Genomic DNA, 144179 nt, shown 5'->3' on the forward strand with positions numbered 1-144179 from the left:
TCGGGATCCACAAGACCCGGCACATAATAATTTAGCCGGTGTGCAAGTATGCCCGTGAACAATTTGGCATTGATATTCAAGAGGGAAATCGGCCTGTAGAGGCACACTCCTCGGGATCCTTCCCCCGGTTTAGGAATAACCACAATAGTGGCATCCAGCATACTGGCTGTGAGAGCCCCCGTCTGTCTAAAGGAATTGAAGAGCCGCAATAAGATCGGCACAAGTTCCACACAGAAGGTCTTGTAAAAAAGTGCGGAAAAACCATCAGGGCCAGGTGACTTCCCGACCTGCAAATGTGAAATTGCCGATATGACCTCTTCCGCCCTTATAGGTTGATCTAATGAGGTCGCCTCTCTCTCAGTCAAAGAAGTGGTTGCTACACCCTCTAGGGAGGCCTCCGGAGATGCGTTACCGGGATCTTCGGCACCATATAATCCCTGGTAGAATTCCACAAAAGCCTCTGCAATTTGGTCGCTCGTGCGCGCTTCTGCTTCCGAGGGAGAGCGAACCATTTTTATAATTGACGCTGCGCGCTGTGCTCGCAACCGATGTGCCAGTAGCCTCCCGCATCTATTGCTTCCTATATAATACTTATGCTTAAGGCGCACTACTGCGTAATCTGCCCTGTCCCAATCCAACCTCCTCAACTGCTTCCTCACTTTCTCAAGCTCCCGCCAGACTCTTGGGGCACCGGTATGTTTATGTGAACGCTCCAATACTCTCACTCTCTGTTCTAAATCCTCTCTAATCAGTCTCCTTGCTTTATTATCCCTAGCGGAGTGCGACATGACCTCACCCCTCAGTACAGCCTTCAGTGCCTCCCACAGCGTCGCCAAGCAGGTGGTACCATCATCATTAAGGCTTAGGTAGTCTATTATTGCGCTCCGAATCGCTCAACTGTTGCACCATTCTGTAGCATTGAGTCCCTGAATCGCCACCCCGATACACTCACGCGCTCCATACTCATGACAACCTCAACAGTAACCGGAGCGTGATCCGATATGGCTTGAGGCTCAATCACTGCCTCCCTAACCTGGGGAAGAACTCCTGCGAGGCCAAGAAAAGGTCAAGTCTGGCGTATGTCTTGGTCCCTGCCGAGTAAATGGAATAGTCCCGTAACGTGGGGTGCGCTCTCCTCCACACATCCTCCAGGCCACACTCACTCAGCCATTGACGACCCGCCGCTGTCATTGACCCCGTCTGCCCATACCGGTGCCCTGAACGATCCAAGTCGCTGACAATAACCACGTTAAAATCGCCCCCCACCAGGATGGCACCATCCGGAGACTGCAGGAGTGGGGTCAAAGCCTGTTTTTGGAAGACTTCCTGCTGGGAATTAGGAGCATATGGAGAAGCAATTGTGAAGGAAAAAAAACCCAGTCTCAATCTCATGGCTAGAAGCCTACCTTGCACCTCATGCAGTTTTGTCACCACTTCCCCCGGGAATTAGCGCGCCAACAATATTGCAACCCCTGCATGTTTCATTGATGCCGAAGACCAGAACTGCCTAGGGAACCATTTAGAGCGCATGCAGTATATATCTTTTGAGACAAGATGTGTCTCCTGCAGCAGACATATGTGACTCCCCGACCTCTCTAAGGCGGACAGGACGGCAAGCCTCTTCGTAGGATTATTAACCCACGAACATTCAGGCCTGTGCATTTAATAATCATACCCTAGAATGAGAGAAGCATACAAACAAGGAGGGACCGCACAGGAAGAGTACCCCCCGGGCCAGATAATGAACCGCCTCGAGCACCAAGGCCTGAGAATATCTCCACACAAAAGCCAGACGTGCAGGGATACACTACAACATTCAAACAATACGCAAAACAGGTGCTCAAAACCAAGAAGTCCTCGCACATCCATCCTCACGAGGAAAAGTGTCCATAGGGCCGTAGAACCATCCATGTTTGGTAAACCAGGTCCATCGCCCCCACCGCCCTGACCCTCCTCAGCGGCCGACAGCCGTTAGCATCAAAGCCATCTGCAGTTCGGGTCTCACCAACCCCCCCTCCTCTAGGCTGAAGTTCCGGCGGCCACACTGTTCAGAACCGATTCCCGCTCCGACCTCAGCTCCGAGGCCGTAGGGTGCTGCAATTTCCATCTTTTCTCCTTCCGCCGCCAACGCGAGGGGCACCCAGCCGGCGAGGTCGCCTTCTCGCTCGCGTCCTGGCAGATCTCCTCCAAGCCCAGGATCTGAAAAGCTACTGAGACGGATCTCACCTGCCGAAGCTGTTCCTCCCAACTGAAGACCAGGCGAAATGGGTGGCCCCAGCAGTAAGACACGTCATGCGCCCGCAAGTGCTCTGTGACAGGCCTAAAATCTCTACGTCTCTGCAGGGTCCGGACAGAGAGATTGTGGAATAATTGGAGCTCATGTCCTTTGAAAAGTACCTGTGGAAGATTGCGAGCCCACTGTAGGATCCTTTCTTTAAGCACAAAGTTGTGGAGACAAGCTAGGATATCCGGGGAGCGGTCACCGGAGCCACCAGGGCGGCCCGCTCGATGAACTCTGTCCAGAACTATCTCCTGAGTGTCATCCGGATCCAACAGAGAGCGAAACAGGCCCACCACATACTCTCCAATGTCCTCCTTTTCCGCCCCCACTGGGGCCCCTCTGATGCGGATATTTTGTCTCCTCTAGCGATTTTCCAAATCCTCGACCGCTATCTGGAGGAGGTCCTGCTGCTCTCGGAGACGGACGACCTCTTGCTGCAGGCCTGCCACCTCCTCACTGTGAGGGATTTTGCCATCTTCCAGCTGCGTCACTCGATCTCCCAGGGAGGTAACCTTGCTTCGTACTTCCTTCACCTCCTGGGATATGTCCCTCCGAAGCTCCAGGATGTCGCTCCGAAGCAAATCAAACAGGGAGGTCAGAAAGCCCTTCGTGACTGGGGAGCCCTCATCCGACTCCATCTCCGTCCGACCCTCCAGGGGTCTCGTTGCCAGTGTATCCTCAGCCAAGCCACCTGTTGCCATACGGGCCCCTGTCAACATCTCCCTCACGGCGCGCTCCCGCTTAGATTTGGACGACGCCATGACTCACGGGCACGGACTCGGTTCGCTGGGCTACCCCTCCGAGTTTCTCCAGAAGCTCCGTCCGTGAGTAAATCACTAGATGTCTCCGTGGCAAAGATTGCGCTTGGCTGTCGCAATTTGTGGCCTCCTCTTCCAAATCTCTGACTTATGCCGCCTCTACAACCTCCCACAGGGGCCCGCACTTACTTGTGCTCCTTGCTGGTGAGTGCGGCGACCTCGGGGTAAAACAATGGCCCCTCCCTTCGTTGTCTGCGTCTCCAGGCCTCTCTGCAGTCCAGGGGGATCCCTTTAGTGAGGTGGGGTTCAGCTCCAGACCCCGAGCAAGTCCTTCAAGTGAGGCGCCCTACACATGCAGGGCACCTACTGATCCTGGGGTCTAGGCCCCCTCTGTGGACCCATAGCTCGCGGGGCCCAACGCGGGCCCTCTGGACCTCCGGTCCCTCTGCCGCGGGACCCAGGCAGCCACCAAAGAGAGGCCCTCTTCGCGGCCTAGCACGCCGCCACAGCCACTCCGCGGCCCAGAGAACGTCTCGGGCCGACCGCTCTTCGCTCCTCCGGAGCGGCGTCACGCGTCTCTCGGCCCCCATCAGGCCACCACGGGCCCTCCGCAGCTTCCGGCACTTCGGGGAAGCCTCTGGGCGACCCCCTGGCAGGCCAGTCGTCAGCTTTCCAGGCCAGGGCGGCGGAGCTCGGACAGGCACGTCCTAGCGCGCCGCCATCTTGGCCACGCCCCCTAGGCTCACATTTTAAACGTACAAAACCATGGAAATTCATCTGTTATAATTAGAGTCATCTAACTGTAACTCATGCCCTAAGGAAACTATAACTCGCGCCCTCACCATGCACTGCAAATTACCACACAAATTATGGCACTTATGACATTTTTGATAGCATCATTGATAATATCAATGTAAGATTTGCAGTAAAAAAAAATTACGAAAAAAAACTGTGCCCAGCAGGGGTGTGAGTTATAGTTACCTAAGGGCACGAGTTATAGTTACTTGAGATAACTCTACCTATAACAGGTGAATTTCTATGGTTTTGTACGCTTGAAATGTGAGTCTAACCATAACATTCTTGTAACCTTTGTTTTTTCAGTGAATTTCTTTGTTTTTTTTATAACATAGAGTAATTTTCATTACTATAGGTTAATCCAAATACAGCTGTGCAGCCTAACCACTCAACCTCATGATGTATACAGGCCTTTGGCCATGCGTGGCAAGAGTTGGCTGCAGCCTCTCTGGGTGTAAGAATAGATGTGAGAGGGTGTATCTGGGGGTGGAAGTGGCTGTCTGATTCTCTAACTGGGTGTGACAGTGCATACATCAGTGTTTTAGTGGGTCCGTCACTGTGTGTGAGAGTCTGTGAGTCGGTGCATAAGTGTCTGAGTCGGAGAAAGTGTTTGAAGGAATGAAAGAGAGAAAGAGAGAGGGAAAGAGATGCGTTTTCTTTAGGCTTTAATATCTTATAGTTAGAAAGCGATATTTGTTATTTGTGTTACATTTAAAATAAAATAAATGTTTTTATTGAAAAAAAAAAGAAAAAAGAAATGAGTCCCGCTAACTATGACTCGTGCCTCGCGCCCTCACCATGCACTGCTAATTATCCCACAATTTGGCAAAAAAACTGTGCATGGCTGAGGTGCTAGTTATAGTTACCTTAGGGCACGAGTGCAAGGCTGGGCACACTGTGTAGGAGGTCCAGGCACAAAACTAGACCGTCTAATGCTCTAATTTTTATGGTAGCTTGGTTGAGCAGTTAGGCCAATCTTGGAGAAGTGCAAAGCCTTTGTTGTACTCACAGCATCAATCTTGCAACTGACACACTCAAAAGAATAACACGAGAATGTATAAAAATACTTCAGATGTTCATGTAATTTTTAAGACCAAGATCATCAAAATTGGTTAAGTACTTTTTGAATTTTTTAAGTTAAAAAAAAATAGTTTTTTTGTTCCTCATTACTCACCATAGGAATCAATGGAGGATACCATTTAAAAATACATATAAAATCACACAGTAGGTTTACAAGTTCTTTTGCAGGTTGGTCAAGGTCATCGGTGGTCACACTCTGCCAGCTGGAGAAGTTCGGTGGCTCCCAGTTCCAGGGGGAGAAGTGGGAAAATTTCCCTGGAGCTGGTGCAGGGCCACTGCTGGCGATCACATGAAAAAGCACAGCAAAGGTGAGTTTAAAGGTGAATCCTGGGGGCCCCTTGGAGTGTCGAGGTCCGAGAAGCGGTGGACCCTTGGGGCACAGCTGGTTCTTTGGTGCAGAGTGAATCAGTGATCTAGGAGTTGTGCACAAGGCTGCCCTCAGAAGCAGGAGGTAAGCAGAAGGTAAGTCAGTTTAATGGTCGATTGCAGTCAATGGGGGCACTCTGGTGAGAGGTCCAGGCTGTTTCTGAAGTCCCTCAACTGGGTCTTCCTCCTGGTCTTTTTACAGTCCTGGGTGGGTTGTCTTTCTTGGTGTTCGCAGTCAGCTGACCAAATACCCAGATCATAAGTACGATTCAGCTGCCAGAGGGTGCAGTGCCACAAAACTTGGTACACTGGCATGGTTTGTCATTGAAGTCTTCAGTGAAGTCTTCAGTGAGAAATTTGGTACAGCTGCAACATCTGGTCCTGGAGTTAGAATTCCAGTCAGTGAAGTGGGCATCACTGACTTGTTGGTTCCTTGTGGATTTAGAGCAGTAGCTCCACTCTGGAGGGAGTTCTCTGGCAATATGTGAAGCGTGGAGTTCCTCTGGGGTTCTTTAGAGTTTTTCTAGTTGTCCAGCAGCTCTTCAGCATAAATTGTCAGTCTTGGGTACAGCAGACAGGGTTTGGTGCCTTTTCTTTGTGCAGCACGTCCACAGTTTTTATGCTTTCAGATCTTCTTGTTGCTGGTCTTCTTCTGTCCATCAAATCTGAAATCTTGGTCTAGGGATGCCCTCTAAATACTGTAATTTGTGGGCATTTTAGGGGGAACATGGTAGTGACCAATAGGTCACCTACCTTAGGGTGGCTACACCCACTAAGTGACCACTTCCTGTGGGCAGAGGTCACTTCCCTACACCTGGCTTTTTTCCTTCCATCCAAGATGGAGGAAAATGAAATGGAGAGGTCACTGGGTGGTGCAGGCTAGGCGGGGCCACTCCTCCTGACCTTTGTTTGGTTTTCCAACCATTGTTCCTGCCAAAAATGGTGGTTTGCATCAGGGGTGGTCATTTGCTGCTAGCAGCAGCCCTGTGTGTTAAGTTTCAAGAGCAGCAAGCCCTTTGAATCTCACCAGCAAGGCAGTGCACATTTTTGAGGAAGAGGGTGTTAGCACCTCCACCTAGGAAGGGCTTTGCTCTGAATCCCAGAGAGCAGGACCTCTCACCCCAGAGGTTCAGACTTGTGTCTGGAAGTGGCAGTCTAGTTGGGACTAGCCAGCAACCATGCCAGGGTAGTTAGGTTTTGTAGGGGGCCCCACTACGGTGACCCCCTGGTGTCATTTTATAATAAATCCAACCCTGTTACCAGTTTGGATTCATCATTCTGAGTTGTTTGATACCAAACAACCCAGGGTTCAGAGTGGCCATCATGTAGCTGTTAAACCCGTACTAATCAGTTCCCAACATATGCATTTAAAATTGCTGTTCTGCTCGCTCACTATGTCCCAGGTTTGGCAAGGATGCCATGGGGCATATTGCTCTTGCAGCTATGCCCTTGCATACACTATAGTGCACCTTTCCTTAGGGCTGGAAGGCCTGCCAGAAGGGTGATATCTATATTGCATGCAGTGTGTATAGGACAGGACAGACACACTATGCCATGTTGAGTTTGCATTTTAGGATTGCAGCAAGACACTCAGCCTGCAATGCCATTGCCTGCCCTTAGTACCTAAGTACCATTTACTAGGGACTTATAGAGGCAGCTGAATGTGTTGCCAAATACCTTTGCAATTTTGTGGGAAAGGACACTGGCACTGGGAACTTAGTTAGCAGGATCCCAGAATTAGAGATATATATTTGCCAGATCAATGTTTCCGGATCCGCGGATCCATCCAGATCACATGATTGCATAAGAAACCACAGCGTATTACCTGTCTATGTTATTGGCACTGCAGAGGATTCGCTGATCTAAAAAAAAAATCAAAAAAATCCTCCTGGTTTTTGTACCCAATTACTTTACATTATTTTTCATTATTACTTTTTGCCTCCTTTTTCGATCCTTTTTGTTTAATTGTCACTGCTTTCACTTTTTTTCTCAACAACATTTTGCATACTTACTCATCAGTATTACATTACTAACAACACTTCCTACTTCCTTTATCTCTCATATTTTTTTATTCAATCTCCTTCCTTACCCTACACTTCTATTACATTTTTGTTTGATTTCCACTCATTTTCCAATTCCTTCTCCATACATTTTTCTTGCGTTCACTCCTTATTACTTTCCCTTTTTAATATTATTTTATTACAGTCTACTTCATATTTTTCTTTTTTAATGTGAGGTTTCAAACATAAACAGAGGTTGGACACAGGGCACCTTGGCCAGGTGCAGTGGCGGTTGGCCAAAGGGCCTGGCTTTCGGCCAGGCCCTGTGACCAACCCCCTATAAACACCTGACCTTGTGCCACACACTGCTTTTCGCCGTGCGTAGTGGGGTTAGTCCCAGGGCTTCTACTGTGGCCAGTTCCTATGGCCAACCCCTCTAATGGGCCTTTGGCCAGGCACAGTGGGAGTTTGTTGCAGGTCCACGTAGCCCCCTCTCCTGGCCAATTTCAGCCCTGGGGACTCCATCCCCTGGGGCCCAGCCTTCTAATTTCTTTGGTGGGGGAAGTGGGGCCACGTTGTGCCCTCCCCTGGCTAATTTTGGCCCCAGGAACTGCATCCCCTATGGACACAGATTCCCAAGGGACTGGCATTGATATTTGTATTTTTGGGGGGAGGGAGGCTTTGTGGCCACCTTCCCTGGGCGATCTCAGCCCTAGGGAACCCATCCGCCATGGCCCAGCCTAAACAATTTGAGCCACATGTACCAATGTTTGGTTTTGCGACTCGCAAATTGAGAGTCAGAGCGACTTGCAATTTTCGACTCGCAAAACCAAATGTTGTATAGTGTCAAGACACTATAAGCGATTCACAAGGGGGTCGCAAATGCCCACCTCATGATTATTCATGAGGTAGGTTGCAATTTGCAACCTCCTTGGAAATGGCGGCCCTCACAGGGATGGTGGCCTGCTGGAGACAGCAGAACACCATGTCTGTGACTGCTTTTAAATAAGGAAAACGAGATGCATTTCAAAATCAAAAAATGAAAAGTTTTTGTTTCATTTTTCCAGTGCTCTGAAAAAATGTTTTTACTGACAGTCACAAAGGGGAAGGGGTCCCATGGGGACCCCTTCCCGTTTGCGAATGGATTAGCACCAGTTTGACACTGGTGCTAACTGCAATTGTTTTGCCACCACATTCGCGGTCACAAAACAATCACACATGGGACTGCGAGTCGCAATTAGGAAGGGAACACCCCTTCCTAATTGCAAGTCGTAATCTCTTTTTGCGATTCGGTTAATAGTTGACCAAATCACAAAAATGGGCTTGAACATGGGGAAGTGCATTTTGCACATCGCAAACAGCCCAATTCGCTGTTTGTGATGTGCATAAGCCTTCGTACACGTGGCCCTTTATTTTTTGGGGGGTGAGGGGAGCCACACAGCCCCCGCCCCTTTCCAATCTTAGGGTCTGGGCACCCCATGCCCAGGGCCCAGCCTAAATATATTTTTTTGGGGGGAGGGGTGCCATGCAGCCCCCCTCCCTGGGCTGATCTCAGCCCTGGGGACCCCATCACCTAGGGCCCAGCACAAACATCTTATTTCTTTGGGGGAGGGGCACTGTGCTGGACAGCCCCTCACATTTAATTAGATGTTAGCCCTGGGGAGGTGGCAGTCCCCTGGTCTGTGGGGTGGGGGCAGAGAACCACCTGCATTTGATTATATCTTCTGCCTCAGGAAGGTGGCAATCCCTGGGATGTGGGGGTGGGCTAGGCAGCCCCCTCATTTAATTACATCTTCTGCCCTGAGGAGGTGGCAGTCCCTCTGGGCTTTAGGGGGCCAGAAGGCTCCCCCACATTTAATACTGTTTGGCCCCGTGGAGGTGTTGGTCCCCAGAGATGTGAGGGGGTTGCGTGCCGCCCACATTCAAAATTACAATGCCCCCGGGACCTGGCCCACTCAGGGGCTGTTTACAAAACAAGCATGCGAGCCCTGCTAGTTTTTTGTTTTTTTATTTTCACCGGATCCACAGATCCACCGCAACCCTCTGCATTTTTTTTTCTTTAAATGCTGATGTATTACCAGCCTTGTGCCATGGCCAGGCACACTGTGCCACATAAGCTCCCCAGACATGTTGCTCTGGTGGTGCTGGATGAAACTTGTGCTGATAACTGTGGCCCATTGTGTCAGTGGTTGACATATGTCAGAGTACAAATGGCATCCCACTAAAAAAAGACATTTCGGAGCTAAAGCATCACATAAGGTTTTGCGAAAACTGGGCTGTCATGCCGGCACACTGAGCAATATGTCCCAAGCATACCTGTCATTCACTTTCCTGTTAAAATCCTGGTGCACATGTCACCAGATGTGCTGCGAGCAGCCTGAGGATGTGTGCTCATTTCCAATAATTGGTTTTCTGACAGGACATATGTCAACATGTGCTGCTCCGGGCGATGTCCCTTAGAATTAGAGATCCAAATTTGAGATACTTCAGTGGAACATGTTTTATGTAAATGAGGCATGATGTGTGTGACTATGCAAATAGTCATAACATGTTGAATGTCATACACATGTATATGTTACACATAAGTTGGTACCTGGAATGAAAATGTAGTGGTTTGGGGATGAAGAAAACATGCATGTTCATTGTGTTTGACCAGGCTGCATGGATATCTGATGATGTCTGTTAAATAAGGGGACAAGGATGACGAGCTACTATTGTATGTTGCATAGTTATGTACATGTGATGACAAGAGAGAGGCAGAAGTATTGTTAGTCACGACTGAGTGTGTTCTGTGAATCATGTAGGTGCAGAGTGCCATTGCACTCAGCGAGCCTTGAAAGATCTTGGGTAGTAAGCCATTTGAAAGCCTTACACTCTGTACCTGAGACATGTATTTATTGTACCATCTCATATGTGTACATATCAGCCTAGCCTACCAGTGTATGATATTGAGACATGCCCAATGGCCTATTTGAGTTGTTACAACCATAAATCTTTTATGTCCATTTGCAAGTCATCTGTAATTTGTAACATTTGACCACAGTGTTCATTGTTCAACATTCACATGCTATGTCTCATGTTATATCTTGTACACCAGTGGAGAGGTGGAAAGCTTCTGTGACTCTGATGCTACCGGTGAGTGTCATCTGTTATGTGTATTGGCTAGTGCATGGATTGTGTGTGATGTTGCATGGTTTGTGCAATGCCATGTACAAAGTGCATGTATACAAAGTGAAACTGCATAGGCTATACATGTGTATGGAAAGTAAGGTGGAGGTTGGGTCAAAGATGTGCATTTGCACCTTACTATTGTCGAGGTGGTTATGATTGCTTTCACTGAGGGCCCACAAATATGCTGGGATGACCATAGACCAATGACCACAGTGCCAGGATCTGTGAACAAAAGTGGTTGTGAAATCATAACTGAACATGGCAAGGCACTGTATACCTCAGTAAAGCTTTTCATATGCACAGTTAGGCTGTTGTTACTCATGGTGCAATCTATGTCTAATGTGTCTGGCTAGCTTGCATATGGTGTATGGGTTAAAACCCTTGAGGACAGTAAAAACAAGTGCCAGCAGTACAGGGTCCTACACATCTGTAGTTCACAGGACATCACGGTAAATCATGTACCTCCAGGACTGAGGACCTTGTGAATAGGGCCCTAAGATTAGTAGGACAGTGGTCAACATACCACACTTGGATTTGCAGTTGAATTTCCCACTCATGTCATGTGATGCCCCATACTCTATGTTGTGTGTATCAATATTGCTATTCCCTGTCATCTTCAAAGATCTGGAAATGTTTTAGAATAGGGGGATGTCCATAATACAGTGTCATACAACATGCCAATACCAAATTCAGCATCAGTTAGTACTGGCCCTGATAGTGTACAGGATAAAATGCAAAGAGGTGTTTACAATGAACAGCATTAGCCATTGCTGTTCCAAGATCTCTTTGCAGATGGGATATAGGGCATGCATGCACCCACCTATTAAATGTCTGTGCCACGTGCTGGTGTGCAGCAAGGTGACATGGATACATTGGCTGCAAAATGAGACACATACTGTTACTCAGGAAGTATGCTAGGAGTCATGGCACGGTCCACCATGTACTTACATGAATGGATGTGGGAGTAGTTTCTGCAACTCTGTGTAATGTGAGTGAGCTATCAACCCTCCATTCTCACATATGATACCTGGGACATGAAATTTCCATGTAGCAATGTGTCTAGATATGTGTCCTTGCCATATCAGGCATGTGAAGTTCTGAGACATGCTATCTAACTTACAGTCCTTGCTCAGATGACTTTGCTAAATGCCAATGGATCCAAGGGCAATTTAGGATGTAGAAGGGACATTCATGAGCAATGCAAAATGATGAGTACCCCATACTATGATACAAAACAGCATTTATCATAACAATAGTCAATGATGACACAGTCATTCAAAGATGTACCAAGACAGACCTTGCTATTGTGTAACATTTGCTTGGCCTTGATATCTTAACCATTATCAATATGGACATGATGGATACAGGGCAGATGTCTATTCCTTTTGCCCTCCAACATGTTTTTGTGATTTGTGATGTGCATCATGTGATGTCAGCAGATAGTATTTACATGGAATGTTTGATGTTCATTTCCCAAATGGACCTCTGTATGACATGTTTTCCTTCTGTTTACTCAGGAAACATGACCCCATCCAGAAGCGCAATTTTGAAAAAATGTCTCACCGCTATCGCCACATCCGCCATGTCTGAAAGGCCTTCAAGAAGATGGGGAAAACATATGACCGAGAGAGAGCATTGGGGTTGTGGATTGCCTTTTCTCAAAGGGCTCCAGCCATGGAACCAACCACCTCTACCCACCATGGAAAGGGCAGGACTCTGGCTACCGACAGGGCTGGACCTTCAGGGGCAGGTCCATCCACCTCCAGCTCCACAACAACTGCCCTATCTACACCACAGACCCCACCAAATGTAAAATGGGCAGGATTTGAGCAGGACATTTGGCAGGAAGTGGTAGACACGAAGTTGCGGTTGTACAGCCTGGAGCACAAACATGACTAGGTGGTCATCATGCTCTGGGAGATCAAGGAAGCCGTGATCAGACAATGAGGAGCATAATGGCCCTAATGGACACGTTATTCCCTTCCGCTTGCATAGTTAGTGTTAGGTAGATTAGTGTAGTGTAGGTTAGTTTTAGTACGTAGCAGTTTTTATTAAGGGTTGGTACTTTATTTGGTGTTTCTTATTATTGGGTGTTATCAGGGAGGATTTTTTATGCGTGTGTACTTTTTTTCATTTGTTTAGGCCTGGCTGTTTAGTTACTGTTGTTCTTATCTACAGTTGGGTTGGGGTGGGGAGTTGGGGCCAGATGTAGCAAAGTGTTTGCGCCTCGCAAACGGCGAAAATCGCCCTTTGCGAGGCGCAAAAGCCACTTTGCTATTCAGAAATGCAAATTGCGAGTCAGGACCGACTCGCAATATGCATTTCCGACTCGCAAATAGGAAGTGGTGTTCCCTTCCTATTTGCGAGTCTGAGTGGGATGCAATACCATTTGCGACCGCGTACGCGGTCGCAAATCGTATCGCAGTTACCATCCACTTCAAGTGGATGGTAACCCACTCGCAAATTGGAAGGGGTCCCCATGGGACCCCTTCCAGTTTGTGACTGGACCCAAAAACATTTTTTCAGGGCAGGGAGTGGTCCAAGGGACCACTCCCTGCCCTGAAAAAATACCGAAACTAAAGGTTTCGTTTTTTTTTTTAAGTGCAGCTCGTTTTCCTTTAAGGAAAACGGGCTACACTTAAAAAAAAAAAAAACTGCTTTATTTAAAGCAGTCACGAACACGGAGGTCTGCTGACTACAGCAGGCCTCCATGTTTGCGAGTGCCTTGACTCGCTATGGGGCCGCAATTTGCGACCCACCTCATGAATATTCCTGAGGTGGGTCATTGCGACCCCATAGCGAGTCGCAGTCGGTGTCTGAGACACCGTACTGCATAACATTTTGCGACTTGCAAACAGCGAGTCGCAATGACTCGCTATTTGCAAGTCGCAAAATGTTATTTTGCTACATCTGGCCCTTGATGTTTATCATGTGCGTTAAATGTAAAGGATAAGTTAAGATAAGTTAAGCTAGTTGTAGTTATAAATTACTTGAAGGTAGTGTTGGATAGGTATGGATAGGTTAGGTTGTTTAGGTAGCTTTTAGTGAAAGGGTCATAGTTTTTTTTAAATTTTGTTGTTTCATACATATGGTCTCCATCATGATTTACTGTCTAGGATTTAGCATGTCTGCACAGGTTATGTTAGGTTCATGCATTTGGCTTTGTAAGCAGTATTTGGGAACAAGTTACAAGGTACATTCCTCATCAGCAAGTACATGTCAGGTTGGCAAAAGAATCCCATCACTTAGCTACAGACATCATTGATCAAAGGAAGTGACAATCTGGATGTGAATGGATACACATCCCATAACAGGTATTTATGTGCATTTGCTCTGTGTTGGTAAGTCAAGTTTAAGTTCAAGTTTATTTGATTGCTTAGTTAATTAAAGCTGTAGCGTACAACTAAAATCACAATGTGCCCCCTCAGCCATCTGCGCCTAGGTGACTACCTGTACATAAAAACAATCACTTTCTAAGGACTGCTTGATCTCTTGAGAGCTTGATTGTGCAAAATTAATCAAAAGTACATTTGTTTAAAATTGTTGTACTTCCTAATCGATCTCAATCATTGTATTATTGTTAGCCCTACTGCATGTTGCAAAACTGAGCGATATCCACTTTTACCCAAATATTTCCCTTTATGGACAACTCTAACATAATAATAGATCATACAACTAAACTCATGGTTAGACCCTTCTGCTAGTGCCGTTACTGGACTATCACTCCCAGTCTTAAACCTGCAGCTTAGTCATTGGCATGTCTTGTTGTCATACTGTCAATGTGTGAGGCATGTTATTATCCTTTCCAGCCTGGATCTTGATATTACTGAAAAGTTTAATCACCAGGGTAAGGAACTTGGTACCTTGGCATTCCAGGATAATCAATTCTCTACACAACCATGGGATAACCGCTTGCCTACAAGAACAGATGTGGAGTTTCCACAATAATGGTTTAAGTAGGTTCTTCCTGGCTGCTAAACTGTCGGGCAAGTGCACAGAATATGCACTAACGACTATGTCTTATATTTGCAACATGAAACCATTGGGCTGGCCTTCCATGTTGGGATGAGCTCTTTTAAGTTCAAGTGGCCAAACTGGTATAGCATAAAAGTTATTTTTGAAGCAGGGGAAAAGTTGGCAGACATTTACACCTGTGGCTTTAGCCTACTATAAGAGTTGATCACCTTCCAGGCATGCTGCCTCTTTCCAAAATAGTTCTTGTCTTGTAAAAATTACAGATATTTTACTGAAGTGTTTGTTATACGGCTAAAGGCTGCTTTATCTATGTTGATCTCCCATGTTTCCTGGACGCCTAGTTCTTTTAAGGCATTGCTTAGATATTTGCCCTAGGAGTTTGCTTGCTTATCTCTTAATTGCTCCTCTCTCTCTTGCCAGCAGAAATTGTTTGGAGAACCGCTTTCAACTGACCACAGTTTATGACACAACTAATAAAGAAGTTCATTCTTTGTTGCTTTTGATTTTTGAGCCCGCACTCAAGCTGCACTTGTGCTGGAGGGGCTGATTTCAGCAGGGTGCTTTATAAATGTTTGATTGAAGCTGGACTAGAAAGTCAGCTTCCTTGCAGTGCATAATTTCCAGGCCACAAGCCACTCTTGGAATGAGTTGGGCTTCCATCACTTTCAGTATTTGGCCAAACGAGGGACAGTTCAGCTTTTTTTTCAAGAATTTAAATGCAAAGGTTAATGAGTGAGCTTTTCCTTGCATAGTAGCTAGATGTTTCTTGAAAGAGACCTGTCACACAATGTGGATGCCCAGGTACTTATAATCGTGGACTACCTCCACCTGCTTGCCCCTTTTATTCCAGGAGAATGTTTTATACTTGAAGTCCTCTAATCACACTATTTTTGTTTAGATTCAACGCTGTGTCTTGCAGCTCAATATAAGGTATTGTGCATTAATTAATCTCTGCAGGCCAATAGGTGTATGGCTCAGTTCCACTATGTCATCTGCATACTTTAGGCATGCAATTTCTCTGCCCCCAGGGAGGGTAGGTGGCTGTCCACTTGTCTCAAATGGGTATTTTGGTCCAAGTTAAACAGGCATGTGATGAGGACACACCCCTGTTTTCGGTCATTCTTAGCGTTAATTCTTGAGGAGACCCTGGTGACATCTCCTAGTTTGAGCCCATATGTCACTGTAGAGAGCTATAATCACATTTAACATTTTCTCTGGTATCCCCAATCTGCCAGTTAAACCCAAAGTTGATTGAGAGGTACATGGATAAAGGGTGATTTAATGTCCATAAAATAAGTGTTCTACTCCTTATTGCCTTTTCAGTCAAGATAGTAAGTGTCAGTAGATTTGTTGCTGTTCCCCATGCCCGGCCCAAAACCCATCTGGCTGTTTGGAATGAGGTTTTTCCTGTTACCTGATGCTTGCAGATCTTGTAGGATGCAGGATGCACACAATTTGGCTTCATGTCGGATAGTACAATTAACCTGTCATTGCTTGGTGATGCAAGACTACCTTTTTTGTAAATCAGATGAAAATGTTCCCCCTCCACGAGGGTGGTATGACATTCTTCTGGTAAATCTGATTGAAATGAGGGCTAGATACTTGGCCCAAAACACCACGCAAGGGCATTAAGTAGTTCATTCTGGCCTGCCTCTCCTTCTGACTTCAATTTCTTGATAATTCCCCCTAATCGCTTTGGGTTAGTAAGCTTAGTGAGCTTCTGCGGGCCGATGTTCCTGGACTCCATACATGAACTTGGACCTCCTTGCAGTGTTTCCATAGTGCTCCCACTGGCCTCCAGTGGCGACGTCTTCAATTTCTTTGAGATAATATTTTACCAGGATTGGCAGGCCTGGCATACATTTCTTGAATATATACTTTCCAGGTTTCAATAAAAAATCCTGAATTATGTTGTTGAGCCTGCCCCTTAACCAGTTTATTTATCTCACCCCAAACCTCTTTGCCATTTAGATATTTACTGTACCAGAGGAGCTTGTTCCAGATTTCCTCTTTGTGTCGCTTTTTTGCCTTCCAGCATTCTTTGGGGTATGATGACTTTTATACTTTTTTTCCTCACACTGGGTCATCCCCAATCTTTTTGCCTCCTGTCTCCTATTTTTTCTGACCTGTTTTTGTTGGCTTTAGAACTCTGAGCACTTTACCACTACTAACCAACTAAAGTGCATATGCTCTCTGTGTAAAATTTATTGTTGATTGGATTTCCATGATTGGCATATTTGATTTACTTATAAGTCCCTATTACAGTGCACTGGAGGTGCCCAGGACCTGTAAATCATATGCTACTGTTGGGCCTGCAGCACTGGTTGTGCCACCACATTAGTAGCCCTGTAAACATGGCTCAGACCTGCCACTGCAGTGTCTGTGTGTGCAGATTTTAACTGTAAATTTGACCTGGCAGGTGTGCGCACTTGCCAGGCTGAAACTTTCCCTTTTCTTACATGTAAAACACCCCTAAGGTAGGCCCTAGGTAGCCCCATGGGCAGGGTGCAGTGTATGTTTAAGGTAGGACATATACTAATGTGTTTTATATGTCCTGACAGTGAAATACTGCCAAATTCGATTTTCACTGTTGCAAGGCCTATGTCTCTCATAGGTTGACACAGGAGCTACCTTTAAATATGATTAACGCGTAGATTCCCTTTGGGAGCAGATCGATGTGGAGTTTGGGATCTCCAACCTCACAATTAAAAAATACATCTTTTAGTAAAGTTGGTTTTGAGATTGTGTGTTTGAATCTTGCTTAAACCTTTCTGTGACTCTGCCTGTTTGTGGATTCTTTGTCTGGGTCAGTTTGACAGTTGGGCTGTTTGCACCTCTCTCTAGACAGTGACACAAAGGGAGCTGGGTGGAGCCTGCATATCCTGATGAGCCACCTGTGCTGCTAGGAGGGAGGGGTGGAGTGGTCACTTACATCTGAAAGGGCTGTGCCTGCCCTCACACAATGCAGTCTCCAACCCCCTGGTGAGTGTCTGGGGCTTGGCCTGGGCAAGGCAGGATTTCACAAACAAGAGATACTTTTCTTTGAAGTAAGCCTACTTCACGGGTAAAATGGGTATAAGGAGAGCACCCAAAACCACAAACTTTAGATCACTTCTGGACATCAAGACAAACCTCTTCCTGGAGAAGAGCTAAAGAGCTGAGGAAAAGTGCTGCCCTGCCTGTGACGGTGCCTTGTGGAGCTATCCCGCAGTTGCTGCTTCTGCCTGTGCAAGGGGACAAAGACTGGACTTTGTTGTGAATTCCTGCTTGTGAATAAATCTCCAAGGGCTTGTCCTGAGCTTGCCTCCTGTTGTTGAAGTTTCAGGGCCATCAAAAACTTCTCCTTCCAGTACCTGGACTCTCTACTGAGACTCCTGCCCTGCCAAGTGGTGCCCTATCCAGTTCCTGGGGCCTTGGAAGGTGAAGCTGGCAAACCAAGACTGAAAGTCCAAGCACAGACCGCCGTGCGGGGAAAATCTCAATGCACCTTCCAAGACACGGCTGAAAAATGACGTGCCACCAGTTTCCCAGCAGAAATCAACACTCCACCAGCATTGCAGCTGGATGATCAATGCACGCAGCTGGAGAAATGACCTGCAACACCCACTGACCGAGGTTGATAATGTTGCAAACTACATTGTGTGGTTTTGCTGATACCATGCGGCAGGCTTTTCGACGCAAACCTAGCTGGGCGTAGAAAAATTACACAACACCTGCCCGGACCCGAGTGCTTGCCCGGATCAACGTATCACTCTCCTGCTGAGAGGAAAAACGATGCACTCCAGCCCGACCGGAGGAGGACAAATGGTGCACGGTCTCGCTTGCGTGTGAGAAATCGACGCATCGCTAACCTTTTCCGATGCACACTCACCTGTGTGTGTTATTTTGACGCTACCCAGGTACTTTTCAATGCAAACAGTGTTTGTACTGTTTACAAAAGGATTTAAGACCCTATTACTTTTAAAATTAATAACTTGATTTGTGTATGTTAGATTTTTGTCATTCTGGTCTTGTTTTGTTTAGATAAATATTTTCTATTTTTCTAAACCTGTGGTGTGTCCTTTTGTAGTGTTTTCACTGAGTTACTGTGTGTGTTGGTACAAATACTTTACACCTAGACTCTGAATTTATGCCTGCCTGCTCGTGCCAAGCTACCAAGGGGGTGAGCGGGGTTTAGCTGAGGGTGATTCTCCTTTCCACTGACTAGAGTGAGGGTCCTTGCTTGGACAGGGGGTAACCTGACTGCCAACCAAAGACCCCATTTCTAACAATGACCTCATAGTTTGCGGCTGCAATTTGTCAGGTTTTTTCGCACTTTTCACTTCAACGGCTAAGATTCTCATGTCTCTTATTATTTGTTTCTTCATTTCACGCAGCCTTTTGGTGTGCCAGGGTTCTCTTCCCTCTCCCATTATTACAGTCTTTGCATCTACTAATAAGGAACTGGTTTAGGTGGAAATTGTGCCAGAACGGTCATAGTGAGATGTACCCAAGCCTCCACTTGACAGGCAGTTTCCTCCTTGTATACCTCCTGCTTTCCTATGTGTAAATGGACCACTGCCATTACCTGGTCAAGGTCCCTCCCGTAACACTTTAACCTTTTTAAATTATAGACTACTGGTCTTCATGCTAAATCGTTTGCTGTTCTTATCTTGGGAAAACTGCCCTGTAGGCTGAGCATTTAGGGGAAGTGGTCACTTTCTGGGAGTAAAAAATTTTTGAAGAAATTCACGAGGGAGATTATGGGGGTTATTCTAATTTTGGAAGAGTGTTAATCCGTCCCAAAAGTGACGGTAAAGTGACGGATATACCACCAGCCGTATTACGAGTTCCATAGGATATAATGGACTCGTAATACGGCTGGTGTAAATCCGTCACTTTTCCGTCACTTTTGGGACGGATTAACACCTCCTCCAAAGTTAGAATAACCCCCTATGTCCTCACTTACTAGTGTGTAGTCGATGGTTGATCTAATTCTTCCACTCATGAAAATCACTGTTGCCGGGAAATCCTCTTTCGTGTTACCATTCAAAAACATTAAACCACATCCCTCCAGTTGTTTTCCAAACATTGTCGAATAGGCAGGTTTACTTTGTTGACCATGATCTTTCCAAAAAAGTTTGTGTTAAAATCCTCTAAAATAATGACATTTGCGTGCTGGTAAAATTTTTGCAAAGATGTAATTAAGGCTATCAAGGATGCCATATTTACTTCTTTCCTTTCTTTACATGTATGTATGTAAAAGTTTATGATTATCAATACCATTACTGCGGACCTCGGATTTTTGCTTTTAAGCTTGATGACCTGGCTTCAGTCAGCCCCTGATTCAATCGTTTCATGTGACCTCTTGTAAGTGATTGAATTATGTGGATAACCCCTGCTTCGGGTGACCATACTTTCAGGTTCTTTTCAGCCAGAGTGTTATTTTTGTGTAAACAACTATTGGGATGGGGTCTAGACTTCAGCTTTTCTGTAATAGCAGTAAGTCAACTCCATTGTATCACTATCCTGTGGCATCTTCCGGAAACCATGGAAGTAATTGGAGCAGATGTTGATGTCATCACACTTTCTCAATGGCTGATCAGCATCAGAAATTATTTAAATCTAATGTGCATCCAATTCCACTCCTGCTCAGGATGTGCTGCAGCCACCCACTGGGCCTAACTGTGGTGTCCACTTGTCGGGGATTGGAAGATTGTTATTTTTTTTTCAGGTAATTTAGCGATAGTTCAGCTCCCATTGCTCTTCTTAATAGTGTGCGCTTTTCTGTAAAGCGTAGTTGCTGTACCCCTCCAAATGGGAATTCTGTGCCACACCTATCATTAGGTAATAGCGGAAGTGGGATTCTTGCTGGCTCTACCTGCTGTAAATCAATCCCCCACTGTGAGAATGTGTCCCGTTTATCCAGCACCTATTGTGGTGTTTCAAATGAACCCTAGGTCGTTAAAGTTGCCTCTTTGTTCCTTTGCTATAGATGGGATTTGAATGTTGTTGATAGAAAGTGTGCGGACCAAATGTGCTCCAAGCTCTGCATTTCTTTTACTAACTTCAGAATGGACCCTCAATGTACAATGTCAAACACACCTTTTGAGGCATCGTTTGGTATTAACATTATTTTCCTTGTTTGTTCTTCTCGGGTTGCTCCTGAGGATTCGTCTCTGGATATTTATTAATGGCTTGTCTGATTTGTCTAAGCTCCTGTGGAGGGAGAGCCTGATGTGAAAATAGCACTGCAGGATTAGATAGCACACCAGGCAGAGCTTCCTCGTTGCCTCTGCCTTATTGAAGTTTTCATTCCTACTTATCTCATTGCCATTTTCATACTGTAGCTGAGTGTTCTCTTTTGCTTGCACGGTGTTTTCTGCTTTTCATAGGGCTTAAATGGTTGCCCCTTTTTTTTCAACTGTTTTTGGGGAGTGAGGTCTTACCTCTTTTTGATGTCAATTTGTGCCTTTTTCTGTCGAGTGTATTGGTGAATCTTTCCTTGTATTTTGTGCCAGCCAGCTTTTGGGTGCTTTCCCCGCCCACCTGGCCTTTCTCTCCAGTTCTTGTTCATATTCCATGCTTTGTTGACTGGTGATTTGATTGGATACATGGTTGAAATCATTACTTTCTAGGCCATGTCCTGCAGTGACTAGACCTTCATCGACTGATTCCATCCAGTTTATCTTTCCTTCTGCTTTGTGAGCAAATAGTTGATGTTAAGTCTTCTGTTGAACTCCTTTATGTTTGTTCCGCGTTTTCCGTAATCATTTCCTTTCCCTTTTGGTTAGACTCAATCTATTTGTCTTACAAAGTGCTTCAGACCATCTTTTCGTCTTTCTCTTTGGTACTGCAAATTTCCTCTTTCTTGTAATTGTTTTCATTTTTATCTCCTGTAAGATATTAAGTATTGTCGGAAGTGTCTGCATTTTCTCCGAAAATGGTGCACATTGAAAGGGAACATGTTGCATGTAATTTTGTGCTTGAAAAATCAGCTCATTCAATGTTTGCAGATTTTATTTATTCCAGCTATGTGAAATGCCATTATACTCAGCAGATTGACCTGGGTTTCCTGCTTATCTGCTTGATATTGGATTGCAGATGAGATTGCCTCCATTGTATGTAAGAGCATGAGCCAAGTACTTTCCGAGACCCCACTGTGCCTTTTCCCTACGGCCGAATTCTGGCCTGTGATCTTAACCTCTGACTTCTGGACAACGGTCGGCAAGTTCATTGCCCTAATGCCTTCTTAATCCTTGGCCATTATTTCTAACTTAATTTCACTTGCTCTTCTGTGCACGGTTGTATCCTTATTAGCATCTTCCAATTCATTGGTGTCCACAGGGGGTAGCCCTAGATTGATTAGACTTATGGGGAAATTATCCTCATTCATGTTTTCTCATTTGGACCTGTGCTTTGACTCTGGAGTGGACTTGAACTAACCGTGATGATTTCCAGCCTCAGCTCCTTCCGTGTTGACACTGAGAGAGAATAATTGGTTACTACATTTGCTTTTTCAGTTTGTGCCATGATGGCGACTGAGGTGGATTCCTCAAAGTCAATCAGCAGTTGGCCTTGCGGCTCCTGTCCCCCTGGCCTAAATTTGCTTGGAAAATGCATGTTTGATTGCTCCCAGATACTTAGGGTTGAAAGATTTAGGAGTGACACAGAAGATGGATCATCGGCGTTATGTAATTGGACCTGTACTACAATGGGGCTTACACTTGTGCTGGGTAAAATATTCCACTTGTCCTTGGGCAGTACTTGAACTGCTGGAATTAAGTTGACCTCCGACTGGGGTCCTACTATGCTCTCTTTCTCATTGATGGTGTTTAGGCCCATATTTATACTTTTTGACGCAAACTAGCGCCAACGCTGGTTTGCGTTAAAACGTTTACCGCCAGCTAACACCATTCATACGCGCCATGCAGGCGCCTTATTTAAGGAATTACGTTAGCCGGTGCTGCGGACAGGTCTGAGTAAAAAAAAAATACTCAAACCAGGCAGCGCCAGTGTAGGGGAAAATGGGGGTTGTGCGTCTAAAAATGGTGCAGGTCAGGTCTGAGGCAAAAATCATGCCTCAAACCGGACTTGCGCCATTTTTTGATGCACAACCCCCATTGAAATGACTCCTGTCTTAGCAAAGACAGGAGTCATGCCCCCTTGCCCAATGGCCATGCCCAGGGGACTTCTGTCCAATGGGCATGGTCATCGGGCACAGTGGCATGTAGGGGGGGCCAAATTAGGACGCCTATGCCACTTTAAAATTTAAAAAAAAATACTTACCTCAACTAACCTGTACTGACATGGGATGGGTCCCCCCATCCATGGGTGTCCTCCAGGGGTGGGCGAGGGTGGCAGGGGGTGTGCCTGGGTGCAGGGAAGGGCACCTCTGGACTCCTTCCGAGCCCACAGGTCCCTTAACGCCTGCCCTGACCAAGGCGTTAAAAAAGGGCGCACATCAGGCTGTGCAAAATGACGCTGGAGTATAAATAAGTCACACAGGCCTTGAAGTCATTTTTTGGGTGGGAACGCCTACCTTGCATATCATTAACGCAAGGCAGTTTCCCGCCTCCAAAAAATGACGCACACAGTGGAATTTTGACGTCCGCGGGCCGGGCGTCAGAGTTTAAATATGGGGCAGGGTTTGCGCTGAATGTGCGTCAAACTTTTTGACGCACATTCGGCACAAACAGAGTATAAATATGCCCCTTAGTTTCTTGCATTTTTTCTTAGTTAAAAAGTCAGATTTTCTATATCCATCGCATTTTGGCTGCATCTGTTGCTTTGTTTGTTTACCTGTTGTTAGTTTCTGTTTTTTGGTCGCCGTTACTGTTTTCCCTTCATCCTCCAAACACCACGTCGGTTTGTTCTAACATTCTTTTTCTCTTTGTTGCTGGGCCCGGGACTCCCCTTGTTGTACCTGATCGCATTCTCCTGCCGGAATGCATTTTTCCCTGGCTTCAGAAGTTTGTTCACTTGATGGTAACTGCTGACAGGGCCTTTTTAAGGTCTTTGGGTGAATACAGACAGTTGTGCAGGAGGTTATGGCATTCCTCTAATGAGTTCTTTAGATTCTGTAATACACCTTTGCAGGTATTAAAATAGCTGTGTGCACAAAGTAAATTGCAAAGTTTTGAATTGCTGCATTTAGCAGCTTTCCTGGTACGTTGTGCCACCGCACTTCTCCCTATGGTTTGGTGTCTTGCCTGATCCGGTGGGAGAGGGATGCAAGCACACAATGTAGTTGAAAAGTCACAGCCTGGTTAATCTTAGCTGAACATTGGTAGAGCTTAAGCCTTGTTCAACGTAACGCAATGAAGGTCTATGGACTCTGTGAACTCTGTAGGTTTTTTGGGTTGTGTAAATCTGGGTAAGGGGAACCCTGGCTCCACAGGCAAAGGCCCCTTATTAAGATGATCACGGGCTAGCTCCTGGGCTGGGGAAGAAAGTCAATCAATCAATCAATTTGTTTTTGTAAAGCACGGCTACTCACCCATGAGGGTCTCAAGGCACTGGGTTTGGAAGGAGGGGTGCCTCATCTCATCCAAAGAGCCACGTCTTAAGGTTCTTCCTGAAGATGATGAGTGATGAGCTTTGTCTGAGGTGGAGGGGGAGGTTGTTCCAGCTCTTTTCTGCGATGTAGGTGAAGGATCGCCCTCTGGCAGTGGTTTTCTGAATATGAGGGATGGTGGTCAGGGCCAGATGGGCAGACCGGAGTGTGAAAGGAGACACAGTGATTCAGGTAGGCTGGTCCTGCATTGTGTATGGCCTTGTACGTGTGGGTGAGAATCTTGAAGGTGATTTATTTCTCGACCATGAGCCAGTGGACGGTCCTCAGGTGTTGGGAGACACGTTCTCACATGGGAGGTTCAGGATGAGTCTGATGTGGTGTTCTGGATGAGTTGTAGCTTCTTGATGTTTCTCGTCGAGGTTCTGGTGTAGAGGGCATTACCATAGTCGAGCTAGCATGTGACTAGGGCGTGGGTGACTGTTCTGCAGCAGTCTGCTGTGATCCATCTGAAGATTTTCTGAAGTTTGCCGAGTGTGTGCCAGCAGGAGGAGGCAACTGAGTTTACCAGGTCATAGACAGGGTGGAGTCAAGGATGATGCCTAGGTTGCCGGCGTGCCCAGTCGGTATAGGGGGTGAGCCGATGGACATGGGCCACCAGGAGTTGTCCCAAGCCAAGGTGGCGTTCCCAAAGATGATGAGCTCAGTCTTGTCAGAGTTGAGCTTGAGGCAGCTTTCTCTCATCCAGGTGGTGATGGCTTCCATTCCTGAGTGGAAGTTCCTTTTCGCCGTGTCCGGATCTTCGGTGAGGGAGATGATGTGCTGTGTGTCATCTGCATATGACACAATGTTCATTCCATGGCTTCTGATGATGGCTGGGAGAGGGACCATGTATACGTTGAACAGCGTGGGACTCAGTGAGGAACCTTGGAGGACTCCGCAGTTGATTCCTGTGGGTCTCAATGTGTAGGGTGGAAGTCTGACCTTCTGAGTACTCCCGGAGGGGAAGGAGTGCATCCATTCCAAGGCTCTTCCACGGATTCCTATGTTGCGGAGTCTGGTGCATAGGGTGCTGTGGGAGACTGTGTTGAAAGCTGCTGAGAGGTCAAGGAGAATGAGTGCTGCAGTGTGGCCACGGTATAGGAGCGATTGGATGTCATGGGTGGCTGCCAGAAGGGCTGTCTCCGTTCTGTGGTTGCTGCGGAAGCCGGACTGGGAGCTGTCCGGGGAGTCATTGTCCTTGATGAAATTCCGTAGCTGAGTGTTTATTGCTTTCTCCAGTACCTTGGCGGGGTAGCATAGCAGCAAAATGGGCTCGAAATTCTTTAGTTCTGATGGGTCGGCCGAGGGTTTCTTCAGGAGAGGGCGTGCCCCTGCACGTTTCCAGTCCTCAGGGAAGGTGCCAGTGGTGATGGAGCAGTTCAACATATTTCAGAGCTCAGGGGCAATGGATGTGCTGGCTCTGATGTATATGTCGTGTGGGCATAGGTCTGTGAGGGCTCCAGACTGGGTGCTGATCATGAAGCTTATTGTTTCCTCCTTGGTGAGCATGGACCAGCTGTGGATGGTCTGGGTTGATTCTGGAGGGGGGGTCGTTTTAGGTTTCCTGGCAGGTTTTTCCTGGAGCAAGCTGTCGTAGATGTCCTGGATCTTGTGGTAGAAGAATGTGGAAAGTTTGTTGTAGAGGTCCTGCGATGGGGGGATGCTGGTGGCTTCAGAGGCGGGGGTTAGTGAACTTGTTGATGACTGAGAAGAGCTCCTTAGTGTTCTGTGTGGAGGATTTGATGCGATCCTGGAGTGCGTTCTTCCTTGCGTTCTTGATGTTTCAGCAGTGGGTGGCGGATACAGCTCTGAAGGAGGTGAGTTCTCCCAGAACACAAAGTCTACCTGGATCTAGTCAGCCCACTTCTGCGATCCTGGGCTCAGCCTAATAAAGGACCTAGGCCTGTATCCCCTGCTCCATTCTGCCCTGTAGCAAGTTCCTGTCACTCTTTGACACACTTTTACTTAGATGCACAGAGTTGGCTCATTGCAGAAAGAAGGTTGCGGGTTGTCATTGAACTATGCAGCCTCAAGGCCCCTTAAAATGTCTCCAGATGGGTCTCTCTTCACTCTTTTCTGAAGAGACTCTCTTCACTGTCAGACGTTTGGGCCCTTACTTTGCTCCGATACTGGTGATAGTACTGCAGAAGCTCTTTGAGGATGTTCACAAAATTGATAGTATCAGCTGTTATACGAATTTGCCGCAGTATGGCATTGAAGTCCTTGGGTTTGCTAAACTGAATAGTGTCTCGATAAATCTTGATCAACCATACAGTTATGCTATCATGCACTCATTTATAAGCTTGTTTTAAAAAAAAAAAAATTGACTTATTTACCAATTTTCCCTTATTTACCTGTTTGCTTGTCTTTTTGCAGTCTGCAGCTCAATTCAGAGTATTATTAGGTCAAACAAGGCAAAAAACTATGCTGGGCCACGCTGGGCTGGGTTGAGCCAGCCCCGAGAGAAAGAAATGGTGCAGGGCTGTGGTGACATCTATAATCAAGACCGAGACCAGGACTACGGCACCCCTGTTGCTGCAGCTGTGGTAAGGTGAGGTACGATGTGGAGGGGTAACTGTGAGGCAACAGCAAGGCAGCAGAGCAGGTGAGGTCAGCAACTATGTTAGTAGCTTCGCCATGACCCACAACTGCAACACACCCTTAATGCCCTACCTCAGTCACATGCCTCGCCCAGGGCTGCTCTTCTCCCTGCACTGGTCTCCGTTTGCTCCCTCGAGCACTACAAAGAGTGGCTGAGGACACAGCTGCAGATGCTTTCTCAGCCTTCCCATCTCCTGGTGTCTCCGTTACGTCCGTCCCCACCACCTCCTCCTTTTCCTCCTCCAGCAGCAGCATCTTATATCTCACCTAACCAACTATGACTCAAGTGGGAGTCATGGGACATGCATTGGTGGAATGTTGTTGTTATTGCACTCACCCTAAATCATGCATTTGTTGCTCACATACTTATACCTGCGATTCACACACTAAAACTTGCATCATTTGGTTGTCACATCAATATAAGATTAAATGCTACTGTCCTTGCTTAGACCAGCCACTTGTGGCGTGTGTTACGTCAGCTATCACAATGACTGCATTACACCTGTTGCATTACTTGCTTGGAAGCCTCAAAAACTGTTTATCAATGCACATATTATATCAATCTAGTATGTTCACTCAGTCAGTGTGGCTTTGTTTTGGAATTCAATCCACACATATCCCTTTGGTAAGCTGTCAGTGTATTTGCTTCACACAATGCAACATGTTCATGTTGTTCCTGCTTCAGACACACATACAAGGTTGTAGTAAGTGATTTCATTTACATGTGTTAATTTACGTTCAGTACTGATGTACATTCCATGTAGGAACAGCCCCAACAGATTTAGCCACTGGATGTCTAACATGGCTGGACATATGAAGGAGAGGAGTGCTTTTGTGAGGAGGAGGGCCACATTGCCATTAGGGATGATTGGCCATAATAACAGTCTACATATGTGAGAGGTCAACAGTAGGAGATTCCAATTGGAGACAGTGCCACGTGTTTTGACACTGGCCTGCTCTTACACACTGAGCAAATGAGAAAGAACCCATGTGCCACAAAGAAAAGCTACTGGGCAGTTTTCCTGGTGAAAGATGTCCCTTCCACATCTTCATTCTTTGATGTATGTGGTGCCTCCTGTGACAGGAGTGTTGTAGGTGCTGAAGTAGAAGAAGGCACACATACATCAATTGCTGAAGATGTGGATGCTATATCCACTGCAGCTGTCATCTTTGGGAACATATGAGGCAGCACAGCAGCAAGGAAGAGTTACAGGGTATGCCACACTGCAGCAACATCACGGTGAAGGGCACCCAAGGTGGGAGGGACTCCTGCTTCTGTTGCATGGACTCCAACACATTTTGTATTGTCCCTAGCCTGTTTGCAACCTCACTGGTGCTGCTTTGGCTGGGCATTTGCACATGCCTCAGCCTCATGACACCAGCGATGTCACATAGCGGAAAGTAGGCGACTCATATGGAAGCCGAGTTGTTCTTATTCGGACTATGGCACTTATGGACTGCCTCTAGGGTACACACCACAGTCTCCATCCCCACCCACACCATATCTGCCAGGTCCCGCTGGACTTCCACCTCTGGTTTTTGGAATGTAAGTCCTACATCCTGGGAGTCAAGGATTCTGGTTGAGCTGGCAGGTAGTGTATGTTGGATGTTGGATGGGACATCTGGAGGCCCGCAGTGCTATCTAGCCTCCCTGTGACTGGAGATGTTGTCTGGATGGCACCCAGGATTTGCTGGACGGTATCCGGATGTATGCTTGTACATGTGGCAATGTGAGGCATTGTTGCATCATTCTCTTTCTTGGCTTGTGCCACATGCTCCCCCAGTCCACATGATATAGGTTGTGGTCCCCCAATGTGTTTTCCTCTGCCATCTCTTCCCAGGTGTGCCGCAAGCATTGCCCAGTCAGACTCAGTGGTGCATGTGTATTTGGGTAGGTACCATGCAGTACACATCTCCATTACCACCTCCCCAGTATGCCCAGACTCTCTGTTCAAACCAAATGTAATTTTGCCATGAGGAGTCAGCACCTACCATGTAGAGCAGTAGCAGTGTACCACCATTTTTCACATCACCCACCCTCCAATTGATTATTTGTGATGCGTTCTGGTAGTCTCTGCCATGGCAGCTGACACCTGTGTGCACTTTCCTGCCCACCATGTCAGCTGGGTTCAAATTAGTTTCATGAAGGATATAATAGACGTCTTTTGCCATATCCCTATATGTGTTCGCCTCCTATCGCCCACACCTGACCCCTCTCAGATGAGTTGTTTGTCCTGGGACATAACCATTCCATTCTGAGGATTTACATCCTAGATTAGTGTGCATAAGTTCAAGTAAAACTGAGTAGCTACATGTTTCAAAGATGCCTGCATTAGAGCTGGTTTGTACACCATTGCTGAGGAAGGAAGAGGGATGCATTGAATTTCAGTGAATATGACACATCCCTGCACTTTCTATATGACACAACACATCTCAGCAAGCTGGATGGCAGTGCTGCACTGTCATTTCACAAATTGAGGTACACATGGCATGGTGTTGCACTTCACACAGTGAAGAAAATGAGGTGATGGTTCTGGCCTGGGATGTGCTAATTGTGGGAGGTCAGTGCACATTACATAACTTTGCTGTTTAACCATAAGTGTGCCAGCATACTACCCTTTAGCCTGCAGACAGTTCATTTTAGCGCTGGGACATGACCGCCTCCCCCTTTTGACATTGCATATTTACCACATTACCCCCACTGCAACTTACCCTGTGGTCGTTTTAGTTCATCCTATGCTGCACTGTCATGTCCTGAGACTCCTGTCACCAGCTGCTCAAGGATGACAGCTGTCACCATCTCCTCTAAGTCATCCAGCTCCTCCTGGGGTGCTGGACTTCCATCTCCAATCTGGAATACTGCCTTGAAGTTGGCCACTTTCTACTTTGTTCTGTGTTTGCAATCCTGCCCACGCTTCTTACAGTCAATGACTGTCATCTTCTCCTCTGCCACACTGTTGACTTTTCCCACTATGGTGTTCTAATTTGCTTCAAACTAAGAGGAAACCAATGCCAAGGAATGTAGTACTCCTAGTTTGGGTAAAGAATTTATTAAGGAACCTCTCAGATACCAAATAAAAGCACATGAAAATATGAACATGAGCCTTTAATTTGAATGCAGTAAAACACGGGTAAATGCCAAAATACTCACAGCAGTTAAACAATGACAGGCATAAAAAGTGCAATACATCAACAATTAATACATATGTGAATATATAGATATATGTGGATATGTGCACAGCCAAGCTAGATAATTAAGAATAAAAAATCATCACCATGGGGATTGAATCCAGCATCATCCTTGCCAACACCAAGCTGAGGAACTCTGGACAGCTGAGACAGGAGAAACTTTCCCAATGGGATATGATTTGGGCAGTGCGTCCACCCCAAAAATTAGTTCCTTCAACCTCAGGGCCAATCAGTACACACCCAAGAGGACAGTTCTGGCAACCTTCCCCTTGCTTCGAGTAAGTTATGAAATTCAAGCAATGGCTTTTCTCGTTTTGTGTCAAAAACATGCAAGGAACGGGCCCTTCCCTGATGCACATTCCTGAGACAGAGCTTTACCTTTCTCTGCTGAAAACATTCTCACCATGGTATACTCTTATCACCTCCACATCCCCCACAATATGTTCCCGTCTCTGGTGAGAAGAGCGAAAACACGTTCAGTGTAGAAAACAAACTTTGTGGAAAAATACCTGCGCCACTGATGTGACAGCATTTGAAGCTAAGCAGAAATGGGATCAGTGGTCAAATACAAATAGCATTGCATATGGACTTCCATTTTGCCTCTTTCTTCCTTAACGGTAATTTGGAGGTGACAACGAGCTGTTGTTGAAGTTCGATCACCTCAGTGATCAAGATGTTGTTCTCCTCCCCACTGAACCTGCACTTCCTCTTTCTCTTCCCCTTCTCCTGGAAGTCTGTCTGACTATCCTGGCTAGTACTGGGTTGTCCTTGGGTCTCTGGTTTCCTGGCTTCTCCATTTCTGCTTCTGCAGGGTCTCCTGTTTTTTTTTTTTTTTGCAAAGTGGCATTTTGTGGCTGTTTTTCCGGTGCTTTTAGGTGCAAAAGAGATGCTAGACCGAGTAGTGTCAAATTAGATGCCACTAATCAGGGTAAAGTCACTTTTGCAACAGTAGTGTAATTTTTTTACAATGCAGCACACAGGCTAGCATCATATTTTTTGTGCTGCTCCAATCCTAATGCCATGGTGCGCTGATTTGTAAATATAGCACAAGCATGGTGTTTGGATCTGTCATTACACTGCACTAAATATTTTGATGCAAGGTTGCACTGTGGCAGCGGTGCGTCATTTTTTATAAATAAGGCCCTAAATTTGGAAGAAAGGTAGATCTTGGTCCAGGAAGAGTGTTTTTTTGTAATTTAGTGCAAATCAATTCAGTAGATTTGGAGTTGTTAGAGGAAAATCAAATGTAGATACATGGGGACGTAAATCCTCAGCTGATCTGACAGTTCTCATGCTGAGATCAGATTGGTTGTGAATTCTAAACCAGGAAGTATTGGCAGCCATCTTGTGACTTGGACTCAGCCAAGTCCCAAGAAAAAGTAATAAATAGGACACAGCCCATTAAGGTGTAAATGTCAGCTCTTCCTTACCACTCTGCCTAATAAGGCCCATCAGACTGTGGATGACCCATTAGTCACACCTAAACTCCCTTTGTGTGTGGCTGTCTGGAAGGAATGTATAAGATCCCACTTAGACGTGTATTCACAGGCAGGCACAAGGCACCAGATGGTTAAAGTAAGAAAATACTACCTTTCAAAATGTGGCATTTTCAGAATTAAAATTTAAAATCCAACTTCACCATAAGTTGTGTTTTTAAATTGTGATTCCAGAGACACCAAACTTGGGGGGGTACCATTTCTTCCCGATTGGAAATTACACTTATAAATATAATGAGGTAATCCCATTGTTATCCTATTGGAGCGATAGGCCTTGCAGTAGTGAAAACTGAATTTGACTACTAGGACATGTAAAAATTAAATGTACATGTCCTACTTTTTAAATATACTGCACCAGGCCAATGGGTTGTCTAGGCCCTACCTTAGGGGTGATATATGTATTCAAAAGGAAGATTTGGGGTTGGCAGGCGGGTTAGCTTGAAAGGTTGACTTGGCAGTTTAAAACTGCATGTACAGGCATTGCACTGGTAGGCCTGAGAAATGTTTGAAGGATTACTGAACAGGTGGCACAATTAGTGCTGCAGTCTCACTAGTAGTATTTCTTTACAGGCCTATGGCAAAAAAGTTAAGGGGAACCTTGTCAAGGATGCCAGGTTGAACAATATATATATATATATTTATATATATATATTACCTAGTGGCAGTCGCAACTAGGTAATTATAGTAAGGTTCTAGTTTCTATAGAAAAATAGTTTTGTGACTTGTCGGTATCTTTGGCACCACTTGATGAATCTTCATAACATTTTCTCAGTAAATCGACAGTCACGACAGCTGCTGTCTGGAAAGTTTCGGGGTGATTGGTCAAGTGACGGCCAAGAAAAAGGGAGGTTGAAAAAGGTGCCTTTCCAATGTTGATTCCCATGGCGATTTTGAACAGGTCCACATCCGAACCACTGGATGGACATTACACCATATTTAGAAGAAAGGTAACTCTTTGTCCAGAAAGAGCCCTTTTCATTATTTTGTGTAAATCAATTCAGGAGTTTTTTAAATATTCAAGAAAAAAACAAATTTGTATATATAGGGACGTGAAGGCTCCACAAATCTTACCGATCTCGGGCTGAGATCTGATTAGCTACCAACACTTTAACAAGGAAGGGTTGGCAGCCATGTTGGGACTAGGCTTCAGGCGAGTCACAGAAAAGAAGATGAGAAAAACAAAAGGGGCCAGCATATAAACACCCTGACACCTTAGCGCTAGTGCTGATGTCCTATAGGGACCTCCCAGAGGAAAACACATTTTTGAATTTTTTTACTGAGAGTCGCAGTGGATCTGTGAATCTTGGTGAAAATTAAAAAAAACACAAGTGTAGGCACCCATGCTTGTCTCTGTGAGGCCCTCGAGTGGGATAGGTCCCAGGACCATTGAAATGATCAATGGTGGGGGGCACCCGGCCTCCCCACAGCCCCGGGGACCACTACCTCCACGCTTTAGCAGCTCCCTCTCTGTGACAGTGGAGTTGGGGAGCCAGCTGGGACCGTGGGGACCTTCAGGGTCCCTCCACAGTCCCCAACATTGTCAACGGGTGACCTGGGGGGCACCAAGATCACATGGCCAGGCCATGGGGGACGGGGTCCCCAGGGCTGGGTTCAGCCAGGGGAGGGGGGGCACACAGTCCCCCTCCCTCCTAAAAAAATATTTAAGCCAGACCCTGGGAGTTGGGGTCCAGAGTCAGAGATCAGCCTGGGAAGGGGAGCCATGTTGCTATGTACTATCTGTGTGAATAGCTCTCTGCTGAATGAGATGGTGTCTGAATTTGTCAGTGGAAGACTATCTGTGTATATCAATGTGTTAACAATAAAGGCCCTCATTACAACCCTGGCGGTAAAAGCTGCTTACCGCCGTGCAGAAGACCGCCAATACATCGCCGCGGCCGCGGAATTCCGCCACAGCTATTATGACCCACATCTCGGAATCTGCCAAAATTCAGACACCCACACAAGTCCACCACACCAAAGGTCAGTGATAAATTGGTGAAAACAAAACCTCCACCGTCACGCCAACAGAAACACGCCCATGCTATCACGACCCACGAATCCACGTGGCGGTCTTTCAACCACGGTATTCCATTGGCGGTACACACCGCCCCGCTCAAAATACACACACATCTCCAAAACACCGCCACATAGGACAATTCCAAATACACACACCTGATACACATACACACACCACCACCACACACCCAACACAATATAAAACACACACCCACATCACCCACAAACCCCTAGAACCAAAAATCAGAGACGAAGGCGGCAGACAGAGAGCACAGCAATAGACAACCCCACCACACAGAGGCACACAACAACATCACCCACACAACATCCATGCACAAAACACCACACACCACTACACATCACCACACTCATCACCACACACACCACCCCACTCATCACCTACACCACCCCATGGCACGCCAAAGACACCCCAGGTTTTCGGAGAAGGAGCTCAGGGTTATGGTGGAGGAAATCATCCAGGTAGAGCCACAGCTATTTGGATCACAGGTGCAGCACACCTCTATAGCTAGGAAGATGGAGCTATGGCGAAGAATCGTGGACAGGGTCAACGCAGTGGGACAGCACCCAAGAAATCGGGAGGACATCAGGAAGAGGTGGAACGACCTACGGGGGAAGGTGCGTTCCGTGGTCTCCAGGCACAACCTCGTGGTTCAGCGGACTGGAGGCGGACCCCACCTCCTCCCCCACAACTAACAAGATGGGAGGAGCAGGTCTTGACCATTATGCATCCTGAGGGCCTCAAAGGAGTCGGTGGAGGAATGGACACTGGTAAGTCAAATCTTAACAATCAGATCCCCCACCCTACCTGCATGCTATCACACACCCCCACCCTCACCCCCTCCCCTATCACTCCAAATCCTCACTAATGTACTAATAACACAAACCACACATCCCAACACCAAGCCCTGCATGACACAACAAAGCATGGACACCCATCACTAAAGCATGCCCACTGCACATACTCATAACACCCCCTAACCATCATCACACAAGCCCCCACACAGTAATGCTAGCACTGGGGGACACGCTCACCCACCCATTCCACACCATGACACACACAGATGCAATAATCATGCTTTTATACCCCTGCACGACCTCTGCCTAACGTCACCAGACAGGCGGGTCCAGACATCTCTACCCCACCCACAGAAGAGGCCCACAGTGACGACAGCAGCTCTGGCCAACTGGATCCAGATGACCAGCCCGGACCATCGTGGGCCTCGGGACAGTCTGTTCCCCTCGCACAGGCACAGCCCAACACTGACCTTCCACCCTCTGGTAACACCAGCACAGCACCCACCCAGCAGTCCCATACCTCCGCCCCTAGGACACATCAATCAGCTGTGTGTCCACCACTACAGGGAACCCAGGATATCCCACCACCCCAACAACAACAGGGACCCGGGGGCAGTAGTAGTGGGCACACGGTCCAGGGGACGGAGGCCCAGGAACACAGGGGAACTGGGAGGGCTGCTGTGCGACAGGGGGCGGACAGGCCAAGGGAACCCACTCGCAACGAGGCCCTCTCCTCCATCATGGGAGCATACCATCACTCCCAGGAGACGATGGCCACCGTCCTGGCCAAGTTTCAGGAGACCCAGCGCATGCAGGAGGAACAGTATTTGGGCTTCAGGGAGGAGCTCAGAACCATCTGCTCCGCCCTGGGCACCATCGTAGGGGTGCTGAAGGACATACAGAACACCATGAGGGACTCCGTGGCACTCCAAGGGGCCCCTGACACTAGCATGGATGATGAACTGCCCACCACCTCCGCCGGCGCTAGTGGACAGGATGCCCTGCCACAGGACCACCACACCAGCACCCCACCCCCTGCAGACGGAGAACCACCCCACAAGCGGTCCCTGAGATCCAGGAACAGGACAGAGCACAATGGCAAGACCCCCGCCAAGAAATGAGACCACCCTGATTAGCATCCCACTGTCCCACATTGTTACCCTGTCCATATTCGAACTGCCCCAGCTCCACTTCCTATGCCCATATGGGCAGTGCACCTGTGAGACTAATAGACTGGACTCTGCCATGGACATTCCTCCACCATCCCCCCCTCACCATTTTGCCACCCCCTCCAATAATTAGCACGTCAATAAACACCCTTGAACCACAAAACAATCTGGAGTCAGTCTGTGATTTCTAAAATTTGTATTATCTATGAAAATGACAAAATCATTTCTAAGATTGTAATGTAAACATACCTATGTCACACATCACAAGTCCATGAAGGATGCAAGTAGATGACACACGTTGGTAACCACACCTGTGAAACCATAATGGAAATGTACAACTCAGTTACCAAATACTGCTTCAAATTGACAGACAGGATAGAGGTAGAAGTGTGAAAGTAAATGTACTAGTAAATAAATTGTTCTCACCTGTGTGTCACTGGAAATATTGCTGTATGACAGAGTCCCTGTTGTCAATGTCTTCTTCCTCAGCTTCCTCCTCATCACTGTCCACAGGCTCCACAGCTGCCACAACACTGTCATCTGGACCATCCTCCTGCAGAAAAGGCACCTGGCGTCGCAAAGCAAGATTGTGAAGCATAGAGCAGGCGATGATGATCTGGCACACCTTCCTTGGTGAGTAGGATAGGGAACCACCTGTCATATGCAGGCACCTGAACCTGGCCTTCAGGAGGCCGAAGGTGCGTTCGATCACCCTCCTAGTCCGCCCATGGGCCTCATTGTAGCGTTCCTCTGCCCTGGTCCTGGGATTCCTCACTGGGGTCAGTAGCCATGACAGGTTGGGGTAACCAGAGTCCCCTAATAGCCACACCCGGTGCCTCTGGAGTTGACCCATCACATAAGGGATGCTGCTATTCCGCAGGATGTAGGCGTCATGCACTGAGCCAGGGAACATAGCATTTACCTGCGAGATGTACTGGTCTGCCAAACATACCATCTGAACAATCATCGAATGATAACTCTTCCGGTTCCTGTACACCTGTTCACTCCTGCGGGGGTGACCAGAGCTACATGTGTCCCATCAATGGCACCTATGATGTTAGGGATATGTCCAAGGGCATAGAAGTCACCTTTAACTGTAGCCAAATCCTCCACCTGAGGGAAAACGATGTAGCTCCTCATGTGTTTTAGCAGGCCATGGCCACTGTTGTTTGAAATGACCCACTTGCAAGGAAATGGAGCACTGATAGCACCTGCACTTGAGGGGGGATTCCTGTGGGATGGCGGATTGGTGACATAAGGTCTGGCTCCAACTGGGTACCCAGTTCCTGGATTGTGGCACGGTCAAACCTGTAGGTGATGATTAAATGTCGCTCCTCCATTGTCAACAGGTCCACCAGCGGTCGGTACACCGGAGGATTCCGCCATCTCCTCACATGTCCCAGCTGACGGTGCCTAGGAAGGACAACAGCGACCACAGAGTCAACCAATTCAGAGGTATGTACCCACAGCTACACAGAACACGACAAAAAATAAAAAAAAAATTCTGGATGTGTGTTGACTCCAGGCCTAGGTATGTGTGACACAGTTGAAAATGAAGCCATGTGGGCCCCTGAAATGTCATATGCCTGACCTCTAAAGTGGGACAATGGGATGTGAGGTAACTGCGCTGGCGTTGTACACTGTCGCGGTAGGCGGTCGTAGACCGCGGCGCAATGCTGCATTGGTTAACATAGGACCCTATGGGTCCCAGGAGCCAATGACGAAGTGCGCCGGCGGTGATGATACGCACCGCCGCGGATGTCACCGCCGCGGACGTGACCGATATTTTCTATCTGTTCAATCACTCGATACCTGATCTTCGACAGGATAGGACCTACACTGCAAGTGCTGCTGTGACCTCGGTCTGGAAGAGACAATGGCACGTGCGTCTGGGGAAAGGGCCCCTGCCTTCACTGCACAGGAGTTGGGGAAGCTCATGGACGGGGTCCTCCCCCAGTACACGCTACTCTACGGTCCTCCAGACCAACAGGTGAGTACATAGGGTGCAAGATGTATGGGCTATGCCTGGGTGGAGAGGGCTGGATGTAAGTAGGAAGGGGGCAGAGTTCTGCGAGCATGAAGGAGTGTGAATGTATGTGCCACATGGCAAGGGCAGGGATGTGGGCCACTCACTTCGACGGTGCAGTTGGTAATGACTTCTCTTCTTCCCCTGTACATGTCATGTAGGTCAGCGCCCACCAGAAAAAGGATATTTGGCGTGCCATCGCCAAGGACGTCAGGACCCTGGGGGTCCACCAGAGACGGAGCACCCACTGCCGTAAAAGATGGGAGGACATTCGCCGCTGGAGCAAGAAGACGGCGGAGACTCAGCTGGGGATGGCCTCCCAACGTGGGAGGGGTGCCCGTCGCACCATGACCCCCCTGATGTTCCGGATCCTGGTGGTGGCCTACCCTGAGTTGGATGGGCGCATGAGGGCATCACAGCAGACACAAGGGGGTGAGTACACTCACATTCTCATGACTTTGCGTGCAGTGGAGGGGTCTTGGTGGGGGAGGAGGGCTGTGGGTTTCCCTAGGCCAGGGCGAGTTCCGTAGGCTAGGCCCCTCCGTAATGCAGGCCATGTGGCACTCCACCCCACCTCTGTAGAGTGCCAAGTACAGGTATACATGCCCCTGTGTCATCTATGTGTGCAGATGTCTATCATAGCCATGTAGGCCATATCCCAGGAACTGCATCTGTAGAGCCCAGGAGCGCGGCGTAGTGCAGGGGGCTGCTGTGTCTGTATTGTCCGCCAACGGTAGTGGTAAGCCATGCACTCAACTTGTCTTTCTTCTGTTTCCCCACCCCTTTTTGTGCTCTCCCTGTTCTCTTGTGCATCAGCATTATCAGGCGAAGGTACAGTGGCACCGGAGCACGAGGGGGCTGCATCCCACATGGCCATGGAGGGCCACACCACGGACTCTGAATACACCAGTGGGACGGAGGGCGAGGGGAGCTTCACGGAGGTCACCGGATCAGCAACCAGCGACACGGGCTCGTCCTCCGATGGGAGCTCCCTTGTGGTGGTGGCAAAATCTGTGCCCACCACTCCTACAGGTACAGCCGCCACCCCCCCTACCAGCACCGCCCTCCCAGCAGCCCCTCAGCGTTCGCCCCGTGCCCGCTCATCCAGGAGGGTGGGCATCACCTTCGCCCCAGGAACCTCAGCCCCTGCCCCTGTCACCCCTGCTGCCCTCAGTGAGGAGGCCATTGACCTCCTCAGGTCACTCACTGTTGGGCAGTCTACCATTGTGAATGCCATCCAGGGTGTAGAAAGGGAGTTGCAACACACTAATGCATTCCTGGAGGGCATTCATTCTGGTCAGGCTGCCCATCATCGAACCCTGCAATCTCTGGCCTCAGCACTGATGCTAGCCTTTGTCCCTGTGTCTAGCCTCCCCCCTCCAACTTCCTCCACCCAGACCCAATCCCCTGTACCTCAGCCTATCCCAAGCACACCATCAGACCAGCCTGCACACACGTCAACACACAAGGGCAGCTCAGGCAAACATAGGCACCACACATCCCACAGGCACTCACACAAGCATCACCCACATACAGACACAGCAACATCCACTGCCTCCACTGTGTCCCCCTCCTCGTTGTTTCCCTCCTCCCTCCCAGTGTCGTCTACACTCTCACCTGCATGCACTACCACAACAGCCACTAGGACTCGCACCAGAACACCGAGCACCACACCCCGCTCACCTGCACTCACCACCCCCACTACCATTTACACGTCCCCTGTGTCCTCTCCCAGTGTGTCTGTGACGCCTCCTCCCAAAGTACACAAATGCGGGCACACCCAACATCCATCCACCTCACGACAGCCTCCAGAACATGCACATGCACCCAAAGCATCAAAAGTTACACCTCCTACAACCACCTCCTCTTCCTCCACTCCCAGACCCCCTCCAGCTACCCGTCCCAGTGTTCGTCAGAAAATTTTCCTGAGCAACCTTGACCTCTGTCCCACCACCCCCCCTCCAATTCATAGGTCCCATAGTAGCACCTCAGCCAAAAAAAGTCAGGTACCAGTGGTGGCCGTTAGAGGTATGTGGAGTGTACTGGGCACCAGGGCAGCCAGTGTGACACGGAGCCAAAGCACTGCCAGTCCACCCCCTGTGAAGCACCAGAAGTTAGACAGTGCCCGACGGGAGAGGGTGAAGACTCCTGCAGGCAAAGCCGCTCACAAGGGTCCCGGGGGTAGTGTCGAGTCAGCTGTGACTCCTCCCAAGGTGGGGAAGGGGCAGAAGAAGTCGCCAAAGTCTGGGAAGAGCAGCACAGCGGAGAAGGCCGCCATCCTCCCCGCTGCCAAGGACGCCACCGCCAGCCCCATCGTCACTGGTCCCGAGACCACCGCCAGAGTCAGTGCCCAGGAGGGTAGCGCAATTGTCAGTGGTCAGGAGACCACCGCCAGAGTCAGTGCCCAGGAGGGCAGCACAATCATCAGTGGTCAGGAGACCACTGCCAGAGTCAGTGCCCAGGAGGGCCCCGGCAGCCACAGCCCCGCTGGGCAATGAGGGTCTGCCATGGCACACACCGCTGCACCGATCAGAGACAGCAAAGTCAAGCACCGCTGAACAGGGCAATGACCGCCATGCCAAGCACCGCTGAACATGGCAAGCACCGCTGAACAGGCCAAGCACCGCTGAACAGGGCAAAGACCGCCATGGCAAGCACGGCTGAACATGGCAAGCACCGCTAAACAGGCCAAGCACCGCTGAACAGGGCAAAGACCGCTAAACAGGGCAAAGACCGCCATGGCAAGCACAGCTGAACAGGCCAAGCACCGCTGAACAAGGCAAAGACCGCCATGGCAAGCACCGCTGAACATGGCAAGCACCGCTGAACCGGCCAAGCACCGCTGAACAGGGCAAAGACTGCCAACTCAAGCATCGTTAGCCCATGTGCGGCAGGGGCAGTGACGGAACTGGGACCGTCACGGGGAGCGTGATGCACTGTGGGCACCAGTCCCCCTCCAAAACCAATGTAGACTGTTATCCACTTGTGAGACTGTGGCTTTGCACTCCCCAGGATGAAACAGTGGGCAACCCACCCACTGCAAAGACTTGTGAGACTGTGGCTTTGCACTCCCCAGGATGAAACAGTGGGCAACCCACCCACTGCAAAGACTTGTGAGATTGTGGCTTTGCACTCCCCAGGATGAAACAGTGGGCAACCCACCCACTGCAAAGACTTGTGAGACTGTGGCTTTGCACTCCCCAGGATAAAACAGTGGGAAACCCACCCACTGCAAAGGCTTGTGAGACTGTGGCTTTGCACTCCCCAGGATAAAACAGTGGGCAACCCACCCACTGCAAAGACTTGTGAGACTGTGGCTTTGCACTCCCCAGGATACATCAATGGGCATGGAGCCCCGTTGTGGATCTAGCGTGGTGCTGTCACCCGGCTGAGGTGCCTCCCCTTTCCCTTCCCCCTGAGGTGCCTGTTGTATTTATATCTGATGCCCTTGCAGTGTTCTCTCCGTTTCTAGACAGGTATTGTGTGGGGCCTCGCCCATGCATTTTGGGCCCAGTGGTCCACGGACATTGAAATGTGCATAAGTGCACTACTAATCGTGATGTATACATTTGGAATGTGTATATATTTATGTATATATGTGCTTACTGTATTTTGATACATTACAATGGTTGTACTTCATTTCCTTTTGTCTTTGCATTCTTCCGGGGGGGTTCAGGGTTGTTCCTGTGATGTTTGATAATGCATTGGTGTGTGTGTTGTAGTGTGCGAGGGTCGGGGTGGGGGTGGGGGTGTTGCGTGTGTGTGTCCCTGACTTTTGCCTCCCCCTTCCCCTATGTCGTAGGTGCAGTACTCACCGTTGTCTTCGGCGCCGCCGTTGCTGATGTTCGTAGAGGAGCAGAAACACAATCGCAGGGAGTATTTGGAGTTCCAGATGCATGGTATCCTCCTTCCTCGTGGAGTGTGTTCAGGTGAGCGTTTTCCCATTGCCAAAGCTGTTTCCGCCGTGTTTTTATCCACGGAGAATCCGCCCCGTAAAAGGTGGCGGATTGGCCTGTTGTAATACTGTGGGCGGTACTTTGTTTCCCGCCTGTCTGTTGGCGGTGACCGCCATGCTGCTTGTCTGTACCGCCGTGGCGGTCGGAGTGTTAAAGTGGCTGTCTATGTTGGCGGTTTCCGCCACGGTCATAATTCCCTTTTTTGTTCCGCCGGCCTGTTTGCGGTATTTCCGCCGCTTTAACACCGTCCGCCAGGGTTGTAATGACCACCAAAGTGTTTGGGTATGTGAGTGACTGTAGAGGTCAGTGAATGGTCAGTGAATGGGTGCATGAGTGGTTGCATTACTGAGTGACTTGCTTTGTAAGCAGCTGAATTGGTGAGCAGCTACGTGCGTACCTGTAGCAGTTAGTGAGTTGGTATGTAAGTACCTGTATTTGTGAGTGTCTGTCTCCATAAGTGGATATATAAATGGTGAATATTTGGGTATGTGAGTAGGTGTTGAGGTTATTGAGTGGGTGCATGAATGCCTGCATTGGTGAGTGCCCTGGTGCATAAGTCGCTCTGTAGGTGAATGACATCTTCTGTGAGTAGCTGTATGACCCACTGAATGAGTATGTGAGTGTCTGTATGGGTGAGTGATTGGCTGCATGAATGCCTCTGTTGGTGAGACTGTGAGTCTGTGAAAGGTTGTATAGGTTGGTTAGTGGATGTGGCAGTGGCTGTATGTGTAAGTGACTGGTTGTTTGAGTACCTGAATTGATGACTGAGTAGGTATGTGAGTGTCTGTATAGGTGAGTCTGTGGCTGCCTAAGTACCTGAATGGGTGAGCCACTGGGTATATGAGTGGCTGTATATGTGAGTGTCTTGCTGCGTGAGTGGATGAATAGGTGACTCAGTGCACGAGTGGGTATATGATTGACTAACTGGATGTATAAGTGGGTCGATGAGTTAGTATCTTGCTGCAACAGTGGCCAAATAGATGAATTGGTGCCTGTATAATTAGCTGTATCACTGACTGACTGAATAAATGAGTATATGTATGGTTAATTGAGTGGGTGCATGAATTGCTGTATGGAGAGTTTGAGTGTGTGAAAGGCTGTATGGATGAGTTAGTGGATGTGGGAGTTACTGTATGGGTGAGTGACTGGCTCTGTAAGTACCTGCATGTATGAGTATTTGGGTATGTAAGTGTCTGTATGGGTGAGTGTCTGGCTATGTGAGTGGATGTATGGGTTAGTGACTGGGTATATGAGTTGTTGTGTTTTGGCGCATCAATGGGCGACTGGGTATGGAAGTCATTGAGGTGACTGACTGGTTGCATGAGTGCTTGAATTGGTAAGCGACTTGCTTTCTGAGTGGCTGTATCAGTGAGTGCATGTCTCAGTACTTGTAGAAGTAAGTGACTCAGTATGTAATTTGTTATATGCGTTAGTGTCTGCTATATGAGTGGATTCATGGGTTCTTGACTGGGTGCCTGATTTCCTGTATGGGTGAGTGACTGTATATGTCAGTAGCTCTATGGGTGAGTGACTGGCTGTGTGCATAGCTGAATGGATGAGTATGTGGTATATTAGTGTGTGAATGGGTTACTGTGTGAAAATGTGAGTATCTGTAAGAGTTTGCATGAGTGAGTGGGTGTGTGAGTGAATGTATGGATGAACAAATGGATGCATGAGTGGCTGTATGAGTGAGTGACTATCTGCACAATTACTTCTATAGATAACTGACTGGTTGTGTGACTGGAGGTATGGCTAGCTGACTGGACTCATAAGAATATGTATGGATTAGGTATTTTATTAATGAAGCAACATGTAATTACTTACCTTTATTAGTGCTAAAAAATGAATTTCAAGCTTTATTAAAAGAAAAAGAAGAGAAGAAATAGTTAAAGTTTCATACAGGTATTATATACGTTAAAAGTTGCTTAGCCGTAATATGAAATATATTATCATTAACACAACACAATCATGTAAACCTGTTATGTTCCCTTGTCCACTATTCTCAGCTGCTATACTTCTTTACTGTAAAAGGAAGTCTGTATAGCTGCTCATCAGCGAACAGGGGGAAAAAACAGCCATATGGACTTGAAAGAAACTAAAAAATAAATAGTAGATTACTTAAAATTAACAGTGCTATGCATGAGTCTGCTCACTCGTGAACATTTTTCTTCTAATAAGTAGAAGTTCCACTCACTATAATTTATGAATGATATGTACTTATCTTATAATAATTACTAGACTAAAATAAACTACACATCCTTGTAAAACATTGCTAATAATTATACATGGTACATAAGTATTTTTTTCATGAAACAGTCCAAAGAAATAATTTCACAGTTCAATTATCCCCAAGTTTTGTTGACAATATCCTTTATAGGCCAAATGGTGTCTTCACTAGTGTTGGTTCACATACAGAGAATCCTGCATACTTTTTGAAAAGTATTACAATACATTTCAAGTACATATCACTTTTTCATATGTTGTTCAACACATCACCCTTGTATGCAAAATGATGTATATACTAATAATGACCCACATGCTAACAAGACTGCATCCAATATTATATCACTGATCCATCTTAGAACCTTGGTTGGAGAAACAGTAAATAGTAATTTGGAAGTTTGAATGGTAGTTTTTGTTTAAATTGCAGATTGGTATCAATACATTCTTCACATTCCCTTTCAGTCTTCAAATATACAGCATAATGTCCAGAAGTAATGTTTCATTTAATCCTTTGTGGAAGATTATAGGCAAAGTACAACATGTTCTACCACAAATTAGTATCTGGCCAGCCTTAAAATGTGTAATTTCAGTGTCCAACTTTGTTCCATTTGCTCTACATCTTTGAAACATTGCTATAAATTATTTACCACTCCTCTGTATAAGTAATGTAAAAAATAATTTTGTTTCACATGTTGGACAGGTCATATTTTGGTCACTCTTATTTATTAGTTTTTCAAAAGACACACTTTTACAGTCTGGAAGAGTTCAGTATGAAATTCACTCATATTGGATTTCAGTGGCAGATGAGAAAGACCAATCTTCACACTCATGATTCCATATGTAACTGAGTCCAAATATATAATCAATATTCACATTTTCATGTTCTAAAATTCCAAAGACCACCATAGTACATTGCTGTGCATCTTGTTCAGCATTTAGAGAAAATACTATGGATCCACAATATTTATCTACTACTTTTCAAATTCCTGAAGCAGACTGGATTACAGTTCTGTTTCGAGATAAACGCTGAAGATGATTAAAAAGTGCACTACACAATGCATTTTGTGTTTTTTTCTTGGATAGCATTTACTACACGTGGTAGATGAAAGAGAACATTGAGGACAACAGTAGCATAGCAGTTAAAATCAGTAGTGTTATCCAACTGTAAACTAACAATTTCTCCTTCCTTTTCCATCTTTCTTTTCTTTATACCTTCTTTTTTAAGCTTGTTTTCCATGTTTTCTAAAATTTTTGTAGACTGCTTTCTGTGTTTCCGCTTAGGACATAGTGGCCCTCATTCTGACCCTGGCGGTCGGTGATAAAGTGGCGGCCAACCCGCCAACAGGCCGGCGGTCCAAAATATGCAATTCTGACCCTGGCGGGAACCGCCAACACAGCCCGCCGCATTAACACTCCGACCGCCACGGCGGAACAAACAAACAGCGCGGCGGTCCCCGCCAACAGCCAGGCGGCAGACAATGTACCGCCCACCCTATCACGACCCACCAATCCGCCACCTTTTCCGGGGCGGGAGCACCGCCGATAAAAACACGGCGGAAACAGACTACAAATGGGAAAACGCTCACCTCCACATACTCCACGCGAGATTCCGGCAGTATGGAACCCGAGTTGCAGGTCATCCCCGCACTCCTATACCTGCTCCTGTACCAGGAGCACGCCCGGCGGCGCGGAAGACATCGGTGAGTACTGCACCTACGACACAGGGGAGGGAAAAGATTACCGGCACACACCCACCCACACCCACTACAACACACACATCAATGCATTCCCACAGATCACTGTCACAACCCACAACCCCCCCCTCCGAAATAATGCAAAGACCAAAAGAAGAGATCTTAAACGGGCAGATATATTGAAAAATGGACAGCAGTAATCCCAATAAATAAATAAACTATGTACAAAATATATACATCTACTAAATGTAGTCCAACCACTGTCCGTGGACCACAGGGGTCCTGAGCAAAGGGGCAAGGCCCAGTCCCACGACAAGAACTCCACGGAGAGAACACTGCAGGGGCATCAGAAAGAAAAAAGGACAGGCACCTCAGGTGGAAGGGAAGGGGGGGCACCTCAGCCACTTGAGTACACGACGCCAGATCCACGAGGGGACTCCATGACCACTGGCCCATCCTGGGGAGAGCAAAGCCACAGTCCAAACAGTCCATACAGTGGGTGGCCTGCCCACTGGGCCATCCTGGGGAGAGCAAAGCCACAGTCCATACAGTCCATACAGTGGGTGGCCTGCCCACTGGGCCATCCTGGGGAGAGCAAAGCCACAGTCCATACAGTCCATACAGTGGGTGGCCTGCCCACTGGGCCATCCTGGGGAGAGCAAAGCCACAGTCCATACAGTCCATACAGTGGGTGGCCTGCCCACTGGGCCATCCTGGGGAGAGCAAAGCCACAGTCCATACAGTCCATACAGTGGGTGGCCTGCCCACTGGGCCATCCTGGGGAGAGCAAAGCCACAGTCCAAACAGTCCATAACAGACTCCACTGCCACTGGAGGAGGCATGTTGGCCAGAGGACATCCTGCAGCCCTGCCCGAGACAGATCCTGCCCTGCCACGTCTGCCAAAGGGCCAGCGGTTCCTGCCTGGAAGGGACCAGTTCAGCGGTTCTTGCCTTGAAGGGCCCAGTTCAGCGGTTCTTGCCTTGAAGGGCCCAGTTCAGCGGTTCTTGAGACGGCGGTCCCCAGCGGAGCGGTGCTGGAGACAGCGGGGCCCAGTTCAGCGGTTCTTGCCTTGAAGGGCCCAGTTCAGCGGTTCTTGAGACGGCGGTCCCCAGCGGAGCGGTGCTGGAGACGGCGGGGCTCAGTTCAGCGGTTCTTGCCTTGAAGGGCCCAGTTCAGCGGTTCTTGAGACGGCGGTCCCCAGCGGAGCGGTGCTGGAGACGGCGGGGCCCAGTTCAGCGGTTCTTGAGACGGCGGTCCCCAGCAGAGCGGTGCTGGAGACGGCGGGGCCCAGTTCAGCAGTTCTTGCTTTGAAGGGCCCAGTTCAGCGGTTCTTGAGACGGCGGTCCCCAGCGGAGCGGTGCTGGAGACGGCGGGGCCCAGTTCAGCGGTTCTTGCCTTGAAGGGCCCAGTTCAGCGGTTCTTGGGGGTGGTGGGCTCTCCCGGGGCAGCTGTGCCGGTTCCTCCCGGGGCAGCGGCTATGGTGGTTGCGGGCTCCTCCTGGGCAGCTGTGACGGGTCCTCCATGGGCAGCAGGCCTGCTGCCTGACTTCTCCGCCTTGCTGCCCTTGCCCTCCTTAGTCGGGAGTCTGTGGCCCTTTCCTCCCTTTGGAGCTGTGGCTGTTGACGGTGGCTGGCTAGTGTCCTGGGGGGATATAGAATCCGGGCTCCGGCGGCGGCCCTTCCGCCTTCTGCTCCTCTTCCCAGGGGGTGGGCTGGCTGTCCCCTTGCTGCTGGGCGAAGATCCAGACCTGCGGGCTGGTGGGCTCCAATACCCCTGCACCCTTGTCAAGGGGGCTGCAGGGCTGGTGGTGGCTGAGGTGCTCTTCTTACCCCGACGAGAAGGAGGGGGGGGCTCAGGGTCAGGAAAGAAGGAAGCAGTAGAGAGATAGATTTTCTTGGGACAATGGATAGTGGTAGGTACAGTGGGTATGGGAGTGGAGGGAGAGGATGTGGTTGTAGGCGAGACAAGTTTGCTGTCTTTGGGTGCAGGAGCGGGAGGCTGTCGTGAGGTGGATGGCTGTTGGGTGGGTGGGTGGCTGCGTTTGTGTGGTATGGAAGAGGGGGTGACAGACACAGTGGGAGAGGACACAGGGGACGTGTAAATGGCAGTGGGGGTGGTGACTGCACGTGTGCGGACTGGACTGGAGGGTGTGCTGGTGATGGAAACACTGGCTGATGGTGAGGTGAATGAAGGTGTGAGTGTAGACGTCACAGGGAGGGAGGAGGGAGACGAGGAGGTGGGGGTCACAGAGGTGGTAGTGACTGTTGGCATGTCTGCATCGGAATGTTGCTTGTGTGAATGTCTGCGTGATCTGTGGTGCTTATGTTTGGATGAGCTGCTCTTGGGTGTTGAGGTGTGTGCAGGCTGGTCTGATGGTGTGGGTGGGACAGGCAGAGGAACAGGAGACTGGGAGGAGGGAGTTAGTAGAGGGAGGCAGGAGACAGGGACAATGGCTGCCGTCAGTGCTGAGGCCAGAGCCTGGAACCATCGCTGATGGGCAGCCTGACCCGAATGAATGCCCTCCAGGTACGCATTGCTGCGATGAACCTCCCTCTCCACCCCCTGGATGGCATTCAAAAGGGTAGTCTGCCCAACAATGAGCGTTCGGAGGAGGTCAATGACCTCCTCACTGAGGGCAGCGGGGGTAACAGGGGCAGGGCCTGAGGTGCCTGGGGCGAAGGAGATGCCCGGCTTCCTGGCAGAGCGGGCACGGGGCGAACGCTGAGGGGCTGCTGGGAGGGCGGAGATGGTGCGCTGGGTGGCGGCTGTACCTGTAATGGCGGGGGGCACGGATGGTGCCACCCCCGCAAGGGAGCTCCCTTCCGAGGACGTGTCCGTGTCGCTGCAGGGTCCAGTCGTCCCCGTTGTGGAGCTCCCCTCCCCCTCCGTCTCACTGGTCCAGTCAGACTCTGTGGCATGGCCCTCCTGGGCCATGTGAGATGCAGCTCCCTCCTGCCCCGATGCCACTTCTCCTCCGCCTGATGATGCTGATGCACACAAGCACAGAAAGACAAACAAAAAGGGGGGGGAGAGAGAAATAAAGAGATTTTGAGTACATGGATCACCGGTACAGTTAGCGGACATGACAGACACAGATGCCCCCTGCACTAAGTTGCGCACTTGGGGTCCGCTACGCATTCCGTGGAACATGCCCTACACGCCTAGAGTTGACAACTGCACCCATGGATGACACGGCCCAGGGATGGCTGTACTGACACACTACTGAGGGTGGTGGCTGGGGACACAGGGGCTTACGGGGGTGCCCAGCCTACAGATATCGCCCTGGCCTAGGGGGACCCCCAGCCCTCCTCCCCCACCCAGACACCTCCACTGCGCGACAACAGAGTAGATAATGCTTGTACTCACCCCCTTGTGTCTGCTGTGCTGCCCTCACGCGCCCATCCAAATCAGGGTAGGCCACCGCCAGGATCCGGAACATCAGGGGGGTCAGTTGACGGCAGGCACCCCGCCTACGTTGGGAGGCCATCCCCAGCAGAGACTCAGCGGTCTTCTTGGTCCCGCGGCGGATGTCCTCCCACCTCTTGCGGCAGTGGGTGCCCCGTCGATGGTGGACCCCCAGGGTCCGGACTTCCTTGGCGATGGCACGCCAAATCCCGATCTTCTCATGGGCGCGGACCTATGTGACACGTACAGGGAGGGAGAAATACCACGTTCAAGTTTGTCTGCATTTTCGTTGCCAGTGGCCCAAAGCCCCCCATCCCCGCCAGGCCCCCCTCCAGGCCCCCGCCAGGCCCAACATGCCCCCCATCCCCGCCAGGCCCCCGCCATGCCCCCCGCCAGCCCCAACATGCCCCCCATCCCCGCCAGGCCCCCCGCCAGGCCCAACATGCCCCCCATCCCCGCCAGGCCCCCCGCCATGCCCCCCGCCAGGCCCAACATGCCCCCCATCCCCACCAGGCCCCCCGCCATGCCCCCCGCCAGCCCCAACATGCCCCCCATCCCCGCCAGGCCCCCCGCCAGGCCCCCCGCCAGGCCCAACATGCCCCCCATCCCCGCCAGGCCCCCCGCCAGGCCCCCAAGCCAGCCAGTGGCCCCAAATCCATATTGAATTAAACTCACTTGTTGGTCTGGAGGACCGTAGAGTAGCGCATACTGGGGGAGGACCCCATCCACAAGTTTCTCCAACTCTTCTCCAGTGAAGGCAGGGGCCCTTTCCCCAGGCGCAGCAGCCATTGTCCCTTCCAGACCGAGGTCACAGCAACACTTGCAGTATAGGTCCTCTCCTGTGAAAGTTCAAGTCGCAAGTGAATAAGTAGATAGAAAATGGCGGTCACGTCCGCGGCGGTGCGTACCGCGGCGGTGCGTACCGCCACCGCCGGCGCCCTTCGCCATTTGCTCCTGAAACCCATAGGCTTCAATGTTAACCAATGCGGCTTCGCGCCGCGGTCTTCGACCGCCGACCGCCGCGGTGTGCCACGCCAGCGCATTGACCTCACATCCCATTGTCACACTTCACAGGTCAGGCAGCCGCCATTTCGAGGGTCCACAGGGCTCAATTTCAACTGCGTCACACAGGCCTAGGCCTTGCATAGCCACTCAGACACGCCATTCACTGCATAGAGAATCGTTTACTGTGCAAGCTGTGAGTACGTACCTGTGGGTTGCTTGACTGTGTGCTCCATGTTGTCCTTCCTAGGCACCGTCCGTTGGGTTTGGCGAGGAGACGGATGAATCCTCCCGTGTACAGGCCGCTGGTGGACCTGTCGACAATGGAAGCACGCCACATTATCCTGACCTACCGGCTTGACCGTGCCACTATACAAGAACTGTGTGCCCAGCTGGAGCCCGACCTGATGTCCCCCATCCGCCAACCCACAGGGATTCCCCCTCTGGTGCAGGTCCTGTCAGTACTCCATTTCTTGGCAAGTGGGTAATTTCAGACAACAGTGGGAATTGCTTCTGGGATGTCTCAGCCCATGTTTTCGAAGGTGTTATCCAGAGTGTTGTCTGCCCTGGTGAAATACGTGAGGAGCTACATCATTTTCCCTGAGGTGGGCGAATTGGCTACAGTGAAGGGTGATTTCTACGCCCTTGGACATATTCCCAACGTCATTGGTGCCATTGATGGGACCCATGTGGCTTTGGTTCCCCCAAGAGACAGGGAGCAGGTGTACAGGAACAGAAAAAGTTACCATTCCATGAACATCCAGGTGGTGTGTTTGGCTGACCAGTACATCTCGCATGTAAATGCCAAATTCCCTGGGTCAGTGCATGACACCTACATCCTAAGGAATAGCAGCATCCCTTACGTGATGGAACAGCTAGAGAGACACCGTGTATGGCTATTGGGGGACTCTGGGTACCCCAACCTGTCGTGGCTACTGACCCCAGTAAGGAATCCCCGGACCAGGGCAGAGGAACGGTACAATGAGGCCCATGGGCGTACTAGGAGGGTGATCGAACGCACCTTCGGCCTCCTAAAGGCCAGGTTTCGGTGCCTGCATATGACAGGTGGATCCCTAATGTACTCACCTAAGAAGGTGTGTCACATCATCGTGGCCTGCTGCATGCTTCACAACCTGGCTTTGCGCCGCCAGGTGCCTTTCCTGCAGGAGGATGGTCGAGACGGTGGTGTTGTGGCAGCTGTGGAACCTGTGGAGAGTGACGAGGAGGAAGACGACGGGGCTGAAACAGACAACAGGGACAGAATCATTGAACAGTACTTCCAATAGGACACAGGTAACAATTCAAACATAATTTAGTAAATGTGAACTACTCTCCTGCATCTCTGCTGCCTGTCTATTTGCCCCAGTGTATGATGACTGAGTTGTGGCTTTTCCCTCCCTATTTCAGATCTGGGGTCCCCACTACGAGTCCTGTGCTTCGTTTCCCCATGGACTACAGCTTTGTGGCAGCTGTTTGTTGACTTCACTATGTACAAGGACATATTTGCACTGTCATGTCAATTACAATATTTTGAAATCACAGCCAGACTCCAGATAGTTTTGTGCAAAATAGGTGTTTATTTCAGTGCTCAAAATGGGATGGGTGGTTTCAAGTGGGTGGGGGCTATGGTGAAGGAATGTCCATGGCAGAGTCCAGAGTAACAGTCACACAGGTGCATTGTCCAGAGGCCTGTGGAGAGGTGGAGCATGGGCAGTTCAAGGATGGACAGGGTGACAATGTGGGACAGTGGGATGACATCAGGTGGTATCCTTTGCTGGCGGGGGTCTTGACATCCTACTCTGTCTTCTTGCGAGATCTCAGGGCCCTCTTGCGGGGTGGTTCTTCTCCTGCAGGAGGTGGGGGTCTGGTGGGCTGCTGTTGTGCGGGGGCCTCCTGTCCACTAGCGCCGGCGGAGGTGGTTGGCTGGTCTTGGTCCAGGCTAGTGGCAGGGGCCCTTTGTTGTTGTTGAGTGTCCGTCCTGGTGTTGATGAGGTCCTGCAGCAGCCCTACCATGGTAACCAGGGTGGAGGTGAGGGCTCTGATGTCCTCCCTGTACCCCCGATAGTGTTCCTCCTGCAGTACCTGGATCTCCTGGAACCGGGCCAGTACCGTCGCCATCGTCTCCTGGGAGCGGTTGTATGCTCCCATGATGGTGGTGAGGGCCTCGTGGAGAGTGGGTTCCCTGGGCCCGTCCCCCCCCTGTCGCACAGCTGCCCTCCGAGTTGCCCTGTTTCCCTGGGCCTCTGCCCCCTGGCCGGTGTGCCCACTACCACTGCCCCCAGGTCCCTGTTGTTGTTGGGGTGGTGGGTTATCCTGGGTGCCCTGTAGTGGTAGACACACCGCAGATTGACGCGCCCTGGAGACAGAGGCATGGGCCCGCTGGGTGGGAGCTGTGCTGGTGTTCCCAGAGGGGTTTGGGTCTGTAGTGGCCTGTGCCTGTGTGAGGGGAACCGACTGTCCAGAGGTCCCCGATGGTCCGGGCTGGTCATCAGTGTCCAGGTCGACAGAGCTGCTGTCATCGCTGACGGCCTTTTGGGTGGGGGGTGTGGAGAATTCTGGGCCCTCCGTGGCGGTGTGTTGACGGTCGGGTCCTGCAGGGTTATAGAGGTATGGTTATAGTTTCAATGTGTGGCATATGGGTGTATCTGTGGGTTCCCGTGTCCCCAAGTGCTGGCATTCGTGTGTGGGGGCTTTGGTGAGGGTGGCTTGTGGGGGGGATGTGTATATGCATTGGGCATGCTTTGGTGATGGGTGTCCATGCTTAGTGGACGCATGCAGGCCTAGGTTTTGGGATGTGTGGGTTGTGATGGTGAGACATTGGCAGGGAATAGGTGTGCTGGGGGTGGGGGTGATGATGGTGGTGGGGGTGAGGGTGGGGGTGAGGATGGGGGTGGGGGTGAGGGTGGGGTTCGAGGATGGGGGTGAGGGTTGGGGTATGATTTGGCATGCAGGTGGGGGGGAATCCGTAGTGAAGCTTCAACTTACCAGAATCCATTCCTCCGCCGACTCCTGCGAGGCCGTCAGGATGCAGGATGTTCAAGACTTCCTCCTCCCATGTTGTAAATTGTGGGGGTTGAGGTGGGGGTCCTCCGCCAGTCTTCTGCACGGCGATGTTGTGCCTGGATACCATGGAACGCACCTTCCCCCGTAGGTCGTTCCATCGCTTCCTGATGTCTTCCCGATTTCTGGGGTGCTGTCCCACAGCGTTGACCCTGTCGACAATCCTCTGCCATAGCTCCGTCCTCCGGGCAATGCTGGTGTATTGGATCTGTGTGCCGAAGAGCTGTGGCTCTACCCGAACGATTTCCTCCACCATGACCCTGAGTTCTTCGTCTGAGAAGCGGGGGTGTCTTTGGGGTGCCATGGAGTGGTGTGTATGATGGGTGGGGTGGAGTATGTGTAGTTAAGTGTGTTGAGTGTGGTGGTGTGTGTTGTTTTGTGTGTGGATATTGTGTGGGTGATGGTGTAGTGTGCCTCTGTGTGATGGTATTCTGTGATCGCTGATGTGTCTCTCAGTGCTTCTTTTCGGATTTTGGTCGAAGGGGTTTGTGGGTGATGTGAATGTGTGTTTTATATTGTATTGTGTGTGTGGGAGTGGTGTGTGTATGTGTATCAGGTGTGTGGAATTCAAATCGTCCAATGTGGCTGAGTTTTGTTCGTTTGGGTGTATTCTGACCGCGGCGGTGTGTACCGCCAATGGAAAACCGCGTTTGAAAGACCGCCGCGTGGATTCGTGGGTCGTAATGGCATGGGCGTATTTCTGTTGGCGTGACGGTGGAGGTTTGGTCACCTCCACTTTTCCGCCGACCGCTGGTCTGGCGGTCTGTTGTGGCTGTCGGATTTTCGGAGGTTTGGCTGCTGCGGGTCAGAATGACTGTGGCGGGTTACCGCGACCGCGGCGGAATTATGGAGGATTTCTGACCGGCGGTAGGCGCCTTTTACCGCCGAGGTCAGAATGACCACCAGTATGTTCTTTTCATAAACAGGGTACTGTCCTAAATGAGAAGCATATTTACCTCTTTACCTGTTGTACTCATTCATGTAATTTACATCTGCACTTTTTTTCATCAAGCAAGTGAGTGTTCAAATATGACAATGCCACATATGCCATTCCTTCTTTAAAAACAGTGCTACCGTTATTAAGAAGAGCAGCATCGACTTAAACCTTGAGACTTGTAGATTGTTACAGAATACACAAGAAAAACTGGAAAAACTGGAAACTGTTTTCATCGTACATACACATTTTTCACAAGCAAAAAACGTACAACACATCGTCCAAACTGTTTCAACCCAACAACCTGATCAAACTTTATAGCTAGAAATGTAATCTCAGTACGGTTTGGAAAATAAATAAAGTCAACAACTTTTTCCATGGCACCCTTTGCTAATCCCTCCTTAGCATTTAAATTACGTCTTTAAATTATTCTACAATTCTTTCAGACACGTAAAGACTTTTCTAATCCAGTAGCCTAGAAACCGATTTATCCAAAGATTTTAACTTTTCTTGTAATTTTTCCATAAGTAGTATAGTTACTCCTTGGTGTTCCATTTTGTCAACAACAGTAATGTCCAAAATGTCTTCATTTTCTAGTTTTACCAATTCTTCATTAAACACAGCACACCCTTGAAGTGTAGGCATCAAGGAAACAACATGCTTTCCCTCTTTTGAGAAGTTATACATTAGCTCAGCTGGCGTCTTTTTAGCGGGAAAGAGTTACTTTATAATTTGACTTTCCAACATCAATTTTGTCTGCTGTGTCAGAACTCCCACTCTGATGTCCTTTAGAATGTTTTCATAGCGTATGTCAGAAAATTGGCACATATTATTCACAAGTTCCTTGTATTGAAAATAGTGCCAAATATTGACATTGCCAGTACCTTCTAGTGAGTTTTGAGGTCATCATGAGAGAGAGTTTTAAAAACCGGCTGTCCTTTTATAGGAGTTAGTTGTAGTGGGTCTCCAAAAACTATTCTTTGTTTACAAGATGTTGTATTCAGTTTTTTAAATCTCTGCATTCGCACGTGAACAAAGGTAAGCATTAGATTTGAAACCATGCTAACCTTGACAATAATGAAAAGTTTCATCTTCTTCAAAACGTTTGCTACCTCATGAGAAGCTTCCCCAGAGAACTTCATGTATTCCAATTTATTATTGTGTTCTACTGGTAGCATTAGTAGTCTATTTAATGATATTCCCTTCATGTTGTTTGCAGCCAATATAGTAGGTGCAGTTACTACACACAATGAGTTGGAATCTGTGAATTTCTGTAAGTAAGTAGAAATAACTTTAATTGAAAAGCTTTTCTCAGTACCAGCTTGAACTCTAATGTATAAAATAATTGGCTGGAATAATGAGCAACTGCATTACTTTCTGTCATGTTGTGATCCATGTTCTATTTTTTTTCACTTCAATGTAAATGTCTTTCTGCTCATTGTTTAGATGTCCAACTAACACATCTAAATCTTCTGGTTCCAATCTAGCTTGTTCCATGGCAGTTTCCACTTCATTCATAGCTATTGCAGATTTATTTTCAATAATAGGTTTTCCAAGAGGATCTTGACTTGAAGGTGCCAAACTCTGGCTGCTTTGAGAACTATACTTTGCAATCTCAGCAGCAATTATTGCTTCTTGCTGTATCTCATCATTTAACATTTGTAAATAGTGTTTAAATATTGGACACTCAATAGTATATTTTACAGCATTAAAAGGTTCTTCATAGAAGTTATAATCTCCAAGTAATTCCATTTCACTACTCCAAGGTTTAAATGGCTGAAGAAGTGTTAAATAGAAAAATTCACTTTTCTCAGGAGTTTGACAGGTAGGTTTTCGATGGTTAATTAACATTTGTTTTTCAAGTTTGACTAAACATCAATCACATCAATCACATGAATCACATATTTTCCTTCTTCTATGTTTTCATTAACATTACTTTTATATCAGTAGTTTTGAAGAATTTCATAAGGGCATTTGTTTTCTAGATGGGTACTTGTCTTTTAGATGGGTACTTCTTTTTGGATAGTATGTATCCAACGTATTTGTTTTCACAAGATCTGTACTCTCAGGCTCAACCTCTGCCAGGTACTGAATTTCAGGGAAGGATTTCAGTACTCTGTTTTTGTACTAGATAGGCCAAGACTTACCCAGACAATTCCTTTTAATTTTGAGAAAAAACGTGCTGAGCTAAGTCTCTCACATTCCTCATAAGACCCCATTTCCCTATGATAAAGCATTTTCAAGCTGATGGCATACAATTTCTTGCTGAGTGTCTTCTCTGCAAACATCTCCTCCCACATCTCCTTCATTTAACTTTTTTCATATTTTGTAATGTATGATGTAACACATCGCTCCACAGAAATGGAATTGTCTGCAACAAATTGAATGTCCAGTATAGCATTCCACATATTTAAAATAACTTCCTTTTAAGTTATATGTATTTTTGGAGATTTACTTGTCAATGTATGTCTGACTGAGGACAAGAAGCTGTTTACTCTTCCTTTTTAAATAACAGGTCATGGAAATCAAAATCAGCGTCTTGTGTAAAAAATTCCTTTGGATCTCCATGTATGGCGACAATACTTTCTACATCTATATGTTTGGAAATACTATGCTTGTTCTCTCAGACCTTCTCCACCAGTTTAGTTATGCTACATGTCTCATATTGTTCTATAGAAAAACAACACAGACTCATCAGTTTCTGATCCAAAGTTTGGTGCGTCTTTTATACAATGTAGCATGTAAATATGTGAAGCCCCTCTTGCCTGGTACTCTTTCCTCCAGAAGAAATTACTTATTTCTCAAAAAAGAGGATTTGTCTTGTTGGAGATGAAAGCAAGAATAGCTTGAAATCTGTGGTTGAAATGTCTACACACATTAGCAGGATCTAATAATCAGTGTTTTTACATTAATATTTTTGATATTAGAGTTTGCCTCTCTTAAGAGTTGAAAGAGGTCATCCCATGAATACTCTGCACAACTCAATGTTAAAAACTAGGTAGGTGGACCTAGGTTTCTCTGCATACACTTCAGATCTCCATGAAGCTGGAACCAATATTCATTGGTTCCCCGTAGGCACACCATCAAATTAATCAATTTGCATTCGAATTTCTCATCATTTCTTTGTACTTTGTTTATAAATTGGACGATGTGTGTCTCTTGCAGATATATTTAGAAGACCAATTCCTGTTTTTAGTATGTGATCACTGCATATGAAAGTCCAGACAAGTCACTCTAAAAAAAATAGCTGAAATATATATGGAATACACTGTCTAAATCTTGGATACAATCATATTTATTGGTTGGTTATCATACAGACCTCCTACTCCAGTGGGAAAGAACTGTGGAGAACAGAGAGCCTCTAAACCTTTTTCTCACACACTCATAGGAGCTTCCTTAGCTTGCTTCATTTGGAAAAGGTCAATAGCATCTCCAATGACTTCTTTTGAATATAATGGATGGATTCTACAGTATAGTGCTCATAAATTTGTTCTGCTTGGGATTGATGTACTTTTTCTATTTAGTCACTCCCTCCGAAATGTCATCATCAACATTTGGTACATCCGGTTCAACATTAATATTCCTTTAATACAGATTATTTTGTCGCAGGTATAAAGTTGCTTATTGAACTTTATTAACATTTACTAACTCTTGCCAAATTGTTTTATTCATAGTTGGTACACAATCTACCAAGATAACAAGTGGCTCTTCTTTGTCTTCCTTTGTTCTTACTGTCTCAACATTTTTTTAAAGACCAATGTCAAATACACTTCTGTTCCCTTAAGGCCCTTCAATAACTCTGTTGGATGCAATTTACCTGTTTTTGGTTCCAATCGTATTGTTGCTTGAAATTTATGTACAGACTGTAGAAGGATAGATTCATATACATTTAAATCTCGTAGTTCTTCTGGACTACTCACAAGTTCCAACCTATTATACACTGCTCTAGCTGGTATTTTTTTATCCTCTAACATCTCATAGCAGTACCTACATATAACTTGCTGAATGGACAAGTCAAAGAACTCCTCTACATATAAATAAGCAGCAAACTCTTGCCACTTTTCTCTGTTTTCTCCTTCAGTTTTAGAAATGACATCTGCATTTCATGTTTGGCTTTCATAGTTAGTGCGTCTACAGCAAATATAAACATATTTTGGTTTTTCAGAACGTGCTGTATTAAACTTTATAATCTCTTGTTGAAACTTGTCAGTAGCAACAGTTGCACTCTCTTCCTCAATACATGTACCTACAAATTCCTCATTTTTCCTACATTCGTCTTCAGGTCCAAAAAGACAAAACTGCACATCATCACAACCGTTCTCTACCTCTTCTTTGGTACTTTGCAAAAAAGTACCCCTAAAACTAATGCTGGATTCTTTAAAAAAAAAAGTCTCCTTAAAAGACTTCGCAATTTTGAATGGTGAACTGCCAACATCCTAAAGTGATGAAAGGTGTTTTGGCACACTTTCCCCGACAAACATGCTAAAAAATGTCCTTGTAATTAAGTATTCTTTCTTACTTTGCATGGATCTAGTTCTTGTAAACTTTTTATCTTCTGCTTGAGACTTCTACATGGAAAATCACAAACAAAAACTCTTAATAAATCCACAGATTCTTGCTGAGTTTTACAAATACTGCTACAATTTTATTTGTAAACAGGGGCCTGTCTACGCCTTCACTGAACCTCTTCAAATATTACCTCTTCCATATCTACAGGCACAATCTCTTCATTTTGCATAGAATTTCTATAGAAACAACAGGTTGTTGTTATCTCATAACAGTTGAATCTACTGCACAGACTAATATGGTGTCCCGCAAATAACCTTCTTCTTTAAAGAATAGTTCTGTACTGAAGGTATGCTCACCACTAAAAAGTTTGCAAAAATTGCTTTTTTTGATACATCTTTTCCTTTGGTTGCATCTCTTCATCCTTGACACTGTTTTGTCTAGAGTTTTCATTCTTTGAAGTATTAATACAAAAAGCTTCTTCTTTAAAGAAAATGCCTTATCTATCACATCCTCAACAAATTTATTTTGTTTCACTATTTGTGTTCTCTTTCTATACTGCTTCATGCTTTTTAGTAAGTTCTGAATTATTCTTGCATGGAACATTTTCGCTTAAATTTATTTGAACTGTTGCTGTCTTCTGCTTATAGTACCTGTTCTCTATAATATGTGCTTACTTTTCATTTGGAACGACTTTTCTACATCCTTGCTTGATTTCAAATCTTTCTTTACATACACCTCCTTACGCACACTTTGCAATTTTTTGCAAACCAATTTAAGAAATAGTTTAGTTTTCTTAGCAGTGGTTCCTTTGTTTTTTCCTGCTTTGTTCACATATTCACTGTACCGTTTTCCTCTTGCAATTGACAATATGTTTTCCTCTGTTTTCTACAGCTTTCTATTTTTTTGGCATTGTAGATGTATGTTTTTAATGCAAACAGATATCTGGAAAGTAAAAAAAAATACATTAACACTTTTACATTTTCTTGATAAACGGTTTACTAATATTTAATAAGCATTTAATTATTTTAGAAACAGAGAAATCACTATCTGGTGCATATGCTACAAGTCTTACATTTCATTTATGAACCACACTGTGGCACCCTGTACTATTATTGCTGTCACAGTAAAAATCATATCTTCACTATATACATTACTATATCATTAAATATCTCACTTTATTAGAACGTGCGTCCAGGTGCTCTTTTTAAAACAGTGTATATATAGGTAAACACTGCTGTAGATACCAATATCCTTTTCTATTCCTCACTGTGACCACCATTTTCTTCATTATAACTATTACTTTTCAAAATATATTCATTGATTAGTCTCCATCTCTCTCATTCTAACTATTAGTATGTACATGAAGATATGACTCCTTGCACAAATGTTTAGCTGACTATATTACTGCTGGACTCGATATCTACATACATATCATAGTGTAGATAATACTCTCTGCACACCTTTTAACGGCCTATAATACACTGACATCTCTCAGGCATTTTATTAAAGAAAAGTCTATTCTATTGATATTTCTTCAAAAAATCCCATGCAGAACATATACAATACATCAGATTTTCTTGCATTTATTATTAAAAAAAACTGGAAATACATGCTAATGCTACAGAAGCTCATAACTAAGGTAAAAGAGGAAGAACAGTGACAAATCACGTTTTTTTTTTCTTAATTTGCTCATGTTTATATATGGTAAGTATTATACACTTCACATACAAATAAAGAAACACCTTTAAAAATATTTCACATATACATAAAGTACCTTCAATGAATATAACCACTCATCCACACAATTTTAGGCAAATGCATATTTTACTATACTTTAAAACTATACATGTAATACCTGTTTGTGTCTATGTCATACAGAACCCACTTCTCTCCCTTTTATTAGTATTTACTCATCCTATTTATGCACATATCTGGAATTATACATGCAGTAAAATATATATACTGCTTTTTACATATATTTTACATAGCTCTGAAATAGTTGCTCCTGATAGTTATAATACTCTTGCAATAGTTTTCTGTAACCTTTTTTTTTCTATAATTATAAAACCTCAGCAAAAGAATAATACTGTACTGTCACACCAAGGGAACATTTATGGCAACCTATTGAACTCTACTCTCACTGGTATTCTGGTGCTCAACAAATCAGAAGGTATGTTTCATATTTAACTTCTCTTACTCAAGATCTGAATGGTTAACAACTTTTAACCCCTTGTTTGCTTTCCATAAAGAAGACTAAGGGCCAGATGTAGGAAACTGTTTGCGTCTCGCAAACGGCAAAAATTGCTGTTTGCGACTCGCAAACCTGAGTTTCCTATGCAGAAATGCATTTTGCGAGTTGGGACCGACTCGCAAAATGCATTTCTGAATCGCAAACAGGAAGGGGTGTTCCCTTCCTATTTGCGATTCGCAGTGGTATGCAATTCCATTTGCGACCGCATAATGGAGTCGCAGTTACCATCCACTTGAAGTGGATGGTAACCCACTCGCAAATTGGAAGGGGTCCCCATGGGACCCCTTCCCCTTTGTGAATGGACCACAAAATATTTTTTCAAGGGCAGGTAGTGGTCCAAGGGACCACTACCTGCCCTGAAAAAATTCAGAAACTAAAGGTTTCGGATTTTTTTTAAAGTGCAGCTTGTTTTCCTTTAAGGAAAACGGGCTACACTTAAAAAAAAAACTGCTTTATTTAAAAGCAGTCACGAACATGGAGGTCTGCTGACTACAGCAGGCCTCCATGTTAGAGAGTGCCCATAGTCGCTATGGGGCCGCAATTTGCGACCCACCTCATTAATATTAATGAGGTAGGTCTTTGCGACCCCATTGCTACATCTGGCCCTTAATGTGCTATACAATACTGCTGGAGCCAGGAATCCTTTGCATCCCCCAGCGTGGCCCCCCATGTAAAACCACAACAGATTTGAGACTCCAGACTGGCGTACAAAAGTTTAATAACAAATCCTTACCTTATTTTTCGATTAGGTATAGTGCACACTAATGGAAATATCCTATTCTAAGTTATTAGCTGCAAAAGACATTTCTTACCAAAGTATTCCTCTGCCCTTCAATCCAATCTCCCATCCCCCATAGTCTTTTGCTTGAGCTGCCATAGCAACCTTGTTTGCAACACACCACTGTACCAGAAGTTCAAAAGGTCACAGCACTGTCTGCAAGGAGCATGCTAGCTTTCAATTTGTCCTGTAGCAGGTGAGGCTCACTATTTGCTGCCTAAGCTTATCCAAAATGCCGCAATTGTTTTCTATAAATATCATCAAATCACAGATGCAGTAACTGAATGCTCTAAATTACAACCTAATTTTATATATTCATATATTTTAAACATCTGATCCTTTTTATACATTTTTTAAACCTACTGCCTACCTCCATTTTAACCACCTCACATTTTGAAAACTCCTTCAGTCAACTGCAGCCTTTTCTTCAGGGCTCCTGCTTGTACTTTTTAAAATGTTGAGAGTGTGGATTGTTGGTCACAGCTGTGTTTATTGGGCAAGGGAGTATACTGGAAACAATGGCAATAACAGGGACCTGAGTTTGCCTAATGTGGCTATCACTTGGGTTGGCCAGAGAGGGTTAAAATGACATCAGTTGCTTCCACTGGGTGAAAGCATTAGAGATTGCCAACCACCTCACCTCATGATTTTGCACTGTGGTGGTAATGACCTATGCACAGTCACTGGAGTAGGGCTGGAAATCCTAATGAAAGATACCATTGATCAATTTATGACACTTTACCGTCACACATTTGTGTTCTCAAAAATATCCCAGAGACAAAAATGGAACTGGTCAACAACATTTTGTCCACAGATTGACAAAGCTAGGAAACATGTTAAAAAACCAGGTTCAGCACATCACAAAAACCACAACATGGGCTGTATTTACAATAATAATTTGTGCTTTGGCATGCCAGGAATATGTAGAAGAGATGGTGTGCACTTTTACAAATGAAGGCAACAGAGTGCTTCTGCATAACTTCAAACTCTGCATCCACTCTTCTTAGAGCCACTCTACTATTTAAACTGTAATCAATTACTTACAAACCTAATCAATTACTTAAAAACCTACTTCACATTTTTTTTAATCGAAATTTTAGAATCACTACTCCATTGTGGCTTCATCTTGGCACCGCGACGGAGTCGCAACTCCAGATCACTTTAATCCTTTTGTAGGTGTAGATGGAATCCTTCAGACATCTTTTAATACCCCCATGAGGTCAGAAAACATGTACTCTTGCCCCTTCTTTATCTGTCACCCCTATTTTCATCCCCCAGGACCATGACAAGCTTTAAAAAATGGTGGCCACAACCATAACAACACGTAATAGACAATCAATTGCACAATGTTCATGTAAACCGTTCTCTCTCAAAGTAGGTCTGAGAATGACTTCATAAGTGTATGAGTGTTTCTATGACTGCATGAGTGAGTGTCTGTATCTGAGAGTTTTACCATTACTGTCTGAGTCGGACTATGAGTGGGTGTGTCAGTGTCTGAATGGGTCTGTGAGTGGGTGCATGACTGTCTGAGTCGGTCTGTGAGTGGCCGCGTAAGTGTTTGAATAGGTCTGTGAATGGGTGCATGAGTGTCTGAATGGGTCTGTGGGTCGGTGTGTTAGTGTCTGAATGTATCAGTGAGTGGGTGCATAAGTGTCTGAATGGGTGTGTGAGTGGTTGCACGAGTGTCTGAGTGTATCTAGCAGTGGGTGCATAAGTGTCTGAGTGGATCTGTGAGTCGGTGTGTAAGTGTCTGAGTGGGTCTAAGGATGGGGACATGAGTGTCTGAGTGGGTCTGTGAGTGGGTGCATGATTGGGTCTTTGAGTGGATGAATAAGTGTCTAAGGGGGTCTGTTTGTGGGTGTACAGTGCCTGTGTGGGTCTGTGACTGGGCACATCAGTGTTTAAGTGGGCAGCAGCACTCTGGATTCTTTGCAGCTTTTTTTGGAGCTTCTGAGTTGTGTTGGTGTAGAGTGCATTACTGTAGTCAAGCTTGCTGCTGACAAGTGCCCGGGTGAACGTTCTTCTGGATTCGATGGGGATCCACTTGAAGATCTTTCAGACCAGGTGGAGCATTTGGAAGCAGGAGAATGAGACGGCATTGATTTGGTGGTTCATTTACAGCAAGGAGTTGAGGATGATGTTGAGGTTGCATGCATGGTCGATCGGTGTGGTGGGGCTCCGAGCACCCGCGGGCCACCAGGAGTCATCCCATGTGGAGGAAGTGGTTTTCAAAATGAGTACTTCTGGGTTTTTTTTTTTTAGTTGAGCTTGGAGCTGCTTTTCTTTATCCAGGTGGTGACTGCCTTCATCCCGTTGTGGAAGCTGCTCTTTGCGGCTCCAGATTCATTTGTAGAGGGAGAAAATCTGTTGGGTTTCGTCGGCATAGGATACCATGTGGAGTCAGTAGTTTCTGACAATGTCTGCAAGCGGGGCCATGTAGATTTTGAAAAGGGTGGGACTCAGGGAGGATCCCTAAGGGATGCCACTTTTGATCTCTGTTGGTTCAGATAGAGGGAGCTTGACTCTCTGGGTTTGGCCAGTGAGGAAGCAGGGGATCGACTCTAGGGCCTTTCCACAGATGACGCTGTGTAGTCTTGTGCAGAGGATGTAGTGGGAGATGGTCATGACATGTTCTATGACATCATTAATAGCATTAGCGGTGACATCTCAAATGGCTCCATTGATGACATCAGTTAGCTTAATAACTTAATGAATAAGAGCTATTTTAACTCAGAAATTAAAAAAAAACACGAATTGATAATTTAGTTATCCATGAAATACTTTCTAAAACATTTTTTGTGCGTGATGAGATAGTTCTGCCTGTGCATTAGGATCCAGTTGATAGTGTTTACATGTTTAATTTTATTGAAAACATTCAAATAATATTTAACTTAGGCTTGTGTGGTAAGTCTCAAGCTTTCAGCCGGAGCCAATGTACTGTGAAAACTCAAATATAAAAAAGTGGTCCTGGAATGCTGATAAGAAGTTCTCCATTGTAAAAGACTAATGCAGGCAATTAAGCTTCTGCTTGACTTCATACACTTCATCTATTTGTGATTTAGTGAATCTGCTAGCAGCATAGTACACATTCCAGTTTTACACACTGATTATATCCAGCAGGTCACAGGAAGTTCAGCTTCTATGATACTGAGTAAAAATGTTGCTGGTTTGTCGCAGCTACATTGTGTAGCATGTTGTCACTCTTCATACCTGACAATAAACAAATACAAGAACAACTCAGAAGGTCCACGTGAACCTGGGTATATATATCAAAAACCACACATCCACATGAAACTAATTTTCAATCAATTTAAATATTATAGCAGAAAAATCTTGCTACTGGTTACCTCATACCAAAAATGATTAAACAAAGACAAAAATCATCTGTCTAGAAACTTTCAAAAAGCTTGAATGAATTCAATATCAACACATATGTGAAAAACATGTTTTTAATGTTTTGAAAGCTGCATCAGCATGTAATGGTGAATCATTTTTATAATCATACTTTAGGCAAATAAACAAGGAGTGATAGTTGAGAAAAGTGATCCCCACATGAGAAAAGAAACACCACACCATAAAGCAATAAGAAATTGCTTATAGTTCTGTGATCTTTGGTGTATCTCACAAAGCCAGCCTCTTGTTAAGTTATAAAGGATGCTTATCAATAGATTGATTGATAATTCAAAACATAATCAAAGAGGTCTTGTCTGATTAATGTGTCTAGCGCATTTTGACCTTCATGGTGGATACTAGGGTCTCATCAGGACAAAAATGACCTGGGGAATGGTGAAAGGTTGGAATTATTAAAGCCTACCATACTCCATACCTGGTCATTCGTGAGACCACATTCATACACCAAATCAGCCTGCTATCCAGCGCCGGCTTTAGTGCTAGTGGCCCCCAGTGCAACAATCTTATTTGGCAGCCCCACCTCATGACCACCTTCTTGATTCCCTCACTACTACACAGCAAAGTGCCCTTCATCTCTCCATAACCTCTCTCACACATGCAATTTGTTTATTTTAAAGCAATGGAAAAAGCTGGTTTTACTAATCCATTCAGCTATCTGCATAAAATACAGATCTGTTCTTTGCAGCAGGCATATTAAATCTTAGAGCTACTTTATGGCGAGTCACAATTTGCCCCTACACAAAACTCAATCTCTCTCTCTAGCAGGAACATTAATCACCATAGTTTTCTTGACATTTTTATTGCTGCCTAAAAGCTGAATGCCCAAGGAACTCTCTATCAAGTGCTTTTAAATTGTAAGTTACTACTAAAAGCAGTGCCACCCCTTGAAGACAGTTTCCCCTCCAGGTAACGCCCAGTATGTCTGCACTGGCTGCAGTCCCCTAAAGCCAGCCATGCTGCTGCCCACACTCACTGATAATTATTGAAACCTAACTACTAACACTGCACACATAGGCACATGAAATTGACAGCTAATCACCAAAAACTGCATCTTGTTTGGGAAAGTTCCCTCTTCTGACTCACAGATTCAAGAAACAACTAGTTTTACTAAAGTGCAAACACTGCAAATTCTTTAGTTTGTTGTTTTTTTGTTTTTCATAAATACAGGAGAAGTGTGATGAACCCATACATTTTCAGAGGGGAATTCTCCAGCAGGCCAGGAAGGATCAAGCTAAACAAATATGTTATGGACACCTGTACTACCCAATATTGCTTTGATGCTTGTATTACAGTCACAGGTCTATATACTATATGTATCTCTAATTCATTCTCCTCCCTCTTTCACAACTCACTGACGGAGAACAGAGAGCAGAGCACTAAATCATTTTCCATTTGTGAATTGCAATGCTAAGACTTCTTTAATGGGAGTCCAACCATTTAGGACAAATTGAAGAATTGACCAGAATTTGGAACCTCTTTAGGATTAATCTTGAAGGTTTCAAAGGTACTTTCAAAACTCTCCAAACCGCACTCACTGCACAAAGTGTCTTCGGTTACTATAACAACGTTACCAGTAAGTACTGTCAGGACGGAACAATATTGAAGTTCTATGAATTTCACAAATTGGGTTAAACAATTCCAACTTCGTAATGGTAGTAAAGTGAATAAATTGTAGAAACAAAACAGTTGATGTGGTTTTGGACACCCTAAGGCTTCATTTACTAGGAAATGGCACAGCTGCATTGAGCTGCATCGTTTCCAGAGCATAGGGGTGCTCTGTATTTACAAGAATACCGTGCACCCCTGTATTCTCCCCTGTGCTGCTGCTAAATTAGCTGCCTAGTGCCAACGAGGGCACCCTTGCACCTTATTGCAAAGGTGCCTGCATTGCAGAAAAATATTGTTTATGTGCAGGAAGATGTCCCTACCTGCACATAAACAATCATTAATCATGTTTTGCACTTTCTATGTGTGCTTCAGAATGCAGCACACATAGAAAAGGTAAAAACAAGGAGAAATAAAAGTATTTCTCCTCGTTGCGCCACTCCAATGCCACCCCTGCTTCATCTGTACAATTTCTCGCAAATCTGGAGCAGGGTCAAAATGCAATGAGTATTGCAGTTGAATGTCCATAGCAACAACCATTACATGACACCTTTCACGCAAAGTGATGTGTGTAAATGAGCCGTTTTTATAAGGTGCCATTATCCACAAAAAGTGGCTTAACGCCGTATTGTAAATATGGAAAAGGGCACAGTGCAAGGTTGGTGAAAGTGACACTCGGGTGGTGCCAGGGGCTTGTAAATGAGCCCCCTAGTTTCAAGGGATTCAGTGAAACATTTTATTACACAAACAACAGTTTATCTAGGCTACTGTCCCACTTAACAAAGGCAGAAACCTGTCAAAGGCAGGCAAAACATATAAGTTGTGAAGTTAGGCCCTTTGTACAGCTTCACTGCAGAAGAAAAACCTCACAACCCTGCTGTGCAGAAATAAATTTTGTGGAATACTCTGTGCATGCCTATCATCCCCATGGTCTTTTACTTAACTTGAGTAAATGTAATGGAGATAAGCCAATCCTCCACATTGTGCATAATGTGAACAATTTATTCTGACACGACTTATGATAACCCATACCTTGCACGAATCTTTAGGTGGCCATAATTTGTTTTGTTGTAGAAATATATTCCACTTTCATCTATGCTGTATTTGGTGTGCTACAGATTGACATACTAAACAAACCCTAACGAGTCCTTGGGAACATTTTATTTCCGAATAACAGAATGAATATTTTAGTTAAGATTATATCCTGTATGCTAAGCTTGTGACTTGTTGACTATGGATATTAGACTCGAATTGAGGCTCTGCTGCTAAAATCTTCAAGGCTCAATGGTCTGGCACGAGCATGCAGCAAAACTCTGACCTACTGATGCATCAAGAGTATGGGGGTCATTCTGACCCTGGCGGTCACCGACCGCCAGGGCCAAAAACCGCGGAAGCACCGCCAACAGGCTGGCGGTGCTTCCTGGGCCATTCTGACCGCGGGCCGCCATTGGGATTCCGACCCCCTTCCCGCCACCCTGTTCCTGGTGGTTGTTACCGCCAGGAACAGGATGGCGGGAACGGGTGTCGTGGGGCCCCTGGGGACCCCTGCACTGCCCATGCCACTGGCATGGGCAGTGCAGGGGCCCCCTAACAGGGCCCCATAATGATTTTCAGTGTCTGCTTTGCAGACACTGAAAATCGTGACGGGTGCCACTGCACCCGTCGCACCCGTCGCACCCCAGCAACTCCGCCGGCTCCATTTGGAGCCGGCTTCATCGTTGCTGGGTCTTTCCCGCTGGGCCGGCAGGCGGCCTTTTGGCGGTCGCCCGCCGGCCCAGCGGGAAAGTCAGAATGACCGCCGCGGTCATTTGACCGCGGTGCGGTCTTTTGGCGGGCGGCGCCTGCCGCCCGGCGGGGTCGGAATGACCCCCTATGTGTCTTACAGTTGAGCCATGTCCACCAGTGTCCTAGCATTCCTGCAACTGCCTATACTTCCACCAACCAGCCCCACGCCTACCACATCAGTGTCTGCCTCTCATTTCTGGTTCTGACCACAGAGCACTATTACTGCTTTGGATCCCCTGTAAGGAGACACCACAGTAGCAGTGCACTGTGGTCTTAACACCAGTACCAATGTACCATAACTGTATATGATCTCTGTTGAATATTAATGTTTAGGTTGATACTGTGTACTGTGTCGCTACTAGTCATGGCATCAGAGATACTGCTGCTTATTCTTTCTTGGTTATTCCTGTGTCCAATGTGGTTCTACTGTTCATGCAACATAGACTAACACTCTTCGTGTTGATTGTGGTATTACTGCTCATGAGCTGCAGGTTATTGTGCTTCAACATGGAATATTAGCCGTTTCTTGAAAATAGTTCTCTCTTTTGGTGCAATAGAGGGTCAGATTTTGCAAGGCCTTTGCCTTGGTCTGATTTATAGATGATGCACAGAACACATGCCCAATACCCTAATGCACACTTGATGATTCCAGTCTGGAAAAACATAGGGACATATTTAAGAGCCCCTATCGCCACCAGAGCGCCACTTTTTGTGATGCTCCGGCGTCGCTAAGCACAGCTATATATTAAAACGAGGTGTAACGCCACTTTTTTTGTGGTGTTACGCCTCTTTGTAAATATGGGTACCTCCAACACAGTTTTCTGCATCAGAGGGGCATGAAATGGGTGTTGCAGTGGGTGTTCCACTGCAGCACCCATTGCTTTTGATGCAGCCTCAGATTTACGAGTTGTTGTAAACCTGAGTCAGCTCCAAAAACGAATGCCACCCCAAGGGTGACGTTAGCATGGCAAAACAAGGAGGAATGCTTTTACTCCTCCTCAGTTTTTGTTTTTTCTATATGTGCTGCAGAAGAAGCAAAAAGCCATGGACTATAGTTCACGTGCAGGAAGGTGTCCCTTCCTGCACATAAACAATCATTCAAAATGGCACTTTGGCACTTCTATGTGTGCTGCATTTTGCAGCACACATAGAAGTGCCAAATCACCATTATAGATTGTTTATGTGAAGGAAGGGACACCTTCCTGCACACAAACAATCTATCCCCTCAATGGAGACACCCTTGCACAATGGTGCACGGATACCTGTGTTGGCACTAGGCAGCTTAATTTAGTGTCAGCACAGGGGGAAATGGGGGGGTTCGCCGTATTCCTCTAAATACAATGCACCCCTTTGTTTCAAAAGTGGTGCAGCGCAGCACTGCTATTTTTGGCGCAGCACCACTGTAGCATGAATCTGGACCATAGTTTAGTAGGGAAAAAAACCCTGTAAAGTCAGGGATTTTTTACAAAGCAACATCTAACTTTGTTTTGTTATTGAAAAACAAAGAAAAAATGTTAGCAGACACACCATACCACCAAGATATGGCGGGTGGAATTCAGCAGTTTTATTGGATGTGCTCCTACCATATTGACAGAAGAACCTTTGCCAGGAATATCACAGCTGCATAGCTGGTAGCTTTAACTATGTTGAGTGAGTTGAGGTTGGGGTAGCAGAGTCAGTGCCTTCTTCAGTCCAGCTGCCTGGTAGGCCACCCAGGTGACACCAGGTGAGCCCTTAATTCTTCTGTGAAAATGTTTGAATTTATAGTCTTTAGCTTACAACCGATCTACTGGAGTAGTGTTAGAAGCCATGAGTTGCAAAAAACAGTTATTCATGCTCAGATCTAGAACTAATTGAATGATTACCTTCTATGTCAAGACTGTACTCTTGAAGAGCGAAGGAGGAGGGACAGGAAAGTGGGCATGACAACAGTTCCAGACCAAGCCATATTTTTTATCTGGTTTGCCTAATTCTAAGAGCTTCATGTGACAATTGTTTGTTCAGGCAACTATGTGAGTCAAATAGTTGTCAGCTCAGAGGCAGGGGTTATTGGAAAATAGATTATAGGTAAGGGCAGGTAAGTTTCTACACTTAGCAATAGGCCACTAACCCCCACTAGGGCCAGTCAGGTCTCAATAAATTAATCCTCGCTCAACCCTTGTTAACTTGGAAAAGAGCGACAAGGCTTAACTTAGGAGACAGGTGTGTGAAGCATTTAAAAACCACAAAACAGAAAATAAGTAAAACACAATAAAACTTCAACACTAATTTATACAAGTAGAGTAGAAAAGGCATGCTGACAATTTATAGTGTTAAATGCATTTCTGTTGCAATGTATGGGGCAGGCCTATGGGGATATAAAAAGTACAATGTGTTGCAGATAGCGGAAAATTGGTTTTTAAAGTCACTTTTAAATGTTTCCAAATCCATTTTATCATTTGTGTGTCATTCAGAACTGGGGATAACGCATATTGCAGACTTAATAAGGATACAACCAGTATTGTTATGGCAAAAGTCTGGTCTTCAGAATATGCGAGATTGAACAGGGCGATTATAAAAGATTGTCAAACTTTAAATTATTCATTGCGAATTCCTTGGCTGGAGTACATTAAGAATTTTTTCATGGACTTGGGTCATAGGACTATTATTTTACACCAGAAATAATGGAAACATTGACTAGGAAAGAACATAAAATGGAATGTCCTACCCATCTGGCCGATTTAGGATGGGCTATAGAAAAAAAACAAGCGTCATGAGGAATCAATTGATGCAGTCGACGGACGGTATGGAACCATATCTACAGTATGTTTTGAATCCTTGGCATCGCTTTGTTCCTGCCCTCTCCTAATCTAATCAAAAGGGCACCTGGTTGTCTTGGTTTGCAGGAAATGGGGGGGTCCTGAGCTGCTCCAAATGTCCTTACCTCCTTTGAAGTCCAGTTTGGCTGCTCTTCCCCCGTCCTGTTTTCCCCATTTGCTGAGGCAGATCTCCTGCCCCATGCACATTCTTTGGGTTCAACCCAGGCCATTTCAAATCTCATCAAGGCAGTCTGGCCAGGCTGCCAGAAGCTGGAAAATCAGAGAAGGGCACTACAGAGTTGACGTTGGCAACTGTCAGGAAGAGTTCTAAAACTCTTCCCCTGAACTAGTTATATTAGATTCAACAAAAGCAAGTTGTTGGAATTATTATAACGATAAGTTTGATACCAAACTTCACATATCTAGCTCCTTTGAACACATTATTAATTAAAATAAAGTCTTCCTATTTTAGCCTATGGAGCCTATGCACTACAATGAGGGAAAACAGATTTGGCTATTCACCAGGGTTTATAAAACAATTTTTAGAAGGTTCCTGCTTATAGTTACATAGCACCCAGTCCTAGTGCCACTTAGGACACACCTTAGGGGTGACATATGTAAAAATAAGGTAGTTTAAGACTTTGGAAGTATTTTTTATGCCAAAGTTGAATTTAAAAATAACTTTAGTTTAAAAGCAGCCAGCAAGCCTCCTAAGCCTGCATGCCCTACCATATACTAGGGACTTGTAGGTAGGTTAACATAGCAAATTATAATTAGCCTAATTTGCATTCTCCTTTTACTCAAAGCACAGGAACTGGGACTGGTTATCAGTGCCCAGGGCACCATCAGAGTCAGGAAAACACCAGCAAAAAGTGAAAAATGGGGGCAGAAATTTAGGGGGGGGGGGGCTCTGCAATCAGCCCAGTTGTCTCACAAGTGTGGATTATGGACTTCATCGGCCCACTCTTTTCAGACTGTTGTTTGTCTGCACGCATATGTAAGGTCAAAAGTGTATGCCTCAGCATGTGTTACTTGCACTGATAGTAGAACATTGAAAGGGGTTTCTGCCACTGAACAGCTATAACAGGGAATGTCTAACAGAATAGTTTCATTTGCTTCCCTCTCAGCAGGGATCATTGCTTTCTACTAGCCATCTGCTTATCCTTTATTGCCTGAGCTCCCTGTCCCTTTTATATAAAAGAAGGGAACATGGATGTCTAACTAACAAAATGTTAAATAACTATGGGAAGCCAATCACCACAAGGAAATGTGATATGCAAATACAGCTTACTACAAGGAATGCATTGACCAGGCAAAGAACCCCACAAAATAACTTTTTGTGATTTACAAATAACTGGCAGCTCAATAAACATTTTCAGTACCGTTACTTCATTATAAGAGCTATGTGATAAAAGTATTAAATGTGTACACAAACTTATAGAGATCAGTATAAACAATGCTAATAACTGCAAAGCCGTTTGCACCATAATTACCCTTAACACCTCTGGCAGTTCATAATACCAGCAAATTCTGTACACCTGCCACCTTGAACCAATTTAATCTCATTTCACCTAATGATGTCACATTAATCATCAATAAACTCTGGCTCTCATGCTCAGACTTTGATATGGTTCCTCCTTATGTAACTAAAACCCTCATCAGAACTGTAGCAGAAAACATCTCACAAATCATTAACACATGAGTACAAAGACGAATACACCAAGAGAATCTGAAACAACCAATATTAAAATCCCTTCTACACACACTAGTAAATTAAATAACACCTTTTTAGCTCTTTACCACAGCAGACCCATCTTTTTTACCTTTGCCGTCCAATATCATTAGTTACACTACAAGCCAAAAATGTCCTAGAATCCATCCACTTACTCTCAGATAATCACTTCAGCTTCACACCAAGGAACTGCACAAAAGCTACTATGTTAAACATTAGAGAACAACTACTTAATCAAGGGCAATGGCCAGAATTCATCGCAAATACTAAGTCCATGGTATTCACATAAATGCTCAGTCCTGATTGTACTTCTTTCTCGCAGGAAATAATGTATTAGAATAGAACATTTCACATTCAACATTAGCTAACAATACTTGCAACGCCCCTAAGGGTTCATCCCTGTTTCCAGTTATTCTCAGCTTGTTCAACATACAACCGCTCAAATATAACTCCCCTTTTGGTATAAACTGCTCCATGCATGCTGGTGACAGCTAAAATTCTAACTGACCTCCATCAATGGAACACATCTCAAATGACCCATGGTTGTTGGGCAAAACAAAGATGGAAAACCAAAAAACCGCATCTGACTCATCACCAAAAAAGAGAATTCCTGACTTATGGGACCATTACCCCAACAATCATAACTTTAAAGTGGCCATCATACAGCAAATCACCTCCTGCACCTTTCAATATATTTTGAAATCTGAGAGAACTCTTTGATTCAGACCTCACATTTTCATCACAAGCTCAAGAAAATAAAAAATGCCCACTACCACCTCTACAAAATATCTGAAGTCTGCTCCTCAGTCAGCATTCTCCAACTGATGTTCATCCTTTGGGCAATGTTACTACTTAGACTTTTCTTTTGCTCTACTGTCTTTCTTAATGTCACATTCAAGACGCTTTCTAAATTGCAAATGGTTCAAAACAGAACACCCAGACTTATTTTGTTAAAAAAAACTCGATCACATTTCTACCTATTTATTTAAGGTATATTGATTTTCTAGCAAAAAATAATTCACCCTCTATGCCATTTGAACATCCACAAATCAAAAAGGCATAAGTGTCTCACAGACTTATCTGTACCAAACAAAATCTCAGCTCCCATAAATACACTAAGCTTATCATCTCCAAATGGTCAAGAAAAACACTTGGTGGAAAATGACTCTCCATGCAGGGGCAGACCCATGGAATGATCTCCCTATGCACTACAAAATCACACTGATACCAACAAGTTTCAAAAGTCACTGTGAAGAATATTTTTTTGAACAATCTTTCTCCTGAAATTCATAATAGACACTTGAAATTTTAGATGTATTTTGTGTTCAGTAATTGTTTATCGCTTGCACTTGTCCTGTCCCCATATGCCTTGGAAATTAATCTTTTTTTGGCATGTGCTGCACACAACAAATACACAAATAAATAATTAAATTCCAGCAGGTGTAATTACAACAGGTCTGGCGCTCCGGCAGAGTGCACAGAAATTAAAAAAATAAGATAGGATCTGCTGGCTATAATTGAACTATCACTGCTGAGATCAGCAGTAGATCCACTGTGATTTGCCTTATCAAATAACTTAATGTTAATTTAATGTGAGGGCCTCAACTCTGTGAAATGATGCCTTCCTATTTAATAAATTCACTACAACCCAAAGACTAATGCTAATCTTACTTTCCACATGTAGTATTTCTAGTTCAATCTGGTTCACACCTAAATGCAGAGTTTAGTAAATTCAACTGGCAAGGGATCTCCACAAAGTCAAGTCTGCTCTGGATTGACAATTGTTTATACATTGTACCATGCAAATTATGACATAGGTGAGCTATGCAGGCAGCAAAGAGGTAGAATGTCAGTGGATACACTTACACAACATCTGGAAGAGGAAGGACTCTAAAACGTTCTGAGACTTTTTAAACAGGTTGAACAGTAGGGTTATAGGATGTGAAGGAACTCATAAATAGCTTTAGTCTGGGATATGTCATCACAAGCTCATGTACAAATACAGCCTCATTTATAAGGGAAGAAAAGTGAGGAAAATATAACAAATGATCAGGAAGCCTCATGGTCACAAAGACAGAAGACAATGTCTATGATGAATTGGAATGATAGCAACTACTATGCCTTCAGAATTAAATAGCCCCACATAAAAGTGGGTGAGTAAGGGGAAGAGTAAAGAGCAAGTAACCATCTGAATAAGGTCCAACAGATCAAATTGAGCTCTGTGAAACAGAAGAGTCTACCTACAGCCCTATTCAAGTTAGAACATTTATGATAGGCAACCTTATTCCATTCCCTTTTTAACAAATTGAATGGTTCTATATTACATCCCTTATTAAGCAAGTTTCCTAAATCATACCCAGGCAACTACCGGCACACAGCCCTGCTGAAGGTGAAAGCAAAATAGTAAACAGCCTTCCTCCTTGCAGATATTCAAACATTGATTATAAATATTAACTTAGGGCCTTATATATTATTTGGCTGACAGAATACTCTATCAAATAATGGAAGATATCTCACTCACCATATTAGAATTGCCATAGGGTTTAATGCCCTTGGAATATCATAGATAAACATCTGCCTTTTTTATAATGGATTATAATATCTATCAAAAGTTAAGTAAGGTCCTTGCATGTAATGGTTTTGGACAGTTCTCATCCAGTATTTAGTATATAGACAATATAGCTGCCCTGTCCATGTTTATTTATTTCTGCTTGCATATTAGACAGGCAGCTGAATGAATGCTTTATTAGTGTCAAAGCTGCATTGTATAGCAGACAGAGGCCATTTGTGGAAGAAATTAGAAGTGTGGGGCATACTGGAGTTGATGTTCATAGCAACACAGACTTTATGCACTGATAGCATTGGTTCAGATAAAATTTGGTGGCAACTGAATCCTGACACGTGCAATTTATAAGGACAGGGGTTCATGAAAGGCAGAATCAATCTTTCAAAATTCCAAGGCTTTTTCACCAAATCTAAGGCAACATACGTTTTCTAATATGCCCAGTACCCTGTTCTTATTGTCTACAACAAAATTGGCTTACAGCACACAGTGACAACCTTAGCTAGGTATTGAAAGGAGAATTATATTTACAATAACTATACGGATGTGAATATTGTTGATTCATCTAAAAAGCATATTAGGACATTTCATGGGTACTGGAAGAGGCCAAAATATCACAGATCATTGAATGTACATACCTAGGGATAGTTTTCGCTGAGCATGCAATGATCTGGTTGACTCAAAGGCCCTAAAACGTAAGGTATTAGTCTAAAAACTTGCTTAGCTTGAATATCCATCATCTCTCTGGACTACCTTTCAAACCACTGCTTAAAGTTGCAAAACCTACATTTCAACCAGCTCTAAAATATGGACTTGGAAGTCTTTTTCTTGGCCTTTAAGTGGTAACTGGACAGTACATGGTGCAATCTTTACAGGACCGTAATTCTCTTCTTGTTCTCTTTCTCCCAAGCCTAAATTCATCTTGAGTTTTTTCTGCAAAGTTAACCACTGTTTATGGATGCTGACTTCTTATGTTTCTAGTTGGGGCAATTAGGCTGAATCAGGATCACTGAAAGGAAAGGTATGACTTGAATTAGAGCCCTAGAGTTTCAAATAATTTTACTCATTCTGTGTGGGTGAGAAAACATGGTAGTACATATGGGCCTAAGTTCATTATCTGTTAGTAGTTGCTCCTTTTGGTGATTATCATGAGTTCAGACACTTGACAGTTTAGACTGTGAATGTGTAATTTTGGCACTTTAGTAGTGGAACTTGCTGAAGCAGATCTTTTAATTAGAATTTAGTAATGAGTGTTTATGTATTTTGAATAATGACTTATGTAGAAAATGTATAACGTAGAGAAAAATAATGTGCACGTTTGACATTGTGACCCCGAAGAATGGACACCAGTGTTCACGAAATGTAGTAAATAATTATTAATACATATGAAATATTGAAAATGTGTGAGATTACTGTAGTAATATGTTATATTAAAGTTTATGAAGTATGTTCTAGCTTATTTACTTGTAGACCTTAACTTAGCGAGTGTCTTGGCCTAGTTTTACCAGACCTCATGCAGAAGCTGTATTTCTTAGTGCCTAATGAAAATGCTGACCGAGTGAACTAACGGCGAAATGCTCATTGTTTGGTTAAAATGCTTAGCAGAAGCTTCCCATGAGAACCAACTAACAGGAGACAGTGTCCTTAAAATGTATTGAGATGTGTGTAATGTGTGCAAGAGGTTCTTTCCCAGGATGCGAACAATAAAGACACTGACTGAAGAGGAAGATGCAACAAATTCGATACCTAACAAGCCGGATGATGAGAACATCGTAAAGTAGACCAATCAATGATGTGTGAAGTGTGAAATATTAAAATTCATTGATTTGGTATACAACTTTCACTAGACAGAGTAATAACGTACGATTAATTGACCAATTGGGAATTAGGGGATAGTTTGGGTGTCTTTGAAATAACAACGTGACAGAGGGAAAAGATCTCAGACCTTATTCTGATTTGTGGTGCGATATTTGGGAGAAGAAGAGATCCGAGTTTCTGTCATTGGGCTCATACTCTCTGACTGAGAGCCTGATGTTTTGATGACCTGAGGACGGAGACTGATTCTGCTTGCTGACCCATACCATGGATAGGTAGACATGACAATGTGACTGAATTGCATTTTTGTGCCTTTTTCTTTCTGGGTACCAACTGCGATGTCTTAATAGTTTTCTTTAGTTAGATGTTTTTCAAATTTGTGTTCTAATTTGTTTTTGCATGAAGCCCCACATGCTGATGCTAATCTGGGTTTAGTTGAGGTTATCTACATGACGACTAACAAATTGCAGAGACAAATGGTTGATGAATTATTTTGCTGAACTCTATGGATTATGCAGTACTATTGAAATTGACTTTACTAATGATTTCTAATGATCCCTTTGAATTGTGATTTAAGCTTTGATTAGGTTATATTTCTTATGTCTTTTTGGTTAACCAATATTATTATTTGTGTTTGATTTGATTTTAAGATAAATCTACATGACTTTAGCACTGTTAATAATAGGGAAATAAACTCACTAAACTTTTACTAATGGTGTGGTTATTTATGGCTGAAAAGTCATGGTGTGTGACAATTACTGACTTCATTGATTATTGATTATTGATTGACTAATGATTATTGATTATTGTGTATTGATTATGGTTTCTGATCTGGAACTATGGTAAGAACATCCTGAACGAGTCAAAAGGTTCATCGACCTATAAGCGTCCCCTTGTAAGTTTACTTATTAAGGTCCGAAGCAATAACAAACTGAAGCAACACATATCTCAAAAGTTAAGATTCAAATTAACTGCCTGGGATTGGGCTATTTTTACATCTAAAAAGACCAGTAGTCTGTTTTTTTAAACTCATGTTGCAAAGGATGTTAACATCCATCCCACTGAGAACAAAGATGGAATACCTCTGTCAGTGTTTCGGTCTATATGATCTCAGTGAAACCCGACAAGTTTGGTAGGAAGCAGATTTGATCACAAGAGTGGCCTGTGGGGCCATGTAAATGAAAGTTTATTGTTGGACGTTGTATGCTGTTTCTCAGCACTACCCTCAGAAAGCACCATCTAGTTCCATCTATACGTACATTGGGCATATGCAACATTATTGAAATCATTCTATCATTCTTTTTTACTGCAGTGGCTACCACTCCTTATTTGTTTTGACACATTTATTAACTTGGCAGCTAAGAAGTTATATATGTAATGTTGACACTGAAATGTTTACTTTTTTGTCTGAAGCAGCCCGTTACTACGTTTTTGAGACAGAGATTGGTCTCTCTCATTTTAATGTGTTGCACAAAAGATAATGAAATATTGAAATTATTTCTATTGACTGAATCAATGCACATTTTCTGACTTGTAGCTACAATCAATGGGTCCAGAGATCATGGTCCAGGAAATTTTGATTGCAATGACCAGCCACAATTACAGGACGGCTTCTGGACCTGGGTTAATCCCAGCACTGAAAGCCTGAACCTAGCCATAGAAAGGCATCAGAGGCAAAGTGTTCCATGAGTTGACACTGATGTTCATTTGCCGAAAAGACACTGTCACTTTTGTACTATACAATACAAGCCCCATCAAGTATAGTGTTTTCCACTGCTTTGTGGCTAGGTGCCCTTGTGATCGTAACGTGTAACAATGGAACTCACATGGACGTCATGAAAGAGACAAATAGCTTCAACAGAGAGAATAAGTGAAAAGCCAGATTGTTTATACTAATTATTTCGTTTTATTTATTTATATAAAATAAAGTAACATTAAGTATAAATTAAAGATAGTTAAAAGTAACTTAAAGATTGCATAAAAGGGAGCACGAACACTTTTAGGAGACATGCAATCCGTTTATACTTTCTTCTTCTACTACTTTGTAAAGTCACATGCATTCATTCAGTACACTACTGTAATTAGGGCAGGGATTAAAAACACTAACCCTTATAGAACTTATGGCACCTTAACAAACCGCTTCACAGATTTTAGTAGTACCCACAATTTGAACCATACTTAGACAATATTCCTGACATCCTCGGTAAAATTTATATGCCAGATTCCGTTTCGGGTCATTGCCATTGAAGTCATTGACGTGCAGATGGGGTACAAAAACAGATACAAGTACATGCCCAGTTTGCGGTGCAAAATCGGAAACGGTTGAACATTTTATGTTTTTTTGCCCTGCTTACTCCCTTCCCAGGTCTAAGTGGATTCGTCATATTTGCCGCGAAATGGGGATAAGAGACTGTGCCTCTGCTTTGAGGATTCTAAAAAGCCACCATTCTACGGTTCTAATAACTGCTGTTAGTAAATACTTATTAGTAGCATGGCAAATACGTAATTCCACTGTAAGGACTGTGTTTTAATCCAGAGCCCTGCTTTTTACTTTTTTATTCTTATAAGAACTGCAGGAGGGGGGTTGAAATCGTATGTGTATTATGTGTACTGAGAATTTTAAATGGACTATACTTTTAGGAATCCATGTTTTTTAAAAATGTTATATTTGTATTATTATTATTATTACTATTATTGGTTTTATCCTTATTCTTACTATTATTGTATATTCGCTTTGATGATCGATTGATCGAATAAAGCATGTGTAAATGGAATGGACTAACCCTTTCACTTTTTAAAGGTAACAATCCATTTCATGTTCCACTGCAGTCAGTTGGAACACACTGAAAATGCTTGGATTACGACTGAAAAAATTCCTTAGCTCACCCAGGCTTGACATTTTATTAGCATTTCAAAATGCATTGCCTGTTGAATTGAGAAAGTGTATTAATATGTTTTGGTTTGTGTTTTTGCATGATTCGAACTGATTGACGCTTATATTCAAGGGGTAAGGCGTGCATTCCAAATTGAAACCAAATTGTAATGACAACGGCATTAATACATAGTCTGACTGCAAGGAACATTATTTCCGACAGCATAATTTTGCTTTAAAAGTATCTGTTCTTAGCCGAATGCTTCCTTGGATCGCATGGGCAAATGGCTTCTTGTGCATGCAGAACAGCACCACGGATTTTATGTGGGTATCACTTCTTGTTAAAACATTGCTAATTATTTTGTAAAATTAAAGGATGGAACCTTGACAAATTTCAGTGAGCGAAGTACCAATTCAACTGTGAGTTGATGAAACAATGAATTATGTAGGACGCCTTCTTTTTGTGTACATAGAAGGCTAACCAAAATGAAAAAATAATGTTAAAAATATCTTATTACCTTTGATAACCAAATCTACGTTTAGAATCTGGTGGTAGAAGATACCTGCGACAGGTGCAATTTTAAACTTCACCACAAGTGTAATTCCGAATTAGAAGCAATCTGTATTTTTCTCTTATAGTGGAAACAGATGTACATCACTTCTGAGGTCTTTTCATAGTACATACAGTGATGCTGAACAATTTTCTGAGTAGGTGTGCTGAACAAAGGTTTAAGCGTCGTGTGTACTTTCATTCTGCTTTCATACAGTTTGTGAGATAATTGTAGTTTACTTTGTAATAACGTGTTCTCCCTTATATGAAGATGGAAAAATATCCTGAAACTCGGGTCTAGAGATAGACAGGACTGGGTGCACCAACAATGATGAAAGCTAAATACTTTTGAATCAAGTGACTATTATACATTGCATTTACCCTGATGCATCTAGGCGAATTGTGTGCACCCTCACGATTCTGTGAACACCTCTTTTTAAGTTGTCAGGATGACAAGCTCTGGGATGCAACAGCACTCTGAGAAGACTGTGACCAGTATTGCCAGCACCCTCAAACTTAACTTGTTACTCTATACTGAAGAATGACAAATATTCTGAAACAGTTGTCTGGAGATGCACAGCACTGGCTGCACCAACAAAGGTAAAAACTAAAGATGTTCAGCGCAAGTGAGTGTTATCACACACTGCATTTACCACAATGCATCTGGGCGAATAGTTTGTTGGTATTCCAAGCAGTGTTACCCTTCCTTGTGGTAGAAAATCTGTGGAGTACTGAGTTTTTTCACTAGTGTCACTAGGTAAAATTATAATATCACTTACAATTTCAGTCAGAGAAAGGAACAGTAAACACAGATTGCTATGTTATACGAATAAACAGCTTTTTGACAAAGGTACATGTCAAGAGAAAGTTTTTAATTGTTTGAACAATAAATGCCCACATCTTTCCAACCTGGTGACAGTGTGCCTGCCAAGGTCCTCAAAGCTACCCTATACTTCAACATGTACATTGTTTGTACTATGTATCCCTTATTTTCTTCTTCATTACTCTCATGAGACACTCGCAAGAACCATGATGCTCTCATTGCGTGGTTGACTCCAACAGACCTCTCACAAGCGCCAGGTGCACAGTTCTCCATGTCTAATCCGAGAGGACAGTATTTGCTGCTTTACGCTCACGAGCATCACGCAAGAGCGTAGTTTTATAATGGAATTTGTATTTTCACTGAACACATCCTGTCGTAATTTATAAGTACCAGACTTTTGTTCCCCCATTTTTCACATGCCTGGGAGACTCTTGCGAGATCACAAAAATACTTTCAAAGAATAACTTAGATTTTCTTCATTATAATACTTATGTTTTACAATCCCCGCTGCTAGACTATGGGGAGACACTGCCCACTCTATTGAGAGACTATGATATAAAAACACACTCCCCTTTCAGCTGAGACATCTCCCCAGAGTAACACATGTGCAAAATATTATGCAGGTAGAGTATTCTATCACTGCTCACACCTCTTTTCATAATCATGAATGTCATTAGTAGAGTGTAAAGTGGAGTATCGTCTCATTTGATAAATTAATCTTGCACAACCAGTATACACATTTGAATGTAAGGACACACCTCTATCTCAGACAACTCCTTTTGGTGACAGACATGCATAGTGTGATGTACACAAAGACATAGTGATGCACTGAAACTTTTCTTTAGAGTGACAAGCACATATACTAAGATGTGCAAAAGAACTGCCCTCCCAGTCGCAGTTGTGCGAAGTACACTATGAGAATGCATTCGCCTCTGTAACAAAGCCTGCCTTTTGTATTCACATCTTTATTCTACAGTGAGAGGAAGCACCAATCTCTCTTCAGTAACATAAACATGCACAAGAACAATTACAGTTCTCAAAGAATGAACTGCCACTTTATGGATCAAATCTGTTTATTGTTTTCAACGTATCAACATAGCAATTACAGCGCATCACAATATAACAAACACAGTGCAGCACTTCTAGTCCTGAAGCATTTACGTGGCCCATAGGGATCGTCTCCTGTGTAGCCATATCAGAGGGGACCTCCCCCTCGCCTCCTCCTTGTAATCACATGTGTAGGTGGGTCAGTCGTAAAAGTCTGTTGCACTGAGAGCCAAACTCCAGTCGTATTAGTACAAAACATAGAAATCACTAGGAAAACACCAACATTACTTCCCTTGGTAGGCCCTGTCATCCACCAGTCTCTCCGTTCCTCCCGCCCCCCCCTGTATAGCCCCAGTCCCCCCAAAGATCTCACCAGCAGACACACTCCCCGAGGCTCAGGTCAGCCCCAGCACTCTCAAATAAGCCGGGCATGTCAATTCAGTGAACTCTGTGGATAAAATCTGCAAGAACGGTCTCCATAAGTCATTCAGCTCCCCCACCCGCTGTTGAGAGGCCAGACCAAGCTTTTCCATTTCCAAAATAAACCACAACGTCTGCAGCCATGACAAATATGCCAGTATCCTGTCTGTGCCCCACAACGCTAAAATCAGCTGCAGCGCCGCATTGAGGGCCAGGGCCATTTGCCGCCCTTTTAATGATCTCAAATCAAAGGTGAGTGGGTTGGGCAGACCCAATAAGATGTACGATGGGAATCTAGGTATCTTGGTATTAAACGCTGTATCAGTAGTGTCTATAATGCTCTCCCAATATCTATGGAGTTTGGGGCAATGCCAGAGTAAGTGCACAAGTGTATCCCTGCCCCCACACCCTCTCCAACAGAGGCTAGACTTAGTGGGATCCCAAGGCCCGTATTTATACTTCTTTTGCACCGCAATTGCTTCGTTTTTTGACGCAAAAACGGCGCAAACTTGCAAATGCCATTGTATTTTGTAGGTTTGCGCCATTTTGCGTCAAAAAGCGGCGCAAATGCGGCGCTAAAAAAAGTATAAATACGGGCCCAAGTGTGTATCCTTGCTGGGGTGTAGTACCAGTAGGAGGCCACCTTATATGCTGTCTCCGCGCCTGCCGCATTATGGGCCGTATGATGTATCCTATAGAAGATACTATCCCATTCTTTGTCAGAAAGCTCCCTTTCCAGCCCCCTCTCCCATCGCAACTGTCCCTTAGACTTAGGCAGGTGCCCCTCCCCCTGCAACAGCCTGTAAAGCTCTGAGATTACTCGTTTATCATCCTTCTTCAGCAGTAGCCATTTTTCAAACGGCGTTAGCGACCTATCTATTAATGCTCTATTAACCGGCAACAGGGCCCAGTGCCGTATCTGATAATACATCATCCTATCCGCCTCTGTCAAGCCGTATGTCTCTCTCATCTGGTCAAAGGGAATCACTCCTTGCTCTTCAAAAAGGCTCCCCACCCTTTTACAGCCCCCTTCATGCCACTGTCGCAGCGCTTCCACGTGTAGCCCCGGCTCAAAGTCAGGATTCGCACCTATGGGGGTCATCGGGAACGGGAACGACGTCAGCCCCAACTGACCGGCCACCGCATCCCATACACGTAACATTGCTCCCGTGATCGGGGAGGAGTAAAGTCCTCCCGCCCTGTGCCGACACCGGAGCCAGGGCTCTTTCCATATATGGGAGCCTGCCACCGCCTGGTCCATAAAGCACCAATGTTTCTCAGTGAGTGAGCAACTCCACTCTAAAAGATAACGCAACTGCGTTGCCTGAAAATATCTCAAGAGGCAGGGAACCACCAACCCTCCCTCCCCCTTAGGGCAATTCAAAACCCATCGCGAAAGGCGTGCTGGCCGACCCTCCCAGACAAATCGCAGAACCGCCGCTTGTAGAGTCGCTACAGTCCGGGGCTGGTGGGGGGTCAGGGGAAGCACCTGAAACACATACAGTACACACGGCAAGATTGTCATCTTCACCGCTACCACTCTGCCCAACCAGGACAGCTTGAGTCTCCCCTAGGTCTCTAGATCTCGCTACACCTCACAAGCCAGCTTCGTGTAATTCAAGCTCGCCGTCTTTGCAGCAGAAGGCGCCAGGTCAATCCCTAAGTAGGAAAGCCGTGAGGATGACCATATAAAGGGGTATCGGGCCTTCAGATCCTCTTCATGCTCCACGCTGATAAACCGACTAAGGACCTGCGACTTCTGCATATTCACCCGGAATCCCGAGACCCGGCCAAACTCATCAAGCATCCCCATAAGCACATGCAGCGAGGTCGCGGGATCTGCCAGTGTAAGGATCACGTCATCTGAATATAAGGTAATGAGATGAGTATCGCCTCTGAATTTCACACAAGTGATCAGAGGGCTGTCTCGCAGACGCTGCGCCAGAGGCTCCATGTAAAGCGCAAACAAGAGTGGAGAGAGCGGCCACCCCTGCCGGGTGCCACGTTTAATTGGGAACGGCAATGAAAGCGTACCAGTAACACGGACAGCAGCGCTAGGAGACTGATAGATACAGCGGATCCACATCATGAAACCCGTGCCCAGCCCGTAACGCTCCAGCACCCTAAAAAGATTAGGCCAATGAACTTGCAACAATTGAGAGGAAGAGCACCTCCCTGCGGGAACGGTCTGTTTTGTCTAGCAAATGAAGCAACCGCTTCGTGTTATCGCTGCACTGTCTGTGCGGTATAAAACCTGCCTGATCTGGATCAACAAGACCCGGCATATAGTAATTCAGGCGATGGGCAAGTATTCCTGTGAATAGTTTGGCATCTGTTTTCAGGAGCAAAATCGGTCTATAGGAAGCGCACTCCTCTGGATCTTTCCCCGTCTTATGGATAACTGCAATAGTGGCATCCAACATACTGGTCGTTAGAGCTCCCGACGTCCGGAAGGAATTGAAGAGACGCACCAAAAGTGGCACTAGTTCCACGCAAAAAGTCTTATAGAAAAGTGCCGTAAAACCATCTGGGCCAGGGGACTTCCCCACCTGCAGACGTGAGATTGCTGATATGACCTCTTCCGCCCGTACAGGTTGGTCCAGTGAAGATGCCTCCCTCTCACCAAGAGGAGTTATTGCAATACCCTCCAGAAATGTATCCGGGCCACATTGCACCGTTCGTCCGTCGCATACAACCCCGATAGAACTCTGCAAACGCCTCTTCAATTTGATCACTCGTTCGCACTTCCGCACCTGAGGGGGAACGAACCAGCTTTATCGTCGACGCTGCGCTCGTAACCGGTGCGCCAAAAGCTTCCTGCATCTGTTGCTCCCCATATAATACTTGTGCTTAAGACGCGCGATTGAATACTCCGCCCTGTCCCAATCTAGCCGTTTCAGCTGTTGCCTCACCTTCTCCAACTCCTGCCAGATTCTAGGCACACCCATAGATATATGGGAGTGCTCCATTACCGCCACCTTCTGTTCCAGCTCTTCCCTTATCTCCCTCCTTGCTTTATTATCCCTAGTGGACAGTGACATCACCTCCCCTCTCACCACCGCCTTCAAGGCCTCCCACAGAGTCCCCATACAGGTGTTCCTGTCATAGTTAAAACTAAGGTAATCCATGATTGCACGTTGGATCGACTCTACCGTTGCCCCATTCAGAAGCTACGAGTCCCTAAAGCGCCAGCCCGAGGCACCCACCCATCTCAGATCCATAGTGACCTCTACAGTGATAGGAGCATGATCTGTCAAGGCCCGAGGCTCAATCGTGGTCTCCCTAACTCGGGAGAGGAGCTCCTGCGATGCCAGAAAAAGGTCAAGCCGTGCATACGTCTTGGTCGCTGCTGAGTAAAAGGAATAATCCCTAAGCGTAGGATGTGCCCTCCTCCACACGTCCTCCAGACCACACTCAACCAGCCACTGGCGACCTGCAGCCGTCAATGCCCCCGTCTGCCCATAGCGGTGACCAGAGCAGTCGGGATCATTATCCATCACCAAGTTGAAATCGCCTCCCACCAAAGTGGCGCCATCCGGCGAGTACAGCATCGGGGAAACAGTCTGCCTCAAGAAGGTTTCTTTCTGGGTATTAGGAGCATATAGGGAAGCAATAGTAAAGGAAAATGCCCCCACCCTCATTCTAATGGCCAGAAGCCTTCCTTGCACCTCATGTATTTTTGCCACTACTTCCCCAGGAAAGGACCTCAAAAGCAATATCGCTACCCCAGCATGTTTTGTGGGAGCTGAAGACCAGAATTGCCTAGGGAACCACTTGGAGCGCATGCGGTATGATTCCTTCTGCACTAAGTGTGTCTCCTGTAACAAACAGATATGGCTCCCAGACTTCTCGAGGGCAGATAGGATCGCCAACCTTTTAGGCCAACTGTTAAGTCCACGGACATTCAAGCTTATACATTTAATAGTCATGCATTAAGAGGAGAAAAGCAGTCAGGAAGGGAGGGTCCCCGTGGGGGAACCACACCCTAGAACAGACTTTCAACCACTCCGAGCAACAGGGCCATACCACTACTCCACTCAATAACCAATATCTCAGGGAAGCACAGCAACATACAACCGGTATGCACAACAGGTGCTCACAACAAAAAAGTCCCCGCACACACATCTCCGCCGAGGTGAAGTCTCAACAGGGCTGTAGAACCTCTGCAGTTCGTCGGGCCAGGTCCATCGATCCCGCCACCCGGGCCCATCTTGAACAGCCACAAGGCCTGAAGCGATGCGACCTGCAGCTGACCAGCTCTCCTCAGCCGCCTCTCCCTTAAGCATTAGTCCCAGTGGCCACGCTGCACAATGCAGACTCCCGTTCCGACATCTGCTCCAAAGCGGTAGGGCGCTACTGCTTCCTCCTTCTCTCCTACCGCCACCAGCGCGATCTCCGCCAGTCAAGCCCCCGCTAGCACCCGGGACCTGGCTATCATCCTCCAAGCGCAGAATCCGATTTGCCTCCGATACGGATCTCACCTGTCGGAGCTGATCCTCCCAGCGGAAGACAAGGCAGAATGGGTGACCCCACGAGGAAGTCACATCATGCGCTCGCAAATGCTCTGTAATGGGCTTGAATTCTCGCTGCCGCTGCAAGGTCCGTGCCGAGAGGTCTTGAAATAGTTGGAGCGCATGCCCTCTGAAAAGGAACTGCGGAAGATTTCGAGCCCGCTGCAAAATGCTTTCTTTAAGCCCATAGCTATGAACACAGGCTAAAATATCTGGTGGCCGGTCCCCGGCTCCACCAGCGCTGCCTACTCGATGAACTCTGTCTAACGTAATCTCCCGGGTCTCCTCCAGGCCAAGTAACGAGCGAAACAGTTCCACCACAAAGTCTCCAATGTCCTCCTTCTCAGCCCCAGACGGCACCCCTCTGATGCGGATATTGTGCCTCCACTGCTATCTGCAGGAGATCCTGCTTCTCCCACAGGCGGACAAACTCCTTTTGCAGGCCTGCCACTTCCTCACCCCGGGAGATCTTGCCGTCTTCCATCTGTGCCACTCACTCACCCAGGGATGTAACCTCCCCTTGCAGCTCTCTCACATCTTGTGATATGTCCCTTCAGAGTTCCTGTATATCACTCCGGAGCGAATCGAACAAGGAGGTAAGGAAGCCCTTCGTGACAGGGGACCCCTCGTCCACCTCCAGCTCCCCATGCATCTCTGGGGACTTCGCCGCCAGTGAGCCCTCAGCTGCGCCACCCGGCACCGGGCGTGCTCCAGTCAGCATTTCTCTTACTGATCGCTCCCGTTTGGACTTGGAAGCAGCCATCACTCCTGTTTGCTGCCGCGATTGTGCTATCAGCTGGCCAGACCCCTTCACAGTCTCTCCCGGACACCAGATCACTCCAGGCCCCGTATTGCCCCAACTGCTGCTGGCTTTTCCCACTTGTACTCCCTCTGGTCACTTGCCCCCTTGCTGCTTATTGCACCACAAGGTGGGACCACCTCGGGCCGCCGATCAGCGGCCTAGCACCATCTCTCCTCCTTGGGCCGTTAAGCCTCAGAGACGGGGCGACCAGATGCACCCCCGCCCCTCTACCGCCACCTCTAGGGAGTCCGTCCGTAGGGGGAGCCAGGCAATGTGGGTGCATCTGCCACCCATGGCCGCCGGTGCTCCTCTCCTCACCGGGTTCCTGATGCCCCACACTCTGTGCCACGGCCCGCCGCCTACTTCCTGAGCTCCCGCTGCTGTTCCTCCCGTGGCCAAATGAGTGCCAGGTCAGGGGCCCGCCACGTGGCTCAAGCTTCTGCGCGCCACCCACTTCGGCCGCAAGCGCCGACCTAGGCCCTCGTCTCTCTCCGCGGCGGCACCAGTCACTACCTCTGGGTGCCCCGGGCCATCAACCTCCGGGGTCGCGCGGCAATGTTCTGGGGCCCGGGCGGCGGAGCTCAGACGAACACATCCACTCACGCCGCCATCTTGGCCACGCCCCTGAACTGCCACTTTAAGACAACATTAGAATTTTCAAATCATTAAAAGCTATTAAGGAAAGAAATCATTAGTAAAGTCAAACATTTTATTAAAAACAAAACAATTTAACAACATAAAAACCATAATAATATTAATAAACAACAACAACAGTAAAAACAACCACAATTATAAATATTGTTTATCTTTGATCATTGGTAAATTATACAAAAAGGAGTTCAGCAGGGGCAGCTAGAACAAAGAATACACCATGAGTACCACTGGCATTCATGACATTTGAGGGTTATGTGCCCTCAATACCTTGCTTGCGCTGACTAAAGCTGTGCTGCAGAGCTTGATAACTCCTCAGACGTGTCCTTATCTTTTGAAACTAGTGACACTGTGCCTGCCGAGGTAATCAATACACATGCAGATAACAACACTCCTTATATGAATAAAACACTATTTTTCTGCTTAAGTAAGAAGATCATTTTGTTATCAAAAACAAGTAGAGTAGAGCTAACCAGAACAAGCTTCTGTTTTCCATTTTCTCCCTATAAAAAGACTTAGGGCCTTATTATGAGTATGGCAGTCCTAAAATTGTCCAACTCACAGTGGCAGTCCGACTGCTGCAATCCTGGCAGTCCAACTGCAAGATTAGGATCCTGGCGGTTGGAATACCAGGAAACCTCTGCCACTGCCGGGATCACGGATTCCAATGGGTTGACTGTAGTGAAAATGTCATGGTCAGCCATGACGGTGCCGAGTTCGCACCACCGTGCGTATCACAACTTTCCTTTCTGCCAGCCTTTTCATAGTGGGGTCACGGCCATGAAAAGTTTGGCAGAGAGGCAGAGTTGGGGCCACAGGGGGGCCCCTGCACTGGCCACTACCATGATGTGGCCAGGGCAGGGTCCCCTCTGTCACCAACCTAGGAATATGCTCTGTCTGCCACATTGATTCTGCCAGTCAGCATGACATACACATGGTAATACAACGTTTCCGCTGGTAAAGCCCAGCAGAAACATCGTAATATGACAGTGGTGAGGCTGCCGTCTTGAAGGCCGCCTCCCAGCCACCTTCTTGGAGTTCAGGCGGTTTAACCATTGAACTCATAATCGGGCCAAAAATAATAAAAAAATATAAAGTTACATACTGATCATTAATTGATGATCATCACTACATTCTCTGAAGATTTCTACATTTTTCACCCACAATCACATATTTACATGTACTTTAACACTAGCTTAAGGTTCCTTTTTCTTAACACATTCTACAGCCTGTTGTATAGCCATTTTGGTAATGTCTTTAGACATGTTACTTTAGCATTTAGGCCTTGTGCTTGTGTCCTTTAGAGCAGTTACATTCTACTGTATTCCGCTGCATTTTTATTATTTCAGAATCGGCCACCTGTGTGGTGCTGTGTTCTTGTTTTATGTTGTTGTTCTTTCGCCTAGGAAAGCATTGCATTTCTTAGCAAGACATTCTTTTCACTTTGTGCTTTCCTCAAGGCTGTAGGGATGTAGTGTTGCTTGCAAAGTGCCACACTGCATCTCCAACATTCACAGAAACATATACTTCCTTACGTGGGGAAATTTTCCCAGAACATCAGCTGCTTTATTATAAAAACACTTCTCTGTCTCATGTACGTTAGAGGGAGTTTCCAGCCAGATGACCACAACGGCATGCTGATTGACTTTGCTACAGCTGCTTGCTGAGACCATCGGTTCCCTGGCCTACATGGGGATGGTGTCTCTCTAGACAACAGGTTTCCCTGCTCAGGTATGGGGATGATGTTTTCCCAGGGGAGTCCTGGAGGGCAGATTAGGGATTTTCATGCTGTGCGCTAACATAGGTTAGGTAGGAACTGCATATATTACATGTATAGTGACAGTATGGTGGGACTTTTCCTGTATTTCAAGTTTCTCATCACCATTTTGCTTTTAGCAGGTTTCACCATTCTAATTATTTCAGTTCATGCCATTTTATCCAAGATGCAGTTGTTTCAATAAATCTTACTGAACCATTTTCTGACTCTGCTTGTCTTTGAATGTTTGAGACTACTGTAACTGAGAGAAAAGGATGAGATTTGATACATCACGATTTCCCTGGGAAGTCATTCTTGTCATGTCCAGGTTGCCACAGATCATCCCTGCTCGTGGGTGGAGTTGAGGCACTGCTAGTAGGCCAGAAACAGATTAGGCCGACAGGTGTCACATGGTGTGGAATTGGACTCAGTTCCCCACAATTCAGATGAAACTGCTGCCCAAATCCAGCAGCCTCATTAGGATAATGAGAGGTCATGTGACGTGGCACCACCAACTTTTGGTCAGGCACTGATTTTCAGATCCTCCTGAGTATCTTTGTCTCACTACGTGCTAAAGGCACCTCAATACTATAAACGGAGACATCCATGGTATTGAGGATTTCCTCCTCAGCTACGTAGGTAGTACCTATCCAATGCTGTAGGATGTTCAAGCTCGAACCTTAAAAGGATCAGTCCCCATTTGGTGTCCTTATCTCTGAAGAGGTAATTCCAACATGCATGCCCACAATGGGTAGCAATTGCCATAAACATGCAACCTCCCCTCACTGCTTATTTGCTAGCAAATGGCCTCACAGCCTGGGGCATCCTGTAACATTTGGAGCTGAGGCGCATCCAGCCTACAGAACAGAAATATTCTACTCATAGGTCCCCTTTCAATCAGTTGATAGGAGCACTAATACATTTCATCACCTCACAACTACTAACATACCTGCACAATACAGAGCATATGTATATTTAGAGATACCTCTGTCTTTTCAATACCATAATAATTGCTTGATGGTGCCCTACCACACACAGTAATACACATTAGGTTAAGTTCTCTGAGCAATGATGGTCCTAATTGGCCTTTATTGGCCACATATACACAGCATCCTGATGCAGCAACCATGGCAGTAGCTCAGGTTTACTGCTGGTAGGTTGAGCTTACAGCAATATACAGACAGTTAGTACAGTTTGTAATGCAGACATTTAAGTCAAACCCAGCACATGCTGCCCAGCACAAGCACATGCAGTTACACCAGGTATTAACCCTGTAACTGTACATTTGATCAAGGGTAAAGTACCTGCCAAATGGGAGGAGATTCCGTTTTGGTTAGCTCAAAAAATAAATGCGCCAGAAGCACTTTCCTCATACAGGACCTCAGGATAAACATAGAATACTCACTATGTGCTTGCCATTTGGGATGGTTCCCAGAGTAGATAATTGCAATACTTGGGGCATGGTAGTTGCCACGCTCTATACTACCACACATGGTACACCAACACTTGCCAATCTTCGGGTTGTGGTAAAACAAATTCAAGATTAATACGGGGCTGTCCCGGTCCTGGATTTGGGGATGCAATTAATGGGCAATTTTGCCACTGTATCTTCAATGATATGAGGTAACCTTAAAGGGGAAGCAGTTGCACTTGCAGTGCGCATGCGGCTGCGGGATATTCCTGCACAGGATCAAGAACGTGAGCTGCCAAAGATTATCGCCAGGACCTATTCTCAGTGCTTAATTTGTAAATACAAACCTGCCGGTGCCCAAAGCCCTTCTCTTAAATACACGGTTGCTGCAATTAAATGTGCAAGCACTGGCAGCCTAATCCTGAAGCCATCTGGGCCTCTTTAATCCATTTACAGCCCCTTCAGATCACTCCTGCAGCTTTCTGCCTTTTCCCATTGTGACGCTTTTTCGTTTTTCTCTTCCTCCGTCTTTCGCGTATTGAACAATATAAAATAATTATGTACACTGATTGGTCAGCCCAGACCTCAGTAGGCACTAAACATCAATACTCCGCTGCTTGCTCTGTTGTGAGGGGCTATATGAAAGACGGTGAATTCCATCCACAACACAGTTACATGCAGACCATGGGGACTGCACTGCACAGTTAGCAAAACTCAAGGCTCTGGTGATGGCACTGGAACACATAGATCCAGAACGGTTAACATTAATCATCAGTGATTCGTATTACTGTGTCCCAGTCCCTCAAGGAATATCTGTATTACTGGCGCCACAATAGGTTCAGAGATTGTAAAGGCAACACCATTGAACACTGACTACTGGGGGGGAAGTAGCAGATCTGAAGGAAACGCTACCCAATGCCCATGTAGTTCATACATTTTGACATCAACTTATTGGAGTACATGTTAATGGCAATAACTTGGCTGATAAAGCGGCCAAGTCAGCAGGCTTTTGCAACTACAATAACTCGTTCACGGCTGAGGCTGGATGATGAAACACTGGCTGCTGTTAAAGCTTAGGCTGTAGGCAAGCCCATGACAAAGGCATATCCTGCTAAATATTCCTATCACATACCTAGCCACAATACTGCTCCACTCGGACCAGGGCCCTGCTTTCACTTCAAGGGCATTCAGAGACACCATGGCTTTGTTAGGGGTCCATCTGTATTATTTGTCTCCATTTCATCCCAAGGGAAATAGTGTCATGTAGAGAAGAAACTGAGATTCAATACAATCCTTAACAGTCAGAGTACTAGGCACGGGTCGCAATTGGCTTAGTCACCTGTATTGAGTCCAGAGAACACTTAACATTCTGCCCAGTAGGTCCCTGGGGGTGTACCTCACATGAATGCCTGTTCGGAACACAAATGTATGGTCCAGATCTTGATGGTCCTGATTCGGAGGTGGCAGATACAGCTTTTTACATAAATGAACGTGTCACTATCTTGCAGGACTTTACAAAGTTCAGTGACAATGCATCTGCCAGTGCCGCCTCCTTCAGAATAGGGACTGCACCAATAACACCTACGAGCTGGATCCCAAAAGTTGCAGATCTAGCGCATGAACAAATTGCTGTGAAAAAAGGGGTTTGTCCCTTCCTATAGAGCACCAGTTCCAGACCTCGGAATACGCGGTAACAGAACTGTCATTCTACCACCGCTGCCTGGTTCTAAAGAAAATTGCTTTGTCTCCATCAACAATGTCAAGCTACACCATGTGGCTGATCCTACACAGCAGAGCTAGAGGACTCCTGGGTCGTACCCGAATCCCTCTCACTTCAGACCAGGATGTCCCTATACAAGTTTTAAGCAGCAAAGCTGATACTTCTCCAAGTTTGGAGAGGTTGGAAAAGTATCTTTCAATAATCCCATTAACTTCTTCTGAGAAAGGTAATGTCGACAATGTTGAGTGACTCTACTCAAATTCAATACAAATGGATGGAAAAGTCTACTATATACCGCCAAGGGAGCCAGCTCTCCCCTTCCAAACACGGATTCAGTTTTTGCACAAACCTCTTCGGGATACTTTGCCGACGTCATTAACACTTTCACCAACTCATCTACCTCTTCTGCGACGAGACTGTCAAGAGCATGTGAGCCTATAATTTGGCTCAAAATTAACTATTTCATTTTTCCATAGAACTATCTTTGGCTTTTATTAACTGTACTTGTCTTCCTTCATTGGATTTGGTTTGTCATCATCTTTTTTCTACTTCTAAATGGTCATTAACTTCCCAAAGCACTACAGTTGAACTGGTGGATGAGGTCCCAAAGCCACATTTTTCCTCCCATAAGGTACCACAGAGACTTGTCCCTAGTGAAAATTCCTGATGGGATTGTCTGGGATAAAGTACCCTTTGATATATACGGCCCGATGGAGGTTATTTAAATTCCATATGTATTTAAACTTTCCATTAATGATGTAATAACACCTGGAGTTATTTCTGATGATTGGGATGTAAAAACAGTTGATTCAATGCTATCTTCATTAGAATATTTAGCTGTATTTGAAAGTGAAGATGTTTATCAATCAAAAGAAAATCATAGATATATGTGCTGTTATAATTATTATGGACATTATTACATTTGCAGAGCAAGTACCCCATAGACTATTTTTAATGACACAGTGGGAACACTGTCCAACTCTGCCAGTTGGGAATTCCAAAACATATTCTGAAAAGTTTGCATATTTTTCTGGGCACTATGTTAAAAATGCTGAGTTGTGTTATTTTACATTGCCAGCTATTAAAATGCAACATGTCGTATTAACTGATACAAAATTGATTCCTTTGTTTCCTAGTTAGCATTAGAAGTCTATGAAAATTGTCTGAATTCGGTTGACTTGGAAAGTGTGGGGGGAACTAACAATTGGCAAATAAGGGGAAAGGAAGCTTTATTTAGAACATGCTTGATACCTGTTTAAACAGACTTGTATAACAGACAAGTTGTTTAGGTTTGGCAAAAATTACGGACTTGAATCCTCCCACTATCCCTACTCCTGCAAAATTTTACAAATGGCAAAAATACATTAATGCAACTGAAGACCAGCTCGATGAATGGGTCCAAAATTGAACATTTAACATATCACTTCCATGTCCTTGGTGGCGGTTATTGAGGCCAGTAGATACAAATGGTTATCATATATGATTTGTAAACTCTGCAGCAGCCTTTAGTACAAATAGGCCAGACCCTCATTATGTGTCATCAGAACATTCGGGTATACTAACAACATACAGTGTTGGGAAATTATGATAGCAATGGTTAAAGAGTTCCTCACTAGATGCTATTAAAGAAACACCTTGGTCAAGTCTAACAACACAGATTTGCAGGATTCCCTGAAAGGCCCCAGAAGACAACGTAAAAAGCACTTCTTAGATGATGTTTATAGTAAATTTGGAAACCTTCTCGACAAGAAGCCACTGCCCAATTAAGGCAAAAAGACCAGGAAAGCGTATCGAAAGCATTTGCCATTGTAGATAATAGAATCAACACCTTGTCTGATTGCATATACACTTTAAGTAACATTGTTTCTTCTGCAATAGGCATTGTGCAAAGTGACATGTCTTTTTTACAACATGGACAGAGCCAGCTAAGGTCCATTATGCCATTGGGTTGGACACTACAAACAGTGAAATCAGGTTGCGTTCCCTGGCAACACATTAGCACAAAGGACATATTTTCAACATTTAATTTGATACAACAGCAACAAATAGCGGCTAAGAAGGAAGCAACTTATGTTATGCTAAACATCCCGATATTAGAAAAGTTGACTTTTACTGTGGCTGAAATACTATCTGGTGAATGGTTACTACACAGACCTATTAATATGCCTATTTCAACATTTCAATTCATGTCCTGCTTGAAATCCATTCCAGTAGGCAGATATGAAAGGCTAGGAGATAGTTACATCTGCGAGGTGTGGGAGCTTCCCTTTTCATACAAATATTTCAATGGCATGGAAGAGGTCTTTCTTAGCGGCAGTGAATGCAGGACTTCTGTAAGCCATTTGATGGTTTGTAAGCAGCTTTCCTTGCACGGGGCATTTAACTCTTCTGCAGTAAATTTAGCTTGCTATCTGAAGTATAGATATTACCTGGTTTCCATAGACAGAGCGTTTTTTGTTTTGCCAATAAGCTTGGTGCTGCTTGATGAATCTTCCTGAAATCTGCAAAACTTATTCTTTGGTCAGTTCAGCTGCTGTCTTGAGAGATACTGGTTGATCCATCAAGCAGGGGCTGAGAAAAAATAAGGGGTCCCAAAATGTTCTTTCCCCATTTATTTTTCCATAGGGTCTTTGGACACACCTACAGCCCGAACTGCTGATCGGCATTACAACAAATTTGGCAGGAAGGTAGAGTCTGTTCCGCAGATTACGCTTTTTGTGGTTTAGTGTAAATCCATTCAGTAGTTTTGGAGATAATAAAGGTTGAAAAATATAGATATGTAGGGATGCGGATTCCTCTGTGGATTCAACTATCCTTGTGTTGATATCTGATTGGCTGTCAAGACTTCAACAAATAAGTGTGAGCAGGAGGAGGGGCTAGACGCCACACGTCAGGGCAAGGAGCCCTTTAAAAACATTGTCGCGCTCCCGCTGCCGCGGGTAGCGCACTTGTGAGCAGGAGGAGGGGCCAGCCGCCACACGTCAGGGCAAGGAGCCCTTTAAAAACATTGTCGCGCTGCCGCGGGTAGCGCACTTGTGAGCAGGAGGAGGGGCCAGCCGCCACACGTCAGGGCAAGGAGCCCTTTAAAAACATTGTCGCGCTCCCGCTGCCGCGGGTAGCGCACTTGTGAGCAGGAGGAGGGGCCAGACGCCACACGTCAGGGCAAGGAGCCCTTTAAAAACATTGTCGCGCTCCCGCTGCCGCGGGTAGCGCACTTGTGAGCAGGAGGAGGGGCCAGACGCCACACGTCAGGGCAAGGAGCCCTTTAAAAACATTGTCGCGCTCCCGCTGCCGCGGGTAGCGCACTTGTGAGCAGGAGGAGGGGCCAGACGCCACACGTCAGGGCAAGGAGCCCTTTAAAAACGTTGTCGCGCTCCCGCTGCGCGGGACGCGCGCGGGCGGCGCCCAGGCGAAGCCCGGGCCAAGGGCGGGCCCGTCCTTGCCCGTCATTGCCAGGAAGAGCCAGGGCAGGGCCACCCCCCTAATAATTTGAACGAGGTAGGCTCAAATGTGATGCCCCTTAAAAGCAGTGCACCTGGGTCTATTTAAGTACAAACAATCTTACCCATATCGCACTACCTCCCAATTAGGGCCTATCGGCTTCTGGAATTTATTACCCAAGGTATTCATAACTCCCCCTTTGCGCACTAGTTATAAACGTCTTTGAGGCAAATAGCTTACCAAGATGGGGAAAAGGAAAGCTACCAGTAATCCTACTGAGCAGGGAAGGGCAAAAAGAGCACCTCGACACGCGGCCGAAAATTGTACGCTCACCCAAATTGACGATCTTATAGAGGAAGTGGAGAGTTTGTTAGCCACGAAACCCTCAAAATCTCGTAGGAAAGATGCTTCTTCCTCCTCTAATGTCATAAAATCTTTTTTCGCTCCTGTACACAGAGATTCGCAGATATCTATACCCCAAGGCACCAGCACAGAACTTAGGAAGTTAGAAATTTTAAAGAATCCAACAGAGAGCCCTAACTTAAATTTGCCTAACCAGCAAGATGGTGTATCCCCCCTGCCAAACTGCAATAACAGTTTCTTACCCCTTGTCCTACCATCGCCAGCTGAATTAGAGAGAACCATCTCAAGGGAAATTGAGAAACCAGTCCCAGTCATAGCCACTCAAGATGAACATCTAGCTGTCTTCCAGCTAGTACAGATAAGAGATGAAATTTTAAGCCTTAGAGAGCATCTTACATCTTTTACTCATATGATATATGAGAAGCTGGACGGCACATCTGCAGTAATTGGGGATATAAGGAAGATACCACAAAAATTAGACCTTAATTCCTTACCAAAGTCAGTTGAAATACCGGAAACACCCATCCCACAGAGGCGTAGGCGTCAAAGGGTCGAAATGGTAACACAGACTACTCAGGGGGGCAATAGCGCACCTCCTGCAGCGTGTGTTCGTAATAACTACAATCCACCCTGGGACACAGGGAATAATTGGAAGGTGCACAGAGAAAGACACCTAGATACAAGCTCCAAATGCCCCTTGGGAAATAACCCCCAATGTCAGACTAGACATAACGTCTATGATATTTACATAACAAACGTCCCGAAGCTAAGTAAAGATCAATTTGAGCAAGGGGATTCCCTTAAAAATAAAGTTATACATTGGATAAGAAGGACAAAGAAGTGTAGATCCATTATAAGGGACGATATAGTCATTGCACAGAGACTTATAAAAATAGGTTCAACATCAGATCTCATAGGGATAAAATTGACCAGTCAGAATCTAGTTAAGGGCCTTTTGGCACTTGAGGAAAGAATGAGACCGGGCACCTCCTCCCAAATGACACTTGTTCACAAACTTCCGCAATCATTGACAAACCGGTCTCCACAAGAGATAAATAGTACTATAATGGTCCAATATTCTTGCCCGCAGAGAAGGGATCGAAAGCAAACCCATACTTCAGACATAGATTGACGCGAAGTCTCTGCCGTTGAAGTTCCTGCCGTTGAAGTTGGGAGTAATGGCATACCCAATCCCGACTCTTATACTACAAAAAATGACTTACCTAATATCCTGGGAGCAGAGCCTAAAACTTATTGTAGTGGCTCGCCAAAGGGAAAGTCCCAGCAAGAAATATTTTGTACATATGAGACTAGGGAAAATCTACCAGAAAATGGGCATGACCATGACCCACCGATTAAGATTCTATCCTGGAATGTGGCAGGCCTGACTCAGAAAATAGCTAATCCTGACTGGTGCAGACTTATAGATCAACACCACATCATTTTATTACAGGAGACCTGGGCGCCATCTGTAGTAAATAGAGAAGGCTATTGGACCTTCCAGAAGGCTGCATTACCATCACCATCAGGTAGGGCTTCAGGCGGCCTGATAATTTGGTTAAAACACGACTTGTTCCCAAAAGTTAAAGAGATAGTATCCCCTTTGAGGGATTTATTAGCCGTTGCAGTTGAAATTAGTACTGTTAAAGGTCTTGTTAACATAATAATTGTAAATTTATATATTAGACCTGGCACCCAAAGGACCCAGACCATCCAGATGAGTTCAATAGTAGAATTTCTTAACTGCTTACCTATTGGGCGGGGTATAATGGTTGCGGGCGACTTCAATATGCAATTGAACCGCGGAGATGGCAATCAGCAAGAGGGATCCCAGTTCACAGACTCATGGGATAGATCAGGGCCGGTGCAAATTACATCTAAGAAAGAAGGAGGAGCCTTAGACCTACTGGAAGACCTAATAAAAATAAAGGGATTAAGAATAGTAAATGGGAATACCAGATCAGACAATCCGGCGTCACCTACATATAGGAGAGGTGTATATACTAGCCACCTGGACTATGTCTTAGTAAATGACGCCCTCTGGAAATCCCTAACTGACATGATAGTTCTCCCTCGCATTGATAGTGACCATCTAGCCTTAAGTACCTCCTTTTCCACTATCTTATTTAGTTCCAAGACACTATCAACGTGGACTTCAAATAGTGCCCTCATTAGGACCAATGACCGTAAAAATGTGAAATGGGATCGGGTTGAAAGTGATGTAAATTTCCAGCTAGCGATCTATAGAACAGTTGCAACAACACTTTCCCCCCTGAAACATACAAATATCAAATTGGTTGATTTGGTCTATCTTCATAATATCTTGGCCATCCGACTAAAACCACACTTTCAGACGGTAAGGAGGCGGACAGAGACTGTGATTAAAACCTCTAGGTGGTTCTCCAACTCCTGCCGTCAAGCTAAGATACACTTACTGGGAGCACTTAAGGAAGGGAATTTAAGAGAGATAAGGAAGAGCAGGACTGTATACAAAGATGCACTTAAAAATGCAAAAAAAGAATGGGCGAATAGGAATTGGAACAAGATGGTTGTGGCGCTCCAGGAGAAAGATCTTAACCTATTCTGGAAACTAGTGTCAGATAAGAGTAGCCCTCAAGAAATGGAAAGTTACCCTGTCATCCAGCCAGAAATTTGGATGACGCACTTTTCAAATATATACAGAAAACCACATACCAATAGCACTATTACACCCCTACTAAAACCTAATGATCCTGTTGGCAATACCCTAACGTGGGGGAGTACAACACCACCCAAATTTGACCTGGACTTATTCTCCATAAAAGAAACAACAGAGGCTCTCCAATCCACACGCAAGGGAAAGGCCCCTGGTCTTGATGGTATCCCAGGAGATGTATATCTTTCTCGTCTGACAACGTGGTCATTGTATCTAAACGCACTTAGTAACGAAATACTGAGGGGGGGAGGACTCCCTACTACATGGCAAGGAGCAGTTATAGTCCCTATTTATAAGAAAGGGCCAAGGGAACAACCTAACAACTATAGACCTATCAGTCTTATTGATGTTAGCCAAAAAATCTTCGCTAAGCAAGTGCTGAACAGATTACAGACATGGATAGATGATGCCCAAATTCTCTCAGAATCCCAGGGAGGCTTCAGAAGAGGAGTGAGTACAATAGACCAGGTATTTAGGTTTAACCTCCTCTGCTGGAAATACCTGTCATTCAACAAAAGTCAACTGTATGTAGCTTTTATCGACTTAAAAGCTGCTTTTGACATGGTACCTCAGGATACATTATGGGAAGTTATGGAGAGTTATCAACCCAATAGCGAACTACTAAGACTGATTAGATATCTCCATGAAGGGACTTACGCTCATGTACGTTGGTCAGATAGTGGCGACCTAACGGAAGCCATACCCGTCAATAGAGGGGTTACGCAGGGCTGCATCTTGGCACCAACACTATTTAATCTCTACATAAACGGTGCTGTGGACCAATTGCTACACTGTAATCATGATGCCCCTAGATTAGCTGGAACCCCAGTCCCTATTTTAATGTTCGCCGATGACACCTTACTAATTTCAAGAACACCTATGGGCTTGCAAAATGAATTGGACACTTTTTAGAATTTTTGCTCTAACAGAGGACTTGAAATTAATTCAACAAAATCTAAGTTTATGGCCTATAACCCACACAAACTATTTAGGGGGAAAATGATGATAGCAGGCCAGCCAGTGGAGAGAGTCAGACAATTTGATTATTTGGGGATTAGGTTAAGTGACGACCAACGTTGGTCGGCACAGATTAAGAAGAGTCTGACAACACTTAGGCAAAGGTCTATAGTGATAGCTAAGAAAATAGCTAATACTTGTGAAGGGGAGATAACACCTGCCATCACCGTTTACAAATCAGTGGCAGTAGCGGCCTCAATTTATGGTGCCGAGCTTTGGGGTCATACCAACTCTAGGTGTCTGACCACTGTAGAAAACCGGTTTATTCGAAATTTCCTAAAGTTGCCGATGAGCACCCCTCTCACTCCACTAAGATTTGATTTAGCCCTAAATGAAATACACAATGAAATTGCATTAAGACCCCTAATGTATTGGATTAATCTTTGGTCCTCAGAGGACCGGTCCATTCTCCATAAAGCACTAGATGAATTTCTTGCAAATGACAGCGTCTTAAAGATCCCTTGGTTCAGATACATCAGAGATACGTGTAAATTTCTTAAAATGGAGGAGGTGTGGAGTGCTCCCCACAATTTGGCAAAGGGAACAAAGGAACGTGTAAAAAGGTGTTACTGGGAGAGCATTCTGACCCAAATTTGGTTAAAAAATCATGGTAGTCTGACTTTGCAGTTCTTAGACCATAAATGTAGTCCCAATTTCGAGGCCTATATGGATAATGTAAATCCTCCATATACCAAAACACTATTTATTAAATTTAGACTAGGGACTCTTCCGCTTAAGTCATTTACAGCGCAATGGAGACCGGAGGACTGCAATTCAATATACTGCCATCATTGTCAAAAGACAAAAGAGTCACTCGCGCACTTTATGTTTTTCTGCCCTAGATATTTGGTACCTAGGAAAAAGTGGATTGCTCCACTATGTAGGGCTATTGGGATAAGGGAATGGAATACGGCATTACGACTCCTAACAACTGATACAAATGATAAAATAGTTTTTTCTGTGGTGGGATATCTGCGAAGTGCATGGTTACTAAGAACAAAAGAACTATTATAAATGTGTAATTTTAATACATTGGTTCTAGACTATATTCACTTAATACATCAGTTTTTAACCGGATGAACCTAAAACCTAAACGGTCTGGATTTTAGTTTAAAGAATAATGACGATTTGTATGTTTTATAAATATATGACCTCACTATTTATTTAGGGTTCTAAAAAAAAAAAAAAAAAAAAAAAGTAAATTATGCAATTTTCTTCTTTTATCTCGGATAACAGAGACAAATGTTAAAATTGGTCACTCAGCGGCAAGGTTCTTGTAAAAATACACAGGTGACACGAACTAGAATTCCGATAGTCATGTGCTTCTAATGTCCTGATTTTAGATTATATTTAATTAGTTTGATAAAATTTTAATTAATTGAAGTTAAATTTTAACAACCTAATACTTTTATATGTCTTTGAGATTTCGTAAAAACAAAAAATGTTTAAAAATAACGTTGTCTATACATTCTTAAAATTTTTAAAGTGCTATGCTTCTTAATCATGTTATGTCTTGTATTGTTTACTTTTATGGCTTATAGCCGAAATAAAGTTATATATGATGATGATGATGAAGTGTTGGCAGTCATCTTGGTACAAGGCATCAGCCGAGTCTCAGAAAAAAAGTAAAACAAAACAAGAAAAGGGGCCAGTGTAGAGTTGCCCTGACCCCTTAGCTCTGGTGCTGGGGTCAATGAGGGTCCCTGCTAGGACTAAAAACCATTGTTCTAAAAAACAAAATCTCAGAAAAATCTGCAGATCTGTGAATTTTTCAGAGATTTTTTAAAGAAAAGATTGGTCTCCTATTCTTTTCTTTTTATTAGCCCCTGGGGGTGCCAGGTCCTGAGGGCACTGGGGACTTTAATAAGGAGGGGTGCACACAAGACCCCCCCTACAATGGCTTTCATTAGCCCTGAGGGATGCCTCCTCCCTGAGGTGATGAATAATTAGAATGTAGGGAGCCACGTGGCCCCAATGCCCTGGGGACCACCATCTCCCCGGGTCAAATTCTATTGTTTTTGTGGGGGGCGGCCGCCCTGGGGCGATTGGTAAAATATGTGCGGGGAGGCTGCTCAATTAGTAAAATTCCCCCATTTTAGGGACAATCTCCTCCCCGGGACAAATTCAGTTGTTTGTGTGGGGGAGGTCCCCAGGGTGATTAGTAAAATATGTGTATGGAGGCCGCTCAATTAGTAAAATATGTTCGGGAAGGCCACTCAGTAGGTAGAGCGTTCAAATCCTAGTATTGCTTGGTAGTGTGTTTGTTTACTATTGTTTTGACTGTCAAAACATTTCTGCTTGACTGTTAAGCCTGCTCCACAGCCCCAGGGGCCACAAACTCCCCAGGGAACTTCTTATATTGAATGCGGGGGGTCATGTGGCCCCCCTCAGTTCCAGGAAGTGCCACCTCCCTGGGGCTTCAATAGCAAAAGGGGCAGACCCCTAAACCCTGGGGACCACCACCTCCCCGGGGCAATACTTGTTGGACGGGGCCACACAGCACTCCTTGTGGAGCCAAAGATGGCCCTAGGGACCACCAGCCCCCTAGGGCTGGCTCCTGCTATGTCCTGCGTACCCACCACCGGAACGTAACTGTTTGCTGTAATTTGGCGGCAGCCTTATAGCTACCGCCAAGTCATAGAACACACTATACTTGCAACAAGGAAGAGCTGTAAAACAGCTCTCCCTCACTCTGAGTACAGGTGTCCTCTGTCTCCCTGCCCGCAAGGGAAGACAGGCAGGGAGACAGAAGAAACAAAGCAGCTCCCTCTTTGTGACAGCAATCCTGGCTCCTGCAGGAGGTGGGGAGTCAGCTGGGACTGTGGGAGCCTTCAAGCTCCCCCACCGTCCCCAAAATTGCGACTGGGTGCCCTGAGGGGCACCCAGGTCACAAGACCTGACCCTTGAGGATGGTGTCAGTGTGGCCCGAGTTCGGCCTGGGGAGGTTGGCTGCGTGCTCCCCCCCAAAAACAAAATATTTATGCTGCACCCCAGGGGATGAGGTCCCCGGGCCTGAGATCAGCCTTGAAATGGGGGTCACAGCAGACCCTCCTCTTAAAAATATGTAATATTTAGGCCTGCCAGGAGGGATGGGGACTCTGGGGCCGAGCTCAGCCTGGGGAGGGGGTCTGCATGCCCCCCTAAAAAATATTTAGACAACACCCCAAAGGATGAGGTCCTGGGGCTGAGATTGGCCTGTGAAGGGGGCCACAGGGCCTCCAACCCTCCAAAAATGTAATATTTAGGCTGGGCCCTAAGTAATGAGGTCCCTTGGACCTAGATCACCCTGGGTAGCAGGGCCACGCAACCCCCCTCACCATATTTTTTTTAATCTTTAGGCTGGGTTCTGGGGATGGGGTCACTGGGGTTGAGATCAACCCGGTGGGGCCGTGCTTCTTCCCTCTACCCCGAAAAAAAATAAATTTAGTCTGGGTTCGGTGGTATAGGGGTTGACCGCATGGACTAGCCACAGGCCTCCGCACAGGGCTGGGTTGTTATGGGAGCTGGTGTCAGTGCCTGGCCGCTGGCCAGGCTCTGCGGTCATCTGTCACCATGCATGGCCAAAGGCTGTGTGCACTGGTTGTTGAATTATTGTACAGTAATGAAAATTACTCTACGGTAAAAAAGTTGAATTTCACTGAAAAAAACAAAGGTTACAGGGACTTTATTGTTAGGAAATAGAATTAAAAAACATAGAAATTCATTTAAAAAAGCAATGGTTACAAGGACGTTATAGTTAGGCTCATATTTTAAATGTACACAACCGTAGAAATTCAGCTGTTATCGTTAGAGTTATCTCAAGAACCTATAACGCGTGCACTAAAGTAACTATAACTCATGCCCCGCCTAGCTATAAAGTCCCTGTAACCTTTGTTTTTTTCAGTGAATATATATATATTATATATATTTATTATGTATTTTTATGTATATAAATATATATATATATATATATATATATATATATATATATATATATATATATATACACATATATATATATTTTTTTTTTTCTCTAAAAAAGCAAAGGTTACAGGAACTATATAGTTTGGAAATAGAAATTAAAAAACCTTAGCAATTCACTAAAAAAACAAAAGTTAGTGGGACGTTATGGTTGGGTTCAAATTTTGTGCGCACAACTCATAGATATTTAAGAGTTATATTTATACTTATCTGAAGAGACTATGACTCGATGGTCTAAGGTAACTATAACTCCTCCCTCCTTCATGGATCAATGATTTTATTGCAAATGTTGAAGTTATATCATAAATGATGTCATAGAAGATGTCATTACTGATGTATTATGTGGGGTAAGTAGCACTGCGTGGCGAGGGCACAAGTTATAGTTAACTTAGAGCACGAGTTCTGTCGGGTCCTCAGAGGGTAAACATCCCTAGATATACAGTTTTGTTTCTTTCTTTAACTACTCAGAAAGTACTGTATACCAAATCACCAAAAGGGCTCTTTCTGGACAAAGAGCTAGCTTTCTGCCAAATTTGGTGTAATTCCTTCCAGCGGTTTGTGCTGTAGTCATGTCTACAATCCTTATTGGAAATTGCATGGTAAAAACGTGTTTTGGGACACACCCTTTTTTCTTAGGCCCCCACTTGGCAAATCACCCAAAAACTTTCCGAATGCCAGCAGAAGTGAGTGGCAAACGTTTGTGAAGCTCCGTCAAGCAGTGCAAAAGTTATTACCAAAAGCAAAAAACACGCTTTTCCTATGGAATCTATGTCCTACCTGTAACTACCTACTGGTGACCGCTGTTTATATATGTTATATATTAAAATATTTAAGATGTACTATGTTAAAGTCTATATATACATATTAAAAAACTATATTTTTGTATCTTTTTAATGATATTCGAGTAAAACAATATTTTTGTCTCAATATGTCTAGTCACAAAACTGTTGGCTCTGGTATTCTTGGAGTTACCAACAGTGAATAGAACTGCAAATTAAAGCAGGACAATGGCCTTACCTTATGTCGGTGTTCAATTTACCCATTTTGGTTATCTGTGTTTTCCATTTTAAAACATTGGTCAGTATAATAGGGAACTCATCAGTGCAATAGTGCAGTGGTTCCCAACCTGTGGTGTGGGGACCCCTGGGGGTCCGCGTAGTCTCCTCAGGGGATCCGTGACTGCTTAGAAAATTACATAAGATAAACAGATTAGGCCTCCAGTTTTAGTACTGACTCAGTGGGGCAGGGGGGCTCCCTGGATTGCAATAATGATTCAGTGGGGGTCCCCGGGATCCAATAATGATAATGTGGGAGTCCACAGAAGTCAAAAGGTTGGAAACCACTGCAATAGTAATCTCATCAGTTTAATGAATATATCGATGGATGACTAAAGAATACCTTGCATTCCTTGCATGCCTCGCAGACCAATATAAACTTAGAAATATGCATTCATAAACATAATTCATAGTGTATTGTACAAACTATAAACTATGATTCAGGTCACCAGTGAGGTGGCTCAATAGATGTTATTTGCAGTGTTATCATTTGAAAGTCGATGATTTCACAGTGTTCAGATTCTAAAACCTCCTTCTGCAAGGGAAAGCATTATCTGAAGACTGATAGCAGAAATATGCCTGAATTTCACCTTCCACCAAAATTAACAACTTCAGCCAATTGCTGATGGGTTGCTTCCCGTGACACACATATGCCACATATTTATTTGTGTATCTTATCACAAATGAACAGTCTCATGTAAAATATATAATGAGACACACATCAGTGGTCTGCCACAAGGGGCAAGGAGCAACAACAACACCATACTCCAACACCTTGTGGCTATCACAAGATTCTCTGTTCACTGATACCAGTAAATTGGCTGCAAAACTGTTGCTCAGCATTTATTGAAAGTGGTGGGTAAATGTATGCTGTTTGGGAGGTAGACATTATTTTTGGGGGATGGAGATGGGCAGTGAGGTGAAATAGATTTGTCAGACTCCCTAAAGTTTTTCGAAACTGGGCTGGTACAGTCGGTCTGAGATAGTGTTTCTCTTTAGAGACGTAAGTTTGGGGACCCTGGCTTCACAAGCTTATTAAATATAACATGATTGTCTCCACACCTGTAGCTGTCATTAATTATGGTACTAGCAGGTTGAGAATCACAGCAGCAATCACATACATTTTCATTTTAATTTTCCACATATCATGTGGTCCTGCTCAGTGTTGGTGAATAGTGTATTTATTGTCTGAACAGGTAATTCATTCCTTTGCCGAATTACACAAAGCATAATGGAAGACTGTGGTGAGAATGTTCCATTTCTGATTGAGAAGCATGGGGCTTGTTTGAGCAATACATAACAAAACAGGACTCTGTGACTGGCTTAAGTCCTTTCTGGACATCATAAGGAGTGGAGTTGCATTTTTTTCCTTTTATTGAGGTGTTTATGTTGTATTAATAATGTGGTATAATTCATATGATGACTGTATTGTCTCAAACTCTCTCTGTAGCTATCTTTCTTTTTGTCTCTACCTAGAGTGTATTTTAGGTGCATGGAGTGCATGGAGTTTAAGCAACACTCCAGTGCAGACTAAATACATTCACCATCATTTCTAAGGGCCACCCTACTTCCTTGGAAGGCAGGATTATTTTTCTTCTGTTGTGTATCCTTAAAATAAAGGGATACCTTGCTAAAGTCCCTCCTACTTCTTCTTTTGTTTTTATTGAGCACAATCAGAGTCAACAATACAATATAAAAAATGAATTAATTCACCAGACTGAGGGTCCCTCATAGCCGAACAAAACGGAAATAAACTGACAAGCAATCATATCGCTCTAAACCTGACCTGCCCCAAGCATAGATTAACTCATCCTCTTCCATTTTTAGTATATTTAGGCAGCTTTACATGAAAACAAAGAAATTTACCAAGGTGCAGAAATTATGTGGTGCAAAATATCTTTCTGGTGCATAAGTGCTGCATTGCTACAGTGCTAATCTAAAAGGTATTACACCTTAAAAGGAAACTAGATGACTAACAATGCAGCAGAATTCAGTGCAAAGAATAGGCGGTTTGATATAGAAAGTTCTGTAGTGCATAAGTACTTTTCTACAAATAGCATAACTTATTTATCCCACACAACACCTCCCACGTCTCTCTTGCTTTCTCATATATCTCATGAATGCAAGAAACAGGCTCCCATCCTTTGCATTTCTTTGAATCGTTCAGTTTGTCCAATCCACCTTCCTTAATGAATGTACTGGCTCTTGACTGGATTTTTTATGTGTGTCGTGTGTGCCATACATCTTCAAATATTCCCAGGAATTGTGATTTTTGTGAATTAATCAAAATTGAGTTTCATGAGTTAGGGGTCATTGGGCTGGTGTTCTTCTCTTTTGGTTGTTCTCCTAAATGATGTATAGCCAAGGTGGAAGAAGGTCGTCTCTGAATATTATAAGCATGATCTAAGTATACTCAGACAAGTTTTTCATGTGAGATGATACGCTTGATAATCAAATTAGGAACCAACAGTAGCTTCATGTGGTAACTATTAAGCATCTTAAGAAGAAATCTATGCTATTAATGGAGAGGAGGCAGACAAACAAGAAGCAGTCTTGGTTGGTTGAAGGTCGTAAACTGCAAAACAATGCTGCTAGGTGTATTTAAAGGTATAAATTACTCGTGGGTCATCAAATAATGATGTAGGAAGGGCAAAGTCCTGTGAGATGTTCTTATTATTAGGCATACAACTCTTTCTAACCTCCATTTCTTGCTCCCCCCATCAGCCCTTAACTAACTTTTACTCCTCATTGTAGTGGTGAAACCTAAACCCCCCACTTGTTCCCACCTTCATGTAAAATCCTCCCACCCAACCCACCAAGCTGTAGATCCACCCTCAACCACTACCCGAGGCACGGGCCACCTGCCACCCCCAACTGAGGAGGAAACTCGTCCCTGCTTATAGTCAAGGAAGTGAACTCCTCCCCGAGGTACTCTTAGCCCAAAATGTAGATAATGTCAAAAGACCCATATACCCCGAGTCCGACAGATCCTAAAAGAACAAGACAGAGACTGAAGCAGCACGCTAGAAAGAAGGGAAAGCCCATAAGATGGTGATCCAGAGCCAACATGCGACAACAAGTCCATCCATCTGTCCTTGAGGTGCTTCCATTCCTAAAGAAAGCCCTGGACAGAAGAACTGAAAGAGGAGCCAGTGATGACAGACAATCATTTCACTTGCTGCCATTTCATCAATAGCTCTACCACCTTTAGGCCCATATTTATACCTTTTTTAGCACCACATTTGCGCCGCTTTTTGACGCAAAAGCAGCGCAAACTTACAAAATAGAATTGTATTTTGTAAGTTTGTGCTACTTTTGCGTAAAAAAATAATGCAAATGCAGTGCTAAACAAGTATAAATATGGGCTTTAGAGCGTCAAAGCAAAAAGTGAAGCAGTAGCCCCCAGTTTTTGGAGTGCAGGAATATGCTCCCTGAGCTGTCACTGCCTAACCACTGTCTCATGACAGAAGCCTGACAAGACAAAGAACTCAACTCCAAAAGCTTTAATCGGTGACCTTGGATGGGCTGCTCAGAAGTTCTCTTGCCTCAGAAGAAAATCACCAAGATAAATCAATAATACCTGTGGGTTCGGAGCCAACTAACACTCCCTGGGCAAACAAAATGGAAAACGATGAGCTGCGTGGATCATGCTATACATGTCCCAATAATTCAATGCAGGAAAGCACTCCCTGAAAAGGTGAACTATATAACCTCTGGAGTCATCTCCTTCAGCACCTTTTGAGATGCCAAGTACCCTAAGATTAGTCCAACAGGATCTATACTCAAGGTCCATGACCCTTAATGAAAGTGTAACCAGCTGAGAGTCCTATCACAAGGGCTATATTTTAACTTCCCCTACAATGGTCTGATGGGCCTTCTGAGTTTTGATGACTTTTACAAGACGTGAACTAAGATTATCCATATTTCTAGATAACTTCCTAAGGACATCTCCAGTCTTTAGGTGAACAGTTTTAAGTGTAAGCAAGTCCTTATGATACTCTTCTCTGTGTTGTTGTAAGAGATCATAATTAGGAGACAGAGTAGGACACTAAACTCTGTAGTGGCGATAATAGAGGTGATGAAAGAGGCCAAAGCTCTACTACTGGCTTGTGCTGGGGCAGTATCCATCTCAAAACCGGGGGAGAAGGAATTGTTGGGGTGAGCCCAGTACCACCAGGCAACCATAGTATCATATATTCTGGTGCCAATACAGATATTATGGGAATGGGAGACCCTTGCATAAAGACTTGTATTACCAAGTCTTCTACTGGAGTGGCTGTGATGGAGCCATCTCCAGCCTCCTGACCATTACTGCTTGAAGTTGAATGTCCCCTGCGACCTTGACTCTCACAGGCAGCCAGTCCTTAAGACTACTAATTGCAGCAATCTCCTCAAATTCCTGATCTTCCATGTCAGAATCCAACTGAATTCCAGAGTCTGATAGTAAGAAAAAAGTCCTGGGGATTCCTATGGAGCATGTCCCTGCATTTGCAGTTGAGGTTGGTGCTTCAAGATCTGAATGCCTACACCAGATTGCCTTGTCTCAGCTTTTGATGCCCCATAAAATGATCTCTGAGTTGTTGTTCTCTGAGATTAGCCCTCGCAAGGATCAAGATTAAGATTAGATCTAATTGACAATGTGGAATATACTACACCTCCTGATAGCAACACTCCTGAGCTGGCAGTGACAGTGTCTGATGGGCCCTCATGGACGCTTGAGATCCATTTCCCTCATTGTATGGGCAGCTGGCTGAAGAGCAGAAATATAGTGATCTAGAGTCCTCTGGGAGTATAATGAAGAAACTGATTTGGGTAGAGACCCTTTCAACCCAGAACCTACTTGACTTGAGTTGCCTTCTGAGGCTTTATCCTGACTTTGTGGTATGCAGTTCTTGCTGGATTGGCCCCTGGATGGCTGATGATATCCCCTCCACTACTTTGATTCCTGCAGTCATATGCACCAGACTACTTGTCTCACTGACAGTAACTTTCCCGCGCTAAGGTCTTTTTTTTCCAATGGTCTGTGTACTATTGAAATTAGGGCGAGCAAGAGCCCCGAGCAACTGATTTTAATGGTATCTAAAATACACCAAGGCTGGGGAATGTCTTTAGAATGTTGCTAAAACAGAGATTCAACCAAATGTTAAAGAATCTCTCACCCCAACATCCAGCAACAACTATACAGTAGACAACAAATGGAAAACAGTTGAAGCAAAGTTTCAGGCAAATACCCAGTCTTTTCAGCAGCAGTTCTCCCTACTGCAATTTATTACTGGGGTCGTCTAGCAAAGCAGGATTCCAAGAAAACAAACCCACCCACTATTCGGCAAGGTAGTCTGACTAAAGCAGCAATATCTCAGTCTTAATCTCAAAGGGGGGGAAGCCTTCTCCCATTCCAGGCAATGGCACCCCTCAGCAGGGAAGAGAAACACCGCTTACCAGACTCAATCCAACTCTCTCTAGGGATTCCAAATAATTTTTCCACATGCTTAAGGGTAAGCTCGCCCGCTGGGCAGTAATCTTGAAAACCATCAGCATGGAAAACCATGAGCCTCCGTGGTCAAACACCACTTCAGCATAGCCAACCCACTGCGATAAAATCCTTGAGTGTCCAAGAACTGCGAAAAGCCACCAATGTCACCAGCTAATGTGTCTCTTTGTTTTTTTGCAGGGTATATCAGATGTTGGATTGATTATGTTGATAGCTAATCATGTGGATAGTCATGACAAGCAGATACATATCCTCTTGTGGAACATAAAGAGAAGAGCTATGTTATCTGCTCCCACCTACAGTCTGCCTGTAGGAGATCCGCCTTTCTAATACTCAGATTCCTTTGTTATCTGGGCTGTCATGCCGTCCGAGATACTTGTTTCACCTCTTCCCAAAGGGGAACAGCCCTTCTAGCCAGGAATAAGAGATGGGGCTTGGTCAGACACACCTTGGATCCAAATGGCCGATGGATTATCATGAGCCTGAAGTTTTTAATGGACTTCTGTTTGCGTTGCATCAGTGGCCTGAAACTGATATTGTGTGGTGACTTTATTGTTATGCTTCTTTTGTGGCATGATTCTTCTTGTCTAGGGACAAGGTCTACTGCTCCTAGTGACACTACTACTAGCAGAAATGAATGCCCAGTCGAAGCCTTGAAGCAAATCATGGCTTCTCATGCTCACACTGATGCCTGCCGACATTGCCTTCCAGGGGTGACTAGGTTTTTCTATTACTCGGTCCTCCATAATTCAGTCTTTTGTATCAACATGTTCTTCACTACTTTCTCTTTGTTACCATTCCTCAGCAAATCCCTAATCTGAGGGTGGTCCCTGACCCTAATTCGCTCTCTCTTTACTTTCACCTAGAGGGCGTCTCTCAACCCTCTTGACCTCACCCTGGACATTCAATAGGAAACTTCTCTTGATGCTTTTATTCATTATATGGATAGGGAAGTGAGGATCCTTCTGTAGCAGAATAATTGATTTATTTCTATTCTACTGGTTTAAGATGCCTTTAGAGCCTTCTGCAAATGCCAAGGTCAGGTCGAGGCTCACATACAGTCTTCCCTTGTCTATATGGAACACCTTCTGGTACGAAACATAATTTGTCAGGATAGGGGGACATTCATATTACTGTCTGATCAATTAGCAATTGCTCAAGCCATCCTCAGGGAAATATTACCTTACAACACGGTTAAGGAGGGCTGAGCCAAACAATTAGCCACTTTCAAAAACATTGAATAAATGGAGCGAATACTTTCCTTTAGCATTAGGGGCATGGCTAGTGCTTGCATCATTCGAGCAATCATTAATGATACGGGAGAACAAGCAAACAATCACAAGCTTATCTGGGAGGAATTCCGCTGGCTCTTTCAGAAGCTCTATAGTGAGGATTGGGTTGCTTCCACAGATGCTATTCGTCAGTTTACCCAGACATATCATCATCAGACATGATCTCCTTATCTGGAGTTAAGCTGCAGTCAGACAGATAGCAAAGGGAGAACTCCTCTGGCCCTGACCAAACTCCTCTTGAATTCTATGCTACATTCTGACATATATTGGTGCCTGTCCTCTGTGATATCCTTACCTCCTTTAAGTCACTGGGACAGGTTCCTGGGTCTTGGACAGAGACTAATGTAATCTTCCCTATGAAAGGGAACAACACCCTGCTGAGTTGCTCATACCGACTCCTTTCCTTTATAAACATTGACTCTAACATCTACACCCAGGTGCTGGCCAACAGATTATCCTTGGTAATTACTGATTTAGTAGATGCGAATCAGCATGAGTTCATCTTGGGGCATGACATCACTGCTCATGTCAATACATCAATTACTGCTTTGAAGGCCAGGGCAGCTGAAGAGAGCCTTGTCAGAATGTTAATGCTTAATGTAGGAAAGCCGTTTTCTGGCCACTTATTAGCGCAATCATGAGTGCATCAGGATTTGGCCTGTGGTTCATAACCCAGGTTCTGCAATTGTACCAGGGACTTAAAGAGTTCTTTGTTTGGGTAATGTCTCAGACCCTACATCAAATGACAGGGGTACTCGGCAGCGGTGCCCTCTTTCACCTCAGCTCATTGCACACTATATAGAGTCCTATCTCAAAACCCTAAAAAAAGTCTAATGATATCTTTCCGCAGCAAAACCATCAACTTCAGTTTAAAGCTCTAGTTTATGTGGATGATCTTGTTATCTTGACTTGATCCAGCAGCCTCTTTATCAGCTTTAGAAAAAATAGCAAGTGAATCTGGGGCTGTCACAGGGTAAAAACACAATCTTGATGAGCCAAAGGTCTTAGCAAACATCTTTGCTCCTGGGCAAGACAAGAGCTGGATAAGCTCATCTAAATATTTAGGAGTAGAGCTATCATTAAAGATGGAGGAGATAATCAAATGCAACTTTGGTCAGGAGTTCATGTGGATTGTAGAGTTCTTAAACAAGTGGAACAGATTACATAGTGGGTTAATTGGAAGGTACAAGCTCATAAAAAATATTATATTGCAAAAACATCTATATATGTTTTTAGATGTATAACTCTCTACCTTTCTAAAGTCTTTTTTGTCAGATTGAGATCTATTGACAAAAATGTGTATGGGGCTATACAAAGCCCAGATCCACTGTACAATTTCTTCAGATGCCTCAGGAGAAAGGAGGTCTCTGCCTACCAGACAAAGGGGTCATTATCTAGCCACATTTAACCATGGTTTTGGGTAGTGAACTATGTGAGTTTGGTTGTACATTCCCAGAATGTTTATCTTGGAGTGAAGCCTTTTTACCCTACAGATGTAATATCAACATGGTTTACATTCAAAGGACTCAGTTGAAGAAGATGAGAGTTTTTTACTTCATTTGGGTGCATCTGAGAAAGAGGCTACCGGGCATTATTCTTTATACTACATATGCATATTTGGAGTTTTTTGGAATGCTTGGAAGGCTTTTGGCTTTTTATGTTTGGGCATTTTTATGATAGTTATACCCTTCTTTCATATGAGACTCTATGCTAAAGGTTCTCCCTTCCCAGTGCCAGATTTGTACATTTTCTACAGCTTCGGCATATCCTTAGGAGTTTGAAGACTAAAAATATGGTATATTTCATGTGATATCTGCCTAAAAGGGACATTTGTCTGATCTTCAAAATTATTCTATTGGCTGAGATGGAACGCACACTGATTGTTTTCAATGTGGGACAGATAAGTAGAGTAGGCACCTTGGTGTGGAGGTGACTCTTGATGACATAAGACATACAAACGTGACTGCACCAAGTGTTTTAAATTTCTCAAGGGTTGAAGCCCTTCAGTTCAAAATTATTATTGATTTCTATTACAGTCCCTACTGTCTCTATATCAAGAACCTTAGACAGGTTGCTAAATGCTTCTGATGCTTGGCAGATCAGGCGGAAGCTGTGCACATCTTTGCCACCTGTCCTTCTATTGTTCATTATTGATAGACAGTTATTGGAAAACATAACTGGTTTTGTCAGAACAACATGGTCTGGGACTCTAAATTAAGTGTATTAGCTCATTCATTGTGCATCCTAGTCCATCTCGCTGGGATCTACTTTTTTGTAATTACTTTGGCACGATTAATCTTGGGTCGGCATTGGCTACTTGCTCAGGCACCTAATCCTATCTTTTGGTGGCATGAATTTCTGAATAACAGCCTTCCCAAAATTCTTTTAATGGATAATGATGAGAGGAGAGCTAGGCTAAGGAAAATTTGAGACCAATTGAGGAGACTGCTGATTTGCTCTCAGGCTGGTCATGACTATACATCACCATGGCTGGTTCTTTTTCTTTCTTCTTTTGTGTCTGTCTATGTTGATATGATGACCCAGATACACCTTGCATGGTATCATAAGTCCCTGTATTACATCTCTGTGAATAAAAATTGTATGTTGGTTCTTTTTTTTTGCTCATTTATATGATTTGGAATATTTGCTCTTGTTAATAATAACTGTGTAGTTATAATGTATTCCGAATAAAAAATATAGATATATAAAAGGAAGGGTCAGTTCTTGTGACATAATAAAATGATTGGAAGAGAACAATCAGGAGTTTCCAAAGATTGCAGAAATAGTGAAAAGGAAAGTTGTTCTGGAAAAATAGTAATTAATGGTCGAAATTCTACAAGAGAAGTCCAAGGTACATATATCTGTGGCTTTATAGTTTGAAGCCTTCTCTTACAAGCATAAAAAAGGACTACCTAGGGCATAATATTAATTTGAGAAATTTGAGTTAGAGTGTCCCAGGGCAGTCAGATGGTTTTGGCCCCAATTGGAACAATTTAGATATTTTGACGGCTATGTGATAGAATATTAAAGCTAAAAATATGGGGTGGATAGAATATAGGGCCAGATTATGACCTTGATAGATGGGACACTCCTTCCCAAAAGTTACGGATATCCCACCTGCTGTTTTACAAATTCCATAGTATAAAATGGAACTTGTAATATGGCGAGCAGGATATCTGTCACATTTGGGAAGGAGTGATCACCTCCGCCAAGGTTGTAATGAGGCCTATAGTGTCAGAAACATTGAAGCCCAAATTATCAAGAAATTAAGTGCAAATAGGTCAAATATGTAAGTGTAGATTTACTATGCTTAATTCCACTCCTATGTGTAATATATCATCAAGGTAGATATATGCGGAGGTAGGTATAGTAAAACTTTGCTTACTCATAGAAACTTACATTCAGGATATTTTTGTCCTCGATATTCTTGTCACAACACTTTATCCACACTATATTTTTGACTGAATATTTTGTTCTAACACCACTTTTACCATTTTGCCTCTGGATTGCTGGGTTCCCAATACTGCAACTACCAAACTCAGAACCAATTATCCCTTTCTAGTACTTAACTTTGAGGATTCTGGTGCAGAGCAGGACACGGCTTATTCAGAGGAGGTGCTGTGGGCTAGAGACTCACAACTCAGAAAAAATTAAGCTCTGAAGGCGCAGTATGTTGCAGTGAAATCTTGTAGATTTCACTGCGCTATTTCTGTGGGCCTTATATGTGGGAGAATGTATACCTGCATACATTATACCTGCTGCACGTATAATGTAGGGCAAGGCTTAACAAACTGGCACAATGGTCCCATTGCACAAGTTTGTGAATGTGGTGCTGTGTGGGGGACTTTTTGCACCACCATAGCAAAAATAAAAATGATGCTACTGAGACACAAGGGACTTGTAAATGAGCCATTAAGATTACTACATTACTGTCCAGTCAGTGCTTTCTGTAATCAAAAAGAAAAGTGCTTTATCACACACCAAACTACAACAATGCACCAATTAACAAATATTTACAGAATGACAGGTTGAAACATTTAAGGTGTTCCCTTCTAAAGGGCCTCCCAACCCACATCAGGCATTCAAGAAGCAAAGCTCACATAGATCAAGTAATCCCTTGGACTCCTTATGCTGGAGACATCTCTAATGCTCTAGACATCAAAAAGTCCTAATTCTTTAAAGCAGAATATTTCCTCTAAGTTCCTAACACAACATGAGGGTGAATAAATAAAAATTCAGGCCTATTGGCTTCGTCAGGGTGTTCGTATATGGTCAAAATTAAAATGTATGTCCTTCAAATACAATCCATTGCCTCATAGAAAACATCCTTTCAGAATTAAGAATATGCACTGTTTGTAAATTTAACTGGCATCAAAAGTATGAATTGATTTTAATTTTATTTTGCACATCAATAAACTTTATAGTTGAATATTTTAGTGCCATGATCATATATATACATTAAATGAAGATTGCCAAGCAACCTTTAGACCTAACAACCTAGAGCCGCTGAACAAAAGCCCACAGACCCAGGAGTGTTCAAAATCTAACAAAACTCTCCATGAGTTACTCTTTCAATGACCTGGGAGACTTGATGGTAGTCAGATTCAAAAAATATGTTGACAGAGCTTAAGGGTGCCCAATCACTACCCAGAGTGGCCCTGCCTTCCTGAGGCAAGCCGCATTGTCATAGTGCATTTTGTATCAGACTTTTGTTTCTTAGCCTTTATGATGCACTGCTCTTAGCTCTTGTTTTCTTCAACTTTTAAACCAAAGAAGGCTCACTGCACACTTGTTTCTTCATGAGACAGCACCCATGCACTTTGTCTAGAATTGCACAGGAGTTCAAATATCAGTGCTCTGACAAACTTCACTCCCCATGGTGGAGGAGCCGGGTGTTCTCTCTCTCAAGGGGAGTAGGAAGGACATATGTGCTCTGTGTGATCAAGAATGAGGAAACATCACCAGGCACCAGGTTCCTCTTTACAATCCGAGGCACACCCCTGCCTTCAAAAGATGCATCAATCCCAGGGTCACTGGTCATCCCTAGGGGAGAATTGACTGAAGGAGTGCCATGTGGTCAACTGGCACTAGCACCCTTGGGACTTAATTGACAAATCAACAACTGCTGTAAGGTTCCACGCAGGCTAATGACTCTGTGGACCCATCTGCAACTGTTTGTTCAGTGGGAAGGAGGAGCACAGCTTTCTCAGGCTGTCTGGGCAGATTTGCTGGAGATTGATGACACATTGCAGCCACCAGTGGTGTTTTTAATGGGTCTCCTGGTCTCTTAAATTTGGTAAACTTGAAAGCTTAGATTAAATGGGTTGCCGTCTGTTGAGATAGAGCTTTAAGGGCCTTCACACCTGCCCCACAGCTGGCCACAGTACCCTGATCACTTGCAGGCCAACTGCATTTCTTGCAGCAGTCTGTGGTACTCCTTTTTAGGACACCTCCACCTAGAACTGGTCCATAGAAGCCAAAATGAAGCTTCTTCTCCCCAGGAAGTTCACCCTCTAATATTTCCCAAAGGGAGTTGGTACCTTGTTGATGATTCCCAACCTGGCCACAGGCCTGGATGAAGTACATAAATTACCAATTTGCAAATTTGTAAATGATGCCTTGCGCACCTTTGACAATAAATATACCTGCCTTCTGATTTTAATGGACCTATCAGTAGCTTTTGATGTAATTAACTTTGGTATTCTAGTTCAAACATTAAAAGAACACACAATTTTCAAAGACAATGTCCTCAAATGAATCACTTCTCATCTAACTAACCAGTCTCAAAACATGATAGTTGGCAACTCCTGTTCTGCTCCTCCCCTACATCCCTACATCCCTACATCCCCACGGTGTCTCTAAGGGGTCTGTTCTAGCCTCTGCAATCTTCAATCTCTATCTTCAGTGTGTGAACCATATTTTCAGAGACTCTAAAACACAGATCTACCTGAAAGTCGCAACCCCTTCAGAGCTGTGGCATGGAGCACACAGGCTTAACATAGGGCAGTATGTAAAGAATTTATGCAGTAATACAGTTTTGCACCTAGGAATTATTTCACACCCTTTTCACATTTATTCAAGACTAAACAATGGTTGACATATAGGCCCATATTTATACTTTTTGACGCAAAACTGCGCCGGCGCAGTTTTGCGCCAAAAATATTACCTCCGGCTAACGCCATTTTGGTGCGCTGTGCGGGCGTCATATTTATACTTTGACGCACGGCGGCGCAAACAACAGGTAGGAGTCATTATTTTTGACGCACACGGCGGCATCAAGTCGTAAAGGAAAATGACGTTAACGCGGCAGAAATGACTGTGGGTCGATTTACGACACCGCAAACCGGATATGCGCCGTTTATTTGGATGCAATAGCGTAAAAAAACACAGCAAACACAGCCATTTCACCAGAGGAGAGCCAAAATGGATCCCAGATGCCACTACAGACCCAAGAAGATGACAGCAGACCAGGAACCAGCCAGGAGGACCCACACAAGAACCAGGACACTTTTAAGAAGAAAAGAAAGTGTCGCTTTAGTGCAGAGGAGCAGGAAATTCTGGTTAAAGAGGTGACGGAACACCAGCACCAACTGTTTGTCACATCAAAGTTGCCAATCAGTAGGAGAGAGGCTATATGGCAACAAATTGTCGACAAGATTAACAGTGTGGCTGAAGTACGCAGAACAGTCATTGAGTGCAAGAAACGCTGGCATGACTGCAAACGCAGGACCAAGGAAAATATGGCAAGGAACAGGAAGGCAGCACTGCAGACTGGAGGTGGGAGTCCAGCACACCAGGAGGCCCTGGACCACATGGAGGAGATGGTCGCAGCCGTCATCCCTGAGGAGATCGTCACAGGGATTCACGGACAGGACATTGCAGACTACCAGGAGACAACGCACATGCAGGGTAAGTCGCATGGGGAATTATAATGCAATAATGTTAACTGCAAGCGGGGGGGATACCGACCACAAAATGCATGGAAGTCAACATATACATGGAGTGGCATGGGTAAAGGGGCATGGCATTGGGGCATGGCCTGCACAGACAGAAGCTGGGGCACACAATTACACTACACCAACAACAGTCCCATGGGGGCATGCTGCCATGCCAACGATGGAGCAAAGGGAAAGCCACGCCAGGAGGGAAGGGCACAACGTCAAACTAACATCCTGGCACACGTCAGCCACCATACCCCCTACATTAACTAGGGCCCTATTACCAATCCTCTAGCCAAACCGACAGCTGCAATGTAACTGCGACAAAAGTTCCCACTACCACCTCTGATCTGTGTGCAGCTCAAGTAGCCAATGGCAGTAACCTCCCCATGGATCATACACACCTAAATTAGGGGGTGAGGAAGACATCTGCAACACTCCCCTGAAACAAGACAAAGGCCCCAGTACACTCAAATGTCAATGCCCATAGTTGTCACAAACATCAGCCAAAGTAAACAACAATAGGAGTGACACAGCACTAAGGACACACCCATGCTGCATATGTCAGGGTCCATCCTTTGCCTGGGTAACAAGGAAACATCCCAAATGTCATACTGCTCAGACAACAGCATAGAGGAGGGGACACATGTAACTGGTCACTGAAATACACCTGCACAGTCAGAGAAGGAAATAGGACACTGATACGACTATCAGGGCAATCCAATGTAACACACATTACCCAACATCAGCCGGACCCATTAACAATGTCAACATCCATATCGGATCATAACATTGCCATGCATAGGATATGCCACATGTCAATTACATTTAAGTCGATGTGAACGATCAGAGATTGGGGCAGGTCCAGATTGTGAAGTGTGCTGCCAGGGCCATCAGAACACCCACAGCCAGTGAAAGGTCTCACCATGAGAATGGATATACACGGAGGGTCGAGTAGGAAAAGAAGGTGGCAATTCTCTATTTGGCTAAAATCAACACCTAGAGGCGATGAGGCTGACAAGTCTAATAACTCAATAACATACATGTGACACACAGGTGGGCCATAGGCCTGAAACAATGCCGATGTGAAGGACTGCAGATATTAACACAAAACAAGATCACAAAGTGAATTCATGAAAAGGCAAGTCACATTAAAATTGCCACAACACAGACACACTAATTGTACCCTGTTTCATTGCAGAGGAAGATGGATCTCCTGCCGATATGCCTGTCCCAGATTTCCCTGATGACATGGGTGACGAGCCGATAAACATTCCCCAGGAGACTATCCAAAAGGTCCTTGAAACCCTCCAGACCCCACCGTCTGTCAGAAGGAGGAGCACAGAACAAGCAGCCATTGCAGAGGAACCACCCCAATTGTAAGACCTGCCAGCTCCAATACAGCTGAGGACTCAGACGACACTGGCACCCGCTTTGACAGAACTGTAGTGGGAGTACAGCGGGAGCTGGCCAAGGAGGTGCGGTGGGGATGCAAAATATGGCAGCCAGCCTTGAGGGGGCTCGTTCGTGCATGATGTCATTTGCAGATCAGGCAGCAGCTATGCAAGCCCTAACATCTATCTTGCAGGAACTGCTGAAAACCCAGAAGGAAATCAGAACAGCTGTAATACAGTTGACCCAGCACCTACAACAGCAATCCTGTCAACGCGTGCACGAATGCAACATTGAACCCCTCAAGGCCGACCTGGCTGCCTACCATCATGATGTGGCTGCTATTCTCAAGAACCAGCAAGCCCTCCTTGCAGTAGTACTGCCCTTAAGACCTTCACAGGGAGCAGCCACCGGGATGTCTGACTCCACGTCTTCTAACACTGAGGTGTGTGTTGTCCCTTCACAACCAACAACAACAAGGACAAAGCAGGCAACACACACATCAGAAGAAGAAGACATGGAACAGATCACATTCACAAGGAGAAGTACCCGGAAGCACTAGTCCCTGCCACATGGCCAACTATTACCAAAGTCCTGCGTTTTGAAGCATGACAGTCTTACAACAACTGTACTCAAGCACTGTTCTGCTAACCACTGTATAACTTGTCACCCAGCCCAGTGATTGTCTTTCTCCTACTCATTGGCTAAGTCTGTCCCTCTGCACTGTCTGAAACAGCAACCCCAGCATGACAAAAGCATTTTGGTAAACCCTTGTGTTGGATCACAATGGAAGATATCACTATAATGGACTCACAATCATGGGCAATGTACATATAGCACTACAGCACTTTTCAATAAATAGCACTTACACAACAAATCTGTCTCTGGGTAATGTGACATCAACTGTGCAGTAGATAACTGAAATGTGCCTACTGTCAAGTTACTTAGCTTGTCAATACAACTGTCCAGATATTATGTAGTTAGAGAAATCTGCACAGTGACCATGATTGCATCATACTCTGCCCATCCTGAGGGAATAATCTGATGAAGTGAGAAACCATACACCACCATGCTGTGTAGGACAGAAGAATGCTTCCTCAGGAGATAACTAAGTCATAAAATAGTGCCCGCTAAATGTTGTCAACATGCAACAATAACACAATAAACATGCCACACTAATCTAAGTAAATACAAAAAAATAACTGCACAAATGTAGGTGTCTGAGTTAACATACAAATAGGTAATCATGCCAAACTGTGTCACAAATGATGTATGAGGGTCATGAAGACAAGAATACAAGATTGCCCATGAGAACTCATCTTATAAGTGTGTGCATGATCATCACACTGCAGTCAGACCTAAAACTGTTTCCCCAATGTCAAGTCTGGAAGCACTGTTAGTGACTTTGAAAACACACTTATTAACAGAAACACATTGGGAACCATATTAACTGTGATTGGTGGCTGCAACAAAGGGTGGACACTTTGCAAGGTAGCTCTGGGGTAGCTGCCAATCGTATAGCTCAGTTGGGATTTGTTTGTAGCATAGGATCCAGATGTTATAGTACAAAATTGATGTACACTGAATCCAAACCCACGATCAAGTACCATTCAACACATACTATTAAGGGGTAACCAAATATTTATTAAAAGCTAACCATAGATGAGGAAACTGAAGGAAAAATCTTACCTACCCTAACCTACTCTGACTACTCATTACCCACAACTGTCCCTAACTAACCTAAGCTACACTTACTAATCACATGTAATGAAACGTTCTAAACATCTACCCCCCACCCACCTTATGAGACGGGACACATTGAGGACAACACATACTAACCTAAACACATACTATACTATCCTAAACAAATATATATTTTTTTGGTATTTTTTTTTTAAGAACCCCAACATAGCCCCCCACCCACCCACCCACACATGTAATAAGTAAAAAAAGAAACAAGCAGTACCCCCTACCCCCACCCACTAACACTAACTAAACTATCAGCCTATACAAACCTAACACTAAGCCCCCTAAGCCCACCAACTATAAGAACAAGGAAAGAGGAGGGAGGGGAGGGTATCATGTCCATCAATTCAACTGTCTAGAGGTTGGCCCTCCGGAGGGTCCTCTTTATATCCTTGACCCGCCGTTTACTGTGCCGCACGTCCCGGCTCAGGTGGCTCACCTTGCGCAGCACTTTGTCTATCTTATGTTCAAGTCTATTGAAGGCTGCAGGGTCAACAGCTGGAGCAGTGGCAGTCTGGGTACCGGTGGAGGAGGTCTGTGTGGCCTGTCCTGCACCGGTGGCAATGCTGGGGCCAGGAAGACCAGCAGATGTTGGATCAACAGAGGCAGCTGTGGGTGGGGCCACCTGGCTCTGATTGGTGGTTGTTTCTGTGGTGGGTGTGGTGGGCAAAGTAGGCCCACCCTGTGGGAAGGCTCGCCATGCCCCGGAGGCACGTTCATGGCGATATCGCCGGGCCATCCTCCGGAACCCCGACTCCACCAGCAGGATGTGCTGGTATCGCATGGCCCAACGCTGAAATTCACAGACCTGGTCTGGAGTCATGTTAGCTGCTGTGAAGACAAATGCAGATGTGCTACATTAGTAACTGCATTGTGTGAAACGGCACAGCAAGTTAATCAGACATTACATCTACTGTACTTGTAACAGCTCATATCACGATACAGAGCATTGAATGTCCCTGAGGAAGTATATGGCAGGCCAGACAACAAAGGTCACATCACACAAAGCACATCCATAACCCACAAGATGGGTAACAACTGGCTTTGACTTGCAATCTGAGTTCTGACAGTTAACATCTAAGAATCATGCTGCATATCCTCCACCAAGAGCTGGGCTACAAATGTCAGTGTACGGAAAGCAAAACTAAAGCCACATGGTCTGCAAGTTGTAACTGGACTTTCCAGTATGGTACCAAGTGACAAACCTGAGTGTGTATACTAGTATGCAACCAAACCGTCACTTATTCACAGGTATGTGTAACATACTGATAGCCTCAATACTAGGTACCCAATTCACAAACCCATGGCCGTGTTTGAGGGGGGGCGGTGGATATACAACTATAATTTGCCAACAACATGTACACCGAGGAGTGTATAGGCAACTCCACACATGTTTGTCTCTACAGACAACCCACAGGTAAGGTCTATCTACAATTAGGAGTCAGCAAACCCTAGAGCACTCATAGGGTCAGACATGTCAGGAAATGCAGAACTTAGTACACAACATATACTTCCAGTGAGGCCTGACTTACATCAGACACAGAGTTGCTAGAACACCCATGATCATGAATTGCATGCACACCTAGGCCATTACACTAAGGTTCCACAGACTTGATGCACTACATGTGGAAGAACATGCTGCTATGAGGTTCTACCTACTGTTTCAAACTTACGTAGGTAAATAGGGAAGCAGATGTCTATTGGGAAGCTATTAGCTCCACCAATCTTAGAGAATGTGGGTCTGACAGGCTGACTAAATAGGGGCTGACTTTCATTGCGACTCTTGGTGATACAAGTGTCCAACACATGTCTATCCCCTGTACTCACAGTGGGGCCAACAGGGATGTCCTACAATCCCTACATGATACCATTGGATACGCATTGGCAAACTCAAAACATGTGAGAACTAAATTCCCACTCATGAAACAAGTGAAAAACTTGCCCAACTCATCACACCTTGCTATGCGTCCAACTCACACGAGTCCATAACCAGCAAACACAACACATAACAGACATATCAACACTTACTGGAGTGGTCGGGGTCCTCAAATGTCGCCACCTCTCCCACAGTGTAGGGTGCCGGTCCACCTGTAAGGTATGGAAGGAAGAAATGTGCTCAAAATCTGTGCACAGTGCAACAATTTCATAATCATTTACAATGTGTAGGCTGAATAAGGGCATGGCAGCCATTCAGACATGATGGTAATCCATCTGACATTTCAAGGCCAACTTGTACATAGCATGGGTCTCCTGTGACAGTTACACACATATCTGCACACATACATTGGCCCTAACTATCATGTGGTTGCAAACTTGCCCCATAATTTGTGAGCACTAAAAAATATGGAGTGTAATCTTCTCATCATGTGCATCCAAGAGAAACATCCAACGCCTGGTTACTTGAGGACTGCATTACCAGTCAAACATGCCTTGTGGCCATGACACATTTATTGCACATAGGCCCAATGTACAGAGGAAGGAGCAGGGACTCCTGTAAGCCATCCTGTTGTTACAGTATAGTCAATTGATGTGGCCCAGCTAGGGTGATTTGCACCAACCATGGAGATGTGAAGCCATGTGCATACACTTGGACTGCCATCCATAATTGGATTGTGGCTCAACTAATTCCAATTCTTAGGATGTTAGTTGAGGGCACCTTACACCTTTTCACGATGTTTTCAAATCATGAACTGACATGTATCCCAAAAGATCAAGAAACCAAATAATCCCACACATTCATAGTACTTCTGTGAACGCTTTCCTTCCACACTCACCAGACTAACATGAGACCAATGTTTGAGCCACTTTGCTATTATGAATTGACGTGAAGGCAGCACTCATTTTCAGCATCATGTAGTGATTCTAAAGTCAGTCTAGCAATTGCGTCAACATAGTTGGCCTAAATGTTGGTACATCTGTACTTCTCTGTCAATAATACCCTATATAGACATGATTGGATCCTATTTTGTTAGCTGTGCTGATAAAAAGGCCGCACCAATTTCCTTCATGGTAAAGTAACCTGTAAGTTTGCTGAGCACGTGCTACCTGACAGCTAGCAATTGTGATCCTTGCCATAGTGCAACAATGATCCCCTTATATTTCCCCAGCATTACACACAGTCATCAAGTTAGCTGGCAGACATTGTACTAATCCCCTGATGTCACTACAGAGCATTTAATCGTGCACATTAACAATTGTCGTACTCACCAACAGTGCCACCAATCATGATTCCCAGGTGGTCCAAGAGATCCTGCTCCCTGGTGAAGAGGTCAGCCCACCGGTGCTTCAGCTGGTGGTCACTCCTCTGGCTGGCATACACACGCTGCAGGTGATGCAGCACCTTTCCCCACCAGATTCTGTGCGTCTCTGTCGGGTACCCCTGTATGACCCTGCCCCCTGCCTGGATCATGAGCGGCAAGAAATGTGTCACCAGCCAGATGAAGCCCCCCAACTCCTCTTCCCCCATCCTGCCAAGATATGGCCTACCAGACATACTTATAGTTGAAGATAAGGAATAGGGGTAAAATAAATAGAAAGGGGAAATGGGTGAAAGTAGGGGTAAAAAGACAGAAAAAAGTAAACCTAAACATTAAGAGAGCCCAACTATCCCCAAACTAACACTACCCACAACAGACTCCCACAAACAAGAAATACACAAGATAAATGGACAAATGTAGACAAAACACAGTACTACAGTATACACAAACAATATTTATTTCACAAAAGGACTTTACAGATAGCACACAGGACAAATACAGCACAAAATCTCTGGACAACACTCTCTACACAGCCACACAGTCTAGCATGATCATAGACTGCAAAGTGAAAGTGAAGGTACACCCACTGTACATGATCTGTAAACAGGATATCCTATTACATCACTTCCTGTATGAAAAGTCCCGCCTTTTTCGTGTTATGCGTCATTTTTTCTTTACCAAAACTGTATTTGCATCATTTTTTTTTGATGCACAGACATGAATATTAACCTGCATCCACATAATGATACATGGACTGTACAAATATCTGGATGTGGGCTAAAATTCACTCCTGTGCATCAAAAATAATGAAGCAAATACAGTTTTGGTAAACAAAAAATGACGCACACCGCTAGGGACGTCAAAATTACAGTGCATTAACTGGTTTGGGGCATTTTTACTTGTTTTTTGGTTATTTTACATTTGGAACCCATCAGAGATTGGCTAATTGAAGACAGTATGGTGTTGGTGGTGTATGTTCACATGTGTGACATCATACTGCAGCGGAACATCATCCACTACACCCTTCACAGTATATGTACAGTTTGCTGACGTCATAGATGGTCATAAGTGTGGCCTACATATATGTGTGGCACAAATTGTGCATGTTTGTCATAAGGAGAGGATAGCAATGTGACGCACATATGTACAATACCTAAATGCCTTTGGCTCAAAGTGTGTGCTTTGACAACTAATGTGTTGGTTGTCCAAGTGTGTGTGTATATCACATGAAGCATTATTGTACATATGGTTGTATGAATGTGACGTCCATGTGTCCAATCCTAAGATGCAAGTCAAATTTGGAATGAGCAAGGGCATGTGTTAGTCATACATGTAACAACACCTGTAAAGTATACTTCCAAGTTTTAGGGTCACGTAGACACTACATGTGACATAGCATGCACCAGATGGATGGCAGACGCATGCTCATGTCAATGATCCACATTTTCTACATCCTATGTCTTAGAGTATTGGTAAGAGCTTCCTAGGCACTAGTTGATGAATCCCACAGTGAGTCATACACATGCATTGAGGAAGTGGGTACCATGTTGTTTGCACAGACAGACAAGGGTCAATCTCATATGTATGATGACACCACAGTTGAGGCCATAGAAGTAAGCCCCAACTATCAAGTGACTGTGGTGGACCAGCATACAAGACAGCACGTGTCCACATATTTCAAGTGATCAATTGCACATAGGTGTCTTGTTCATGTGTGTGGTCCAATGAGGATCCTGTAGATTGTTTGGGGTGTAATTTGTCACAGTTCAGACCAGGACTCATCATGAGTCAGTGGCAGCTATTCCTGTAACTACTGAGTATCCTTTGTTGATCAATGTGAGTAAAGTAGATGTGGACATGTGAACCAACATGTGGATGGTCCCACCCTGTCACTAAAGACGTGTAATGAGACAGTCAACAGGGCAACCTTGGTGTGCTGAGTGAGATAATGTCTAAATTGTCATGTTCCGGCAGGTGTCATTACAACATTTGTACCCAGGTTGGCCTCTGCACTTCCCACTGCATCTGGGAACGTCATAGCCTCTGTGCTGTTTATTCTCGCAGCTATTCACTACACACGGCCCATCACTATGTTGTGCGCACTGTGATTCTGTGTGTGAACTGTCATGGTTCTGACATTTGTGTATTATTCATGTACATTATCTGAGGTTGCTGGTTGTGCTGAAAGCCCCGTACCCAATCCCTGCCTATGACCCTGGGACACTGTCACACTTTGTCATTCATGCATAAATGCAACCCAGACAAGGGATGGGCCATGAATTTTGCATTTCCAAGAGAATGTAACTCAAATGGTACAGTTAAATGGCAGATGATGCTATACAATGTATTTGGGCATGCATGGAAGAAGCCCATGCCCAATGCCCCCTGATGAATGGGAGGTTTTCTTACGCACGTGTGGTACATATGTAGACACATGGCTACTTTAGTGTGACGCACAGACAGTTGCCAGTCAGGCTGACAGAATGCAAGGTGATTCAGGAGCCAGTTACTTGACAAGTTACGTAATCAGTGGTCTGACTGAGACTGTTTGGAGGACAAACTAGACAGTTGACATGTCAAACTGTGTACGTCCTGTGTTTTTGAAGGTGACAAATGAACCCAAGGGCTGTGATACAGGGCTTAATTAGTATCAATGGTTGACGGTGTATTTGACATAATGGCAACTCCTATGCTGTTCCAGGCATCATCAGGGGCAGTGCTTTTTGAAATGGGTGTTGTGCATGGAGGTGATCACAGGTGTGGGCTGCATCTGTTTCTCACCAGTCCTGTAGGTGAGACTTGCATTCTAAGGGCCAACAGACATTTTCACAAGGGGAAGCAATCTACATGTGCTAACAGGGCTTTGAAACTAGAAGACAGTGTATAACTTGACCTGACGTCCATGCAGTCAGATGTTCTATGACAATGGCATACCTTAGGAAAGGGTGTAGCACACTGGTTTGCTAATGTTGGTCTGTGTGTGTAGAGGAGGTATTATCAGGGTATACATCTTAGTATTCCAGGGACCTCTTCCGTCAGGTGGGTTGTGACCAGGTGCATGGGTGTGTCAGGAGTTAGGAAATGGGCTGACATGTGCATGGAATGTCATGTGCGCAATGCATGTCATATGTGTGGCACTTGTGCTGTCTATGTTCTGCTTCTATGGGACTCTGGTCACAGATATTCCTTGCACATATTGGATGCAGTTGGACTAACTGCTGTCAAGGGTCTTGTCAGACATTCCTGTTAGTGATGCCAAAGCACATTGACTGCCTCAAGTATGAGGCTTGTTTTCCCCTTATTGAGTGATGGTGTCATAGTTGTGTGCCATATGCTGCGTTGGACCTTGCTTTCAACATGTATGTGTGAAGTAGTTGTGGTCCTCTGCTATTGGCCTTCAAAGGAGATATGCACATGATATATGTCATTAAGAGTGTGTGTGTGTATGTGACCATTGTATGTTAGGCATCACATTAGCTCTGGCATGTTCCATGTCCTACTCAGTATCTCAGCAATGCTCCATGAGGCAACACTCTTATTCTGACAAGTACAGATGAAGGTGTGCAAAAAGGAATAGCCAGACCATGATATGGTGATTAGAATAGGTGTTTATTTAAATTAGTTAACTAAAGTGGTGAAGGTGATCATATTCAGAAGAAATTATTTACAATCTGTTGCCGCCTGCGTATACCAGCAGCTGTGTTCTGTAGTTCCCCCTCCTGTTGCAGGCCAGCATCCTCCTCTTCCTCCTCTTCAGGCATGTGTGGCTCTGGCTCCAGGAGGGGAATGTTTCTTCTGATACAAATGTTGTGCAATATTGCACATGTGAGGATGATCCTACAGACCATCTCGGGGGAATATAGGAGGCCACCACCAGTGATGTTGAGGCAGCGGAACCTTGACTTGAGGATGCCGAAGGTCCGCTTGACAATGCTGCGTGTCCTCCTATGGGCATTGTTGTATGCACGCTCTGCAGCTGTACTTGGGTTGCTAGATGGTGTCATAATCCATGGCTGGATGCCATACCCCTGATCAGCTGCAAGAGAAAATGAATGGGATCATGTTGATGTAGCTGGCACTATTGAAAAGACCTTTAATGGCAGTAGTTGTCTTGTGCTGTCTGTGACTCTTTTGTGTACTAATGTGACATCCTATGCTTGTAGGCTGTACCATCTGCATGGTGTTGTTTCCTTGGCTGAACGAGTGTTTGTCTGCTGACCGTTTGTCATCAGTATGTTTTGGGATTTGCAGTACAGTGTGCCCTCCCTAGCATTGTGACTTGTGATACAGGTGTCCGTGTGTCTTCACTGGGGGTGAGATGATAGTTCCATGCACAGTTAAAATTGAAAGTGTTGTTAACACGTTCATATCAAAGTACCCTGGACATCCCATACCTTGAAACTTATGCAATGTATTAATGTAAAGGTCATTGGGACACTTACAATTTACAAGGTGACATTTAGGCAACCACACTCATTGACGTCTTAACATTAGGCTGTACAGTAATTTCCAAGGTGTGACAGGTTCAATGGTGGCTTAAGAAACATGGCTCACGATGTCACGACCTCAGTGTGTTCCTGTTGACATGTTGCTGTTGTGGTGTATGTGTTGTGTGTCCTAGAGGGTTGCTGTGTAGTGAGTATATAAGTAGGTTTTTGTACTTACCAACAAGTAGTCCATTGCCATACCGTCCATCCTGGAAGTGTTCATTGATGGTGCAGTGACGGAAGATGTATGAGTCAAGTATACTCCCAAGATATTTAGCCACGATGTTGGTGATCAATCCTTGGTGATCGACTATGGCCTGCACGTTGATGGAATGTGTGTGCTTCCTGTTGCGGTAGAGGTGTTCAGTTGCAGCAGGTGGCACAAGGCGTACATGTGTGCAGTCGATTGCACCAAGGACGTGTGGGAAGCCACTGATTGCGTAGAACCCCTGTTTTGTTTCCTGCTGCTTCTGCAGTGTGTTAGGGAAGCAGATGTGGCGGGTGTCAGTCAAATGATGGCATCCAGTACTTTGGGCAAAAAGGCGGAGAATGATGGTTGTGATATTCCGCCAACCAGTGCACCAGTTGTTTGAAAGGAGCCACTTGCCAGCATGTGAAGTACGGCAAGCAGGTTTGTTTCTGTTGGGATGGTGCGGGGTGTCACCAAAGCGGGGGCCAACTGCTGTTCAATGTTGCGCAGCAGCTGCTGAATGGCCTGCCAGTTCAACCGGTACCTCTGTATGATGTCGTGTTCCCTGAGGCTGAAGGGTTGTTCTTGGGCGGAATATCCTCTCCTGCCTTCTGCGCTGCCTTTGGGGTCCCTGCTGGTGTAGTTGTAGCTGCTGTTGTTGCTGCTGGGCTCTGCGTGCACGCTGGATTAGAATCACCTCCATGGCTCCCTGTTGCTGCTCTGCTGCTCTGCTGTTTGTTCTGTGTGTTCTGATTAAATACAGGTGTGTTTGCCCCATTTTAACGCCTGCCCTGACCCAGGCGTTAATTTTTGATGCAAATCGGGCTGTGCGTTATTTTCTGGCTCTGCCTCCTGGCCATGCGTCATTTTTCCCTGAAAGCATAAATACGACGCACGGCCCTTTAAGCCATTTTTTGGACGGGAACGCCTACCTTGCATATAATTAACGCAAGGTGGGTTGCCGCATCCAAAAAATTACGCACATGGTGGAATTTTGTCGTCCGCTGGGTCGGGCGTCAACGTTTAAATACAATTTTTGATGCAACATCAGCGCAGACGGAGTATAAATATGCCTCATAGCCTTCTGACAGATCAGGCAGGTGAAAGGTAACTTTCAAAAAGTTGCTTTTACATATTATTCATAACAAATCTGACTTCACCAAAGAATTTTTTCTTTAATAACTAATGAAAATAGCTGTTTAATTATTTTTCTGGCCTGGCCCATCAAACAATATTACTATTTATTATTGTTTCCCAGTCTTACTCTATCGGACAGCCAGCTTCACTGAAGTGAAAATAGCTTTTGGGTGCTAGTTACTGTATGGCATTTGAACTTTCTATATGTCCTGCTTATAAATATCATGCAACCTGTGCTATAGGCTACAAAGCATAGATAAGAGAGACACTGGCACATACCTTCTGGGGCCTGGGTCCCCTTTGGACACCATATACAAGGGACTTATAGGCAAGCTAATTAAGTCAGTTAGAAGTATGCCAATTCAACCATACTCAAACTAGAAGCACATGCTTTTTACTACTGGTTAGCAGGGTAAAGTGTACAGATTTCTAAAGCCAGCAAATAAAAATAGGGTCCAAAAAAGGTGAAAAATCCAGGATGGCCAAGCAGAAAATGTAGATTTCCTACACAGGCCTCCCTCAGACAAGAGTGAGGGTAAACTAATCCCTTGATGGACGTCTCAGCGTAGGAGATAAAAGGTGAACAATTTGCTTCCTGTAAAGTGGCACTTGTCTGTTTTATGACCTTATAACCCTACCTACACCCCGGTCAACCACCCCTGTCAACATCTTCCATAGTCACTAACCCTCTCCATGAGGAACCCGTCTCCTCTGTGGATCTCATCAGGTATAGTACTAACCCTAGTTTACCCACATATGTATCCCAGCAGATGAAAAGTACCACCATGGTCAACAAGGTAAGGTGGCCCAGCCTGCTTCCTATGTCCGACCTCTGTCCCCAGGTGAGGATCAGCTGTGTCCAACAGCAAGCAACCAAAAGAGGGAAAATGACACCTGTCTGTATCATGCATCAGACTCCTGGCCATCAACTGCCATGTGCAGTCTCCAAACTGGGGCCTTAGGTAGGCCTCACATCCAGTCAGACACCTGCTTCTGAGGTCCTTTTGGCCTCTTAGGTTTCGCTGAGTATGGGGCTACAACTTCAGGTTGCAGACACCCTCCTTTATCTCTCACTTCTATCATATCAGAGGTGACACCCTGACACTCGTTCCTCAGCTCAAGGTCTTTTACCTGTGCCACAAGACAGAACATGTGCCTAGTAGCCCAGGATTGTTACAATGGTCTGTGACAATTCTTGGCCTCCTCGTGCTCAGTGGAAGAGCTGCATGGGGTGAAGTACAGGTTGGCTCACTTTGACCCTAACAGTGACAGAGGTAATTGGGCAGGAACTGGATGTTGAGTCGTCTAATGCAGGTCACACAGAAAGTAGAACTGGGACCTGATGGTAAAATAGGTTCAGTGGACTGACACAAGAAGGGGGGCCTCACCTGTTTGAGATAGACTTTATATGCTTTTAAACTGCCAGCAAAGCCAAAACATAGTGCTGATCTGCTTTGACTGAGGGGGATTCAGAGGTTATAGGGGTTGCCACAATTGTATCATTTATAGGGAGCTACTCAAGTTAAGGGTGACAGCAGCTTTAGGGGTGGAAATATGGAGAGGTAGGAGCTGGGGGCTTTAGACAGGGTAATTCTAGCCCGGTTGGCTGAGGTTCACATTGTAGCACAGACACAGACAGAGATCCAGTCTAGACCCAGCTTGGCAAACACCAGGGCCACAAGGGTAGTTGTGCTAAATTGGCACAGATGGGGAGGACACAGGGGCCCAGATAGGTAGGCCTGACCCATCTATGTATTGAAGACACCTCCCTAATGGCACACCTTGAGATTATGACACAGAATGTGAATGGCCTCCTCGATTGTATCAAGAGTGGAGCTGTCTTTGGCCTGGCAAAATGTCACAAGCCTGATGTGTTAATGCTGCATGAGAAGACCTTGCAGGGTACCAGATTCCTGCTTATGCCAAGATATGGCTAGGACAGGGTGTTTCATGAAGGGTTTACTATGGGGTACAACGGAGTAGCGATCTTGCTGTACTACGAGGTGCCACTAGTGGTGACGTGTGCAGCCTCCAACCCAGAAGGGAGATATGTTTGCGTAGAGGCGATCATTCTAGGACAAAACTACAATTTCTTGAGCTTATATTTCCCCCCAAAGCTAATGGGCAAGAGCCCAGACGTGTGTAAAGATGTCGTGATAGGACTTCTCCAGGGCATCACCATCAAGGTTGGGGATTTTAACACAGTAATGGTTCCCCGTGTAGACTGCTCAAAGAACCCCCTCAGACACAGGAGAAGGAGTCATGGCTGGCAGCCTGGGCTTCAGGCATGAGGCTGTGAGATATTTGGTGAGTTTGTCTCCCAAAAAACTAGGTCATGCATAGATATGTGCTTTGTACCCTGCTGCCAACCTGTTGCCACGACAGGAACATATATGTTGCCCAGAGAAATCTTGGACCGACTGCCTGTAATGTCATTTGTGGGTGGTCCAGGCCCCATTCATAGGCCAATATGGAGGCTGGAGGCATCGCACCTTGTAAAGGAAGAAGTGACCTACCATTTGTCCACTGAATTGGATTGCATTGTGGAATTGAACAAGGATTTGGTAGAATCACCAGGTGCCTTATGGGGGGTCGATAAGGCTTATATGAGGGGGATAGCAAGGTCCCATTTTAGGGCTTTGGATCATCAGTATGAACAACAGATTGTAGACCTAGAGGTGCATATTGCTTTATGAGATCACAGGAGTGCCACAGATGAAAGGAATGAGTGTCAGTTGGCACTTGATGGGTTGGAGCTGTGACAGCTATCTCTTAAAGAAGCTGATCAATGCTGGCTGACCAACCAAAACAGGATCTACAAGTAGGGGGACAAATCTAGTAAGTTACTCTATTGGCAGGCTACTCAGGGGGCAGAAGAAAGAGTTATTCCTGTGGTGCTGGACTGGGAGGGCAGGATAGAAAAGGGAGCCCAAGAGATTGCTATGACTTTTGTAGACTACTATGGTTCCCTCTATGCAAGCATAATGGGTCCTCCTAGGGAGAGACTATGGTGGTCATTACAACCCTGGCGGTCGGTGTTAAAGCGGCGGTAAGACCGCCAACAGGCCGGCGGTAAATATTTTGCAATTACGACCGTGGTGGAAACCCCCAACAGAGACAGCCACTTTAACACTCCGACCGCCACGGCGGTACAAACAAACAGCGCAGCGGTCACTGCCAACAGACAGGCGGAGGACAATGTACCACCCATAGTATCACAACAGGCCAATCCGCCACTTTTTCCTGGGCGGATTCGCCGCAGATAAAAACATGGCAGAAACAGGACTTTGAAGGGAAAACGCTCACCTATACACACCCCACGAGGAACGAGGACGCCATGGACCTGGAACTCCACATACTCCCTGCGATTGTCTTCCTGCTCCTCTACCAGGAGCACGAACGATGGCGGCGAAGACCACAGTGAGTACTGCACCTACGACACAGGGGAGGGGGGAGGGAAAAATCAGGGACACACACATGCAACACGCAACACCCCCACCCCCACCCACTACAACACACACACTAATACAGCATGATACATCACAGTTACACCCACTGGAAGAATGCAAAGACAATAGAAAATTAGTGTAACCATTGTAATATATTAAAAGCAAGTAGGCAAATATATATATATATATATATATATATATATATATATATATATACACCATGTACAAAACATATACCAGGCATAGTAGTCCAGGTAGTGCTCCAATTAAGTCTGTGGAACACTGGGCCCACATGGTATGGGCGAGGCCCACACAAGATCCCCGACCATGACAGAGAGAACACTGCAGGGGCATCAGAGAGCAAGCAAACAGGCACCTCAGGGGGAGGGAAGGGGGGGCACCTCAGCCGGTTGAGTGCACAATGCCAAATCCACGAGAGGGCCACATGCCCACTGTTCAATCCTGGGGAGTGCAAAGCCACAGTCTCTCAAGTCTCTACAGTGGGTGGTTTGCCCACTGTTCAATCCTGAGGAGTGCAAAGCCACAGTCTCTCAAGTCTCTACAGTGGGTGGGTTGCCCACTGTTCAATCCTGGGGAGTGCAAAGCCAAAGTCTCTCAAGTGGATAACAGTCTCCACTGGTTCTGGAGGGGGCATGGTGCCCAGAGTGCTTCATCTTGCTAAGGACAGAGGTAGTGGATGGATCTCTCCACTGGTTCTGGAGGGAGCATGGTGCCCAGAGTGCTTCATCCTGCTAAGGACAGAGGTAGTGGATGACAGTCTCCACTGGTTCTGGAGGGGGCATGGTGCCCAGAGTGCTTCATCCTGCCGGTGACGGAGTCAGTAGCGTCAGTGCCCTTGGTGCTCATGGGTCAGCGGTGCTTGAAACGGTGGTGCCCTGTTCAGCGGTGCTTGAGACAGCGGTGCCCTGTTCAGCGGTGCTTGAGACTGTGGTGCCCTGTTCAGCGGGGCTTGAGACGGCGGTGCCCTGTTCAGCAGTGCTTGAGACGGCGGTGCCCTGTTCAGCAGTGCTTGAAGCGGCGGCCTCCTTTGCAGTAACTCAGCTGCTGGCGGTCCTTCAAGGACCAGCGGGGCTTGTGCTGGTGGTCCTCTCTGTCCCAGCGGGGCTTTTGCTGGCGGTCCTTCATGGCCCAGCGGGGCTGGTGCTGGTGGTGGCCTCCTGGGCATCTGGGCAAGTGCTGGCAGTGGCCTCCTGGGCAGCTGGGCTTGTGCTGGCGGTGGCCTCCTGGGCAGCTGGGCTTGTGCTGGCGGTGGCCTCCTGGGCAGCTGGGATGATGGCGGTCTTCTCCGCTGTGCTGCTCCTCCCAGACTTGCTGACTTTCTTGTGCCTCTCCCCACCTTGGAAGGTGTCGCAGCTGACTCCACACTCCCACCTGTACCCCTGGGAGCGGCTTTGGTGGCTGGAATCTTCCCCCTCTCCCGCCGGGCACTGGGCAACTTCTGATGCTTCACAGGTGGGGGACTGTCTGTGCTGTGGCTCCGTGCCACACTGGCTGCCCTGGTGGCCGGGGCACTCCAGATTTCGGTGACTACAGGCACCACTGGTCCTGGAGATGTTGTGGCTGAGGTGCTAGATCGGGCCCTAGGAGACAGACAGGGTGGGGGAGGTGTGAAAAAGAGGTCAAGTTTGGACAGGAAAGGTTTTTTGGACACACTGGGACGGGTAGCTGGAGGGTTTTTGGGAGTAGAGGAAGAGGTTGTGGTTGTAGGAGGTGTTCGTTTGCTGACTTTGGGTGAAGGTGCATGCCCTGGAGGCTGTCGTGAGCTGGATGGCTGTTGGGTGGGTGTGTGCCTGCGTTTGTGTATCTTGGGAGGGGGCGTCACAGACACATTGGGAGAGAACACAGGGGACGTGTGAATGGTAGTGGGGGTGGTGACTGCACGTGAGCGGGATGTGGTGGTGAGTGTGCTGGTGATGGTAGTAGTGGATGTAGAGGTAGTGCATGCAGGTGTGATTGTGGACGAGACAGGGAGGGAGGAGGGAGATGAGGAGGAGGGGGACACAGTGGAGGCAATGGATGTTGGTGTGTCTGCCTGTGTGTGATGCTTGCGTGAGTGCCTGTGGGATGTGTGGTGCTTATGTTTACCAGAGCTACCCTTGTGTGTTGAGGTGTGTGCATGCTGGTCTATAGGTGTGCTTGGGATAGGCTGAGGTACAAGGGATTGGGTCTGGGTGGAGGAAGTTGGAGGGGGGAGGCTAGACACAGGGACAAATGGCTGCCATCAGTGCTGAGGCCAGAGACTGAAATGCTCGCTGAAGGGCCGCCTGGCCAGAATGAATGCCCTCCAGGAATGCATTGGTTTGTTGCAACTGCCTTTCTACACCCTGGATGTCATTCAAAATGGTAGACTGTCCAACAGTGAGGGACCTGAGGAGGTCAATGGCCTCCTCACTGAGAGCAGCAGGGGTGACTTGGGCAGGGCCTGAGGTGACTGGGGCGAAGGTGATGCCCACCCTCCTGGGTGAGTGGGCACGGGGCGAAGGCTGAGGGGCTGCTGGGAGGGCGGTGCTGGAAGGGGTGGTGGCGGCTGTACCTGTAGATGGGGGGGCACAGATGTTGCCGCCACCACAAGGGAGCTCCCATCAGAGGACGAGCCCGTGTCACTGGTCTCAGCTCCTGTCCCCGCTGTGGAGCTCCCCTCGCCCTCCGTCCCACTGGTGAAGTTCGATTCCGTAATGTGGCCCTCCATGGCCATGTGGGATGCAGCCCCCTCGTACTCCGGTGCCACTGCTCCTCCGCCTGATGATGCTAACGCACACAAGAACAGGGAGACCACAAAAAGGGGGGGACGACAGAAGAAAGACATGTTGAGTGCATGTATTACCGCTACCGTTGGCGGACACGACAGACACAGAAGCCCCCTGCACTACACGCGCTCTTGGGCTTCACTGTTCAATTCCTGGGAAATGGCCTACTAGGCTATGGACGACATCTGCACACATGGATGACACAGGGGCATGACTAGGTGTACTTGGCACTCTACAGAGGTTGGGTGGGGTGCCACATGGCCTGCCTTACGGAGGGACCTTGCCTACGGAACTCGCCCTGGCATAGGGAAACCCATAGCCCACCTACCTCACCCAGACCCCTCCACTGCACACAAAATCAGCAGAATGAGAGTGTACACACCCCCTTGTGGCTGCTGTGATGCCCTTAAGCGCCCATCCAACTCCAGGTAAGCCACCGCCATGATCCTGAACATCAGGGGGGTCATGGTGCGACGGGCACCCCTCCCACGTTGGGATGCCATCCCCAGCTGAGCCTCCGCCGTCTTCTTGCTCCAGCGGTGAATGTCCTCCCATCCTTTCTGACAGTGGGTGCTCCGTCTGTGGTAGACCCCCAGGGTCCGGACGTCCTTGGCGATGGCACGCCAAATATGTTTTTTCTGGTGGGCGCTGACCTACATGATTTGTACAGGGGGAAGAGAAAGTTATTACCAACTGTACCGTCAAAGTGATTGGCCCCCATCCCTACCCTTGATCTGTGGCATATGCACTCCCCGTTGTTTCATGCACGCCGCACTCTCCCCCTTCCTTCTTACATCCACCCCTCTCCACACAGGCATAGCCCATACAGCATGCTCCCAGTGTACTTAACTGTTTGTCTGGAGGACCGTAGAGTAGCGTGTACTGGGGGAGGACCCCATCCACCAGTTTCTCCAACTCCTCCGATGTGAAGACAGGGGCCCTTTCCCCAGACACTCGAGCCATTGTCTCTTCCAGACCGAGGTCACAGCAGCACTTGCAGTGTAGGTCCTCTACTGTCGAAGATCAGGTATCAAGTGATTGAACAGATAGAAAATGGCGGTCACGTCCGCGGCGGTGCGTATCGTCACCGCCGGCGTACATCGTCATTACCTCCTTGGACCCATAGGGTCCAATGTTAACCAATGCAGCATTGCGCCGCGTTCTTCGACCGCCTACCACGACGGTGTCCAACGCCAGCGCAGTTACCTCACATCCCATTGTCCCACTTTGCAGGTCAGACAGCCGCCATTTCAGGGGCCCACATGCCTACAATTTCAACTGCGTCACACATATCTAGGCCTAGACTCAACACACATACAGGCCACTTTTTAGATTATGAATGGTGTTCTGTGTAAGCTGTGGGTACGTACCTCTGAGTTGTTTGACTCTGTGCTCGCTGTTGTCCTTCATAGGCACCGTCCGTTGGGACATATGAGGAGATGGCGGCATCGTCGGGTGTACCGACCATTGGTGGACCTGTCGACAATGGAGGAAAGACATGTGATTATCACATACAGGCTTGACCGTGCCACAATCCAGGAACTATGTACCCAGTTGGAGCCAGACCTGATGTCAGCTATCCGCCATCCCACAGGAATCCCCCCTCAAGTGCAGGTGCTGTCAGTACTCCATTTCCTTGCAAGTGGGTCATTTCAAACAACAGTGGCCATGGCATCAGGGATGTTTCAGCCTGTGTTTTCCAACATGTTGTCCAGAGTGTTGTCTGCCCTGCTGAAACACATGCAGAGCTACATCGTTTTCCCTCAGGTGGAGGATTTGCCTTCAATGAAAGGTGATTTCTATGCCCTGGGACATATCCCCAACATCATAGTTGCCATTGATGGGACCCATGTGGCTTTGGTCCCCCCCCACAGGAGTGAACAGGTGTACAGAAACCAGAAGAGTTATCATTCCATGAATGTACAGATGGTATGTTTAGCAGACCAGTATATCTCCCATGTGAATGGCTCAGTGCATGACACCTACATCCTGCAGAATAGCAGCATCACTTATGTGATGGGTCAACTCGTGAGGCACCATGTGTGGCTATTAGGTGAGCACCTGGAAGCTAGTCAGTAGGGATGGTTGTCTGCTGATATCCCTCCAGGTTAGTGTGTGTCTATCAGTTGTCCCTCGCCATTTGCAGGTGACTCTGGTTACCCCAACCTGTCATGGCTACTGACCCCAGTGAGGAACCCCAGGACAAGGGCAGAGGAACGCTACAATGAGGCCCATGTCAAACTAGGAGGGTGATCGAGCGGACCTTCACCCTCCTGAAGGCCAGGTTCAGGTGCCTTCATATGACAGGTGGATCCCTATTCTACTCACCAAAGAAGGTGTGCCAGATCATCGTGGCCTGCTGTATGCGTAACAACTTGGCTTTGCGACGACAGGTGCCTTTTCTGCAGGACGATGGTCCAGATGGCGGTATTGTTGCAGCTGTGGAGCCTGTGGACAGTGAAGACGAGGAAGGAGAGGAAGAAGACATGGGCAACAGGGACTCAGTGATCCAGCAATATTTCCAGTGACACAGGTAAGAATACAGACCTGCCTACTACATGTACTGAAACACTACTGCCTCTCTACTGTCTGTCGTTTTCACCCAGTGTATGGTCACTGAGTTGTCACTTTCCCTTATGATTTCACAGATGTGGGTCCCACTGTGTGACATCTGCTTTGATTCCTCATGATCTAGAGCTGTGTGACATAGGTATGTTGACATTACCAATGAAAAAGCTTTTTGACACAGTTCTTGCTAATACAGTATTCCGAAATCACAAACAGACTCCAGATTGTTTTGTGCTTTAAGGGTGTTTATTTAAGTGCTCAATATTGGAGGGGGTAGAAAAATGGTGACGGGTGATGGTGGAGGAATGTCCATGGCAGAGTCCAGTCTATTAGTCTCACAGGTGCATTGCCCATATGGGCATAGGAAGTGGAGCTGGGGCAGTTTAAGGATGGACAGGGTGACAAAGTGGGACAGTAGTATGCCAATCAGGGTGGTCTCATTTCTTAGTGGGGGTCTTGGCATCGTTCTCTGTCTTGTTCTTGGATCCCAGGGACCGTTTGCGAGGTGGTTCTCCCTCTGCAGGGGCTGGGGTGCTAGTGTGGTGGTCCTGTGGCGGGGCGTTCTGTCCACTAGTGCCGGCGGAGGTGGTGGGCAGTTCATCGTCCAGGCTAGTGTCAGGGGCCCCTTGTAGTGCCACAGTGTCCCTCCTGGTGTTCACGAGTTCCTTCAGCACCCCTACAATGGTGCCCAGGGTGGAGTTGATGGTTCTGAGTTCCTGCCTGAAGCCCATATACTGTTCTTCCTGCAGGCGCTGGGTCTCCTGAAACATGGCCAGTACCGTTGACATCGTCTCCTGGGAGTGGTGGTAGGCTCCCATGATGGAGGAGAGGGCCTCGTGGAGAGTGGGTTCCCTGGGCCTGTCTGCCCCCTGTCACACAGCAGCCCTCCCAGTTCCCCTGTGTTCCTGGGCCTTCGTCCCCTGGACCGTGTGCCCACTACCACTGCCCCCAGGTCCCTGTTGTTGTTGGGGTGGTGGGTTAACCTGGGTTCCCTGTAGTGGTGGACACACAGCTGGGTGGGTGCTGTGCTGGTGTTTCCAGAGGGGGGAAGCTCTGTAGTGGCCTGTGACTGTGTCAGGGGAACCGACTGTCCAGGGGTCCCCGATGGGCCGGGCTGGTCACCTAGATCCAGTTGGACCGAGGTGCTGTCATCACTGTGGGCCTCTTCTGTTGGTGGTGTGGACATGTGTGGACCCTCCTGTCCGGTGATGTTGGGTAGGGGTCCTGCAGGGGTATAAAAGGATGGTTATTACATCTGTGTGTGTCATGGTGTGCAATGGGTGGGTGAATGTGTACCCCAGTGCTTGCATTCCTGTGTGGGACCTCGTGTGATGATGGTTTAGGGGGGTGTATGGGTATGTGCAGTGGGCATGCTTTGGTGATGGGTGTCCATGCTTTGGTGTTGCATGCAGGGCTTGCTGTTGGGATGGGTGGTTTGTGAAATTGGGACATTTGTGAGGAGTTGGAGTGATGGGGGTGTTTGTGAGGGTGGGGGTATGTGATGGCATGCAGGTAAGGTGGGGGATGTAATAGTTCAGATTTGACTTACCAGAGTCCATTCCTCCACCTACTCCTGCGAGGCCCTCAGGATGCAGAATCGCCAAGACCTGCTTCTCCCATGTTGTTAGTTGTGGGGAAGGAGGCGGGGGTCCGCCGCCAGTCCGCTGAACCGACAGGTGGTGTCTTGAGACCACAGAACGCACCTTCCCCCGTAGGTCGTTCCACCTCTTCCTGATGTCATCCCAATTTCTTGGGTGCTGTCCCACTGCGTTGACCCTGTCCACTATTCTTCACCAATGCTTCATCTTTCTTGCAATTGAGGTGTGCTGCACCTGTGATCCGAATAGCTGTGGCTCTACCCGGACAATTTCCTCCACCATGACCCTGAGCTCCTCCTCCGAGAACCTGGGGTGTCTTTGCCGTGCCATGGGGTGGTGTAAGTGATATGTGGTGTGGTGTGTGGGGTGATAAGTGTGCTGATATGTAGTGGTGTGTAGTGTGCGGTGCGTGGAAGTTATGTGGGTGATGGTGTTGTGTGCCTGTGGATGCTAGTGTTGTTGATGGTGGTGTCTCTATCTGGCATTTGTTCGTGATTTGTTGTCGTAAGGGTTTGTGGGTGATGTGGGTGTGTGTTTTATATTGTATTGGGTGTGTGGGAGTGGTGTGTGTATGTGTATCAGGTGTGTGTATTTTCAATGTGGTTGTGTTTTGTAAATGTGTGTGTATTTTGAGCGCGGCGGTGTGTACCGCCAATGGAATACCGCGGTTGAAAGACCGCCGCGTGGATTCGTGTGTAGTGATACTGTGGGCGTATTTCTGTTGGCGTGACGGTGGAGGTTTTGTTTTCGCCAGTTTTTCACAGACCTTTGGTGTGGCGGACTTGTGTGGGTGTCTGATTTTTGGAGGATTCCGAGCTGTGGGTCATAATAGCTGTGGCGGATTTCCACGTCCTCGGCGGTGTGTTGGCGGTCTTCTGCACGGCGGTAAGCGGCTTTTACCGCCAATGTTGTAATGAGGGCCAATGTCCCCATTGATTGGAGACTTGCCTCTTCCATTGCTGTTAAGTGCTCTAAGGGAGGAACAGATGTACGAATATTAAGAATAGCAATTACCTAAATGTGAATTACTGCAAATCTAATTTAAGAAATCGCTATTCCAAATGTGTGAAACTCATTCAGTTTCAGTTAGTGATTCCTAATGGGTCGCAAATTGACCTACCTCAAGACTATTAATTAGGTAGATCTCAAGTTGTGACCCATTACGAATCACAGCAGTCAGCAGTCCACCATGTCTGTGATTGCTTCTTATTAAAGCAATCTTTTTTTTTAGGCAGCTCGTTTACCTGAAAGGAAAACAGGATGCATTGGTAAACAAAATGGAACTTAAAAGTTCCATTTGTTATGAGTTGGCAGTGGTCCCTGGGAACACTGCCTGCTCTTAAAAAATATGATTATTTACATTCTAAAAGGGAAAGAGGTGCCAAGGGACCCCTTCCCCTTTGTGAATGCATCACCACTCCACTTCTGTAATCAGTCAATTATTGATGTTTTGCAACCAGAATTCAACCCCAAAACATTAATGTATACAATTATGATTCAGTATTTGGAAGGGATCCCTTCCAAATACTAAATCTGAATTTGGTTGCAAACCAAAATTGCAATTTGGTTGCATGCTACTGAATCACAGTTTGGGCTTGAAGCATGCCAAACATTTTCGGGTCGCAAACAGGATGATTAGCACAATTGGCCCGTTTGCAACCGGAAAAAAGCTTGATACATGTACCCCATTGTGGAACGGTCCTGCTTTTCAGTTAGAAGTGTCCATCCTCAGGGCTGACACTATTGAGAACATGCTCTATGGTCCCCACCTCCCTGGGTCACTCCCAAAGTTGGCAAAAGTGATATTCCAGGTGTGGAGAGTGGTTCCACGTTGGGCTGTGTGGGACAGAAAGATTGCGCTGCACCCTCCCCTGTGAAGAGGGTGATGGTTGGGTTTGACAATGCAGCTTCATGGCTTCCTGTGAACATAGTCATAGAGTACTTATGTAAGCAGTAGGCTGAAGCTGGAATGCTAT

Source organism: Pleurodeles waltl, chromosome 12 (assembly GCF_031143425.1).
Source record: "Pleurodeles waltl isolate 20211129_DDA chromosome 12, aPleWal1.hap1.20221129, whole genome shotgun sequence".
Lineage (NCBI taxonomy): Eukaryota > Metazoa > Chordata > Amphibia > Caudata > Salamandridae > Pleurodeles > Pleurodeles waltl.